Source organism: Schistocerca nitens, chromosome 5 (genome assembly GCF_023898315.1).
Source record: "Schistocerca nitens isolate TAMUIC-IGC-003100 chromosome 5, iqSchNite1.1, whole genome shotgun sequence".
NCBI lineage: Eukaryota > Metazoa > Arthropoda > Insecta > Orthoptera > Acrididae > Schistocerca > Schistocerca nitens.
Window position 1 is genome coordinate 638,337,082 of NC_064618.1, and position 144,179 is coordinate 638,481,260.

Consider the following 144,179-nt stretch of genomic DNA (forward strand, 5'->3'; position numbering starts at 1 on the left):
GCTACGTGCCGTCCAGGAGCACAGGAAAAGCATAACTCTGAGCGTCTGTCATGCGGAGATCGCCTGGCGAAGTCGGTGGAGCATTGGTCTGCTGTACCAAGGGTTCCGCGTTCGAGTCCTGGTCATGCCAGTTTTTGTGCTGTAATTCATGTGAAACCCTTATATGGTCAACATGTTCCTGACAAGTAAAAGGACTGTTCAAAGTTTATAGCAATGTTCTGTTGCAAGTCCATTTTCGCGTCGTTTATTTGAAAGTAGCAAAACTATAGAGTACATTTCTAGTTCCACAGAATAAACCTTCTTATTCTCCCACAGTCGAAGCTTTTCCGCCACGCAAGTCATGATGGTGCAGTTCAGCGTGGATTATTGCAGCATTGTTCGCCTTCGAACCCAGAAAACGAAGTGCAGGACGATACTCATGTTTACCATTGCACCTTCCCATTCTTTTATGGCTCCTCTACTGGTGTGTTATGCTAATCTACATCTACATCTACACATACATAGTCATTCTGCAATTCACACTTAAAGTGCCTGGCAGGAGGTTCATCGAACCATTTTCATACTACTTCTCTACCATTCCACTCTCGAATGGCGCGTGGGAAAAAGGAACACCTAAATCTTTCCGTTCGAGTTCTAATTTCTCTTATTTTATTAAGATGATCATTTCTCCCTACTTAGGTGGGTGTCAACAAAATATTTACGCATTCGGAAGAGAAAGTTGGTGATTGAAATTTCGTAGATATATCTCGCCTCAAAGAAAACCGCCTTTGTTTCAGTGAATGCCACCCCAACTCGCGTATCATGTCAGTGACACCCTCACCCCTATTGCGCGGTAACACGAAACGAGCTGCCCTTCTCTGCACTTTTTCGATGTACTCCGTCACTCCTACCTGATAAGTATCCCACACCGCGCAGCAATATTCCAGCAGAGGACGGACAAGTGTAATGTAGGCTGTCTCTTTAGTGACTTTGTCGCATCTTCTAAGTTTTCTGCCAACAAAGCACAGTCCTTGTTTCGCCTTCCCCACAATATTATCTATGTGGTCTTTCCAATTTAAGTTGCTCGTAATTGTAATTCCTAGGTATTTAGTTGAACTCACATCCCTTAGATTTGTGCGATTTATCGTATACCCAAAATTTTTCGGATTTCTTTTAGTACCCATTTGGATGACCTTGCACTTTTCTTTGTTAAGTGAAAATTGCCACTTTTCGCACCATACAGAAATTCTCTCTAGATCATTTTGTAATTGGAATTGATCGTCTGATGATTCTAGTAGACGGTAAATTACAGCGTCATCTGCAAACAATCTAAGGGGGCTGCTCAGATTATCACCTAGATCGTTTATATAAATCAGGAACAGCAGAGGGTCTATGACACTACCTTGCGGAACGCCAGATATCACTTACGTTGTACTCGATGATTTACCGTCTATCACTACGAACTGTGACCAGTCACACAACTGAGACGATACTCCATAATCATGCAATTTGATTAATAGTCGCTTGTGAGGAACGGTATTAAAAGCCTTCTGGAAATCTAGGAATATGGAATCGATCTGAGATCCCTTGTCGACAGCACTCATTACTTCATGGAAATAAAGAGCTAGCTGTGTTGCACAAGAACAATACTTTTTGAATCCGTGTTGGTTATGTATAAATAAGTCATTTTCTTCAAGGTGATTCATAATGTTCGAGTACAGTATATGCTCCAAACTCCTACTGCAAATTGAGGTCAGTGGTATGGGTCTGTAATTCAATGGGTTACTCCTATTTCCTTTCTTGAATATTGGCGTGACCTGTGCTGATTTCCACTCTTTAGGAACAGACCTTTCGTCAAGTGAGCGGTTGTATATGATTGCTAAGAAAGGCGCTATTGTGTCTGCATACTCTGAAAGGAGATTGGTTTACCATCTCTTGCCTTTCTTAAGTGATTTGAGTTGTTTTGCAACACCTAAAATATCTACTTTTATGTCACTCATGCTAACAGCTGTTCTGGTTTCGAATTCTGGAATATTTACTTCGTCTTCTTTCCTGAAGGAATTACGGAAAACTGTACTTAGTAACTCAGCTTTAGTGGCACCATCATCGGTAACATTTCCATCGCTATCGCGCAGTGACGGTATTGACTGTTTTTTGCCACTGGTGTACTTAACATACGACCAGAATCTCTTTGGGTTTTCTACCATGTGTCGCGGTGATTTCACTGTGTAATAAGATTTCGCAACGTGTGATGTAATTATTTCTTTATTGTTCTGTTCCGACTGTTTATTCTGTGAAACTACGAATGTACTCTATAAGTCCACTATTTTGAAATAAACGAAGCGCAAGCGGGTTGCTAATAGAATATTGCTATAAACTCCGAACTGTCCTTTCATTGGGATGCTGCATAACTTCGTAACGTTTTTCCGATAAGTTTAATAAACAAAACAGATCCACATAACAGGCACTTTAGTCACCAGTAATGTATTCTCCTCCACTATTTACAACAGTCTGCTAACGCTGGGGTAACGTTTCGATACCGAGACTGTAGAAACCACGTGATTTTGAGGCGAAGAACTCGTCGAGCCATGTTCGGAGGGTATTTTCATCCGAAAAAGGTCATTGAAGGTTGTTCGATAGAGAGCGGAGAAAGTGAAATGTGAGGGCGCAAGATCAGGTGAATAAGGCGGGTGTGAAATAAATTCCCAACCCGACTTTTGTATAGTGTTTTTTTGTCAGTCTTGCAGAATGCGGCGGGCGTTATCGTGGAGTGGCAACACTTCATGGAGTCTTCCTGGTAGTTGTCCTTGGACTGTGTCTCCTTCGTTGACAATAAATGTCAGCAGTGATGGTTACGCCGCGGAGAAGCAATTCATAGTACACCACACTTTCGCTGCTACACCAGACACACGACATTATCTTTTGTGGATGCACGCAGATCTTTGTACGGGTAGTTGCTGCTTTGTTTGGGCTCGAGCATTCCTTTCTTTTGTTTATATTAGCATAAAGAAACAATTTGTTGTCACCAATAACGATACAGGATAGGAATAGTTCGTTTTGTTCACGAGCCAACTCATGACAGCCAGAGCGAGAGCACCAGCAGCAGCGAGTACTGTTTGTATAAAGCGTTTATTTTGCATTTTGTTTACGACCTTCCACTAAGGAAGGGATTCTATTAGTGTTTATCTGCTCTGCATAGTAACTAACAGTTCTTGATAAAACTTTACGTAGTTTTCGTGTTAGATTTCTTAGTGTTTTCTTGATCGTTTAGAACAGAAAGCGCCCTAAAACCGTCTTTTGTTTGTTTCGCGGCCGTTAGCCACTAGTCACTTGAATCAGCAGTTGTCTTGTGACAGCCAGAGCGAGAGCACCAGCAGCAGCGAGTACTGTTTGTATAAAGCGTTTATTTTGCATTTTGTTTACGACCTTCCACTAAGGAAGGGATTCTATTTGTGTTTATCTGCTCTGCATAGAAACTAACAGTTCTTGATCGTTAGGAGAGAAATTTATTTTGTACTTATTTGCTGCGCTTAGCTTTTAAATAGTTTTTCTGGGAAAACCTAGCGTAGTTTTCGCGTCTCGTATTTCAGTGAGTGTTTCTTGATTATCAGAGTAGCTCATCAGAAGATTATCTTGGGAATTTGTCACCGTATAGAGTAGGGTAAACATAGTCATGTGTAGGGACTGTGGTTGTTGTGAGCGGACGCAAGGAGAATTGGCCACTCTTCGGGGGCAGATGGAGGCTTTGTCTGTTAGGCTCACCGAGCTCGAGGCGCAGGCGTCGGCTAGTAGTGGCGTTGGGACAACAGTGGTGAGACCTATGCCTACTTCGGTGGCCTTGGAATCACATGGAACCCCTGATGTCGCTGCGTCTTCCGGCAGTGAGCATCTTACCGGTCAGCCATCACTCCAGGGTGAATGGCGGACAGTGGTGGGCTCGCGCGTGCCTGGCCGAAAGGCGAAGGTGGGATCTGGCCGCGTGGCAGCTGCCTTACCCCTTTCCAACAGGTACGGGGTGCTTCCTAGTGGTGATGACATCGTTTCCGAGCCACCACAGGATGCCTCGCCTGTTGTGCCAGTGGCCGATTCTCCGGCAAGGTCCCGACAGTCACAGAGGGCGGGCCTATTAGTTATAGGGAGCTCCAACGTTAGGCGGGTTATGGAGCCCCTCAGGAAAATAGCGGGTAGGTCGGGGAAGAATGCCAGTGTGCACTCGGTGTGCTTGCCGGGGGGTCTCGTCCGTAATGTGGAGGAGGCCCTTCCGGCAGCTATTGAACGCACTGGGTGTGACCGGCTGCAGATAGTAGCACATGTCGGAACGAATGACGCCTGCCGCTTGGGTTCTGAGGCCATCCTTGGTTCCTTCCGGCGGCTGGCCGATTTGGTGAAGACAACCAGCATCGCACGCGGAGTGCAAGCTGAGCTTAATATCTGCAGCATAGTGCCCAGAGTCGATCGCGGTCCTCTGGTTTGGAGCCGTGTGGAGGGTCTAAACCAGAGGCTCAGACGACTCTGCGACTATAATGGTTGCAAATTCATCGACCTCCGTTATTGGGCGGAGAACTGTAGGGCCCCCCTAGACAGGTCAGGCGTGCACTACACACCGGAAGCAGCTACTAGGGTAGCAGAGTACGTGTGGCGTGCACACGGGGGTTTTTTAGGTTAGAGGGACCCCCCCTTGGGCGAAACGATAAAATACCTGACGGCTTACCAGAGAGAACATCAGCATCGTTGATAAAGAACGTCCGTCCTCAGAGACCAAAAACAGGAAAAGTTAACGTAATATTGGTAAACTGCAGGAGTATCCAGGGCAAGGTTCCTGAATTAGTATCGCTTATTGAAGGAAATAGTGCGCATATAGTATTAGGAACGGAAAGTTGGTTAAAACCGGAAGTGAACAGTAACGAAATCCTAGACACAGAATGGAATATATACCGCAAGGATAGGATAAACGCCAATGGTGGAGGAGTATTTATAGCAGTAAAGAATTCAATAATATCCAGTGAAGTTATTAGCGAATGCGAATGTGAAATAATCTGGGTTAAGTTAAGTATCAAAGGTGGGTCAGATATGATAGTCGGATGCTTCTATAGACCACCTGCATCAGCAACCGTAGTAGTTGAGCGCCTCAGAGAGAACCTGCAGAACGTCGTGAAGAAGTTTCGTGATCATACTATTGTAATAGGGGGAGACTTCAATCTACCAGGTATAGAATGGGATAGTCACACAATCAGAACTGGAGCCAGGGACAGAGACTCTTGTGACATTATCCTGACTGCCTTGTCCGAGAATTACTTCGAGCAGATAGTTAGAGAACCAACTCGTGAAGCTAACGTTTTAGACCTCATAGCAACAAATAGACCGGAACTTTTCGACTCCGCGAATGTAGAAGAGGGTATCAGTGATCATAAGTCAGTGGTTGCATCAATGACTACAAGTGTAATAAGAAATGCCAAGAAAGGAAGGAAAATACATTTGCTTAACAAGAGTGATGGGGCACAAATCGCAGAATATCTGAGTGACCACCATCAAACGTTCATTTCTGAGGAAGAGGATGTGGAACAAAAATGGAAAAAATTCAGAAACATCGTCCAGTACGCCTTAGATAAGTTCGTACCGACTAAGGTCCTAAGCGAGGGGAAAGATCCACCGTGGTATAACAATCATGTACGAAAGGTACTACGGAAACAAAGAAAGCTTCATCATAGGTTTAAGAGTAGTCGAATCATAGCTGATAAGGAAAAGCTGAACGAAGCGAAAAAGAGCGTAAAGAGAGCAATGAGAGAAGCATTCAACGAATTCGAACATAAAACATTGGCAAACAATCTAAACAAGAACCCTAAAAAGTTTTGGTCATATGTAAAATCGGTAAGCGGATCTAAATCCCCTATTCAGTCACTTGTTGACCACGATGGCACCGAAACAGAGGACGACCGAAGAAAGGCAGAAATACTGAATTCAGTGTTCAGAAACTGTTTCACTGCGGAAAATCGTAACACGGTCCCTGACTTCAGCCGTCGCACGGACGCCAAAATGGAAAATATTGAAATAAACGATATCGGAATTGAAAAACAACTGCTATCACTTAGTAGCGGAAAAGCATCCGGACCAGACGAGATACCCGTAAGATTCTACAGTGATTATGCTAAAGAACTTGCCCCCTTTCTATCAGCAATTTATCGTAGATCTCTGGAAGAACGTAAAGTACCTAGCGACTGGAAGAAAGCGCAGGTCGTTCCCATTTTCAAGAAGGGGCATAAATCAGATGCGAATAATTATAGGCCTATTTCGCTTACGTCAATCTGTTGTAGAATAATGGAACATGTTTTATGTTCTCGTATTATGACGTTCTTAGATAATACAAATCTCCTTCATCATAACCAACATGGATTCCGCAAACAGAGATCATGTGAAACTCAGCTCGCCCTATTTGTCCAAGAAATTCACAGTGCCGTAGACACTGGCGAGCAGATTGATGCCGTATTCCTGGACTTCAGGAAGGCATTTGATACGGTTCCGCACTTACGTTTAGTGAAAAAAATACGAGCTTACGGAATATCGGACCAGGTTTGTGATTGGATTCAGGATTTCCTAGAAGAAAGAACACAACATGTCATTCTTAACGGTTCAAAATCTGCAGATGTAGAGGTAATTTCGGGAGTACCGCAAGGAAGCGTGATAGGACCTTTATTGTTTACAATATACATAAATGACTTAGTTGACAACATCGGTAGCTCCGTGAGGCTATTTGCAGATGACACGGTTGTCTACAAGAAAGTAGCAACATCAGAAGACTCGTACGTACTCCAGGAAGACCTGCAGAGGATTAATGAATGGTGCGACAGCTGGCAGCTTTCCCTAAACGTAGATAAATGTAATATAATGCGCATACATAGGGGCAGAAATCCATTCCAGTACGATTATGCCATAGGTGGTAAATCATTGGAAGCGGTAACGACCGTAAAATACTTAGGAGTTACTATCCGGAGCGATCTGAAGTGGAATGATCACATAAAACAAATAGTGGGAAAAGCAGGCGCCAGGTTGAGATTCATAGGAAGAATTCTAAGAAAATGTGACTCATCGACGAAAGAAGTAGCTTACAAAACGCTTGTTCGTCCGATTCTTGAGTATTGCTCATCAGTATGGGACCCTTACCAGGTTGGATTAATAGAAGAGATAGACATGATCCAGCGAAAAGCAGCGCGATTCGTCATGGGGACATTTAGTCAGCGCGAGAGCGTTACGGAGATGCTGAACAAGCTCCAGTGGCGGACACTTCAAGAAAGGCGTTACGCAATACGGAGAGGTTTATTATCGAAATTACGAGAGAGCACATTCCGGGAAGAGATGGGCAACATATTACTACCGCCCACATATATCTCGCGTAATGATCACAACGAAAAGATCCGAGAAATTAGAGCAAATACGGAGACTTACAAGCAGTCGTTCTTCCCACGCACAATTCGTGAATGGAACAGAGAAGGGGGGATTAGATAGTGGTACAATAAGTACCCTCCGCCACACACCGTAAGGTGGCTCGCGGAGTATAGATGTAGATGTAGATGTAGATTTTTGTGATTTTGGCTTAGAGTGTGCGGCACCCACACTCCCGATTTTTGAACCTTCCCCATTGCATGCTAATGTTGCACTATGGTGGAAGGACCACAGTTCTTCAAATTTGCCAGTTCTCGAGTACGCTGACTTGGATCATTGTGGATTAATGCTGTAAGAGGTCCATGACTAAGGAATTTATTGCTAGCGCACTCGAGCAGATGTAATTTCGATGGATTGCTCACGTGCTGCCTGCGATATGTAAGCTATAATAGAATCTCAGACCAGAGAGAAGTATTGGCTGCAGTATGAGCAGTGTCAGTAGGAGTAAGTAGTAGCTAGCAGTCGTGTGTATGGAGTTGGCTGGGCCAGTCGTGGGAAGCGATGGCATTGCCTGAGCGATGTAGTATAAGGTAAAAGCAGCTGCGCGCATATGTAGTTTGTTACAACTAAATTTGTACTATTGTTATATCAAGTCCCTTGTAAATTTTTCAAAAAAATCTTTTAATGATAATCTTTTTTATAAGATTAACTTTTTGACAATCATTCATCTGAATTTAAAGAATTTACTAATTTCTGCAATCCATGGTCATCCCAATTATCTTAAAGAAAAATCAGTTGTTTCTTTCTATACATGACAAATCTAGCGGGCAGCATTGCACTGGGCTGTGCCAGAAAAAAATTATTATAGGAGCAGATATATACGCGTTATCCAGCAACTTCATTGAGGTACGAATTTCAGTTTATTCAGAATGATCTTTCAGGGGCATGACGCAGCACTGCTGACGTCTAAATTTACCAGTTTACATTCACAGTCAGTTAATTATTGAAAGGTTATATATATGAGTCAGATTTTTTATTGGGAGGTTAGTCACGTTATTACTGCGATGTTACGGAATAATAAACTGCTGGGAGGCTACACTGAATGTGAACATTATACTTATTTTATCTGTTGGGAGGTTACAATGCGTTTAAACGATCTCACAAACCCTGAAGGTCTCCCTGAAGTGGAGAGTCACTAATGTGAAAACGATCCTTCTTAAAACGGGAAAACCATTTTCTTGCCTTGCCCTTTCCAGTGGCATTACTGCCATATACAACGCAAATGTTTCTGGCTGCCTCCGCCGCTGCCACCCCTCTACTGAACTCAAACAGAAGAATATGTTGGAAAAGTTCCGATTTTTCCACTTGGCACTTCATTTTCTAGCACTCACTATCTCCAAATGACAAAGTGACAAGATATAGACCCAAATAGCAACAGTGAACTACAAATTGAAAAAAAATGACAATCGATAAATAAACCCACAGCAACCGGAATACCAACATGCAAAACAAAAACGCTACGAACTTATTCACCAACCTAATACAAGGGCGAACATGTTGTTCCATATAAGAGTTTCACACGTACTACAGTGCAAAAACTAATATCGCCAGGGCTCGAACCCGGGGCCTTGGTGCAACAAACTAGCGTTCTGCCAACTGACCCATGCCAGCTCTGTTTAACAGACTCTCACAGTTACGCTTTTCCTGTGTTCCGTGTGTCAGGTGTTAGTTATTACGTATGCTATAAGCACGTTCTCCTCGACGACAGCACACAGCACAAACTATTCAGAGTTTTGATTGGTACTCCGCCGATATGCAATGTTTGGTACCGATCTGTCTGTCATCTGGAGGTTTGAGAGTCAGCATCACTTCGCCCTATTGTGGTTGGGTCTTCGCCTTTTTTCGCGGTGGTGAATCCACAGGTTTCCGCTGCTTGCTTTGCTCCTCTGTCTCGACGTCATAAGCTGCAGCCGGCACTCTTCCACGGTGACTATTCCGCTAATGGTTATCTGCTTTAGCCTGCAACAGCTGCAACAATTTCTGTGCTTTCTCGGCTCCGCGAGATTTAGAATCGGTATGATCAGTCGCAAGAACCGAGAGCCGGCGACCTCTGACAAGCAGGGAATGTCGTCCAAGATACTGATAACTGATCATTGCGTTATTTTAACTTATTCCACTATCGCGTCGGTTCTCATACGCCTGTCGAAGAGCACCGGGGCCTCAACTTATCTTGACGTTCGCGGTTATTCACAGGAAGAAATGGTTCAAATGGCTCTGAGCAATATGGGACCTAACATCTGAGGTCATCAGTCCCCTATAACTTAGAACTACTTAAACCTAACTAACCTAAGGACATCACACACATCCATGCCCGAGGCAGGATTCGAACCTGCGACCGTAGCAGCAGCGCGGTTCCGGACTGAAGCGCCTAGAACCGCTTGGCCACAGTGGCCGGCTTGTGTGTTTGCGTGTGTGGATTGGTCTGTGCAGTCGCCAGTGACGCTGCAGCGCAGTTTCATCGCGCAGCTGGCAGGGATAGTAAAGAGAGGTCTTTGCGAGTTTCATTCCGTCTACTCAATTGGACAGTTTCTCGCAAACAGGCTCACGAACAATACACGCAGCTGTCAGCATTTGAGACAGGACGTATAGTTGGGCTCAAAGGAACCGGTTGGAGTAATCGATGAATCATCTATATCTACATCTACATTTACATGGATACTCTGAAAATCACATTTAAGTGTCTGGCAGAGGGTTCATCGAACCTCCTTCACAATTCTCTATTATTCCAATCTCGTATAGCGCACGGAAAGAATGAACACCTATATCTTTCCGTACGAGCTCTGATTTCCCTTTTTTTTTATCGCGGTGATCGCTCATCCCTATGGAGGTCGGTGTCAACAAAATATTTTCGCATTCGGAGGAGAAAGTTGGTGATTGGAATTTCGTGAGAAGATTCCGTCGCAACGAAAAACGCCTTTCTTTTAATGATGTCCAGCCCAAATCCTTTATCATTTCTGTGACACTCTCTCCCATATTTCGCGATAGTACAATACGTGCTCAACATTTGATGAGAAGCGATGCCACTATTCGACGATGTTGACAGGAATGGGTGAAGCATGACCGAAGAGAGCTTCAAGAAGAAAGCGGTCGACCTAGAGAGACGACAGAACGTGAGGACTGAGCAATCGTCGGAGAAGCACAAAGAGCCCCGGATTCATCATTATCGTTGATTCGACGTGCAACTAGTGCTGCTGTGCCCACTAGGACCATTGGCGGCTAACAGAGAGGGGGCTCCTTGTGCCAACTGCTGTTGACCTCTTTACACCACCAAGCCCGTTTGCAGTGGTGTCGGGCACATTCGGCCTAGAATCTCATTGGCTGGAGTGGAACTGTCTTCAGTGATGAGTCTTGATTCCAACTAAGCTCCGACGACCAGCGAAGACGCGTCTGGAAACATTCCGGACAGCGGTGGGGTACCGCCCCCCCCCCTCCCCGAAAAAAAAAGGCTCTGAGCACTATGGGACTTAACTTCTGAGGTCATCAGTCCCCTAGAACTTAGAACTACTTAAACATAACTAACCTAAGGACATCACACACATCCATGCCCGAGGCAGGATTCGAACCTGCGACCGTAGCGGTCGCGGTTCCAGACTGTAGCGCCTAGAACCACTCGGCCACCCCGGCCGGCTGTGGGGTACCAACCTGACTGTCGCCCGCCATATACCTGAGAGTCAGGAGTGATGGTCCGGACTGCCATTTCATTTCGTAGCAGAACACCTGTGGTCGTCATCTGCGGCGTCCTTACAGCACAGTGGTAGGTCGAAAATATTCTGCTCCCCGTTTTGTTGCCCTTCATGTCAATCTGGATCTCTCCCCGGTGAGAACTGGTGCATTATGGACAGGGTCCTCGAACCAGCTCAGGATTTTGAGGATCGAACCCGCCAATTGGACAGAATCTGGCACTATGTCCCTCAGGAGGACATCCAACAACTCTATCAGTCAGTGCCAAGCCGAATAACTGCTTGCATAAGGACTAGAGGTGGATCAACGCATATTGACTTGCTGAGCTTGTGAAGCTCCTTCTCTTGAATAAACAATTCAATTTTTCTGAAATTGTAATCATATGCTTGTCTGTACATGTACATCACATCTACCGATTTCCTTCCCGTTCGGACATTTCCTTCGTGGTGCGTCCTTTTTTTCTCTGAGAGTGTCCATTTTCGAAAGGCGTCTTATGCGCTACGAAAGAGAGGTTGCGCTATTTTGAACAGAATAGCCTTGAATTCAGGAGGTTGGAGTCTCTAATCTTTAGCGGAGATCATGATGTAGGTTTTCCATCGTGTCCCTAAATTACTTCAGACAAATGCCGGGATGGTTCTCACTAAATGGCCACCTACCTGCCCCACCCTTGTCGAACTAGACCTGTAAGAATGTAAATGCTTGTATGTGTTAATTATGTTTTTTTTTTTCTTAAACTCTAATACTATGACATGTCCAATACTCCTGAAAAGTGATTCACCACTGAGTGAAACTACCACTACTACTGAAAACACGATAGTGTCAATAACGTCACAGAGCTACTTTCAACGCAGTCAACTCCCACTCTATCTACAAAATACACGGAAGTAATATACATTATGATTTCTTACGACCCTCAAATCGTATTCATAGCCCCTTCCGCACCTTCCATTACCGATTAACGTATGGGTGTCTCAATTACAGAACGAAAACAATCTAGCCTATATTTTACGAAACATTAATATGTGATAAATACGGCTGCCACTTGAGCCAATCACTTTTTGATTGTTTGTCACTCATCTGCAATCAGATTTTATCAGATACAGAACTTGCTTTGTTTTTTTTTTTTACGACTCGTAAATATTTTTGGGGCAACTGACATGGACATATTTGTCAAAATTTCGGAGACAGATGAGTTTATTGCAAAAATCCCAGGTGATCGTAAATGATGACCAGTCAAACTTTCACAGTAAAGGCGTCACTGATCTATTCTTTTGTCGATCGGCAGCCTTTTACTGAGTCAGTGAATGCAGCCAATTTCAACGTGATGGTTCCGTGTCCAGTTATATCCCAAGATACGACCGTTCTGTTGTGGTGGAGCTCACGATACAAAAAGAAAGGTTCCCTCTAAATAAATTTTCAAAGCTCAAACAAAGAGAGAGGGAGAGAGTGAGAGAGTGTATATGTGTGTGTGTGTGTGTGTGTGTGTGTGTGTGTGTGTGTGTGAGAGAGAGAGAGAGAGAGAGAGATGTAACGAAAATAGCTTGGGATATCATATATGCCGTGCAGCAGGTGCTCATTAATACTGTCCATTAGAGCACTCAGAATAGTAGAGTGAAACAATAGAGCGATTGTATTGTCTCTCATACACAGAGAAACGCATTACGCCGGGGGGGGGGGGGGTGTAATTGATGCCAAGCTCTGCTCCCGTACTCGGGTAAACTGAGCGCTCCAGCAGTCTGCGGCGTTCGCCCACTTGTTTGATTAGTATTCAAGTAAGCGTGCAGATCGGTTAACGCTGAGCAAACACCGAGCGTGGTGGGTGGAAATACTTGCGGGCTTCGCTGGCTTTAATACTCACTCCACATTCACTGGTTGCTACACCGAAATATAAATATTCGGCCGTAACGTCTTTTGTGTATGCTGATAAATGTCGGGAAAAGCTATTTTGCTGTGGGAAGACTAGAGCGCTGTAGGGAGCAACGCACTGTACTGTGCAGTACACGAAAGAGCACTAGGGCGATGACATACCGGCTCTGCAATTTCTGCTTTAACACCTCTGTACGAGCGATTGCAATCTTCCTATGGCGTGCTTTGTCGATGGCTTACTCTCAGTGGGTAATTCTCGGTATTTATGAAACAAGAATTTTACTGAAGCAACAGTGAACAACTGAAAGAACAGTAACAATTATTTTAACATTGTTGAGTATGAACAAGTCGCATGCATTTTTAAAATTATTTTAACATATTTCATTCGATCAACGCGAGCATCTTCAGAAATTAGGTAGGCGAACGTACCACGTTACAAGTATCGGGCTGGGCATAGCACTGCCATCATACACTACTGGCCATTAAAATTGCTACACCACATAGATGACGTGCTACCGACAGGAAGAAGATGCTGTGATATGCAAATGATTAGCTTTTCAGAGCATGCACACAAGGTTGCCGCCGGTGGCGACACCTACAACGTGCTGACATGAGGAAAGTTGCCAACCGATTTCTCATACACAAACAGCAGTTGACCGGCATTGCCAGGTGACACGTTGTTGTTGGGGGGGGGGGGGGGGTTGTTAGGGGGAGGAGACCTGACAGTGAGGTCATCGGTCTCATCGGAGTAGGGAAGGATGTCGGCCGTGCCCTTTCAAAGGAACCATCCCGGCATTTGCCTGGAGCGATTTAGGGAAATCACGGAAAACCTAAATCAGGATGGCCGGACGCGGGATTGAACCGTCGTCCTCCCGGATGCGAGTCCAGTGTGTTACCACTGCGCCACCTCGCTCGGTGACACGTTGTTGTGATGCCTCGTGTAAGGAGGAGAAATGCGTACCATCACGTTTCCGACTTTGATAAAGGTCGGACTGTAGCCTATCGCGGTTGCGGTTTATCGTATCGCGACATTGCTGCTAGCGTTGGTCGAGATGCAATGACTGTTAGCAGAATATTGAATCGGTGGGTTCAGGAGGGTAATACGGAACGCCGTGCTGGATCCCAACGGCCTCGTATCACTAGCAGTCGAGATGACAGGCATCTTATCCGCATGGCTGTAACGGATCGTGCAGCCACGTCTCGATCCCTGAGTCAACAGATGGGGACGTTTGCAAGACTACAACCATCTGCACGAACAGTTCGACGTCGTTTGCAGCAGCATGGACTATCAGCTTGGAGACCATGGCTGCTGTTACCCTTGACGCTGCATCACAGACAGGAGCGTCTGCGATGGTGTGCTCAACGACGAACGAGGGTGCACGAATGGCAAAACGTCATTTTTTCGGATGAATCCAGGTTCTGTTTACAGCATCGTGATGGTCGCATCCGTGTTTGGCGACATCGCGGTGAACGCACATCTGAAGCGTGTATTCGTCATCGCCATACTGGCTATCACCCGGTGTGATGGTATGGGGTGCCATTGGTTACACGTCTCGGCACCTCTTGTTCGCATTGACGGCACTTTGAACAGTGGACGTTACATTTCACATGTGTTACGACCCGTGGCTCTACCCTTCATTCGATCCCTGCGAAACCCTACATTCCAGCAGGATAATGCACGACCGAATGTTGCAGGTCCTGTACGGGTCTTTCTGGATACAGAAAATGTTCGACTTCTGCCCTGGCCAGCACATTCTCCAGATCTCTCACCAATTGAGAACGCCTGGTCAATGGCGGCCGAGCAACTGGCTCGTCACAATACGCCAGTCACTACTCTTGATGAGCTGTGGTATCGTGTTGAAGCTGTATGGGCAGCTGTACCTGTACACGCCATCCAAGCTCTGTTTGACTCAATGCCCAGGCGTCTCAAGGCCGCTATTACGGCCAGAGGTGGTTGTTCTGGGTACTGCTTTCTCAGGATCTATGCACCTAAATTGCGTGAAGATGTAATCACATGTCAGTCCTAGTATAATATATTTGTCCAATGAATACCCGTTTATCATCTGCATTTCTTCTTGGTGTAGGAATTTTAATGGCCAGCAGTGTACATACACAGCTGGGAAAAAATAAATACATCTGGAAAGACGACGCCAATTTTGATCCGGTGACAACATATGCCACCTGGGGGATAGTAAATGTACTGATAATGGTGTCAACGTCGTCAGTCAACAGATAGCGCAGTGGCAAAGCTTTCAGAGCGCCATCTGTGTCTACTCCTTAATAGAGAATCCACACAGCCAGAAGGCTCACTGTAGTGCACATGTGTGAAGGAAGCAGGCACCCATGCCACGAAGAAGCGCACGTGCTTCCTACTACAGCCAACTGGGCGAATTTGAAAGAGGTCAGATTGTGGCCTTCCGAGTTGCGGGGTGTTCGTTTCGGAGAATTGCCACACAAGTTGGACGTGCTGCCTCAGTTGAGCAGCGATGATGGTAACAGTGATCACGTGAACATCACCAGAAGACGAGGTTCTGGACTTCCACACAGCACAGACACGCGCCAGAATCGTCGCACTGCAAGGGCAGCGGTAGCAGATCGTACAGCTACCACAGTGCAGGTAAGAGGGATTCTGAGCCCAGATGTGACAACTCGAACTGTTGCGAAGTGGTTGTTAGCAGTGGGACTATGAGCACACACACCTCTAGCCCGTCTTCCACTCTTGCCACAGCATCGACGTGCACTGCTCGACTGGTGCCGTCAGAGTATCACTTGGAAGATGGAATGGCGCGCCGTGGTCTTCACCGATGAAAGCAGTTTCCGCCTGCACGCAAGTGATGGTCGTTTGCGCATACGATGATGATTAGTGTTTTAGGGCGCACAACAACGAGGTTATCAGCGCCCGTTCCCAAAATAAATGTTGACGAGTGCAGTATAACTGCCCACGTCGTGTTGTGCCGACTCCACTGTAGCTTGAATGGATTTTTAAGTTTGTTCTATATGCCCGACTTCTAATTTCACCACACAAGTCTCCAGGGTTGAGCAGTTATCGCCCGATGACGACACGCAATACAGTTTGTTAAAGCGGAGTTCGCCGTTATTAATTATGTTTTTAGATTTAATTTTATTACTCGTACAGAGACTCAACGTTCCTTTGTTTAACAGCTCGTCGTCAAAATAAGTATGAAATGCTAATGTCTTTGCAATACATAATGTCGACTATTGGGTTAAAGTTCGTACCTATTTTGCCATTTCAGAGAAGAGAAACCTTAAGCGCTTCTGCTCCTATAATCTCAGTATCAAATGTTCACTAATTTCAATTTACTTCCTATCTCAGTTCAGTATATTATATATCAGTGTCATTTCAGAGATATTACATCGGTTCCACACTAACGGAATAACACGTAATTGTCATTTAACATCACTTTTATTAATAATCCTTTTTCTTATGACGTAAATGTTAATGAATGATCACTATCTAGGAGGAAAGAGGGATTGATCGTAATCATGAGATAATAGCTTTTAATGAGCCCGCAATCGTTAATTAAATAAAAAGGCACGTTCAAGGATGATATGCGAACAACTTTCGTTACGTCCGCTTTCACGTATCTGTCAAAACTAATCCTGTCGCCCACAATTCAAATTAACACTGACGTTAACCCCTTTTGTCGGGACATCGAATCGTAACTATTATGTGAAAGTTTATTCTAGTCCCCGAATTAATTCCTTTCAGATACACGTACGACGGAACAGCAGAACGGAACACAAACGACTTGTTTTAACAACCGAAGAACGCAGTGACGTTACATTACGACAATGTCCGCCCAATGAACATCTCTTTGACTTTATCTCTTCTACTCTGCTTAATTAAATTATTCCTAGTTACAATTTATTCAGCTATTTAACGTAAACATCTAACAAAAAATAAAATAAATTTATCCCAACGTAAAAGATCTGTTATAGCAGCCAAGATCTGTTAAACAAGGATCAATTCAGAGCCGGTCTTTGCGAGAATTGTAAATGCTCAAATTTCAAGATTGGACACAGCACATCAAAACAGGTAGATAAAACTAAAAATAAAATACCAGTACAAACAGGTAAAAAGAATTAATTGGGGCTGGGTGACCACTTACAAATAATGGGTGACCATTCCACTTTACAGCACATTAAGATCTCAATCCCAATATTTTGGGAAGAAGTCCAGACATCACACAAAAACGTAAAACTCTGACCACACTCGCCTCATTATTAGTTAAAATAGAGGGCAGGTCTGGTGGGAAACTTAAATCTTCCCACAAACCCGCATATAAACCACACTCAGTTAAAATATGTCCTATCGACAGCTGTGTCTCACATGTCTGACACGTTGGTAGCTCCTCACGACGTATCAGAAAACCATGTGTCAATGGACAATGTCCTATTCGAAGCCGTATAAGGGCTACTTCCTCAGCTTGTCGTTGTCGGAAGGAGGTAAGCCACGGTTGGACAGAATCCTTCACCGCTCGCAACTTATTATCCCTCACTTCGCTGTCACGAAGAGTGCATTCATCCAACACACACTGGAGCCACGCCAGACGTAACGGTCTTGGGTGGGATAAGCTACAACTCTCGTTCACCTTTGGTGTTTCTGGAGGGGACACTAACCAGCGCTCGGTACAGAATGTTGTTGGAACCGTTCCATTGCCGTCTCAGGTAGGTAATCTGTTATTCCAACAACATAATGCTCGCCCACAAACTGCCCGTGAAACTCAATGTGCCCTGTAAGACATGCAGCAACACTCCAGAGCACAGTCTCTAGACTTGTCTTCAATCGAGCATGTGTGGGATATGATGGAACGAGAAGTGGTTCTTACAGAGCTGCGTGAACAGTTCGTTCAGGCGTGGCAGAGAGTATCCCAGGACAGCATTCGCCATCCAGACGATCGTGTCTGCGCCGGCCGGTGTGGCCTTGCGGTTCTAGGCGCTTCAGTCTGGAACCGCAAGACCGCTGCGGTCGCAGGTTGGAATCCTGCCTCGGGCATGGATGTGTGTGATGTCCTTAGGTTAGTTAGGTTTAAGTAGTTCTAAGTTCTAGGGGACAGATGACCACAGATGTTAAGTCCCACAGTGCTCAGAGCCATTTGAACCATTCTTGATCGTGTCTGCACCTGCATTGCCACCCATGGAGGCTACACCTCATACTAATACGGGTGTTTCAGCATAAGTCGATGTATGGTACCTCACAACCGCTTGTGCTACTGATCTGTAAATGTAACCATTTCATGTACTCCATATTCACTGTTCCAGCAATAAATCTAAAGTGAGTTGAGTGAAGTAGCTCGTGCGATGCGTCAGTCAATTCTTACAGAACTATGAGAACAGATGGAGCAGGTATGGCACAATGCATCCCAGGACAGTATTCGCCATCAGCACAATCGTTTGGATGCCAGTGTTACCGCTTGCATTGCCGTCCGTGGAGGCTATACCATGTACTAAATAGGTGCTTCAATATGAGTTGATACGTGGTACCTCAGAACCGCTTGTGCTATTGATCTGGAAAAGTAATCATTTCATGTACTCCATATGCAGTTTTGCAACAATAAATCTTGAGTGAATTGGAAACCTCTAAACGGGCTTACTATTTTTTTTTCGGAAGTGTATGTATGGAGAGGCACCCATATGCCTTGCTCATACTGTGGCATCAAGCAGTCAGGCCTGCAAGATGAGTGGTCTGCCAAGCGAGTGGATTTATTCTTATTTATCGAGTAACATCAATGACTGATTATGAGCTCTAGTACCCACAATTAAGCTACAAATGATTCTCCTGTTTGAATATTACGCAACGGAAACGGATAACGCACATCTGACTATTAGTAATTTACACAACTCTGATTGTTCACTAAGCTATGGCAATACCACATTTTCTTTCTTACCCAACAGCTTTGACCAGCACGTGGCCATCGCACTGAATATGAATGGCGCACACATTATAAATTCTGGGTATCATGACTACACTCTATTCGAAGAACAAAGCCACCAATCTTTTTCTTTCCACTATCTTTTTTATTCCGATAAATTCTATTATGATTCAAAGATAACGTAAACACACCATTACATTTTATACAACAATTGCACATGTGAAACTCCGCCCAGTGGGCATGGCTTTACATTGGTGATTCTCTATCTTATGGGCTCGTAATTATCTAACGCTGTAGTGCACTTTCTGGATAGGATGGTGGATCTTTTTCTATCTCACACTTCGACTCTCACACCCATCATCACGAAAATTTACTCCAGACCGAGCGGTACAAAAAGGAACATGCATAACCCACTGCCTCTGAACCTATCTTGCTACTCTCCCATGCAAACCACACATACTTAAATTACATGAAATACATCACACTGGCAACATAGAATACTTCACGAAGAATAGTCACAACGTTAGAATCACTTCACTTTCAGTTTTCCCACTTCAATTAGTATTCATCCCAGTTTCACACGACACTGCCTCACTACGTAACTTTTCTTTCCTGCCGCGAACTCTGGAGAATATATGCACGTCTTCCTGTGCAATGCAAGCCAAGTGGCGTTGCTGGATAGACAGCTGACTCACCTTGCTTCTCTCTCAGAGTATTAGAGTTTGAATCTAGCGTCACACGGAAACATAACACGCAAAGTAATATTAAGATCATATTCGTCACACACGCGAGTCCTCAACTGATACCTTGGACGAGTACTTCTCTTTATCCTTTGTCTTACACACAGATTGAGACTCACACAGTACTCACCATGTGGAAGTGCTCGTCTCTAATTTCAAGTCCTGCACACGCCATTTCTTAAATATCTCCAACTTATAGTACATACGCCAGTAAATCAGCTTAACTTTAGCACTCGGAAGTATTTCAACTTAGTACTAGCACTCGCAAGTATTTCAACTTATTGCTACATGTGGTTTCATTGTGACCGTTGGTCACAATGAAACCACATGTGATTACTACGATCCCCTTAATATTACCTGCCTGTCATTTAATTCTCCCCCCAAAAGTTCATGAAATAGAGAAATAATTATTCCAAACTACTCTTAAGTATTTCACATGCATACCATTCTCTGCACTCTTTTGTCTTTACGGAGCACACCTAAGACAGGTCTTACCAACGCAAGATCCAGCGGCAGAGTGCTGAAACATAGCCATTCTTCAGGTCATCTCGCACCTCCACCGAAGTGGGGGAGCACCATGCTACCGTATTGGTCAGCCACATTTCAGGCGTTCAAAGCTCAAGGAAATTTCATCTCTTTGGTTCCACCAAAGGTGACCAAAGGACCGACTCAAAGATGATCATATATTGCACATTCACTGTCTGCGGTTAACAGACGACCATACATTCATTCATTTCACAGATCTCACCTAATTGGATGTAGGGATTTATTTTGTGGGAGTGCACATGTGATCAATTAAATAAATAAATTGTCCTTCTTTCCTACACTGGTATCTGGCTTTGGTGTATTAAGTGAAATTGAGTTATTATTACAAAAAATATGTTGTTCTGACAAGAATAACGAAGAATGTTGAACCTATTTTCAATGTCGGGCGGCACTGCACCCTTTCAGTATGACCAATAATACGCAATTTCTGAAGATGCTCGCGTTTGTCAAGTGAAACACGTTGAAATAAAGAAAAAGAAGGTTGTGGCTACTCTTCAATTTCAATTCCTAGCAATCGCTGTTCCCCTGGATGCAAATGCCTGCGCTCGCTAAACGCGTCATGTTATTTACGCTCTCGCTACACGTTTTGGACAGTCTTATCTCTGTCGTCAGGGAAAATTATTATTTTTTAATTTTCAAGAGGCGTCGCCAGACAGGTGCAGTAAACAGATTACTTTACAATATCACTACCGTCAGTCTGTTGCAGACGTAACGAGAAGTTTTACGCTCTCACATTATGTCTTTTGTAGAGATTGGAAATCTTCTCTATTGGACTCAACATGGATCCCGCAAACGGAGACTTTTCGAAACTCAGCTATTTCTGTTCGTGCATGTCATCCAAAGGGCCGTAGGGTACCGCCGCCCAGGAAGATGTCGGGTTGCTTCTCTTCTTGAAGACAATCGATTCAGTTCCATACTGTCTGCGGCAGGGAGGGGTTTTTGCGCTGCGTTGCGATTTATTTATTGATGTCCACCTACCTCAGTATAGCGTCCATTCGCCACCCGTTGCTCTGCATTCGTAGGTACTGTGTAGACGGTGAGAAAAGCTGCGTTGAAGAAAACCACCGTCCATACTTACGATCATAAAGTCCGCGTAACTCAAGAAACAAGATAAACCTGTACATCTCTATTAATAACGGGCAAAGTGAGTGCTTCCTCCCTTCACTGAAAATGTTTCTTTGTAGATACTGATGTTTTATTACGGTCCTTTTCATTTATGGTGTCACCAAGCCCACATTTGTGTTGGTAGTACATCTACTACTAGTTCGTGCAGCTTATATCAGACGTAAGACAGCCAGAAACATGCTAAGTCCAACCCGAAATATTACGAGATTCACACAGGCAATACTCCGTTACAAAACGAGTTCACATTCGGTCCTTTTCAGTGGATTCTTTGAAAGAAGATGCTCGCCAAAATGTTCTGTACATGCATACGGAACACGCCACGCAGAATTAACTGCCATTAAAAATCTGTAATAGTGCTCCCAAGATTGACACTGCTATTGAAAGCTTATTTTCAAAATCTGTTTTAATTATTAAGCAAATTGCTGTTACAAAATCTACTGCTCCAAAAAATAATTTTAACCTTCTTTCAGAAAACTTTTTAGCTTTATACGTAATCTATTATACACAAAAAATAATTACAACATCGGAAAATATACTGAAAAACTACTTCTGCCACCCTCAGCGGCGCTGAAAATTGTCATTACACATTGCACAAATAGATACAAAACTATTGAGCGCTGAAAATAATTCAGTCCACCTCCTGCAGTTCCTCCCCCCTTCCTATATAAATCATACAAAAAAGAGAAAACAATTTTAGAACACCACTACAATTACTCATGTCCTACATACTACTATGTACAAAGAATACCTATTCCATACAAAGTTTTCAGGAAACGTCTTTGAAAAATGTCCTAGCCAGCTTCAGTGGCTCAGTACAGTCTTCACATTTAACACACATAAGAAATACATATTTCCGGCAAAGCATACCAAAAGTCTTAATAGAAAATATTCAAAAAGTACTCATGCCACTTCTGTGGTGCTACTCATCGCGTACATAATCTTAAGAAAAATATATTACTGAAAATATTAAACACTTTTAAGACCACCTCTCTGTGTCTTTCAAAAGTCATCAAGTATAAATTTTATCTTTAGTCTTTCGGCAGGTAATCCTCTTTTGCCTCTGAACATACTAATTTTTTCACAAACTTCCGACAACCCTTCACACTACAGTAGAGTCGCATGTGAGCATACTTCTCCACATTTCTTTCAACTGTTCTTTTCTGTCATTCATAGGCAACTCTCCCTCATCTGATTAGTTATTTTATTCCTCTTATTAAATTTATTAGCTATAGCATTATAAGGAATGAGGAAAACAATAACAGAAATTCTGAATGATGAAGAGTAAGGTTGTTAATAGTGCATAAAACGAGACTAGGTGGCTCTACATTTGATTATACATATTCCCCTTAAGGTAACTCAGTACTCCCTAGATTTAATTAAACTTATCTCTTCAGTATCTTTCATTATTTGTTTCTCTATATTATGCTATTTTATCGACAGTTCATTTTTTTGCACATCAGTCAATTCTGTTAATTCTTCCAATTTTTCGTCGATCCTAAGCCTGACATTTTCTATCTCAGAAGGATCCACTCCTTTTCTTTCGCCGTATTCATTATGGCCCTCGATTACCTCAGTGGTCCTACTGTATATTATTGGAATAACAAAGTTGACCCACCCTTCATATTTATGCAAGAAGTCGACACCTACTAACAATTCAACATTGAGTCCATTAATAACCAAAAAATTTAACTAAATTTGTACTCCACTTACTATGATTGGCAGCAATATTTCCTGTTTAACCACCTTCTTACTCTTCTCAGTGGCCACCACAATTTTCAGCCCACTCACAGACATTATAATAATTTTAGGGAGAGCATTCCCAAAATTCTGAGACACTACATACACTTCCGAACCAGTATCTATTAAACAAGGAACCTTTTCTTCAAACACTATCACCTCAATTATAGGTTGTCCAATATATTGTTTTCTGACTACAGACTCAGGTTCACATAGTAAATCCTGCACCACTTCGCTCCTATCGAAACCTACCCCTTCTGTGGAAAGCACATTTAATTTAACTGGCCCCCCTTTCATTTCATTATTAGTGGCGGCTTTCACAATCTCTTCCACTATAGACAAAAACATCGTTCTAACTTCTCCCCCTCCATATTATTCTCTGTATCTGCAACCCTATACAAGGTGTTGTCAGAATTATTTAACTCATTTACTTCTTCTCCCTCTTCCGTCCCTTCATCCTCAGTCTCCGAAATTACTCGATTCAGTCTATTCACAACCTCCTCTTGTATCCCCCTAGTGTTACTTCCACAGTCTACAGGTGGTCTCACATCGGTTTCGCAGTGCTGCTTTACCCCCACTTCCTGATTCGAGTCTTCACTTCCTGTATTTATTTCCTTCTTGACGTGGTTCCTGCTTTCTTTATTTGAGCTCTCCATTTCACAAAAACCTACTGCATTATATAAATAACCCAATTGTTTCGTAGTGTCATTCTCCTCTATTCTTCTATTTTCTAGTATTCTACCCCTATGTTGTTTAGTAGGTGTCTTCTTAAAAAAGGGTGGGTTTAGCTTACGTGATTTCAGTTTGCAAACGCTAGCGTCATTACAGACTGCTAACAGTTTTCCTCCTGTGTGACGTCACTGCCTCTGACGTTTGTGTCACCCGTAAGGCCGCGCCTACCCGTTATGTCATCGTCTCTCAGCTGATAGTAGCTGGCACGCCGGTCCAGGTTAATGAACCTGCTTCCAGCAGTACCTCCTTTCCCTCTGTATCTACGCCAGTAACCATTACCTCTTTGTATGCCTATTCTGTTTACATTGACTTCGGCTCTGTTGTCATTTGACCTAACAGGAGGCCTATACTCTCTTTTGTTATTTTTCTTCTTTTAAGATGTTTTCTACTCGCTCAAGATAATGAATAAACCGGTCAATGTCATCCCTAGGTGCCGAAATAATCTTATTTCTCCAATACAACGGCAATTTATTTCCAATCCTCATGATGATTTGCTCTGTTTCAACCTTGGCAGTTAAATATGACAAAGTAGTTACCCATTTCTGTATGAATCTTTTAATGCCCTCTCTGTTTGGATCATTCACTGACCAAAATTTATTTAAAACCTCCATTTGTTTCTGTTTTTCCCAATACTTTTCAAAAAAGGCTTGCTTAAATTCCGCTAATTTATCGAATTTATCTGAGGCCAAATTCTTGCTTCTCCCATCAAATTTGAAATAATGAATCCAATCTTTTGTTTATCATTCCACACTTTTGGTAAAATATCCTCAAAGTCACTCCAAAATTCCTTTGGATGAACAGTTTTACTTGGATCAAATTTCACAAACTGGCGATGCATAACATATGCAATTTCCGATGATTCTATTACTGCACTGGAAACAATATTACCACTACTGTTGTTAACGTTTTGTTCTACTATTGTTAGTCTACTTTCATGCTCACACAGCTGCTCATTTACCTCAGTACTAAACTGACTAATGTTAGTTTCAATATTAGTGATTTTATTAGACACTTGCACTCCAAATCTTGCTCACACATCTTTCCCTTCGTTAATTTGTGTTTCCAATACCACATGACTATTCTCACAGTGTCTGTGTACTTTGTGAACCTGTTCATTAACTTTGTTTAATTCTAAATTTATTTTCTCTTTAATTTGTTCGCTATCCTCAGCAACTTGCTCAATTCTTGAATGTAATTCACTGTTCACCATTACAATGGCAGCATTACATTCTCGCCTGACCCGATTAATGTCACTTTCAACGTTATTACTGAACTAAGTCATATCATTTTTAAATACTCCTTCAACTCAGACATTTTATCCTTCATTTTAGACTCCAGTTCGACTGATAAGTTACTAAATCCTTGATCAAATTCGGAATGCAATTCATTTATTTCTGAACTTAATTTACTCATTTTGGAATCCATTTCAACAACTTCACTGTGTAATTCATTTATGTTAGAGCTTAGTGAAGTTTTTATATTTGACCCCATTTTGGTCATTGTGGAATCCATTCCACTTATTCTACCATTAAGTTCTAAGCCCATTTCCTTTACATGTGTCAAAAAATTTGTTAACATATCGGAAACACTATCCTTTGGAACACTAGTAACTGACATTGTTTCCTGTTTTGTTTTTGGAATAGCTACAGGCATTGGAAGTTGTAGTAATTAAAAAAAAGACACAGATAATGGGTGGACGATGAGCATTCAAATCAGATTCCAGTTGTCTCGGAATGAATAACCGAGCGAGATGGCGCAGTGGTCAGCACTGAACTCGTATTCTGGACGATGAAGGATCAAATCCCCGTCAAGCCATCCAGATTTAGGTTTTCCGTGATTTCCTAAAATCGCTCCAGCCAAATGCTGGAGTGGTTTTCTTCCCTATCTTTGACTTATTAATATCTTGGGCTCCATCTCTAATGATCTCGGTGTCGATTGGACGTTAAATCCTAATCTTCCCTTCTTTCGTTTTCTTCCTTTGCAATGGATAAATAAGCGTTTTATACGGTTTTCAAGGGATTCTTCATGCAAAGTTTTGGCAGGTTCATATAACTATGACAGAGGTGAACAGCAATCATCCGCCCTTCCCTATAAAATAGACCACAAAGGCTCACTAACATTGAGATTTTGTGAATTCATTGGCCAGGGGAGATGCTACAATTCATCTTCGTGCTCACAAAACCAGTCCTCCATGACGCGACGTGTGTGAACAGAGGCCCAGTCATCTTTTAACAAAGCATCGTCATTGGGGTACAAATATTTTACTATGGGATGGATCTGATCAACCAAAATGGTCACATAATTCTTGGCAGTAACGCGATCTTGTAGAGTAGCCATGGGGCCCATACAGGATATCACGATACAGCTGCCCAATCACTGAACACCTGTCATGTTTTATTCTTGCGATATAAACTCGACCTGAATTTGGAGAAAGTGTGTAGCGAGACTCATTCGACCAAATGACATTCTTCCATTGTGCCGGAGGCCAGATTTTTATGACTTGGGCCCAATCTACTCCTGTTATTGGTTTTTGCTTCACTGATGAATGGTTTTGGAATTCCAGCTTGCCCTGCAATTCCCTCCTTATGGAGCTCACGTAGTGTTTTGAATAATGTTCACCAGTTTGCAGTCGTCCACAGTTGTTGTCCCCTGCACAGAAAACAGCACGTAGGTCTTGAGGCTGTAATAAACTGTTAGCGAGAAATTGGTATTGTATAAATAATTAAATGTTGAACTGGTTTGTTTAAACGGGATGCTACTTGCGTTTTATTAGCAGACTACGAGAAACTACACAATTATAGTCCACTTTTTAAATCAGGAATAAATTCCATTCTTCACACTTTCACAGAGAATAAACAAGAGAATGAACTGCGTCTTTGTGTAATTACTATCAAAGTAGTTCTCAGTTACATATTGTCTAAAAACCAGGTATTGCTAATTACGTTCTGAACCAGTACCGACCGCTGCAGACGACTTGTCTGTCCTCTGAGACTGCCAATAGAGCTCTTACATTTACAAACCAGAGACTGTTTATTAAGTCTTAACTATACCAACCGCGGCAGACAACAGGTCTGTCATCTGAAACTGCCGATAGAGTTGTTTTCTTACAGCCGAACCACATCGCCCGCCTTCCAAGTTAGGCATGATCCGAAGGTCTCCGAAGTGCTGCCTTTTCGTTTAGCAGTTGTTTATTGTTCTGCTGGTAATTAATATTTTTGAAATAATGGGATCATAGCCTGCTATTGTGAGATGCTTCTTTATGAAATGCAAGTAAATTCACTGTTTAGTTTTTCTATAATTAATAACAGAAGTTTATCATTTTGGCGCGGTACTTCCGGACACAGCAGTCAATCGCGAAGAAGGACCACAATTTAGGCGGTCTGGTGCCTCAAACCATATTACGCCATCTTCCCACTGCTTCCTTCTCAACTGCTCTGAGAATAGCTTCTTGTAGCTGAATATGTATCCTTAAAGCCAGAAATATTTAATTGTTTTTTAGCTTTCCCTGTGTGCGTTTTAAGTCTTCCGTACGGTGCCTCTTGTAACATCAAACCCTTCGGCTACTTTGCTTACGGAAGCGCCCACCACATGAATAACAACAGTTTGCTCACGTTCGAATTCACTTATCTACATCTACATCTACATACATACTCCGCAATCCACCATACGGTGCGTGTCGGAGGGTACCTCGTACCACAACTAGCATCTTCTCTCCCTGTTCCACTCCCAAACAGAACGAGGGAAAAATGATTGCCTATATGCCTCTGTACGAGCCCTAATCTCCCTTATCTTTGTGGTCTTTCCGCGAAATGTAAGTTGGCGGCAGTAAAATTGTACTGCAGTCGGCCTCAAATGCTGGTTCTCTAAATTTCCTCAGTATTAGTGTTTTGTAAGCGGTCTCCTTTACAGATGAACCACATCTTCCCAAAATTCTACCAATGAACCGAAGACGACTATCCGCCTTCCTCATAACTGCCATTACATGCTTGTCCCACTTCATATCGCTCTGCAATGTTACGCCCAAATATTTAATCGACGTGACTGTGTCAAGCGTTACACTACTAATGGAGTTTTCAAACATTACAGAATTCTTTTTCGTATTCATCTGAATTAATTTACATTTATCTATATTTAGAGTTAGCTGCCATTCTTTACACCGATCACAAATCCTGTCCAAGTCATCTTGTATCCTCCTACAGTCACTCAACGACGACACCTTCCCGTACATCACAGCATCATCAGCAAACAGCCGCACATTGCTATCCACCCTATCCAAAAGATCATTTATGTACACTCCTGGAAATGGAAAAAAGAACACATTGACACCGGTGTGTCAGACCCACCATACTTGCTCCGGACACTGCGAGATGGCTGTACAAGCAATGATCACACGCACGGCACAGCGGACACACCAGGAACCGCGGTGTTGGCCGTCGAATGGCGCTAGCTGCGCAGCATTTGTGCACCGCCGCCGTCAGTGTCAGCCAGTTTGCCGAGGCATACGGAGCTCCATCGCAGTCTTTAACACTGGTAGCATGCCGCGACAGCGTGGACGTGAACCGTATGTGCAGTTGATGGACTTTGAGCGAGGGCGTATAGTGGGCATGCGGGAGGCCGGGTGGACGTACCGCCGAATTGCTCAACACGTGGGGCGTGAGGTCTCCACAGTACATCGATGTTGTCGCCAGTGGTCGGAGGAAGGTGCACGTGCCCGTCGACCTGGGACCGGACCGCAGCGACGCACGGATGCACGCCAAGACCGTAGGATCCTACGCAGTGCCGTAGGGGACCGCACCGCCACTTCCCAGCAAATTAGGGACACTGTTGCTCCTGGGGTATCGGCGAGGACCATTCGCAACCGTCTCCATGAAGCTGGGCTACGGTCCCGCACACCGTTAGGCCGTCTTCCGCTCACGCCCCAACATCGTGCAGCCCGCCTCCAGTGGTGTCGCGACAGGCGTGAATGGAGGGACGAATGGAGACGTGTCGTCTTCAGCGATGAGAGTCGCTTCTGCCTTGGTGCCAATGATGGTCGTATGCGTGTTTGGCGCCGTGCAGGTGAGCGCCACAATCAGGACTGCATACGACCGAGGCACACAGGGCCAACACCCGGCATCATGGTGTGGGGAGCGATCTCCTACACTGGCCGTACACCACTGGTGATCGTCGAGGGGACACTGAATAGTGCACGGTACATCCAAACCGTCATCGAACCCATCGTTCTACCATTCCTAGACCGGCAAGGGAACTTGTTGTTCCAACAGGACAATGCACGTCCGCATGTATCCCGTGCCACCCAACGTGCTCTAGAAGGTGTAAGTCAACTACCCTGGCCAGCAAGATCTCCGGATCTGTCCCCCATTGAGCATGTTTGGGACTGGATGAAGCGTCGTCTCACGCGGTCTGCACGTCCAGCACGAATGCTGGTCCAACTGAGGCGCCAGGTGGAAATGGCATGGCAAGCCGTTCCACAGGACTACATCCAGCATCTCTACGATCGTCTCCATGGGAGAATAGCAGCCTGCATTGCTGCGAAAGGTGGATATACACTGTACTAGTGCCGACATTGTGCATGCTCTGTTGCCTGTGTCTATGTGCCTGTGGTTCTGTCAGTGTGATCATGTGATGTATCTGACCCCAGGAATGTGTCAATAAAGTTTCCCCTTCCTGGGACAATGAATTCACGGTGTTCTTATTTCAATTTCCAGGAGTTTAGATAGAAAACAACAGCGGACCTACCACACTTCCCTGGGGCACTCCAGATGATACCCTCACCTCCGATGAACACTCACCATCGACATAATGCACTCAGAGCTATACTTAACACTGTTCTAATCGCGACTGCCACTTGCAACATATTGAGAACATTGCACCGGTGTCGTTTGTTGTCAGATACAACAGCACGACTTGCAGACTTGGCTAGTATCTGTATTAATGTTCAAGCATGCATTTCTCTCGGTGTTTCCGTATTTTTGTCCATCCCTTTACATACCCTTGATTTCAGCCGTCACACTACTTGTGCTGGGTGCTAGGCCATTCTGGCTAAAGTTACAAGTCCAGATCAGTCAGCTATCCAGGAGGTAGGTACTGAAAAGGCTGCTGCCCCTCTCCAGGAACCACGGATTAGTCTGGCTTCCCCACAGATACCCCTCTGCTGTGGTTGCACATACGGTACGGCTAATTGCATCGTTGAGGCCCTCAGGCCACCCCTCCTCGGCAAGGCCCGTGGTTCAATGAGGGGCTAAGATAATACATACAGCAAAAGGAAAGAACCGGAGAGTTCCGATTGCAAGATTGGTGATGAACACCTTGCTCACATTATATAAGCACTTGAGGAATTCTAAGAAGCGATAGAAGATGGGACGATCACGTAAATTCAGTATTAGTGAAGGCGAATGGAAAGTTTATGTTTCTTGGAAGGATTCTGTAAAAATGCAATGCATCTGTAAGGTGTAACGTCTCTTAGCAAAAGACATATTATATGTGGTAAAAAAGAAAAGGAGAAAATAATAATTGAACTGGATGGGTGTAATTGCGTGGACAACGATTGTGTGAACTTTATGTAATAAAGAGAAAGCATTATGTGTCATGTTTTGTGCTTGTATAGAATTATGTACAGATTTTTTTTTAGATAATGTCTGTGTCGGCGAGTACTGAAACCGCCACAGACGATACTTATTAAATATCAAACAAAGATGAGAATATGTGGCTAGTATAAATAGTAAAGACCGAACATTAATTTCTCTGTCGTCTTCTTGTAGTTACGTGAGTAGGAAGAGCCTGTGATGTTATACTGTACGCTTGCGTAGCATTCTTTTGTCAAGATTGAGAGAAGGACGCCATTAGACATTGATTTGTAAAGGTGTGTAATAATTTGATCTGTTTAAATGTTTTGAATAGAGTTACTTAGTGAAAACTTGCATTATGATTTGTAATAAGCTTGCCTGGTATTTTATCCCATCCCTTTAAGACATTTTCATTTATTTAAATACTATTCGTGGTGCAGAGCTGCGCTACGAACGAACGAGCCGCTGCCGCGGCGCATTCAAACTGCATTAAATGAAACCAATCATACCGCAAAGAAGCGGGCAGGTAATAGTAAACTAAAATTATTTCTTTCAGCTTTCGGAATTGCAGAGCAGAGCAGCAGATTTTATGATGTGTTTTACAGGTTGACGCGGGCTGCTGATAATATATTATTAGCAGTGCAAAAAGATAATTTACCTTCATAACATAAAATAAATCTTTCTGTGCGTAGTTCTGGTCTCGCAAACCTTATAGTAAAAACATCTTTTTCTATGATAATAGTCTCATGTTCTCGTGTTAGTCGTGGTACTTATTGGTTGGTTGGTTTGGGGAAGGAGACCAGACAGCGTGGTCATCGGTCTCATCGGATTAGGGAAGGATGGGGAATGAAGTCGGCCGTGCCCTTTCAGAGGAACCATCCCGGCATGTGCCTGGAGTGATTTAGGGAAATCACGGAAAACCTAAATCAGGATGGCCGGACGCGGGATTGAACCGTCGTCCTCCCGAATGCGAGTCCAGTGCCTAACCACTGCGCCACCTCGCTCGGTACTTATTGGTGTTTTACTGCTAACAAAAATCCACTGCAAAATTTTGATGTTGAACAAACATTGCGTACTGTAACATCAGTATTGATAACGAAATAATTTTCATTAACCTTTTCAATTACTGTAAAGTAGGGAATATATGTTGAACTTTATGGCGAGTTACAGTAACGAAAAAAAGTTCCGTTAATAGAAATCCAGATCCAGAATAATAAGAACATAATATATTTTGTTTTGTTGAAAATTAATGATCCAAAGAAAGTCACAGCACAGCATCACTAAAAGGTATTTCGGGGCTCTTTTCGTAGCAACATATTTTATCTCATATATTAGTTGTTACGCGAGTAATAATAAAACAAAGCAAATAGAGCCAGCGAAAAAGGGTAATCGGATACACGGCCCAGTGCCGACAATTGTAGAGTCGTCTTGAAGAACAACAGCTTGGCTCCTTTGGTAAATAATTTACCTAAAGACAGATTTAGTAGCCTAGAAGCCACATCAACAGGTTAAATCTGTTAAGTTATAGCTACAATCAGTAGTGAGAAACAGAACAGATTGCTAACATGGTAAATCAGGACTCCCAACGACTTGTTGAGTCCGTGCCACGTCGAGTTGCTGCTCTACGCCGGCCAAAAGGAGGTCCGACGCCATATCCCATGACTTTTTTCACCTTAATGTATGTGGTACAAGCGTTTATAATTAATCCGACTAGTCAGTAGCACCTGGGCTCTGTGTTAGGAAGTCCTTTTGTATTGCCTGGATACAATGTTAAAGTGCACTCCCGTACGATGCAATGGATGGTGTGAGTGTCTGTCCACAGCTGCAAGATGCGGCAGGTTTTTTATTTTTATTTTTACTTTTTTTTGCTTTTGAAAATGTGTGGATACTACGAGGGTGACTCCAAAAGAAATGCACACTTTTTTAAAATCAATCCTTTACTCTACATGTTTGAAAGTTTTACAGTGTGTAGATACATCCTTTAGGAACAATATTTTCATTTCTCCGCATAATTTCCATCCCTCTTAACTGCCTTACTCCATCTCGGACCCAGCGCCTGCATACCCGCACTGTAAAATTATGGACCAACCTGTTGGAGCCAGTGTTTGGCAGCGTGCACAAGGGAGTCATCATCTTCAAACCTTGTTCCACGAAGAGAGTCTTTCAGTTTCCCAAAGAGATGATAGTCACGTGGAGCCAGGTCAGGACTGTAAAGCGGGTGTTTCTGTGTTGTCCATCCGAGTTTTGTGATCGCTTCCACGGTTTTCCGACCGACATGTGGCCGTGCATTGTCGTGCAACAGCAAAACATCCTGCTTTTGCCGATGTGGTCGAACACGACTCAGTCGAGCTTGAAGTTTCTTCAGTCTCGTCACATATGCATCAGAATTTATGGTGGTTCCACTTGACATGATGTCCACAAGCAAGAGTCCTTCGGAATCGAAAAACACCGTAGCCATAACTTTTCCAGCAGAAGGTGTGGTTTTGAATTTTTTTTCTTGGGTGAATTTGCATGATGCCACTCCATTGATTGCCTCTTCGTCTCTGGTAAAAAGTGATGGAGCCATGTTTCATCACCTGTCACAATTCTTCCAAGAAATTCATCTCCACCATTCTCGTACTGTTCCAAAAGTTCGCTGCATACCGTTTTTCTTGTTTCTTTGTGAGCCACTGGCAACACCCTGGGAACCCACCTGGCACAAACAATTTTTAACGCCAACACTTTCATTATTCTGCAAACACTTCCTTCCCCTATCCCAACGTATCGTGACAATTCGTTCACTGTGATGCGTCTGTCAGCAGTCACCAATTCGTTAACTCTCTGCACATTGTCCGGAGTGTGTGCAGTACGAGGCCTGCCGCTGCGAGGACAATCCTCAATATTGGCGTGCCCATTTTCATCACGTAACCTGCTTGATCACTGACTAACTGCACTGCGATCGACAGCAGCATCTCCGTACACCTTTCTCAACCTCTTGTGGATGTTTCCCACTGTCTCGTTTTCACAGCACAGGAAATTTATGACATCACGTTGCTTCTGACGAACGTCAAGTATAGCAGACATCTTGAAGACTTGCTGTGAAGGCGCCACTCACGGGAACAGGTTGAACTAAGTTCGAAAACAAACGGGAAGGATGTATCTACACACTGTAAAACTTTCACACATGCAGAATGAAAACTGTATTTTTACAAAAAACAGTGCGCATTTCTTTTGGAGTGACCCTCGTATTATCTGTCTCCAAGTATGTCAGACAATTTGAAACCTGTTATTTAGTGTGACTGTATAACTCGTTTTCTACTCAGTGTGGCGGTTGCTGGATAAATATTTGCTCCAATTTACGAAGTGCATCTTATTCTTCATCAACAATTTCTTCATAAATTCTGATTGGTGGCCACAGAGGTCCGTTAACGGCGTGAACTCGACTACCCGGGAGGCGGATCGACAACGAGGCGTGACAACACACCGTTTCAGAGGGGAAGCGGTATGAGGTCTTTTGACGGGCCAGGGAGGTCCGTCGGTACGAGAAAGCAGATAACGCAATCAGTGGGACGTAGCTGCTGGGCGAGACGCCGTCAGCGTAATGGAAGAACGACGTGTGCTGCGAGAAATGTCTCTGAAGAGCAGGGCGGACTACAGAGACACTCAAACGGGGCGAGAAACGTGCTTGTACAACATGTCGTGAAATGAGCAAATAGAGTGAAGCTGTAGTCAGGCTCCGCAATCGTCACCAATCAGTCAGCATATCGGTTTAAGGTAACTTGTCTGTGAACACCTGGAAAATCACAGCAATTTTCATGAACTTTACGTGGCTCTAACTGCAAAACGAGAACTCTTAGTGGGATGAAAACTGTAGGACAATAGGAGCTAAAAAATGGCTCTGAGCACTATGAGACTTAACTTCTGAGGTCATCAGTCCCCTAGAACTTAGAACTACTTAAACCTAACTAACCTAAGGACATCACACACATCCATGCCCGAGGCAGGATTCGAACCTGCGACCGTAGCGGTCGCGCGGTTCCAGACTGTAGCGCCTAGAACCGCTCGGCCACACCGGCCGGCGACAATAGGAGCATTTGTTGTTGAAAATTTTGACATACATTAATCAAATTAGTTCTCATACTGATTTCATTACATTTTTTTTACCGCTGAAAACTTGGAATCAATGCACTGACTAAATGTCGTACTTTAAGTACACATTACCCAACATGTGTATCTAAAAAGTAGACTACTGTCATGAAATTTAAGTCACATATTTTTATTAAAGAAATATTTACTCTTGTTAATCAAAATTAGGGTCACTTTTCTGAAACTAATCAGTATGTATTTTTCTTCCTGTTGGCAGTGCGTTGGTGTCTGTGGTCTACTTTACTCCAAATACTATCCGGAAGCATTCCAAAAAGTTTCAAATCTGTAGCTCAGATATATATTTTGTGCGTAAAATAAAAATGAAATTAAATTTAATTCTCAGCCCGCCCGATTAGCCGTGCAGTCTAACGCACGGCTTTCCTGATTGGAAAGGAGCGCCTGGTCCCCGGCACGAATCCACCCGGCGGACTTGTGTCGAGGTCCGGTGAGCCGGCCAGTCTGTGGATGGTTTTTAGGCGGTTTTCCATCTGGCTCGGCGAATGCGGGCTGGTTCCTCTTACCCTTATTGCGCCTCAGCGACACTATGTCGGCGATTGGTGCGGAAACAAGTTCTCCACGTACGCGTACACCACCATTACTCTACCACGCAAACATGGGGCTTACACTCGTCTGGTGTGAGACGTTCCCTGGGGGGTCCACCGGGGGCCAAACCACACATTAACCCTGGGTTCAGTGTGGGGCGGCGGAGGGGTGAAGTGGACTGCGGTAGACTTCGTGGGGTTGTGGACCACTGCGGCTGCGGCGGGGATGGAGCCTCTCCGTTGTTTCTATGCCCCCGGTTAACATACAATACAATACAATACAATACAATACAACATTTAACTCTCGGGAAATTCAGCAAAAAGTTATATTTATTCTATGGATCACGTCTGTTGTTCCCAATACATTACAGTTGCATGATCTCGGTTTACACGTTCCTCATCTTCTCTCTTCATTTCCTTGTTTCTCCTTGATCTTCTCGCCTCTTTAGTTGCCTCAAGGACCAAATTTTCACCTTTGGCCAATTTCATGGAGTTAACTACCACCTTTGACCGTCTCATATTGAACCAGAATACATTTCTAATAACTTCACACCGTTACAAAAATACTTTTTTAGTGACAGAATAAACTTAGAGAATGACAAAATAGCAGACACTGAAACAACAGAAATATTTATAAGAAAAAAAAGTACTCGAATACCGATTATATACCAGGAAAACAAAAGAGTGTAACAAAGCTTATCTTGTAACGTTGTTGCCAACTCGATTAACAGTTGTATAGTATATCTTTTTCGAATAGGAGTCTAATGGCAACAGTTGATATGTGAAAGCAGTTGATACATGAGTGTGACCCCACACCGAGAGATCTTTATCTTGGGTTTTGAACACCTTCTCGAGGTCCATTCCAATTTTTTAACTTCCATTTTGTTCAAAATATTCTAAGCATCGATTTAAGATGAAACACAAAAAAAAATCTGAAGTGCATTCACAAATTAGTAACCTTAAGTGATGCATTAAAGCTACTGCCAAAGTATTTTGATTGCAGTAGGACACAAAGAAATATTTGGACAACTGTGACAGTGCTTTTGAAGCAGTGCCCCCAGAACAGCATTAGTTTACTTAAGTTTGCCAAGGCACAATAATAGGAGTTGCTAGGAGCAATCTGCTAATCAGAGATCTAACAACCTCTTCGTATGATGTACGTACTATTTTAATATCAAATTATGAGATGCGACAGCGAAGTAAAGAGACTACTCAGTAAAAGACCTTTACTTACATTTTTAACCAGATGCATTGGTATCACCTTCAAACTAACTTCCTTGCGCCTGAAAATGCTTACTCCATCAGTGTTTCCACTGTTGGTAACATCTCTGGAGGTCATCTTCTCGTATACCAATAAAAGCACTTGTTACAGGTGTTTTGTTGTAAAGTACTGTTGCAAAATGGTATCCTTCAAAGACTGACTTCAGTTTTGGGAATTAAAACACACACACACACACACACACAACACAGGGCCACGTCGAGTGAATGACAAGGTTGTGATAGCACTGCAGTGGACTTTGGCGTCGTTATCGTTATGCAGGATCCAACTGTTAGAAATTTGCGAACGAACATAATGGACATGTCTTCGCAGTCTTTCGAGAATTTCCTGGTTGTGGTATTGGTTTACTGCCTGACCTGGAGGCAACCAAACTTTGGGTACATTACCCATGGAGTCAAAGAAACACCCAAGCATGTGTTTCACCTTTGACTCCAACATTAGCGCTTTCTGTAATCTTGGCGATTACTTCACATACCAGTGAGAGTTCTGACGTTTTGCTTTAGAAATATACTGGAAAAACCACCATCTATCACCAGTGATAACTCAGTTCAGTAATTCTAGGTTCAGTTCCACTTGTTCCAAAAGATCAGCAGCCGTAGTTATCTGTTGATCTTTTTGGTGCTGTGTGAGAATTTTGGGAACCATTGTCGCACAAAGTTGTCTGATCCGCAGATTTTCAGTCAATATCAGGTTAACAGTTTTCCGAATGTTCAGTTCATTTGCCATCATTTTCAAGGTTAATCTTCGATCAGCTCGCACAAGTTCACATAGCTTAGCTATGTTGTTGTCTGTTTTTGCCATTGATGGGCGCCCACTCCACTGCTTTTGCCTTCAGAAAACATTTTGTGCAAACTATCGATGACAGTGCTGCTAAAGCATAGTTACTGAAGACAGCCATCCGAAATTCCTTCACAGAATTCAAATCAAGAACAGCTGCCAACATGAGTAACATAGTAGTAGATATCCTCGGAGTAGTGAAGCAACTTAAATCACTTAATAAAAGCAAGTCTTTCAGTCCACACTGTATACCAGTTAAGTTCCTTTCACAGTATGCTGCAGCATTAGCTCCATACCTAACAATCATATACAACCGCTCGCCGACAAAAGATCTGTACCCAAAGACTGGGAAGTTGCACAGGTCAAACCAATTTTGAAGAAAGGCAGTAGGAGTAATCCATTAAGTTACATGCCCATACCATTAACGTCATTATGCAGCAGGAGTCTGGAACATCCAAGTATATTGTGTTCGAAAATTATGAATTACCTCAAAGAGAATAGTCTGTTGGCACACGGTCAACAAGGACTTAGAAGACATCATTATTGTGAAGCACAACTAGCTCTTTACTCACACGAAGTGTTGAGTGCTATTGACAAGAGCTTTCAAACTGATTCCATATTTCTTGATTTCCAGAAGGCTTTTGACACTGTACCTCACAAGTGGCTTGTAGTCAAATTGCGTGCTTTGGAATATCGTCTCAGTTATGCGACTGGATTTGTGATTTCCTGTCAGAGAGGTCACAGTCTGTAGTAATTGACGAAAAGTCATCGAGTAAAACAGAAGTGATTTCTGGCATTCTACAACTTAGTGTTATAGGCCCTCTGTCTTTCCTTATCTATATAAATGGTTTAGGAAACAATCTGAGCAGCAGTCTTATGTTGTTTGCAAATGATACTGTCTTTTACTGCCCAGTAAAGTCACGAGAAGATCAAGACAAATTGCTAAACGATTTAGAAAAAAAATCTGTATTGTGTGAAAATTGGTAATTGATCCTAAATAATGAAAAGTGTGAGGTCATCCACAAGAGTGCTAAAAGGAGTCCGTTAAGCTTCGGTTACATGATAAATTAGTCAAATTTAAGGATCGTAAATTCAACTAAGTTCCTAGGAATTACAATTATGAACAACTTAAACGCGAAAGAACACACAGAGGATGTTGTAGGGAAAGTGAATCAAAGACAGCGTTTTATTGGTAGAACACTTACAGGATACAACAGATCTACTAAAGAGATTGCCTGTACTATGCTTTACCATCCTCTTTTGGAGTAATGCTGCACGGTGTGGGATCCTTACCAGGTACGATTAAAGGAGTGCTTCGACGAAATTCAATGAAGAGCAGCACATTTTGTATTATCGAGAAATAGGAAAGAGAGTGTTGAGGACATAATACAGGATTTGGGGTGGACATAATTAAAAGAAAGTCGTTTTTCGTTGTGGCGGAATCTTCTCACGAAATTTCAATCACCAGCCTGCTCCTGTGAATGCGAAAATATTTTGTTGCAGTGTTGGCACCCTAGGCAGGAAAAAAAAATCTGTCTCATTATTTTATTGTTGCACCCTGTATGCTTGCAAACTGACATTAGATTATTATGCCAGTAAAATGTTTGAAAATTGACAAGAGCATGGCGAGAGCATTGCACAGTGGGGACCGATGTCGTCGGCATTGTTTAATGTTTTTGGTTCCTGTCGAGAACCATTGGTAACGATGGCTGTGGAAGAATATGTGTTAAGAATAAGATAGTTAAACAATACCCTGACAGAGATTTTCTCAGACGTCATCTTGCTTGAACAAATTTCAGAGTGAGTGAAGAAATTATGTTTGGACGAATTCCCATTATATGTAAGGCAGCGATAATGAAGATGTAAAGTATGAGAGGAGCCGTACACCAGTGCAATATTTCGAAGATGTCAACCACTGACATCAGTGTCAAGTATGAATAAGACATGAAAATGGTATTCAAGGGAAAGGGTATAGATGTAATGTAATCATGAGAAGAGTTATTCACAGTGATATTGTGCATCGTCTATGAAGATAGAGCGAAAAATTATTCTTGTAACTGTATATACCAGTAAAGATTATGTATGGTTATAACAAAAGAGATGCTTTGTGCAAATGTACCTACACTCCTGGAAATGGAAAAAAGAACACATTGACACCGGTGTGTCAGACCCACCATACTTGCTCCGGACACTGCGAGAGGGCTGTACAAGCAATGATCACACGCACGGCACAGCGGACACACCAGGAAACGCGGTGTTGGCCGTCGAATGGCGCTAGCTGCGCAGCATTTGTGCACCGCCGCCGTCAGTGTCAGCCAGTTTGCCGTGGCATACGGAGCTCCATCGCAGTCTTTAACACTGGTAGCATGCCGCGACAGCGTGGACGTGAACCGTATGTGCAGTTGACGGACTTTGAGCGAGGGCGTATAGTGGGCATGCGGGAGGCCGGGTGGACGTACCGCCGAATTGCTCAACACGTGGGGCGTGAGGTCTCCACAGTACATCGATGTTGTCGTCAGTGGTCGGCGGAAGGTGCACGTGCCCGTCGACCTGGGACCGGACCACAGCGACGCACGGATGCACGCCAAGACCGTAGGATCCTACGCAGTGCCGTAGGGGACCGCACCGCCACTTCCCAGCAAATTAGGGACACTGTTGCTCCTGGGGTATCGGCGAGGACCATTCGCAACCGTCTCCATGAAGCTGGGCTACGGTCCCGCACACCGTTAGGCCGTCTTCCGCTCACGCCCCAACATCGTGCAGCCCGCCTCCAGTGGTGTCGCGACAGGCGTGAATGGAGGGACGAATGGAGACGTGTCGTCTTCAGCGATGAGAGTCGCTTCTGCCTTGGTGCCAATGATGGTCGTATGCGTGTTTGGCGCCGTGCAGGTGAGCGCCACAATCAGGACTGCATACGACCGAGGCACACAGGGCCAACACCCGGCATCATGGTGTGGGGAGCGATCTCCTACACTGGCCGTACACCACTGGTGATCGTCGAGGGGACACTGAATAGTGCACGGTACATCCAAACCGTCATCGAACCCATCGTTCTACCATTCCTAGACCGGCAAGGGAACTTGTTGTTCCAACAGGACAATGCACGTCCGCATGTATCCCGTGCCACCCAACGTGCTCTAGAAGGTGTAAGTCAATTACCCTGGCCAGCAAGATCTCCGGATCTGTCCCCCATTGAGCATGTTTGGGACTGGATGAAGCGTCGTCTCACGCGGTCTGCACGTCCAGCACGAACGCTGGTCCATCTGAGGCGCCAGGTGGAAATGGCATGGCAAGCAGTTCAACAGGACTACATCCAGCATCTCTACGATCGTCTCCATGGGAGAATAGCAGCCTGCATTGCTGCGAAAGGTGGATATACACTGTACTAGTGCCGACATTGTGCATGCTCTGTTGCCTGTGTCTATGTGCCTGTGGTTCTGTCAGTGTGATCATGTGATGTATCTGACCCCAGGAATGTGTCAATAAAGTTTCCCCTTCCTGGGACAATGAATTCACGGTGTTCTTATTTCAATTTCCAGGAGTGTAGTATAAAGGAAACAGTGTACAATTTAAATTTATGCAGTAATAATGAAAGTCATATTTTGCGGAAACAGTGTCTGATGGATAGTGAGGAAATTTTTTCCTATGGTTGTAGTAACATGATTAATGGAGCATACTTGCAGAGTCCACACAGGATACGGTGGCTAATATACAGTGACTAGTTTTTGTCCGAAGTGCTGGGTGGGTTCATTCGTTTGTTCTGAAGAGAAGGCCAACAGTGTCTGCTATCTTCCTCTGCCTGCTATCTTCCTCAAACGATTTTACAGAAAATATTCGGCAAAAGTATTTCATTTTGTTTTACCTGTAGCTTTACATGCCAGGTTCATGATGATGTGCCCATCATTTCGTTAATGGTCATAGATATTGTGATATTTATGTGCAAGTAAGACACTATGCGAAATTCGTAAAAAATTTCAATGAAAAATATGAGTGACTATGACTTTTGTGTTTGGTGTATATTACATAATATGTTGCTGCAAATTAAATTTTCATTAGACTTTGGTGGAGGTCTCTATCACCAATCTCAAGAAAATTGATCTGGATGATGTAGCACACTCATCTGCAATTGTGGTAAAACCAGAGTGAAATATTCACATCATTTCTCATATTTCATAAACGGTTGGAGATATCAAAATGAGATTTTGATAAATGGTAGCACACAAAGAGGACAGTATATTTCTGTATGGTTATTACGCGAAACTTCATTAGCTACTGTGTCATTCCATTAACTACAGGCGTTTTCGATGAAGGAATGTGATTTCTAAGGGCCATGGATAACTGGTGAAACAAGAAATGCTATGGGTTTTGTAACAACATAAGTGAGGATATTACACGTTTATTTTGTATTGAGAATGTATTTTTTTTATAAGGTACTGACATTACATTTTCTCAGCTCCTCACTTTATCAATTCTTTCAGAACTCTTTCACAAACTCCGCTGTGTTTTGGCAAAAGAAACAAATTTTCACGTGGTAAGAATAGAATTGTGTAGGTTTCCTCAAAATCCGTCACTCATGACGCTTCTCTGAAAGTTACAAATGGTTAACAGGCCAGGCGAAAATAAATCGCTGCATTTTTAGTGGAATTCTTTTTAGATACTAACCAAAGCAGAGGTGACAGACCTTTTTGAATGGCCACAATGCAAGTGTGGTGGTGGAGGTGGCCCATTTAAAATTTACAAAAAATGTGAGCTTAGGCTTCAGTTCAGAACAGCACTTCTCCTCTAGCGCTTGGCATTCCGCACACAGCGCTTGCCCCTAACCCCACCCCTCTTACCACTACCGTCACCCCACGTGTGCCCTGCCGTCTGTGCATGTACCAGCGACGGTATTCTGTGAGGACTCTAAATACACTCTATGACAAAAAAGAAAAACGATGACCATGAAAGAATTATCCAAATGGGACGGAAACAGTTAAATGTGATATAGATGAAAACATTTTCTTGGTGCGTGACAGTCACATTGGTATCCAACCGCTTATATGGAGCGCCTCCAAACATGTCTTCGGCCTGGAATCTCATTGTCTGGAGTAGAACTGTCTTCAGTGAAAAGTCCAGTTCCAACTGAGTCCCAATGGCCAGCGAAGACATGTCTGGAGACGCCCTGGATAGTGGTGGGAAACCAAACTGACTATCGCCCACCATTTACCCTGACAACCAGGAGTGATGGTCTGGGGAGGCATTTTATTTCACAGCAGGACCTCTTTGATTGTCGTCTGTAGCATACTTCCAGCACAATGGTACGTCGACGATATTCTATGCATCGATTTGTTGCCTTTCATGACAAGCCATCCTGGGTTAATATCTCTGTAAGATAAGTGCCCACCTGCACACAGCGAGAGTTTCTGCTGCTTGATTTGATGCTTGCCAAACCCTACCTTGGCCAGGAGGTTCGCCGGATATCTCCCTTTTGAGAACGTTTGCAGTATTATGGGGAGGACCCTCGAACCAGCTCATGATTTTGACAATCTAACGCGCCAGTGGGGCAGATTTTGGCACGATATCCATCAAGAGGACATCCAACAAATCTTTTAATCAATGCCAAGCCTAATAACTGCTTGCATAAGGGCCAATAATGAATAATGAATAAATCATCCAATTTTTCTGAAACTGTAATCATTTTTTGTGTGCATATGTGCATCACATCTACCTTGTAAGTAGGCTGTTTAGGTTTTTATGTTGGTAACCCCATGTTGCGCTCTATATGAAAATCACTGATTGTGCTGTGTGCAGCCTGTGGCTGGTTTGCATTGTTGGAATTTGCTGTGAGTAGGCTGTTTAGGTTTTTATGTTGGTAACGCCATGTAGCGCTCTATATGAAAATCACTGATTGTGCTGTGTGCAGCCTGTGGCTGGTTTGCATTGTTGGAATTTGCTATTGTAGTGTTGGGCAGTTGGCTGTTAACAGCGCGTAGCGTTGCGCAGTTCGAGGTGAGCCGCCAGCAGTGGTGGATGTGGGGAGAGAAATGGCGGATTTTTGAGAGCAGATGATCTGGACGTGTGTCCATCAGAGACAGTAAATTTGTAAGACTGGATGTCATGAACTGATATATATATATATATATATATATATATATATATATATATATATATATATATATATAATTCACGTTTGGGTCCTACTGGACCACGCGAAGTACAATCACGGGGCATTCAGTTATTTTCTTTTAGACTTTCTCTCTGCCCAAATTGTTTTCATTCTCTCGGAATGAGCTCTTTTCCTTTCATCAGACCATGTGGTTCCAGTTTTCTTTGGTTTTTCAGCTTGACCAACTACCCAGTCATGAATTTTTTGCCTAAATAATTTTCTGTCTTGAATTTCATCTTGTTTTATATCTGCCTCTTTCATGTCCACTTTTATAGCAGCAATCCATTTTATTGTCTCAAATTTAGCTTTACTTCGATTTTCGTAGAATTCCACTACTTGTTTAGTTAGTCTGGTAGCATCCATTCTTTTAATATGCCCATAAAATTTTAATCTGCGTTTTTTCATATCTGAATATATGCTGGTGTATTGTTGAATTTCACTATTTGCTCTTAGCCTGTATGTTCCTTCTTCAGTATATTTTGGACCTAGAATTTTTCTGATTACTTTTCTTTCTCTTTTTTGGATTTCTTGAATGTCCTTTTTTCTGTTTAAAATTAGCGTTTCAGCCCCATAAAGGCACTCTGGTTTTATGACCGTGTTGTAATGTCTCAATTTAGAGTACCTCGAGAGACATTTTTTGTTGTAGATGTCTTTTGTAAGTCTAAAAGCTGTCTCCATCTTTTGACAACGAATTTCATTTCCAATTTTTTCTAGACCAGTCTCTGAGATTGTTTCGCCTAAATATTTGAATTGCGAAACTCTTTTGATTTTTCCATACTTAGTTTCCAAAAGTTTGGGCGCCAGTTTGTTGCTAGTCATATACTGTGTTTTTTCAAATGAGATTTGGAGACCTACTCTTTCTGCTGTTTCTTTAAGGATTTCTATTTGTTTCTGAGCAATTTGGATGTCCTGCGTTAGAATAACCAAGTCGTCTGCAAAGGCCAAACAGTCTATTCGAATATTTGTTCGTCCTAATTTCACTGGTTGGTCAATTTTGAACTCCAATTTTCGTTCGCGCCACTCTTGTATTACTTTTTCTAGAACGCAGTTAAATAGCAACGCAGAGAGTCCATCACCTTGCCTCACGCCTGTTTTTATTTCAAAGGATTCTGAAATTTCTCCTCTGAACTTTACTTTTGATTTTGTACCAGTTAGCGTGTCTCTGATAATTGCCGTGGTATTAGGATCCAGGCCTTGTTCTTTCACAATTTGGAAAAGAGATTCACGATCCACTGAGTCATAAGCCTTTCTAAAATCTACAAAGGTACAAACTAGTTTTTTATTGTAAATTTTTTGATGTCTGAGAATTAGTTTGAGGACTAAAATCTGTTCTGGGCAAGATCTATTTGGCCTGAAACCTGCTTGATATTCGCCAATTTTCCATTCAAGTTGCTGTTGTGCTCGGTTCAGAAGACATTGAGAGAGGATTTTGTATGTGACTGGAAGAAGAGAAATTCCTCTGTAATTATTAACATCAGTTTTGTCTCCCTTCTTATGAAGTGGGTGAATCAAGGCGGTTTTCCATTCATCAGGAATTTTTTCAGTTTGCTAAATGTTTTGCATGATTGAAGTAATTTCTTTAACGGTTTTTGGACCAGCTGCCTTTAAAAGTTCTGCAACAATTCCATCTTCACCAGATGCTTTGTTGTTTTTCAACCTATGAATTTCTTTAATGATTTCCTCTTCATTTGGTGCAAGTGAAACTGGATTGCATTGTTGGGGAATTTTTGGTGGAAATCTTTCTGTGGGCTCGGGGCAATTTAGAAGATTCTTAAAATATTTAGAAAGTTCTTTGCAATTTTCTTGGTTGTTAAGAGCCAACTGTCCATTTTCCTTCTTGAAGCAAAGATTCTGGGGTTGGTACCCCTTTATTTTGGTTTTAAAAGTTTTATAAAAATTTCTGGTATTGTATTTCTGAAAATCTTCTTCAATTTCTAAGAGTTGACTATTCTCATATTGTCTTTTTGTTTGTCTAATTAGTTTTGAAGTGTCTTTTCTAGTTGCCATGAATGTATCATATGTGTCTTCTGTCTTGTTGCTATTCCATGCTTTAAATGCCTCTTGTCTGGCTTTAATTGCATGATCACAGTTTTCATTCCACCAAGCATGTTTCTTGTGTTTTCGTAAAGGAATTTGATCTTGAGCTGTTTTGATAATCTTGTGTTTGAGTTGTTCCCAATTTTGTGCACTTCTTTTGTCAAATTCGTCTGCTAATAATGATGGTTGGATTTTACTGGTGTCAAATTTGGGGATTAATGGTGTCCTTTTGTTGAAATTTTGGGGTTTTAGCTTTAGTTTCACACGGGTTAAGTAATGGTCTGAGTCAATATTGGCGCCTTTACGAACTTGAACATTTAAAATTTCTTTGTGACATGGATACGAGATTGCAATATGGTCAATTTGGAATTCACCTATGTCCTTGTTAGGTGATCGCCATGTCTTTTGTTTTGAAGGTTTTTTCTTAAAATGACTTGACATAATTTTGAGATTGAAATTTCTGCAAAATTCTACCAGCCTCTTTCCATTTTGATTGGTCCATTTATGTGCAGGGAATTCACCGACCGTTTTTCTAAATTTTCTCTCTTTCCCTAACTGCACATTAAAATCACCCATTAAAATCTTTACATAATTTTGAGGAATTTTGGGGACTGTATTCTCTAACACTTCCCATGACTTATTTACTTTTTCTGGATTTGTTTTATTCTCCTGGTTGATAGGCATGTGTGCGTTAATTAAACAGTACATTTTATTTGCACATTTCATGGAAATTGTCATTAGTCTGTTGTTTATATATATATATATATATATATATATATATATATAATGACTTTTGAACACTATTAAGGTAAATACATTGTTTGTTTCTATCGAAATCTTTCATTTGCTAACTATGCCTATCAGTAGTTAGTGCCTTCAGTAGTTTGAATCTTTTATTTAGCTGGCAGTAGTGGCACTCGCTGTATTGCAGTAGTACGAGTAACGAAGATTTTTGTGAGGTAAGTGATTTGTGTAAGGTATAGGTTATTGTTAGTCAGGGCCATTCTTTTGGAGGGATTATTAAAAGTCAGATTGCGTTGCGCTAAAAATATTGTGTGTCAGTTTAAGCACAGTCATTTATAATTTTTCTAAGGGGACGTTTCAACTTATTTCCGTCCCATTCGGATAATTCCAATGTGCTGTCTTTTTTTTGTACATATGTGCTGAAGAGTGTAGGACTAAAAAGTACATCAAATATGCATAAGTGTGACTGTGTGGACCTTGAAGGAAATACGAGTACATGACGGATACTATAAAATTTTTCATGGAGGAGTGAAGTGTCACCTACAGGTCGCGCGAGGATAGAGAATTAATTACTTGAACTGTATTGCTACACAAAATGCGTGAACTTAACATTAGCACGGAGTCTAAGACTCTGAGGAGACTGTGTTTTCATAGGCAGGGTGCCGTGGCAAGGTGACATGAGAAGGGAAGTCGTGGGCTACGTGATACAGGAAGCTGGAGGCAGTTAGCTGCATAGAGTGAATGCAGGCTAGCACAACGTACACAGTTAGTGTATCTGTGCTCATGGAGTTCGATAACAGTTTCTTATCCTACTTACTTGTTCTCCTGAGTCAACTGTTACAATACCTCGATCCTTTTCCACCGAGTTTTCTTGTCTGAATAAATTCCAACTTCTGTCCTCAGGGAGCATAGGTGCAGGTTGGACGAACCAATTTCACAACCAGAAAATAGCGCGTCAGGCTGCCGTTGAAACATTGGACGGATCAAACTAAATGTTGCGACGATAGGCATCTTCTTTGATTTAACTAAGGCGTTTCATTGTGTGGTTCACAAAATATAGCAGAAGCCGGATCGTCATGGAATAAGAGGAGTATCTTGTAGCACTATTATCGATACTACCTATAATTATCTTAAGTAATTTCTTTGTTTTTTTTACTTAATATGACTTCTGTATAACCATGCTCTTTGTTATAAAATCACTATAAATGTTTTATTCATTATTTATGATAATTTATGTAATTTTAACTAATGTATGGATGTAACTTCAAAAGTAGTATACTGTAAGAGAATGAAAATCTTAAAACTTTACTTGTAGTGCCGGTTCAGGCAGAGGAAAAGTAGATTTGTAATCATGTAAAACCTGACGGGGAAGTCCCTCCACAAAGGGAGTGGTTAGGCAGGAATAGAAAATGTGGACCTGGCGGTCGAACTGCAAGGCTTCCTGTGTGACATGAATAGGTCAGTGGCTAACACGAAAATTGTGCACATCTTGTGAATAGAAAGAGGTGAGAAGAACTGTAAAATTATATAATATAGCCTCGGATGCAGAAGTAATTTGGCTTACTATTCACGGTATACCTTAGTTAGCCTCGTACTAGAAACATCCGGCGCTAAGAAGAGAATTTTCAGAGCCAAGAGTCATGGATACTTTTGCCGCCTTTTTTTGAATAACACAGGAATTCGACACTGCCGCCACCTTCATCTCAAATTATCAGTTGAGTACTGTATAACTGCATGGACCAGTTATGTGGTTTCTTTTTCAGTAATAAGTTTGTGTTATATAAACTCTGTGTTGGGTCACCATACTTTATTCTTAGTTGTTTACCTAGCTAGGGTTCTATCCCAAGTGGTATGACCATTCCGAGCGTCCTATTTTACTGAAATTTCAGGGAAATTAATAAACTTTATTTAGTGTGCGTTAGTTTTGAAATACTCCACGTAATTTTTATAAAACAATAGTCAAAGTTTCACCAAAGTACAATTACTGAGAGAAGATTTAAAGTATTCAGTTTAAAGACGTTTCTTATTGGAATAGCAGTGTTTAGTTTTTCATGAGTTATATAGCTAACAGCGTTTCTAATGTTGTGGTATGACCAAAATGTTCAACCTAGGTCCAAGTCTAATGATAGACTAGTTTCCGAGTCCCCATGTTAATAGTTGAGCCAGATTTAAATTTCATATTACAATATCAGTGCTCAAGAAGTACAACTTCCATTCTTATAACTTGTGTGTATTATAGTAAGAAAATAGCTACAACTATGTGATTCATGTATCACATGTCCCATCTGAGCTAAATAATATAAGAAAGTGAATATTCTTTGAGAATATAAATAATAATCAGTACAAACGATACAATTACTTGATAACTATTTGAATTGTAGTAATTTCCAATAATTAAAGACAACAGAAACCCTTGTGGAAGTTAGTAGTGCTCCATCATTAGTAATCATCTACCGACAATGCTCATTAGCTTCCTACTGTCATGTAAAGGTAATAAGTGATACCGAGAGTTAGTTCCTGACTAAATGTATTAATATTCCTCCTGTAAATCTCATGTCAAATCACTGGTACGTTACTTGCTAAACTGCGGTACTGTCTTGTACCTTATCATCAAAACAGAATTTCAGTATCAAGTAATGTCAGTCCCAACATTTAACTTTCATTATGAAGCATGCTATTACTTGGTACAACTTTGCCTAATTAGGTGGGCTACCGTTTCCTTTTATGTAATTACAGTTTACATAATTACCAGTAGAACCTATGTTTGGTTCCCATTTGTTCTACTGTTGCTTCCTTTGTACAGAAATCTTTAGAAAAACTAAAATATTTCGACACTTTTCCATTGTGCGATCGTGGTCAAATAAGTATCCTTTCACAGCAGTAACGTAATTGGTGTATTGCTAATTTAGTAGTAGTCGGCAGTGTTATAAGCTCTCAATTAGTTTCTCTCATACTTTAAGACTATTCTTAAAGTAATAATTCTCCACAGTAAGGAAAACAGCTATGAGATGGTGTCTGATTGAGGCATGGTTAAGTGGCGGGATGGAGTACTTCAGGGGTCAATGTTTCTTATATTACACTGAGGTGACAAAAGCCATAGGATTCCGATTAAGCTTATCCATTACGGATATTTTAAAATCTGTGACAGTTAACTGAATGTAAATTTATAAAACTACAACCAGTAACTTTATTGAATAGTTATTTATTATTCTAGGAACCGGTTTTAAATCCTTTTCCGGTTCATCTTCAGATGGTTTTCTAGAATTTACATCATTATTACTAGCATAATGCTAGGTGCTGGCTGTGTGACAGGAAGATGGAACATGCTTCAATGTATCGCCATGAATATTGTTTATCTGTAGATATGGAAGCAAAATTTTAGTTTTGTAGGTATTGCGACAGTATGGGCGGTTTTTTTCTCTTCGTGTCCATCTGTCTGCTTCCACTTTGATGACCAGTTGGTGCATCACTTCACACACTTTTTACACAATCTGTATGCATTTACACTGTGACAGCGAAACTTTGCCAGCATACAGCATGTATTATACAACTGTTGCTGTTACAAAGGTCTTGACAAAAAGATATTACATACGCCTATTTTGCTTAGAGATGTTATTTGTTTTTGTTTGTATGTGTTAAAGTCGAATTATGGGCCAATACTTTAATCAGATTGGCGTTAACAGGAGAGCCCAAAATAAAATAAAAGATAAATGAATTACTGCAAGACCAAACTTCAAGTGATCTGATGTTTTATTTCTGTCCTTATATTAATGTACAATACAGTTAATTTATGAGCAAATACTTTAATCAAGATTGGCATTAACATGAATGGCCAGGAATAAAATAACACAGCCTTATAGTATTTGCAATGAGATGCAGCTATTTGTTTGACCATGAACTTTATATTAAATTTAAAACAATAACAAAACTTCAAATGAACTGCTGACTTATTTCTGTTATTACATTAACATGATCTGGAATATTAATAGGGATAGATTGTTTATTTTACCTAAAGGTAATATGTATAAAAGTTATAGAATTTGGAATGAACTAAACATACACTTCATGTTTAACACCAAGAACAAAAGTTCAAGTGAACTCTTGACTTATTTCTGTTCTTACACTAATATGATCTGGAGTTAGTAAAGGCAGATTCTCTTTGTTTCAGCTAGAGGTAATATATATAAAAGTGCTGATTTAGGTTAACAGTAGAGGGCTTCACCATTTAGAAATATATTACAGATTTTATTCTGTGGTAGGATATTTGAATTGACGCCAGTGTAGTTATGATGTAAAGAGAGGGATAGGGGGTTAGGCGAGGGGTTCAGAGGATGGAGGTTTGGAGGTAGTGTAGGGTTGGTTGATTGATTACTTGTTTTGAACTAGTAAGTCTTCGAAGTTCGAAGGAAAAATTTGTTTCTCAGTTCAGTTTGGTCATTGAGTAAGCAGTCGGCTGCTGTATTTGTGTTGATAACAATTTCAGTTTCTTCAAGAAGGTCAAGCAATATGCCTTAGTTGGCAAAATGGAGTATTTGGAGGTTTTGTTCTATGTTGTTTGCAGAATGATTGTGTTGGGCAAGATGTGAAACAAAGCTGGATTTATTCAGGTTATTAAGACGAAGTGCACCCACATGCTCTTTAAATTTTGTTATGGAGCTAGTAACAGTTTTTCCTATGTAGAAGCTAGGACATGAGCTGCAAATGAGCTTGTCTACACGTGACTTTTCATACTGTTGTATAGTACTTTTGGTGCTATGTATGATTTTATTTTGTATTTTGTCGTTGGTGAAGAACTTTATTTTTGTGTTGTATGTCTCGAAGATGTTGGCAATTTGGTGAGAAATCTTCCCTAGGAAAGGTAGGCTTATAAATATGGTCTTCTTCTTTGTGGGTGGTTGTTCAGTAGTTGGTTGATCTATTTTTGTTGTATGGATTAGTTTAACTATTATAGCAGGATTGTACTCATTATTGGAGACAATTTCCTTAATAATTCCCGTTTCTCTTTGGCTTTCACTTGCGCTCATTGGGATTTTAAGCATGTGATTAACCACTGTTCTGCAGAATGCTTTTTTACAAGTACGTTGGTATGGATGGCAAGAGGAGTTGTAAATGGTAATATTCGTCGTTGTAGCTTTCTGAAAATTTGAAATTTATGCTTTTGATTTTTATTTGAAATGGTTAAATCAAGATAATTAATGCCTTCTGGTGTTTCATGTTCTACCGTGAATTGAATTTTGTGCTATAATTTATTAAGTTCTTTGACTAGATTTTCTATTTCTTTTGTTGTTCCGTTGAACAGAATGAGAGTGTCATCAACACAGCATTTGTAATCAGCTGATGTTTCAATTGGTTTTAGAATCTAAAAGGGTTGTTCTCAAGATTGCTGATGTATATGTCTGCTAGCAAGTGCGGAAGACTACTACCAATTGCCAAGCTATCTTCCTTAATATAAAACTTGTTGTTGAACAGGAAGTAGTTGTGTGATTATATAAGCTCCAGGATCTGTATGAGTTCTTATATTTCAGCCCTATCCATTTTTCCATGTTTGAGTAAGTTATTTCTTATTATACTTACATGAAGACGAAGCTTCTTGTTTTCCCCTAAAATGCTGTCTTTAAAGCCAATCAGCCAAGCTTTGTGCAAGAGCTGCGTCCAAAAAGCACTCTATTATTTCGAGTAAAAAGAACACACAGTCGCTTATGCAGTCGATGAATGGTATGACGCATTCGTATACAACAACGCCAGTGATATGTACGAGTGGATTGCTGTTTCTGCAGCTGTATATCTGCCGTCAAGCACATAAAGGCAAATTAGGGCAAAAATTAATGGAAAACGACTGTTTACTTGCAAAAATCTTGTAATCTGTCTAGCAAAATTTGGGAAAATTGGAGAGAATAATTTTCAACGTTACATCCGAAATGTCTTCTTCCCATCTACAGAAAATAATTCGTTGTTTTTGTTGTACTCTTGGCCTGGACCTAATTATGCTTCTGTCTTTAGGGACGACAGCGATAACACTGTTAATGTAATTCGGATTTCACCTGGAAGTAATGGCGTGCCTCTACCTCCCGATAAAAATTTTCAACAGTGTAAGGCATTTTTCAGAGAATTGTCGGATAGTACAATTTCCGATAGCTCTTTGTCAGTTCAGGTTTATCGGAGGAACAATATTGTTAAACTTCAGTCATTTTTACATTGTTAGTTTGCATCACCACATTTGACGAATTTTATGAAGTACACCTGGTACGCAGTACGATATACAGAACAATGGCCACAACTATTTCTTACTCCACTCCAGTTCTGTATAAATAAAACTAGCAATTACTGTGAAGTGCCTGAATGCAGTAATAATTTGTATACGGAAAGTGTTTCCGTCGCATTTTTGTGACGATTACAGGTAATAAACAAGGAGCTGTTTCATTATTAGTAAAATATACATTATTCAAAAATTATCATAAGAACTCTGCTACAGGAATGGTTGTAAAATTCCTAATATCAAAAAATTAAAGTCCTGATTGATGGAAGTCGTCTGTAATGTAACAACATTCACTGCCTTGATTTTCATTTCACTGCCACTTAACTGTGTAACAAATACATCTGCAACAGTTTAGCTGTCGATATGAACTGCAAGTTATTAAAAAAAACTGAGACAGGTTCGATATGGTTTAAGCGCTTAAAATTCGCGTGTGCAGTTTTCACCTCGTGCTACGCAGCGTTACGTTCTCATGTCCCGGCTGCGTTTGCTTAATAGCCAATCGCACGCCAGGCAGACAGGGCCGTACCAAGCTCCGTTATAAGCAGTGCTGTGAAATTTAGAAATGTTAACATTGCTTAAAAATACTTGCAGTGCGTCTCCGTAGTCAAAATTTTGACAGCGCATTACTTTCGGTGCATTCTTCCTGTGTGAAAAATTTCAGGGTAGGTAGGTTTCGACACGTCGAATTGGACCATTCCCTTGTCGGTCGGGTCTGAATCTGTAGCTAATAGAAACCACGCTTTTAAGTTTCCTAAAGTGCACAGTGAAGTCTTCTAGATCCACATCTATACTCCACTATAAGTTGGAGTCACGAACGTTGGCGATCGAGTTTAGGTTTGTTCTGCGCACTTACGTCACGCGTTCTCAGACAGCCAATGAGCGCTGAGTAATGTTCTGAGCGCTCTTCCGTGAATGCAGCAGGCAACGCGAGCATTAAATTTAACAGTTGGGAGTTGTTTAGTGAATTTTTGTTCCATATGTTGGGAGTTGTTATCGCTGATGGTGGTGGTAAGTGATAAATTCTGCATAAGCAAGCGATAGGTTATACGCTTTCTTCAAGGGGAAAGCACGCTCATGTGCGTACTACAACTGTTGCTTTAAACTGTCAACAATGCAGTCCCAGTTCGTGCCTCGAGATGCGCTGATCGCCATCGTTCGTGGGTCGGATTACAGCAACTGAAAAATGTTTCGTGGAGGGTGCTTTGCACGAGTATTATCCATTTTCTGCCATGTTCCCCTCGCGCATTGAGTGAGGGAAAAATGACGGTCAGTATGCCTCTTTACTCGCAATAATCTCTTCTACCTTTTCCTCATGATACCTACATAAGATACACGATTCTTGCAGCGTAGTATCGTACTTTCTTCTTAGAATAACGTTTACGTGAACTCAGTCGTATTTCTTCCAATGCTTTCCATTTAATTCCCCGATCATTCCTGTTATACTTTCATATGGGCAGCATTGATCTGTTACGCATCTAGCGGTTCTTCTCTGAATTCATTCTATTCTCCTGCCATTGAAATATGATAAGGACTCTAAATTCTGAAGCAGTACTCTAGAATGGACGCACTAGCGTCTTCAAAGAATTTCTTCGACTTTGAAAGACTCCTCGTCCATTTATTAGGGTTCCGTAACTCAGTCTGTAGAAACGGAACCTGTTAAGGCCGCTTTTCCTCAGAACGGGTTATGGCATCACTTTGAAATTTATGTCAGGTACTAAGGTCTGCGATCCCTTGCCGGTGTGAAAACTTCCCATACGTTACACTCGTAAATTCACTCAACAAAATCAGCCCATGAACTATCCATATGCATGTTCGGCCCTGGTGAACTAGGAGTTCCGGCACGGTAGGTCAGCGGGTTCGGTCAGAGGGTCGGCTTCCCACTGTAAAATTAAAAGAAAAAAGGCAATAAAGCGAGTGTCTGGAAATCGAGAGTCACGGGTTCATGTTCCGGCCGCACGCCGGATTTTTCAGTCGGCGCTTTAACATAGCCTTCACCTTACAACGACGTGAGAGTTGCCAGAAATTACACATGTTCGGTTTCTACGTTAAACTGTAGAGACCTACATTTTCACCGGTTGGATAACTGGAGTAAGCTAGGAACACACACGTCGCCGAGTTGCTTCCGATAGAAAGTATTTCGCCATGTCACTGAACTGCACAAAATTGTTATTGTCGTTTGTATACGTAATTAAATTTGCACGAATGACTCAGAGCGCGAGTCCTATTCAGACTAGATGAGTCATTAGAAGGTATGATTTCAGTGCAAAATCTCTTAAAATACTCCCCTTCTGAATAAAATTTTGACGATGAAAGGAAAGTAACGCTATGTGACTGCTATTTGACTGACGTACTTAGAAGTGGGAGAGACCTTCCCAGTGCAACGAGTAGTTTCAGGAGGGGGGGGTTGAACATGTATTCGAGTGAGTGGAACATTAAAATAAATGCACTCTATTCTCCTGATACGATTTGCTAGCACATTTGCGCCGTTTTTTATAGGAAGTATACGTTCAATGAGGATGAAAAAACCCACTTTATATAACACCGCCGGCCCGAGGGGCCGTGCGGTTCTAGACGCTACAGTCTCGAGCCGAGCGACCGCTACGGTCGCAGGTTCGAATCCTGCCTCGAGCATGGATGTTTGTGATGTCCTTAGGTTAGTTAGGTTTAATTAGTTCTAAGTTCTAGGCGACTGATGACCTCAGATATTAAGTCGCATAGTGCTCAGAGCCATTTGAACCATTTTTTGATATAACACCTATTCAGAATGAACATGAAGTACACTAATCACTCATAACATATTCAGGATAAGCAGGAATTCTTTAAGTTCTCGGCAACACAAACCTACCTTATTCTTGCTGTAAAATGCAAATGCATTTCAAAATACTTCTGCTGTTGGCAGCTTTTCTGAAAAATGATTTTGCTGAAGGCAGAAGGTGTCTAGTGAACTGAGCTAGCATCAGCTACAGATTTAAATAAGAATAGATGACCACACTGGAACATCTCAGGAAAACACGTCAATTTTTGAAATGGCTGTGCGAGCAAGTTAATTGGAGAGAAATTTAGGGTAACAGCTTATTATTATTCAATAAACGAATGAGAAATTGCCGTACCAAGGCTACATTTGTCCTCTAACGGATCACATAGAGAACAATTCCACTTAGCATTTGAATTGATGCAAAAAGGAACCCTGTATAATTTTTAATTCCGGCAATAATAATGAATAAGCGCGGTAGCATCGTGTGTCGTGCGGTACATTCGTGGATGAATAAATGAAATACAGATATTGATCCTTGAAAATGGAACAGTGCCTCTCGCTTTGAATAACGGATCTAGCCTTCGTCACAGGTTTAGAAATCTGAAAACTCTGCCTCAAAAAGAATCATCCCGTTTAAAAAAAATTATAAATATTATGTTATTTGAGATATGTACGTGAACAACGTACTGTTGGAAAGAGCAAACTCTCGAGTTTTACAAATGGTGTCGGGGCAACAGAAAGCATTTTATGCTCTACGTTTTGCGCAGTGCGAGTCAGTAATAATTGTTCGCGTGACTTTCGTACTTGGTATGGTGTGGATCCTCCTACAGCACAGCGCATTACACGATATCTTGAACAATTCCGAGAAATAGGTTGTTTGCGTAAAGGCAAATCGTCGGGCCGTCCCCGAGTGTCTGACACAGGCGTCAAAAGCATCCACCATAGTTTGACAAAGAGTCCGCAAAATCCGTTCGCCTTGCAGCTCGACAGCACAACAATCCCCCGATGTCCGTCTGGCGTGTGTTGCGTCGACGTTTACACATGTAACTATTCCAAATTCGGTTACTGCAAGCTCTTCATGAAGGTGACAATAGCAACGTGTGGAATTCTGTAATTTCGTTCTTGGAAAGCTGGAGGATGACAGATTTCTTCCACGATTAGTGTTTAGTGACGAAGCAACATCCCATTTAAATGGAAAGGTGACTCGTCATAACGTGAGAATACGGGGTACATAACAACCACATAAAAGTTGTACAACATGAGAGGGACTCTCCAAATTTTAATGTGGTTTGTACAGTTTCATGGGAAAAGGTGTACGGTTAATTTTTCTTTGCCGAAAACGCTGTTACAGGAAGCACATATCTCGATATGCTTGAGAACTTTCTTTTCCCATAGTTGGGAATTGATTCAAACGACTTCATTTACCAACAGGATGGGGCAACGCTACACTGGCATCTGGAAGTGCGGGAGTTATTAAATGAAAGGATTACTGACCGATGGATCGGTCGCTCTGGGCCTGATGATTCAGCCTTACATTATTGGCCTCAAAGGTATGACTGTATGTGATTATTTCTTGTGGGGGTTCATAAAAGACTGTTTATGTGCCTCCGTTGCCAATAACAACGAATGAACTGAGACATCGCATAACAGCAGCTGTGGGAGCTGTAACTCAAGACATGCTCGCTGTAGTGTGGGAACAATTTGAAGCCGGCTGCTGTGGCCGAACGGTTCTAGGCACCTCAGTCGGGAATCGCGCTGCTGCTACGGTCGCAGGTTCGAATCCTGCCTCGGGCATGGATGTGTGTGATGTCCTTAGGTTAATTTAGGTTTAAGTAGTTCTGAGTCTAGGGGACTGATGACCTCAGATGTTAAGCCCCATAGTGCTTAGAGCCATCTGAGCTATCTGAACAATTTGAATACCGCATTGACATATGCCGTGCATCTCAAGGGAGGAATATTGAACACTTATGAAAAAAAAAAGAATTTTGAGTTTCCCATCTATCAAAAGGCAAAATTCACTGTATATGTTTATTAGTTTCAGAAATATAGACGTGCCAAACAAGAAGACTGTCTTTGGTACAGCCTGTATTATGCAGATCAGTGCGTGCAACCCATGATCCCACTATAAACTCCTGTGAGTTGCAGCGTAGAAAGTTGAAATGAAACATCAGCCACAATCGTCAAAATAGTGCAGGCAGCATCCTCGAAATGCATGCAGGCCCATTGCTCCCGGAAATGCAATGCCATGTCTGCCACCTACTTGAGCACGCTGCCCAGTCTGCCGTGCTGACACCGGATTGGTCAAATGGCTACTCTTTCAAAAAGTACCGCGTATACATAACCTTCACTTTGCAGCCGAAAACCGTGGCCGTCGTCAGAGAAGAGATCCGTGCATAGTATGCCTTTGCGCCTCGTTAGCGTAAAGATAAAAGATTTGAAAGACGTTTTCCAATGAACGACATTCAAGTTATGCATTGCCCTTTGCCAGAAACATTCCACCAAGAGATTTTGTGCGTTCATTGCATTTCATATCGCTTCTTAGTATTACTCTAAAACACACAATGGTAAGTATTCTGGATGTTCATTACTAATTCTGTAGTCAGCTACAATCACGTCCTTTCTCTTTCTTATAGATGTTATTTGCACGAACCACATGTAAAGAGAGATGCCATGTATTACACCAAGTAGGAAGTTTGTTCAAGTCCTTCTGCATTTCTTTACGATCGTCCAGTGACACTGCCAGAGCGTTTCGTGAAGAAAACAGTTCTATAGATCTACATTGCGTAGTGTTGACCGTGAATTTCGATTATTTAAACTCAAAAGAAACCTTTTTCACTTTCCAAACTTAACGAAAGTAACCATGTCAGAGTTTGGCAACAAATATCGAAAAACAAATAACAAGAAAAACTCACCAAATAAATTCGTGAATTATTAACGAAACGACTTATGATTTTGATCATAATTAAACGAGCTAAATAAAATCGCATTTGGTAAAGAGAATGCTGTAATATGGCGTCTCTTTGAATGTAAACACAGCCTACGTAGCTGACAGCGGTCAGATTCAAAGTTCCCGCCTAGAGCGGGCCTTGCACCACTAGCGGACGAGCAGCTTTGCAATGATTGGTCGGTGCTCAGAATTTAATGGCGGACGCCACAATTTACGCGCGCTAGCACCTTCCACAATAAAAATGTAAATGCGCCAGTAAAAACCCTACACACGTGTATGAAAACAAAGAATACGTAAAAACACAAGCAATAACAGGTATAATAAAATAAATGAGAAACGGAGAGGTAGCAAATAGCAATAACTACTCTTTATGATGAAATTAAATTGATTGAAAATACACGTTCCGTAACTAAATTTATTTAAGGAAAGCAAAAAGCTTTTTTTAATGCAAAAAGCAATTACATTTTAAACGGTTTGAAATGCTTTGAGCTTTTATAGGGAGATAGCGCTGTGCATTGCACTTATCTGTTTGTAGACGATCCGTCTGATGTCAGCAACAGCTCGTTGGTACTGGCGGAGTAATTACTATGACTCCATTTCTCACGAAACTGCTATGGATAGACCCTCTTGATTGATATAGACTCCACGATGCAGTATTATTATCCTGCTTTGAGTTTCTGTGGTAACAAGCTAGTCAGACGTAATTGTTGTGTATATTGAATTTCGTATGTGCGCGATAACGAAGTTCCGTACACAAACGTTTCTGTTTCCAATGTTCCGTATACAGTTTTAAAACAGTATAGTATTCAATTCCAACCAATGATCGCCATATTACAGTCCGTACACTTTTGGCAGTCGCGATCGCGAAAACATTGCCAGACGCCACAGTCAGTTTGCAAGTCTCCACGGCGAAAGTTAATGTTTTAGTGCGCGCAACAGCTCATTAAGTTGCAAACGAGATTGTAAATTCAGAGTATGTAGCTCTAGCACTTCGGTTTGCCGCAAACAGTTCAGTTCTCACAATGACAAATCATTCGCGCAAACATTGTCACTGCTGTTTATAGTCTCAGTAAAACTCTCGGCACTCATACAGTCAAGCATTTTGCTCCATAACGTCCACGTTAAAGTTTAGTTTCAGCCATGGCCCAAAAATAAGAACGCGGCCATGAATTTTCGTGTGACCCCGTGTACCATAGCTGCACAACTTAAACTGTGCGTACGCCGCGACACTGCCTATCTTCTGACTGTCTTCACTATCGATATCGCTGTAGCATCAAAGTTCATACAACAGTGTGGCACACAACATTTGGCTTTACACAGCGCATTTCACAAAAGCATTACAAAGAAAATCAAACATACGTTGACACTTTTGATTACTCAGCAATATCAATAAAGCAAAACGTAATAACATTGCATATTACAACAAAAAAAATAGTCTAGACTATCAAAGGTAAACGTACGGAGTAAAATGAAACAGAAGAAAAGAAACACGAAATAGAAAAAAATTGTCCCTCATAATTAGCAATGTCTTCCCATTGTTAACCTATCTGATTAGTTCTTTACGTGTGTCGATTTTTCTGTTGAACTTTCGACGTGCAATGTACTAGATTCTATCAGTAATAAAGTCATTGAGCCATTCGGAATTAAATGTGAAAAGTATTTTCCTAAAAGTTTGCCAAGGCCAGCATTGCGAATTCTTTCTCTTTGAATGGACAGCTATTGCCAAGGCAAAAACTGGAAGTGTGTTACAATGCAGGATGCAGAACCAATTGTAGACCGAAGATGGAAGTCTTTTCTAGGGGGATTTAATTTCTTCGGGTGCTTGTCTGTGTCGTTCCTGCCCGATCCCTAAACCTCAACTGCACTTAAGGGCTAATTTTTCGTCTCTTACGACTTTGCTTTTATTTGCTCTTCAAGAACTAATTTCTTAAACGAAAACAAGGAAAAAAACAGTGTAGTGATCGATGTGCTTCAGCACGAGACCTTTATCTCGCGACCATATTGGCGGAGGTCTTTTTCCAGGTCAGTGCAGACTACATGCGTTCCATAGCAGCTTTCCTGCTCTCGTCCTGAGCGCTGCGCGCAGATTGTTTGTCTGATGCAAGCCCAAACGAGAAGCACGCTCGCTGGATCTGACTTTGTTAATGAAAGCAAGCTGACGTCAGCTTGACGTCGGTGTAACCACGAAGCAGCACCATCAAAGCGGCCTTGTTTACGTACCCAGACGATATTGTTCGATAAAGCCTCGTGAACTAAGCCGGCTCACGCGAAAGGTACAGCCGTGTTCAAGTGCAAAGTGACACCCTGTCACGGACAAGTACAGTAGCGGTAACGAAGAGGCAATTAACGATGCTAACCAATTATTTGATACTGCCTCCAATTCTTCGGTACTTCTTTCACATAAACTAGCTTTTTGTCCGCAGCGTCGCTCGCATAATAAATAATTAAGAAATACTGAAAAAAAACAGCATCTAGTTTTTAATACTCTTGTAAAGTGAGACACAATCGTAAAAAAAAATCCTGTATATATATGTATATATGAGTATACGAAATAGCTGTTCGGCCAGACATCATTCTGAATACAAATATCGCACACTATCAAATGCAAAACCAAATTGATTCTTACGAGAATCTATAGTTAACTAGAGACTTAGTCTACTTATATTCAGAATAAAAAAAATTAAAAATTTACAATTATTATTTTCTATTTTCTTTCTTAAGCATATTGGTGATTCTGTAAAGATAATATAATACGATTTTACTTTTCAATTGTTATGGATTGAAAACAATTTTTTGCTGATGAAAGTGGTGTATAATTTATTTACGTCGGCGCTACCGCTATCCAAAAGTTTTGAAGTCGACAGTATTTTCTTCAAAAAATGGTTCAAATGGCTCTGAGCACTACGAGACTTAACAGCTATGGTCATCAGTCCCCTAGAACTTAGAACTACTTAAACCTAACTAACCTAAGGACAGCACACAACACCCAGCCATCACGAGGCAGAGAAAATCCCTGACCCCGCCGGGAATCGAACCCAGGAACCCGGGCGTTGGAAGCGAGAACGCTACCGCACGACCACGAGATGCGGGCGTATTTTCTTCCTTTCTTAGCAGATGCTGTAGTAGAAAAAACTTGCTTACGCTTTCATCCTTCCAGATTTTTCGACCTTTAGCAAACCATCTTTTTTTGCTACATTTGTGTTGTTTGCATTTTACTTCATTTTCATAAAACGTGATACAAGCTGTCGTTATTTATATTTTACTGTGGTCGCTCCTGTGAAGAAATAAAAGCAGTAAATATGAAAACTGCACACCACAGTCATAAGCAACAACATTTTCTGCTCTATAACAATAGAAATGCAGAAACGTATTATATATGAAGTTTACACGAGAAAAAGGGAGAATGTCAGTGTAATATGAACAATGAAGAAATGTATAAATTTTTTCAGGGTTAAAATGCTTTAAGCCCTTATGCCGTGCAGATGGTCCATGACTGAAACCGGTCGATATCTGGGTTTAAAATACAAACATGCATTTTACACATTACGTCACAGCGGTTGACAGTCACCTTCCAAAAAGTTTAAAACAATGAAGAAACGCTACCAATATACACCTTGTGGTCAGGAGAATACCAGGTGATTCAAAAAGAAATAAAAGATTTCAGTCGTTTGTTACAGACAAACTATAAAAGATAGAAACACACTGCGCATATCGCTGGATAAAGGAAGGTTCAAAGTTTCGACACAACTGCGTTGTGGTTTGTAGCAACATGGCGACTACATCACAAGAGAAACCATTTTGTGTTTTGGAAGAGATGGACAAAAAGATCTTGTTGATTGCTTTGTCCTCCCATGTCCCTAGACCTTACGCTTTCCGATTTTTTTTTTTCTGAGGGGGTACAAAGTATTTGCAGCCCCAGATCTACGATATTTTCGAACCGGGGCAAAAACTTGGTAGTGGCACCCCCACCCCCGCTCGAACGTTTGAGATGGGACATTAAAAATTTAAGAAAATCGATTTTTGATATACCGTATATGTTCATTTTGTAGCGCACATCTTTCTGACGAACTTTGTATATCAGACATATATGTTCGAGGAATTGTAAGACATATTATTTGCTTTCAGTGTGTTAAAGAGCGGATTAGCCGAGCGGTCTCAGGCGCTGCAGTCATGGACTGTGCGGCTGGTCCCGGCGGAGGTTCGAGTCCTCCCTCGGCCATGGATGTGTGTGTTTGTCCTTAGGATAATTTAGGTTAAGTAGTGTGTAAGCTTAGGGACTGATGACCTTAGCAGTTAAGTCCTATAAGATTTCACACACATTTGAACATTTTTTTGTTGAAGTGCAGTGCCATATCTCTTCACACGGCATTCTTCCATCGTTCGTCATTGTACTTCGCTCTGTGGAATTCAAACGTGTATATTTTGTAATGGAGAACATCAAACCTATATTCAGGACAGTGGAAATTAAAATGCTCTAAAAACTCACAATTAATACTGGGTGGGATTATTTGTGACCAGGAGAAAAAAATCTCTTCAGAAAATTTACACTCTTTATTGCCTAGTAGCAAAGAACTTTCTCTTTTGTGTGACGTAAAATTAAATATAGGACACATAAAACCAGTAAAGACAAGAGACAAGCAAGACAGTACATATTTCTTCAGTCCTTAGTTTCCAGAATTATCTCTAATACAATTTTACACAGCGAAAGGATCTATTAGCTCATCAAAGTACGTCAGACGTTTCATACATATGCTCCAGTTTCTGAAGCACAAGCCCGAATAGTAGTAGTACGAAATTTTTATATAAATTTGGAATCGTCATATTCTTCCACATAATTTGTGATATGTCCCCAATTCTTCTCCTTCCTCGTTCTAACGAACAATCTTGTCATTACTAATTCTGTAACTATTCCTACCATTGTCGCAACCTATTCTCCAGTTTATTTCATTATCCCTGTCAGAATCACCGGTTCGGTTATCCCGCGTTTATTCTCCGGTTCGGCGTTACTACGCGCGTTTTCCGCACTATTCCGAGAGTAGAACTTAAAGCGGCTGCTAACCAGGGACTATACAACTGGCCCTTAGCGATCCAGCAAAAAGTTCCCTTAGCAGTGTAGCGATCCAGCAAAAATTTTGTGTCAAATTTCATTTTCTTGGATACAACGAGAATGTAATATGTAATCTTTCTTACCTATTATTTCTGTTAGTCGTTTATTCCCACTCTGGTAGTATGAATCTATGGATTTCACTAATAATTATAATAACGCTGATCATTCGTACGCCCAATCAACCACATAAACAAACAGTAATTGGCATTCAAAAAATGGCTCTGAGCCCTATGGGACTTAACTGCTGAGGTCATCAGTCCCCTAGAACTTAGAACTACTTCAACCTAACTAACCTAAGGACATCACACACATCCATGCCCGAGGCAGGATTCGAACCTGCGACCATAGCAGTCTCGCGGTTCCAGACTGTAGCGCCTAGAACAGCTTGGCCACCCCGGTCGGCGATTGGCATTCACCTGCACGGGTTTACTTGGCTTAGTACCTATAGCATCGTCCGCTAATGTCTGAGTAATTTGTAGATGCGACTGGGATCCCACTGCCAGCATTCAAAAATCAGCTTATGATTCGTTCAGAAATCAACTTATAATCTATCAGGAAGAGACCTAGTTTGGGACGAATGTTTGAGGTAACAAAGAAATTTAAGATCCAATCTCATGAACACCAACTGGGATGCGTTTCAAACTCATATGAATAGTCGATAGACCAACATGTGCTGAAGGATGCAAGGCGCTTTGTGAAACAAGGGTTTTTCTTTGAAGAATATGAATTTGGCGCCCCCTTAAATTGCCGCCCGAGGCAGACACTCCTGTTTGCGCCCCTTCCCCCCCCCCACCCCCCCCCCCCACCACCCTTGCACTTGCTGGGTCCTTAGAGAACAGAGTTTTTATTCGTTACGGAATACTCATACACTTGCAGAAGTAATTTTCGTGATTCTGCAAAACTTGTCGTTTAGCCAACTGTAGCGTTATGTGGCTGATCGCAGCGAAATAATACAAGCTGGCGCACGAAAATCCGGCCCCGAGTACAGACTGCTCGCCAATTACGCACGATTTCTTGACCGCTACGAGCAGAATAGATAAACATGTAATAATTAGGCAATAAAGAAATAACAGGCTAATGCAAACAACAACTTTGAAACAATAGGTGACGATTGGTGGGCGACAATGAGCAGTTTAGTACTAGGCGCCGATTTTTCGTGCGCCACCCTGTACCACTGAAATAATATTGTAGAAGTTATCATATTCTCTTTACAAAATGTGACACCAGACCCTCGATTAAGGGGCGCGATCTTAATTTGGTTGTAAGTCGGTCTGCCTTCCATAACAATGAACATGTTGTTTTACCTTGGATCAAAGAAAGACGGAAAATGGCCACTCGTGTGTGCCGTGCCTATTTCCTTTGCATGTGTAATAACAAAAACAGTAGCCTTTTTATAAGTATGTCTTCTGCTGTTAATCGAAATAGTGAAGTAAGCAGATATGCCTTTTTTTACCTGAAAAGATGTATGTATTATATATCACGTTATTTTTATGTAATTTACGTAATTATAAAATACATTTTAACTACCGGTCGTGGACGCTGAATAGAATACGAAAAGAACCAGAAGTCCAGAGTTCAATAAAGGTTTGAAACAGATCTAGAATGGGCATGCGTAGCGAACTAAACGAACAACTAGGTACTGATCTTAATAAAAGCAGTCGGCAGTGGAACTGCGACGAGTGGCCATGCGAAGAAGGACGAGTCCGGTCGAGCGAGACCGAGACCGAGACCGAGACAGATGGGAACGGGACCGAGGCTGGAACCAGACCGGCCGACGTGCCGTTCGGGAACGAGACCGACCGTATCCCGTTCCCGGGAACTATAAGTAGAAAGCCGCGACCTAAGTGAACTATGAAAGACCGTTCGTTAGAATTCGTTCCTCGCTCCTTCCGTTCCTCTTGGTGAACCGTTCTTTTGTACCCGTTAGTTCGCGAACAACCCTACTCCAGTGCTACCTACAAACTGAACGTCGTATAGATGAAGAAAGTCTAAAAAAGTCCCGATTTGCTGCTCAACAATTCATGGATTTTGCATCACGGTAATGCACTTGCCAACACTTCGTTGCTTGTTCTGAATTTTTAGCCAAGAACAATACTGTAATAACACCGCATCCTCCATATTGCCAGACAACGCCATATGTGACATTTTTCTGTTCCCAAAAACAAGGAAAACCTTAAAGAGTCGTCGCTATACAAACACAGATGGAATTAAAAATTCGCCGATGAGAGAGCTAAAATCTATTCCCAAGACCGAGTTCCAGAACTGTTTCGGGGACTGCAAGAAAGCGGTGGTATAAGTGTATATCTAATAGGCACTCTTTTAAAGGGGATAACATTCACGTAGACGAAAACACAAAACTGTTTCCAGAGGACAAAGATTCCCATAATTTTTAACACACGTCGTAATTGCAATTTTCATGTTGCTTGAGATCAAAATTTTCTAAAAATAGAAAAGAGGTGCAATGAAAAGAGCAACAGAATGTGCTTATGCCCTAATGTGCCGTGTTCCAGATATCTAGGGCCAAAATGATACAGATAGAATAAATAAAACGCTGAGTACTTTGAGGCTAATGGGTTTGGGGAGACGTACCTCGTGGAGCAATTCATGAATCGAGGAATTCTCCATATTATATGTGTGAGGAATCAGCAACTACTACGAAACAGGCGCAAAAAAAAAAAAAAAAAAAAAAAAAAAAAAAAAAAAAAAAAAAAAAAGAGGAAGAAAGAAAAACCAAACGGTTGTAGACAGAGAAGTGCGAATTTAAAGACGTTTGGTTGTCAAAAAGGCAATGCATGAAAGCTTCAACGACTCCTACAGCAGTATCTTATCGTAAGATTTATCAAAAAATTGAAAGAAAATCTGGTCATATGAAAAATCGGTCACTGGCATCAAAGGTTGTGTCTAGACTTTCATAGAAGAAGCGGGAACTGATATTGAGGTTAGCAAAGCAAAATCAAAATTTGTGAACTCCGTTTTCAGTTCTTCCTTTACAAAGGGAATTCCAGTACTGCCCCAGTTTAGCTCTCAGATCTCTGCAATGATGAGTGTTACAGACATTAGTAACAGTGACGTTGAGAAACAGCTGAAGTCGCTAAAACTGATCAAAGTTCTATATAGAATTTGCTGCTGAGGTAGCCCCTTTTTTAATCATAATACGAGGGTTGGAACTTTAATAGTGACAACTATTTATTTACAGCTCGTACAAAATAGACACGTGTTTCAAAGTTTTACTGAGCTTCATGGTAGTTACCAGCATTGTGCATAACCCGTTGGCAGCGATGTGGAAGTCGTAGGATACTCTTAGCAGTGCAGTTGTGTTGACAGTTCGAGCGGCGCGGTCTATTGCCCGACGAATTTGTAGCAGTCTGAAGCGAATGCTGTGAAGTGTTTCCTTCAGTTTAGAAATCGAGTTGAACCCACAAGGGCTTACGACAGGAGAGTGCAGTAGGTGGTATAGCATTTAGCAGCCCCATCAGTTAAACAAATCAGTAAAAGCGGGAAACCGTCGGTCTCGTTCCTGCAATGGCACGTCGGCCGGTCTCGTTCTAGCCTCGGTCCCGTTCCCGTATGTCTCGGTCTCGGTCTCGCTCGGCCGAACGCGTCCTCCTTCGCGTGGCCACTCGTCGCAGTTCCACTGCTCATAGTCCAGTACAGAGGTGTTCGTTTCGTTCGGTGCGCACGCCCATTCTAGATCTGTTTCATACCTTTTTTGAACTGTGAACTTCTGATTCTTTTCGTATTCTATTCAGGGTCTATGACCCGTAATTAAAATGCATTTTATAATTACGTAAATTACATAAAATTACGTAGTATGTAATACATACATCTTTTCAGGTAACAAAACGGCATATCAGCTTACTTCGCTATTTCTATAAACAGCAGAAGAAATGCTTGTAAAAAGGCAAGATTTTTTTGTTATTACACATGCAAAGGAAGTCGGCAGGGCACATACGAGTGGCCATTTTCCGTCTTTTTTTGAGCCAAGGTAAAACAGCATGTTCATTGTTATGGAAGGCAGATCGACTTACAATCGAATGAAGTCCGTGTCCCATAATCGAGTGTCTGGTGTCGTTGTTGTTGTTGTGGTCTTCAGTCCTGAGACTGGTTTGATGCAGCTCTCCATGCTACTCTATCTTGTGCAAGCTTCTTCATCTCCCAGTACCTACTGCAACCTACATCCTTCTGAATCTGCTTAGTGTATTGATCTCTTGGTATCCCTCTTCGATTTTTACCCTCCACGCTGCCCTCCAATACTAAATTGGTGATCCCTCGATGTCTCAGATCATGTCCTACCAACCGATCCCTTCTTCTTGTCAAGTTGTGCCACAAGCTCCTCTTCTCCCCAATTCTATTCAATACCTCCTCATTAGTTATGTGATCTACCCATCTAATCTTCAGCATTCTTCTATAGCACCACATTTCGAAAGCTTCTATTCTCTTCTTGTCTAAACTATTTATCGTCCACGTTTCACTTCCATACGTGGCTACATTCCATACAAATACTTTCAGAAATGGCTTCCTGACATTTAAATCTATACTCGATGTTAACAAATTTTTCTTCTTCAGAAACGCTTTCCTTGCCATTGCCAGCCTACATTTTATATCTTCTCTACTCTGGTGTCACATTTTGTAAAGAGAATATGATAACTTCTACAATATTATTTTAGTGGTACAGGGTGACGCACGAAAAATCGGCCCCGAGTACTAGACTGCTCATTGTCGCCCACCAATCGTCATCTATTGTTTCGAACTTGTTGTTTGCATTAGCTTATTTGTTATTTCTTCACTGACTAATTGTTACATGTTTATCTATTCCGCTCGTAGCAGTCAACAAATTCTGCGTAATTGGGGAGCAGTCTGTACTCGGGGCCGGTTTTTCGTGCGCCACCTCATATTATTTCACTGCGATCAGCCACATAACGCTACAGTTGGTTAAACGAAAGGTTTCGCAGGATCACGAAAATCAAAAGTGTGTGAGAATTCTGTTATGAATAAAAACTGTGTACTCCAGGGCGGAGGCAAGTTCCCCCTCTTGGCGCCTTCCGTCTTCAGTCACCTACGCTACTAATTTTCAGTTTTTCATAAGAACCGTATACCAAGCACAAATGAACGGTGAACGAGTAAAAATGAACGGTTCCCAAAAAAGAGTGGTCACCAGTGAACTAGTTCCCAAGGATGAACGAGTTTGCCCATCTCTATTCCTGACACTTCAGCGGACCACGGGGCCTACCTGCACGGCAGGCCAGGGTCAGCGTACTTCTCCACCACGCGACAACCCATCGGGGTTCAGAGAACAGAAATCAGCCACAGTTACGGGAGGGGATCGAGGACCTCCTAGGCCGGAGTGTGTAAGCCACATACGCACATACCACCTTCTTCGAGTGCGGAGGGTGGATACGCAGCATCCACTTCCTGAGCAGCTGCTGGCCGTACGCGGCCCACCCGGACGAGCAGCGGCAGAGAACCGCCGTAGCATCGCTAAAGGAGAGACGTATTTGCAGAAATAAATGGTTAAAAGTCACTCTTCCTTTACTGTGGCCACCGGCGTACACGGGTTACAACCACCTCCTCTTCCCTGAGGAACTGGGGAGTGGCGAACTAGGAGAATGCCTCCTGACACACCATCCATCTACCACCTCCCAATAGTCGCCACCTGCATGTATCTTATTTAGTGATGAAGCCACATTTACCAATCACGAGCAGGTAAACCACCGAAACATGCACTACAGATCTGATTAAAATCCCCGTTGATTTCATCTGGTGGAACGTCAGCGTCCATGGAGTGTAAACGTGTGGTTCGGGATTGTGAACCATCGGCTCATAGGCCAGTGTTCCATAGACGGAACATTGAACGCCTCCTAACACAACATGTTCCACGGATGCTAGAAGACGTTCCTCTGCAGACTAGGAGAAATCTGTGGTACCAACATAATGGCTGCGCAGCCCCTAGTGCGCGAAGTAGTAGAGCATGTCTTCACGAATTGTTTCCAAGTCGTTGGATTGGACGCAGGGGACCTGTACCTTGGGCGGCTCTTTCCCCGGATTTGACGCCTTTAGGCCTATCTCAGTGGGGAAAGCTGTCTACAGGGACATACCAACTACATCCAACGATATGCAGCGACGTATTACTGAAGCCTACTAGCACATACACAAACTTTGATGGTGAGCTGTCTCGTTACTGTTCAGGGGTTCTAGGCGCTCAGTCCATGCCTCGGGCATGGATGTATGTGACGTCCTTAGGTTAGTTAGGTTTAAGTAGTTCTAAGTTCCAGGGGACTGATGACCACAGATGTTAAGTCCCATAGTGCTCAGAGCCATTTTGTTACTGTTCAGGATCCACATAACTAGGGTATGCACTTATGTTGTCTTTAGTTCGTGCTACCACAGGTATTGACAAGTGTCGGTGTGGGAACTTTTATAAATACGATATTTTGTGAACGACTCGCACTAGAATCGTGCAACAAATATCACGGTCATTCTAATTTACCCTGCTTTTAGTCTGTTAATGTCAACAGCCATTGTCCCTTTTAAAAAAGTTTGTAAATGTGCATAGGCACTCTTCCATTTAAAAAATGAATATTTGCACGAAAAATGCACTTTCTAAGTATTATTACAATCTGTTGATTGGCGTGCAATACGAGCCACTGACTACTAACCCATTCTGTGAAAACTGCATATCAATAGCCATTTCCATTTCTGCAATATTTGTGGTGCTAGTTTCAGGTGGTTCACCCTGTATAATGAAGCATTGTTTGAAAAAGTTTCACAATTATTCAGCCCGATCTAAAGATATGAAAGCGGTAGAAAGATTGATAAATGTTCAAAATATGTAAAACTATGCGCTTCATAAAACGCAAAAGATACGAAACAACCTCTGACTTCACTATCATGAAGAACCGGTACAGATCGACTCATAAAAATGCCTAGGTGTTAACAGTTTCTATGGATGTTACTTGGAATCATCACATCAGCTGAATCGTAGAAAAAGCAGGTGACAGGTCAGCAAACGAGATTGTTTGGAAAACACGAGTGCAGCCTATCTTAGAAAATGGCTGAAGAGCGTGGGACCCATAGCAAACAGGACTGGCAGGGGATGTCCATTGTGTAGAAAGAAGGTTACCACCAAGAGTCAGGTTTGCTTGAGCTACGGGAGAACATCACAAAGACGCTGAAAAACTTCAGTTGGCTGATACCAGGAGATTTAAACGTTTCAAGAACCAGCATTTAGTTGGTTGGTTGAGTTTGGGGAGGGGACCAAACAGCGAGGTCATTGGTCCCATCGGATGAAGGAAGGATTGGGAAGGAAATCGGCTGTTCCCTTTCAAAGGAATCATCCCGACATTTGCCTGAAGCGATATAGGAAAATCACGGAAAACCTAAATCAGGATGGCCGGACGCGGGATTGAACCGTCGTCCTCCCGAATGCGCGTCCAGTGTGCTAACCACTGCGCCACCTCGCTCGGTGAGCATTTAGTGATCTAGGAATATACTGCACCTGTCCTACGTAATCTCCTCATGGGGTCCGAGCAGAAAAGGTCAGACTAATTATAGCTTGCACAGAGGCGTTTAAGGTGTTATTCTGAACGAAGTCTATATAAAGTAACTGCTTTTTTTCTGAAGAATTAGACAAAAATAGCAGCGTAACGTTACAGGAGGAAGCACTGGGTGTTTCCGTTGTAGCTATTATTTCTCGTAATATACATATACGCTATTTGATCAAAGGTATCCGCATATTTTCATGTAATGCGGAATTGACTAGTAGGTGTCACGAGAGGCAAGCCCGCCGGTGTAAAAGGAGCTTTCAACAGAGAAGCAGCAACAGCAGAGTGAGTCGGCGAGCACAACTCACTGACTTCGAACTTGGAATAGTCACTGATTGTCACCTGATAAACAGGTCCTTCAGGGGCATTTCAACGCCTCTAAAAGTGCCCACGTCGACTGTTAGTGATGCGAATGTCAAGTGGAAACGCGAAGGAACAGCCACGGAAAAACGAAAACCGGGTAGGGTGTTTGTAAAAAATCACTTGAAATCAGCGGATCGAAATCACTCGTGAGTTCCAATGACCTTCCAGCAGCCGAGCTGCTTAGAGAGTTAAAAAGGACAGGGTAGAAGGGTCGAACAGCTCCTCATACGTCACAAATTTCTGTACTCAGTGCTAATGGCACTTGAGCTAGTATGAAGAATGACGCCACTGGACAGTGGATGACTGGAAATGAATGATTTGGAGTGATGAATCACGCTGTACTCTATGACCTTGTAAGAAGGCTGTTTAGGTGTTTTTAATGGTAACGCCACGTAGCGCTCTGTATGAAAATCACTAGGTTTTTTTAATGGTAACGCCACGTAGCGCTCTGTATGAAAATCACTGGCTGTGCTGTGTGCAGTCTGTGGCTGGGTGGCATTGTTGGATTTTGCCATTGTAGTGTTGGGCAGTTGGCTGTTAACAGCGCGTAGCGTTGCGCAGTTGGAGGCAAGCCGCCAGCATTGGTGGATGTGGGGAAGTGAGATGGCGGATTTTTGAGAATGGATAATCTGGAGGTGTGTCCATCAGAAACAGTACATTTGTATGAATGGATGTCATGAACTGCTATATATATTATGACTATTAAGGTAAATACATTGTTTGTTCTCTATTAAAATCTTTAATTTGCTAACTATGCCTATCAGGAGTTAGTGCCTTCCGTAGTTTGAATCTTTTATTTAGCTGGCAGTAGTGGCGCTCGCTGTATTGCAGTAGTTCGAGTAACGAAGATTTTTGTGAGGTAAGTGATTTGTGAAAGGTATAGGTTAATGTTAGTCAGGGCCATTCTTTTGTAGGGATTTTTGAAAGTCAGATTGCGTTGCGCCAAAAAATATTGTGTGTCAGTTTAAGCACAGTCTTGTATAATTTTTCTAAGGGGACGTTTCATATGTCGACCCTTAGCCAAGGATGCCTCACTGAAATCTTCTGATTTTTTCTTGTAGTTTGTGTAATTAGTGTAGCTAGCGCGTAATTGTAGAGAGAATCTCCCTTGTAGTTGCAGTCTTTCATTGTTGTACAGTAAAACAGTTGTGGCATGCATGTAGATTTGCACCAAGTATTTCGCAGCTGCGCTTGCAATTAACGAGATATTATTTTCAGTGCTATGTTACTGTGTTCTCTTATTTTTGCACTTCAAATTGTGCTTTTATGCCGGCCGGTGTGGCCGTGCGGTTCTAAGCGCTTCAGTTTGGAACCGCGTGACCGCTACGGTCGCAGGTTCGAATCCTGCCTCGGGCATGGATGTGTGTGATGTCCTTAGGTTAGTTAGGTTTAAGTAGTTCTAAGTTCTATGGGACTGATGACCTCAGTAGTTAAGTCCCATAGTGCTCAGAGCCATTGGAACCATTTGTGCTTTTCTGTGTTATCGTGTGAAATATTTTGACAATAAAGGCGTGTGAAAAACGTAATACTAGTCTCCAAAGTAAACTGAGAAATGACAGTGAAGACGAAAGCAGTGTGTTAGCGCCGCCGACTAACTAATGTTCAAAGTAGTAATTTGGTAATTGTGCATAGGGAAATGGAGCGGGCTGCAAATAATGGCGTAGACAGTGAAACAAATAGTGAACAGGGAAGCATTATCGATCGATCGGTCGGCAACAGCTCGCCTCTGGAAACCGAAATGACAGGACACAATCTTGCAAATACTGTAGATTCAGATTTTGCGTCCTCACCGTTTTCTCAAATAAGTCAAGACACATTTTCTGCTTTTCAAAATGCGAATATTGCCGGTTCAAATGCACTGCCGAATAGCACTGAGGAACATGTTTCAGACACCAGTGCATTGTTATCACAGTTAATGCAACAAATGGGACAAAGGCTACAAGAGTTAGACACAATGGAACAAAATCTTCAAAAGTTAGACACAGTGGAACAACACCAGAGACAAACACAGCAAAAGCTTCAAAAGTTAGACACAATGGAACAAAATCTTCGGAAGTTGGACACCACACGTGAACAAACACGTGAAGATTTAACTACTGAGTTACATAACATTGAATCGAAATGTCAAAAAGTCTGTAATGACGTAAAAGCACAAATTTGTGAGCATTTTCAACCTATTTTTTCTCGTCATGAAAATGCATTACAGAATCACGAAGCAGCCATAAAAGAACTGCAAACTATTGTTCATGAAAATCATGAGACCTTGCAAGCTAAAATTGACTCAGTTGCATCTACCGATTCGGTTACGCAACTTGCAAAAACGCAGGAAAACTTAAAGGACACAGTAGATACGATTTCAACACAAATGGACACTCTGAAACTTGGTTCAGAAAAACACACTGAGGAAATAATTTCACTATCGGATAAAGTAGCCAAACTTTCAGATCAGTTCACTAACTTATCTACAAAGGTAGATGATGATCTGAATGACACAAGACCTGTAGCCTTCACTGACACTGAAGAGTATGAACAAATTAGAAAATTCAATCAAAATCAAATCAATACACAGTACAAAAGAGAAATCCGGGAAGTACAAGATCAGTTGGCGCAAGTAATACAAGAATTACATATTTCAGAGGACACTCGCGCTCCAGTACGGGAAGAGGGACATAGAAATACGGAACAACCACAAAATAATAACACAGGACACTTCGGAAATTATGAAAGAAATTGGCAAGGTGCACCGAATTTTGAAATGGAACCGCCGAAACGACGTTACAATGACCGACATGCGACTCGCCGACACGATGATTTTGACTATAAGCTGTTCATTACTACACGCAAATTCAAAACATTTAAGAATTCTGGCAACGACATTCGTCCACAAGAGTGGCTTCATCATTTATCTCATTGTTTTCTTCCCAACTAGTCATTGCAGCACAGATTAGAATTTGTGTGTGGCTATTTACAGAATGAACCAGCTGTAAGAATGCGATCGGTCATTCACGATTGTTACAGTGAAGGAGAATTTTATCATGCCTTCCTCTCAGCATATTGGTTTCAAGCTACACAAGACCGAGTAAAACATAGCATCATAATGATGAAACATTTCGAACAATCTGAATTCTCCAGTCTTGTGAAATATTTTGAAGACATGTTGCACAAGAATCAGTACCTGTCAAACCCATACAGCCCCTCAGAACTCATCCGCATTTGCTTAATCAAATTACCTGAACATTTACGACATATTATTTTGGCAGGACGTTGCAAAGATATCATTGAAGCTTTTCAGGGACTCTTACAAGAATTAGAAATTGACACTGACAATCGCGGAACGCGAAAACAGGAACACAACAATTACAGGTCACATCCGTCGCAATTCCGCGATGAAAGAAATAATAACTGGACACGACAAGACTATTCTCACAACACAAATCGTGAACCAAAACAGACACCACTCGTATGACAACCGTTGGCAGAGTAGTAATAATTACAGGGAAAGATCACCTCTCCTCGGTAATGACTATCACAGAGACAATCAGAGAAACAGACAATATAGGAACTAAAATAAATATTATCAAGGGAGACAGAATAACTTTAGACGCAACGGACCAGCGCGCAGTTACGATTCAGGGAGAAATTCTCCACCACGTGACCGACAAGAAAGAAACTATGGAATCTACCACATGACGACAGACGATTTGATCGTAACGACAGACCTGAATTGCATCAGAACTGGCGGGATTCAAACAGGGCAGGGCCCTCTCGACAAGGTGAATTTGTAGAAGTTAGGTCTCCACATCCCAATAACGACGCGCGCCAATAAAGACATAATAGGCAATGACTCACACCGATGGCAGCCACAAAACGTACTGATGAAACTGACGACGCAGCTGCTGTAGCTAGTAATTGCGTAAAAATGGAAGACATTAGGGACATCTTACTCCAGGAACACGACGTAAAACATAACAACATTGCATATCCTATGATTCACGTTACAGTAAATGACGTAAAATCTACGGCAGTACTTGACTCTGGCAGTCCCATTTCAGTAATTAGTGAAACAGCCTTTAGCAAATGCAACAAATCGAACGATTGCCCCACACTTCCGTTACGTAAGATAAAATTACAAGGTGCAATCTTTGGAAAAAGTGTAGATGTACGCCAACAAACCAACTTAGAATTCTTTTGCCAAAGCCACAGCTTCTCTATGAACTTTCTAATTGTTCCATTATTGTCGACGGAAATTATATTGGGAGTAGACTTTTTGAATGAATGTGAAGCAATCTTAAACTTTCACGATGTTGAAATAAGTTTAGAGAAGGAAGGTAAGTCAATAGCTTTGAAATTTGAAGACTGGCTCTCTAACCATGACGAAGAAATTAATCTGCTTTACTTCCTGTTAGACAACAGTTCGGAATTTTCGACGGAACTTGACACTAACTATCACTCTGCAAGTACTGACAGGGATGATATCGACGGTGCATTTGATACTAATGAGTTAATTCAGAATAAAATTCAAACAATTGAGAATTGTAATGACACTGATAGGCAGGACCTTTTTGAGATTTTACAAGCACATTCCACAGTTTTTACTCACAAAACAGTAACAATCAAGGGATTTCAATGCCAATTTCGTGTTCGTGAGCATACTAAATTTTGTGTTAGACCATACGTAATTCCGGCACATTATAGGGACCGTGTTAGAACAGAAATACAATCTATGCTTGACGAGGGCATTATTGAGCCTGCAGTAAGCTCATACAACAATCCATTACATGTTGTTGAGAAGAAAAATGGATGGATCAGGCTTGTCTTAGATCCGAGACAAATCAATACTATCATCATTCCTGAAACAGACAGGCCGCAAACGTTGGAAGAACTTCTTCAAAATTTTGATTGTGTAAAAGTGTTGTCTTCTATTGATCTCAGATCCAGCTTTTACCACATCGAACTTCATCCATAATGTAGAAAATACACAGCTTTCCTTTGTTTCGGCGTTTGTTATCAATTTCGTAAACTTCCTTTTGGTTTGAACATTTCTTCGGCAGCGTTCATTCACGGACTAAATTCCATATTACCTGAGTTCTTAAAACGTCACATTACCTTATATGTGGATGATATTCTAATAGCAGAAGCCTCATGGGAACAACATAATCGCATCCTCAACAGTTTGTTACGTATTTCTGCAGAATCTGGAATTACAGTTAACTTGGAAAAGTCTGAATTCGGTAGGACAAAGGTGAAGTTTTTGGGACATATTATTTCTTCTGAAGGCATTCAGCCGGATCCTGAAAGGTTAGAAGCAATCAGAGCCATTCCAGTTCCATCCACAAAAAAACAAGTCCGCAGTTTTCTAGGTCTCGTAAATTTTTACCGTCGTTTTCTGAATATGCAAATTCTAGTTACACCAAAACTTTGTTCTCTCACTGGAAAAAATACTTTTTGGAACTTGGACGAACAAGCACAGTTGGAATTCAATTCTTTGAAAGAAGCGTTACTTAACGCGCCAATACTAGCTCATCCAGATCTGTCACAAGATTTCTGCCTTAGCACAGATTCTTCTAAAGTCGGTCTTGGTCCCCATTTATTTCAAGAAGCCATAGAAAATGACACTACTGTTCAGAAAACCATTGCTTTTGCTAGCCGAGTGCTAACAAAATCTGAAAAAAAAATATTCCGTTATTGAATTAGAAGCTTTAGCTATCGTTTGGGCATTTAACAAATTCCGTTTCTTTGTTTCTGGTAAGCACGTAAAAGTATACAGAGGTCATCGTGCATTACAATTTATTATGTCTTCAAAATTAAAACATGACAGGTTAAAACGTTGGGCATTGTTTCTGCAAGAATTCCACTTCACAGTAGTCAACATTCCCGGCAAGGAGAACATTGTAGCGGACGCACTGTCACGCGCACCGGCTGGGCTTGAGAAAAGTAACACAGAAGGCAACCTGGAAAAAAATTTAAGTGTTCTTTACATTCAGAAAGTCGCCTTTGAAAACTTCATCACCACATCTTGAAAGGACATAGCTCATGTACAAGATAAAGATCCGATTTGGAAAGACATCAAAAGTAAATGGCATGAAAAGCCGCACACTCAGATTCGGCATTATTATCTGGTTAGAAACAACATACTCTTCACACGCTGTACTGTTGATGACAAGCTATGGGTACTTTGCATTCCTGACGATTTTGTTAATAAGCTCATTTGGTACATTCATTTCAGCTATGCACATTTTGGTCCATGAAAATGTTATCATATTCTTCGGACGACTTGTTATTTTAACAATATGGAAATGAGAATTCGAAGAGTCTTGTCTATTTGTAAACTTTGTCAAAAGGCGAAACCATCTACTATCTCACATCGTGCTCCGTTGTTTCCCATCATTCCTTCTAAATTAAAAGAATTTGCTGCTGTTGATTTCTTGGGACCGTTTGTCAGAACATCTAATGGATTTTCGTACGTTCTAGTCGCTGTTGAACTTACTTCAAAATTTGTTTCTTTCACACCCTTACGTAAAGCCACTGGATGGTCCGTATCCAACGCCTTTGTTAAAACTTTTTTACGTGAAGTTGGACACGTTAGTAAAGTCATTTCAGATAACGGACCTCAATTCAGATCTGGTGTTTGGTCACGCATGCTTCGGAACCATAAAATCAAACCTGTTTTTATTTCATTGTACTCACCACATTGTAACCCCTCCGAACGGATTATGAAAGAAATCAATAAGCTTTGCAGACTTTATTGTCACAGAAAGCATCATCATTGGGACAGATATTTACACTTATTTCAAAACGTGCTGAATGAAATGCCTCATGACTCCACTGCTTTACCACCTACTCTTGTACTGAAGAATGAAGAACCACCGAACAGAATCAGAGAGCTTGTACCTTTCCCAAATACACGTAAACTTCGACACAAAGACATAATTGATTTGGCTATTAAAAATATAAAATCTGCAGCAGACAAAAGGAGAAAAGTACACGGTAAAGCAAATGCAAAGAAATTATATATTGGTCAGAAAGTTCTCATTAAAGCTCATTCATTGTCACATAAGAAGAAACACTTGAGTCACAAATTCTTTCTAGTTGACAATGTACCTTACAGAATCCGACGTATACCACATGATAATTGCATTGAAGTTGAAACTCTGTGTACTAGGAAGAGTAAAGGTTTACACCACATTTCACATGTAAAACCGTTTATTGAAATATAATCTGCTTTTCAACTTTGTCTTTGCCATATAACTTTTCACTTTACATTACTAGTATGCTTTGTCAGACGTAAGAAACTGTTAACATGCAACAATGTTTGAAGTTAAATATCCAGTCAAGAACCAAGAGAACTTATTTCAACAGAAATTACGAATGCATTGTTATAGTGAACAGACGACACAGTGTTGTTATTTGTACATTCTTGCTTGTTAGTTGCACGATTACATAACGACTATAAGGCTCACATACTTAGAACATTTACCAGTACTGCTAATGAGATTTTAATGCAACATTTTGGTTTACTTGAAAATACATTATGGATTTAAAGTACTTTCTGTGAGATACCAGATGACATAGTGGTTAGTTTATGTGACAGCTACACGATTTTATCACGACGCTACTAATGAGTGACAATTTACAATGCTGCTTTTACGGTGTTTCTGTTTTATATCTGCACAGTTTTTCTGCATTATTCTGGAAAGTAAAACATGTTTTAGTAGTAACTTTTGTGGTATAGCAACAATGAGACAGCCTTTTTCGTGGCACAACAATACGTTACTGTACAGTACTTTCTTCATCACGCCAATAAGCGTAATAACTAAGATATCTATACGCAAAGCATTTCACTTTTGTTTATCATGAGGTAAGTACATTGACTTCTGCAGAACTTAGCTTTCGGAGGACGATAACTACGACACTTCCACAGAGATTATGTTGCAACAAGACGCACAGTTTAGCGCTACAGTACACGTATTTGAGTGGTTAATTTTATACTTAAAACATTTATTTTTAAAGGTTTTTGAATTACAAAGAAAGTTTTCCGTGATACGTTTCATTCCATTGCAATAATCTGTAACACCTGAGGGTATAATTACATTAATCCTCGGGGGGGGGGGGGGTACACGCTTACTTTGTGTACCATGTGTGTGGCAAGCACAAGGAGCTCTAGCTAATATGTTATTCGCTTATACAACTTTACGCATCAGTACCATATTTCTCTAAGACACAAATTACACAGCTATCTGATCATTTAACTGAGAGATAAACATTTTTTTTACTCCATCAGTGACACATGTTTACGCAATTACACAGTTGGATAACTTCACACTTATGAAATTGTATTTTGTCTGTACTTTGTGAAATGTTCATATTTTTTTGGAACCATTGTGATATTATGAGAGCTTTGAATGATGTATTTGGTATGGGATCATGATTTTTAAAGTACGTTTGAGGTAGATTAAACTTTTGACATGAGCAGAGAATTTTTTTAGGTTTTGAAATTATTGGAGGAAGCTACGATGATTTTGAGATTTGGCTGAGGTTTTATGATGTTATGATGACGATGTGTATTACGCTGTTGCTGTATGTTTATGATCAATAAGCTGATGCTATATGAGGAATTTGATTATGCTATGTATTTATTATGATGAAATATTGAAGAAGTGTCTACGAATATGTGTACGTGTAATAAAGCAAGGAATAATGAGTAGTGGTTAGGGACTCTGGTTTGTGAAAAAGGATGTTGGAAACCGAGAATCGTACTTTAAGAGTTATGAAATGTGTGTAAATGCGTGAATGTATCACAATGCCGGCGAAAATTTTTTGGGCACTGTTATATTTATAGGATTTTGTTTCTACAGATTTGCAACGCAAATTCTCAACCTGTGAAATTTTTATATGAGACTGTCACTGTAGTGCAAACTGGTGTCGTAAATATTTCGGTAAGAAAGTTAAGTGACCACCTTCACGTAATGCGTCGTGGGCACCCAGCTGTGCGACAGTCGCCTGGAAAAAAGCCATTAGTGTGTGCCTTTCAGAGGCACAGGTGGAGAAAAAAGGAGGCCATTATCCTCGCTATTGACATTCCTTTGTGGAAAGCATCGCAAATACAACACGCTCAAACTTGAAAACATATGATTACACTGTGGAGCTCTTAATTTATGATATTTACTAAAATGCCTAATGAAATGATGAGAAACATTTTACATCTATTGTCTTGCTCGTTGAGAAGTTGCTCATTTTGTTTAATATCTAGTTTCTAGCTGCATTCCAGCATTGGTTAAAATAAAATTTAATAGATGTACTAATATACGAGGGCGGTTCAGAAAGTAACCTCCGATTGGTCACAGTGCAGGTTGTGGGGGGAGTAGCGACGCCATCTGTGCGTTCACGCACTCAACAGGTCAGTCGGCATCAAGCCGTGGTCGAGTGAACGTCGTACCTGCGCTAGTTTAGTTTTTGTGGCAGTTTGAAATGTGTGCTGCTATAGAAAACCCCGCCAAATGTGAAGTGCGTGCCGTCATAAGGTTTTTTACAGCCAAAGGATATTCTGCAGCAGCTATTCGTCGTGAGCTTTGTGCCGTGTACGGACCAAGAGTTATGAGTGAAGGAGTTGTCTGTGAATGGGTACGTTTATTTAAAAGTGGACGAGAAAACGTTCATGATGAAGAGAGGAGTGGTAGACCATCATTGGTGACTGACGAACTCGTTCAGACAGTTGATGCAAAAGTTCGTGAAAATCGACGTTTCTCAATGTCCACCTTACAGCCCAGACCTGGCGCCAAGTGATTATCACCTCTTCATGCATTTGAAGAAATGGCTCGGGTCACAGCGGTTTGATGACGACGAAGAGCTCAAAGATGCGGTCACAGGCTGGCTCCAGGCACAAGCGGGTGATTTTTATGCAGAAGGAATTTCAAAGCTTATGAAGAGATACGATAAGTGCCTCAATCACTATGGAGACTATGTAGAAAAATAGTGCAAAGATGTAGTTGTAAGATGTACATATTGAAATATTTTTATTTAACTTGGTGTATTTTTTTAAATCAACCGGAGGTTACTTTCTGAACGGCCCTCGTAGATATTTTATGCCTACAGATCCAGTAAACAGTAATTTTATGATCTACTTCCAAAAAAACGAGGGAGCACAAAAAGACATTTGCCTTCACAGGAACTGCATACATAATTTTTGTCAATGACTGGTAACTTTTTAGTAGTGTAAGTTAAGGTGATGCATCACCCTAGTGTTAAGATGTGACATAGGTATTAAACATGGCCATTTTTACTGTAATATTTTTTCTGCTTGAGCTTTGTCATGTTTAGTTATAAGTTATTGCATTTGCTGCTGCTGTGTGCCAGGCATAGTGCTACTGAATTTCACTCTGTATTACTCTGTTAAGCCAGCTTTACTACTGATTTATTTTTCTTTTTGCTGCACATTGGCTCATATTAGTGATAATGTTGCATTTGCTTTGCTAACTTGTATATAACTTATATATATTGCTGCTTGCTTAGCCAATTTGCATTTTATTGTCATTGCTGTTTGTGTTAATTGTTTTGTGCTGCTGCATTGCGTCGTCCCTTAGTTTAGCATCTGAGCTCAGTAGATTTAAGTAGCTTAAGAGGGGGTAGACTATATAAGAAACTAACTGTGATGAATTGGAAGAAATGCATTGAGAAGCTATAAGAAAATGGTTTGGCCAAAAAAGTAGTGCACAGTGGAGAAAAACTAGTTTTGAAAGAGGATGTGAACAGAATACAGAAAGCATGCTTGGATAGGATTTTTTTTTTTTTGGCTGGAGCAAATGTTGAAATAAGAGGGACGATCTATGGAATGAAGTTTTGGGTTGGACTGCAGTACCAAATGTTACACTCAAAACAAACCCTGTCCTTTCCTTTTGTGTTAGCCCACTGTGTGTTTGTGTACCCTTGTGTATTTGTTTTCTTCCTGTCTCTGTGTACTGTTTCATAGACTTTTTCTGTTCTAATATTAAGCTACATTCACTATGATGAGGAATACTGTTATCCTCAAATATAACTTGCATTAATAATATGTTATTTACTTCGTAAAGATGTTTAGACATTATTTATTCCGTTTTGTTTTAATGCTCTTGTGTTAAGTTATTGTTTCAAAAGTTATTCTGATCTTTTATGTATGAACTTATGTCATAATTCGTGTAACACTGATGTATATGTATATTTCTATTGTTTTGTAAAGCCTGTATTACTACAAATATTATCTGTATTGTTATGTTCTTTAATGATATATTTTGTACCTTTGTTATTTTATTCTCATGTTATAATATTGTAATTGACACCAGTTCATCAAATTAAGTAGCTTGTAAGCATTCATTTCACTGCACACATTTCTGTTGGTCATAGTATATGCACAACATGTGAAAAAAAAGAGGACTGTTAGTGTTTGGACGTGTGTTGATAATTCAGCAAGGGACTGGTTAACAGCATTGCTGGTTCTAAGGACAATTCCAAAAACTTTGTGAGTGCACAAGTGGTGGTTTATGGACTTGCTATATTCTCCGCAAGACTCTTCGATGGTGATTGTGCACCTGCACAGTCGCAACAGATTGCTGTTGGCCGTCTCTACAAGGTCTGCAGTGGGTCTGCACCTTTGATGACCCAGCAATACCATTATTTCTACAAGGACTGCAGTGGGTCTGCACCTCTGGTGGCCCACCAATATCATACTCTCTACCAGGACTACAGTGGGTCTGCTCTGTGATGACCTACCTACCAATATTCTTCAAAACTTCGACTGACTCTGCTGTGGGTTTGCTCTGTTGTGGACCATTACCTGTCTGCATGTCAAGAGTCAGCACTGTCTTTCCGTTGGAAGGACAACACTACATCTTCAAGACTGCATGGAAATCCACTACTTCCGTGTGCATTTTCTTTTGCTGCTCAGACTTTGAGAAAACACTGCAATTTTACTGTGATGAACGATCAGGACTGCCTTTATGGACTGTGAGAAAATTTTAGCTTTTGACCAACATTGTATCGATAAGTGTGTGCATTTTATTTCTTTCTTATTGTAATTATGAAAATTTTTTTCAAATCTGTATTGGCCACTGCCCAAAACAATTTGTAAAATTTTTTGTGGGGAGCATGAGGGCTATGTAAGTAGCCTGTTTAGGTATTTTTAATGGTAACGCCACGTAGTGCTCTGTATGAAAATCACTAGGTTTTTTTAATGGTAACGCCACGTAGCGCTCTGTATGAAAATCACTGGCTGTGCTGTGTGCAGTCTGTGGCTGGGTGGCATTGTTGGAATTTGCCATTGTAGTGTTGGGAAGTTGGCTGTTAACAGTATGTAGCGTTGCGCAGTTGGAGGCGAGCCGCCAGCATTGGTGGATGTGGGGAAGTGAGATGGCGGATTTTTGAGAATGGATAATCTGGAGGTGTGTCCATCAGAAACAGTATATTTGTACGAATGGATGTCATGAACTGATATATATATATATATATATATATATATATATATATATATATACACTCCTGGAAATGGAAAAAAGAACACATTGACACCGGTGTGTCAGACCCACCATACTTGCTCCGTACACTGCGAGAGGGCTGTACAAGCAATGATCACACGCACGGCACAGCGGACACACCAGGACCCGCGGTGTTGGCCGTCGAATGGCGCTAGCTGCGCAGCATTTGTGCACCGCCGCCGTCAGTGTCAGCCAGTTTGCCGTGGCATACGGAGCTCCATCGCAGTCTTTAACACTGGTAGCATGCCGCGACAGCGTGGACGTGAACCGTATGTGCAGTTGACAGACTTTGAGCGAGGGCGTGTAGTGGGCATGCGGGAGGCCGGGTGGACGTACCGCCGAATTGCTCAACACGTGGGGCGTGAGGTCTCCACAGTACATCGATGTTGTCGCCAGTGGTCGGCGGAAGGTGCACGTGCCCGTCGACCTGGGACCGGACCGCAGCGACGCACGGATGCACGCCAAGACCGTAGGATCCTACGCAGTGCCGTAGGGGACCGCACCGCCACTTCCCAGCAAATTAGGGACACTGTTGCTCCTGGGGTATCGGCGAGGACCATTCGCAACCGTCTCCATGAAGCTGGGCTACGGTCCCGCACACCGTTAGGCCGTCTTCCGCTCACGCCCCAACATCGTGCAGCCCGCCTCCAGTGGTGTCGCGACAGGCGTGAATGGAGGGACGAATGGAGACGTGTCGTCTTCAGCGATGAGAGTCGCTTCTACCTTGGTGCCAATGATGGTCGTATGCGTGTTTGGCGCCGTGCAGGTGAGCGCCACAATCAGGACTGCATACGACCGAGGCACACAGGGCCAACACCCGGCATCATGGTGTGGGGAGCGATCTCCTACACTGGCCGTACACCACTGGTGATCGTCGAGGGGACACTGAATAGTGCACGGTACATCCAAACCGTCATCGAACCCATCGTTCTACCATTCCTAGACCGGCAAGGGAACTTGCTGTTCCAACAGGACAATGCACGTCCGCATGTATCCCGTGCCACCCAACGTGCTCTAGAAGGTGTAAGTCAACTACCCTGGCCAGCAAGATCTCCGGATCTGTCCCCCATTGAGCATGTTTGGGACTGGATGAAGCATCGTCTCACGCGGTCTGCACGTCCAGCACGAACGCTGGTCCAACTGAGGCGCCAGGTGGAAATGGCATGGCAAGCCGTTCCACAGGACTACATCCAGCATCTCTACGATCGTCTCCATGGGAGAATAGCAGCCTGCATTGCTGCGAAAGGTGGATATACACTGTACTAGTGCCGACATTGTGCATGCTCTGTTGCCTGTGTCTATGTGCCTGTGGTTCTGTCAGTGTGATCATGTGATGTATCTGACCCCAGGAATGTGTCAATAAAGTTTCCCCTTCCTGGGACAATGAATTCACGGTGTTCTTATTTCAATTTCCAGGAGTATATATATATATATATAAATGACTTTTGAACACTATTAAGGTAAATACATTGTTTATTCTCTATTAAAATCTTTAATTTGCTAACTATGCCTATCAGGAGTTAGTGCCTTCCGTAGTTTGAATCTTTTATTTAGCTGGCAGTAGTGGCGCTCGCTGTATTGCAGTAGTTCGAGTAACGAAGATTTTTGTGAGGTAAGTGATTTGTGAAAGGTATAGGTTAATGTTAGTCAGGGCCATTCTTTTGTAGGGGTTTTTGAAAGTCAGATTGCGTTGCGCCAAAAAATATTGTGTGTCAGTTTAAGCACAGTCTTGTATAATTTTTCTAAGGGGACGTTTCAACCTTCCGATGGATGGGTATGAGTTTGGCGATTGCCTGGAGACCGTTGTCTGCCATCATGTGTAGTGTCTACAGTGAGTACGGAGGAGATGGGGGTGTTTTTCGTGGTTACGGTATCGCCACAATATTGTGCTTAACAAACGCTAAATGTGGATGGATACGAAGTGTGCTGCGTACAGTAAAGGAACAGTTCAGCGTTGATGATTTGTTTCAGCATGACGATGTACCCTGTCATACAGCAGCATATCTGGGAAACGGTTAGTGAACAAAAGCATTCCTGAAATGGACTCGCCTGCTAGAGTCCTACCTCAAACCAATAGAAGACCTTAGGTGTGAGTTAGAATGCCGTTTTAGTTCCAGACCCCGGCGTCCAGCATTATTACCTTTTTTGGTTTCGGCTCTTGACGAACAGGCAACCACTCTTGGTTCAAATACCTCTGAGCACTATGGGACTTAACATCTGAGGTCATCAGTCCCCTAGAAATTAGAAGTACTTAAACCTAACTAACCTAAGGACATCACGCACATCAATGCCCGAGGCAGGATTCGAACCTGCTACCGTAGCGGTCGCGCGGAACCAGACTGAAGCGCCTAGAACCGCTCGGCCACTGCGGCCGGCCAGCCACTCTTCCACGGCATTCAGACATCTCAGTGAAAGTGTCCCCAGCAGACTTCAAGGCGTCATAAAGGCGAAGGGTGGACGCACGCTGTATTACTGTCGACTGATAACTGTCCTGATCTTTTTGAGCAAGTAGTGTAGAAATTAATTCTTATGATTGTCAGTGTGAGTGGAACAGCATTAGTTATAATTTGTTGCTAGTTAGTCGTTGTTATTACAGCAGTAGCCTGCAGTGGCTGCTTCTGCCTGTTAATGTACACTGAGGTGGAAAAAGTCATATCGTGCCGGATCTCCTTTTGGCATAGTGCAGCAACTCGACGTGGCGTTGACTCAAGTTGTTGGAAGTCCCCTCTGGAAATATTGAGCCAAGCTACTACATAGGCGTTCATAACTTGCGAACATGTTCCTGGTGCAAGATTTTGTGCAGGAACTGATATCTCGATTATGTCCGATAAATGTTCGATGGGGCATGTCGGGCGGTCTGGGTGGCCAAACCATTCGCTCGAAATGTCCAGAATGTTCTTCAAAGCAATTGCGAAAAACTGTGGCCTGTTGACATATCGCATTATTATCCATAAAAATTCCATTGTTCTGTGGGAGCCGGCCGGTGTGGCGGAGCGGTTCTAGGCGCTTCATTCTGGAACCGCGCGACCGCTACGGTCGCAGGTTCGAATCCTGCCTCGGGCATGGATGTGTGTGATGTCCTTAGGTTGGTTAGGTTTAAGTAGTTCTAAGTTCTAGGGGACTGATGACCTCAGATGTTAAGTCCCATAGTGCTCAGAGCCATTTGTTCTGTGGGAACATGAAGTCAATGATTGGCTGAAAATATGCTCCAAGTAGCCAAATATAATCTTTACCAGTCAACGACCCAGTCCATTCCATGTAAACAAAGCCCACACCATTATGGAGTCACCACAAGCCTGCAAAGTGCCTTGTTGACAACGGCTTCGTGGAGTATAAGCCACACTCGAACCTTACCATTAGCTCTTACCAACTGAAATCTGGACTCGTCATATCAGGCCACAATTTTCCAGTAGTCTAGGAATCAAATGTTATGTTCACTATTCCAGGAGAGGCATTGCAGGCGATGTCGTGCTGTTAGTAAAGGCATTCGCGTCAATCCTCTGCTGCCATAGCCCACTAACGCCAAATTGTGCCGCAGATTCTAGTGGATACATTCATCGTACGTCCCAAATTGATTTCTGCCGTTATTTCAAGCAGTGTTACTTGTCTGTTAGCACTGACAACTCTGCGCAAGCGCCGCTGGTTTCGTTCGTTAAGTGGAGGCCACTGCATTGTCCGTGGTGTGAGGTAACGCCTGAAATTTGGTATTCTCGGCGCACTCTTAACACTGTGAATCTCGGGACACTGAGTTCCCTGCCTATTTCCGGAACGGAATGTCCTATGCGTCTAGCTCCAACTACAAATCCGCAATCAAAGTCTGTTAATTCCCGTCGTGCGACTATAGTAACGTCCAAAACCTTTTTGTCCTCTTATACCTTGTGCACGCTATACTACCGCCATGTGTATATGTATATACGCTATCCCAAGACTTTTGCCACCTCAGTGTAAAACTTGACTCGGTATAAATCTCTAAGGCTCTCCCTTGTGATGGGACTTACGCTACACATTATGTTGTGAATGAATGAATGGAGCCGAGCTACAGGTAAAAAGAACACTGTGCCATCAGAGTCTACAATATGAATTACGAACCATCTCTAGGCGCTACAGTCTGTAACCGCGCGTCCGCTACGGTCGCAGGTTCTAATCCTGCTGGTGTAGGTTTTCCGTGATTTCTCTACATCACTTGCAGGCAAATGCCGGAATGGTTCCTTTGAAAGGGCACGGCCGATTTCCTTCCCCATCCTTCCCTAATCCGAGCTTGTGCTCCGTCTCTAATGACCTCGTTGTTGACGGGACGTTAAACACTAATTTCCTCCTCCTCCTCGAATCCTGCCTCGGGCATGGATGTGTGTGATGTCCTTAGGTTAGTTAGGTTTAAGTATTTCTAAGCTCCAGGTGACTGACGACCTCAGAAGTTAAGTCCCATAGTGCTCAGAGCCATTTGAACCATTTGAACGAACCCTCGATGTCCTTGGTGATCTTCTGGATACTGGGCCGAGTTGTTGTTTCCATTCCATGCCCGAAACGTAAACAACACGCTACGGTACCCAGAAGACCGTCGTTATCAGTCACAGAGAGAAAACCTGAGTCATCGCGTTGCTTTTCACTTGAGCACCACACGTGTTAGTCCCGCGGGCTGAAGCGTAATGCTGCCACATCGTTTACGCTTGTGCGGTCTGTGTAAAGTGGTTAATTATCCGTGTCGCGGAAGTGCGGGCGATGTCGGAACACGGCCCGCGCGATGAAGCGTGGTGGGCAGCCGACAGCCGAGTGTATCGACCAGACCGCAGACGGCGCCGCTCGCTGCCTGCCACCAGCTGCTAATTGGATAGCCGCGGCATCAGGACATGCCGGCAGGCAGGCGGGAGCAGCCGCGGTTAGAAGCAGAGGTTCGCCGCAGGCTGCGTCCTGTCGCCGCCACCACGGCGGCCGTCGACCGTTCAGTTACGCAGCCCACGTTGGCAGCACTTGAGCTCTTTTGTTGTGAACGTTGAGTTTTTCAGTCCGAAGTTTTGTTCGATGCAGCTCCCCACGAAATTCTCTCCTGCGCGAGCCTCTATGCAAACGATATAGGAGACAACTAGGAAACCCCCGATCCTTTTAAGCAGTGTTTTTCAACATGTGTGTAGCGACCTGATCTTGGTCGCAAAATCTTGTTCCGGGGTTCGCGGTGACTTAAGTTTAATCACCGTAAATGGTGCAACCAGAATTTGCAGCATAGCCCGTAACATACACTGATAAGCCAAAACACCTTCCCTCCACCTGATAAAATTGTACCATAACAGTATATTAACTTCAATAGTGGGTTACGGCTCGGGAGTCTGGGCACACAGGTTCACAAGGGTGTTGCCCGCCATGACAGTGAGAAAAGTACAGAGGAACATGCTGTTAAGATCTGTGGGGGCTTATAGGACGTCTCCAGGGGGTGCCCTATTAGTGATAATGGGGCTCTATCCTCTGGACATCAAAATCAGAGAGCAAGCAGCATGGTACTGGGCTAAGGAAGGTGATGATATGAAAATAGAAAATGTTCTGGGAGTTCGGGCTAGGGACAAGGGTGAGATAAAGAAAAGGGGCGAGGATCTATGGCAGGAATTATGGGAAATGGATGAATCTGACAGAAGAACCTTCAGACTCTTACCAAATGTTGAAGAAAGGTTAGGCATGAGGCATTTCGAGCCAACCCGGTGTCTAATTCATTTTCTCACGGGTCATGGGCCCTACCCGACATATCTATGCCGGTTTGGGAAGAGGGCTACACCTGAGAGTGACTGTGGCACATCGGAGGGTACTCCCGACCATGTGGTTTACGAGTGCCCCTTTTCGATGATGTAGGAGTTACATTACGACAACAACTACCAAACAATGATACATACGACCTACTGAGACACGAAGAGACTTTCGAAACTTTGAATAACCTGGCAAACGAGGTATCACGTAAAGTTCTGTCTGCATATCTGAGTGACATTCGCGATTAGAACCAATTGCTGAACGTGTCCTAGTACCCTAATCCTGTACCGCCTGTGCGTGGACAGGTCGGCTCGCTACTTGGAGTCCGCCACGTGCAGGGCTGGGGGGCTGGGGTACATTAACTTCATGATTATGACAGTACCGGACTTGACGTAGGTTAGTGAGTAGTTAGTGGAATTAGAAGTAGATACCAAAATAGGAACCTGCAGCGACTAGTAATTTCGGCCTGCCTAGTGTCAGGGGCACGCTCATCGGGATTAGCTCGATGAGCAAGGCTTTGCAGTAGGTTTATATCCACACTGACACACCTGTGACGCTGCAGGCAGTTAGGTTTACTAATAAGTGGGTAGTAGTGTATAGTTTAACAAAAATCGTAAGTTTGCCCATTAATCTGTAATGTTTACACTGTCTGTAGTTTACAAATTTACAAATTAACTGTAATAGCTGCAAATAACATACAACACTGTATCACTTAGGACCCACTAATCATTAAGGTGGTGGGTTATATATTGTATAATTATTATGTATTGCAAATAAAGACTTTTTCAATAAAAAAAACATTATGACCACTGTCCTCCACCGAGACGCCGGATGCCTCTTGGTGGCATGCGACGCGGTAACAAAAGCATGTAAGTGGATCAGACACGAAGATAGGGGCTGCTAGTGGGAAAATACATTGAAATAACCGACTCTGACAAAGGGCAGATTACTGCTACGCACAGCATGTAAAAGAGTATCTCAAAAAGGGCGAAACTGGTCAATGTTCACGTGGTACTGCCGTGAGCGTCTGTGGAAAGAGGAAGAAGGGCAGCGAAACTACCACTCGACGCTAAATGGTTAAACGTCCATTACTCTTACAGAAAGTTGGACTCGAAAGTTTGTCTGCTCTGTAAACTAGGATCGATGGTGATCTGTGGCATCTCTGCCGAAAGAGCATAATGCTCGTTCATTCACAGCTATTTCTGTTCGTCGTACGTTGTTGAACATGGAGCTCCGGAGCAGACACCCATACGTGTTCGCATGCTGACCAAACGATATCGTCAATTACGATTACAGTGGCCACGGGATAATCGGGATTCGACTGTCGATCAATGGAAACGTGTCGGCTCTTCGGGCGAATCACATTTTTGCTACACTAGCTCGCTGGTCGCCTCCAACGCCTCCACAAATGCCGTCATCGAGTGAACGGCACCTCGAAACATGCAGTGTGCCACGGACGCAGGCTGATGGAAGCAATACAGCTATTGTACACTACTGACCATTAAAATTGCTACACCACGAATATGACGTGATACAGACGCTAAATTTAACCAACAGGAAGAAGATGCTGTGATATGCAAATGATTAGCTTTTCAGAGCATTCACACAAGGGTAGCGCCGGTGGCGACACCTAAAACGTGCTGACATGAGGAAAGTTTCATACCGATTTCTCATACACAAACAGCAGTTGACCGGCGTTGCCTGGTGAAGCGTTGTTGTGATGCCACGTGTAAGAAGGAGAAATGCGTACCGTCACATTTCCGACTTTGATATAGGTCGGATTGTAGTCTATCGCGATTGCGGTTTATCGCATCGCGACATTGCTGCTCTCGTTGGTCAAGAATCGGTGGGATCAGGAGCGTAATACGGAACGCCGTGCTGGATCCCAACGGCCTCGTATCACTAGCAGTCGAGATGACAGGCATCTTATCCGCATGGCTGTAACGGATCGTGCAACCACGTCTCGATCCCTGAGTCAACAGATGAGGACGTTTGCAAGACAACAAACATCTACTCGAACAGTTCGACGACGTTTGCAGCAGCATGGACTATCAGCTTGGAGACCATGGCTGCGGTTACCCTTGACGCTGCATCACAGACAGGAGCGCCTGCAATGGTGTACTCAACGACGAACCTGGGTGCACGAATGGCAAAACGTCATTTTTTTCGGCTGAATCCAGGTTCTGTTCACAGCAACACGATGGTCGCATCCGTGTTTGGCGACATCGCGGTGAACGCACATTTGAAGCGTGTATTCGTCGTCGCCATACTAGCGCATCACCCGGTGCGGCGTGATGGTATGGGGTGCCATTGGTTACACGTCTCAGTCACATCTTGTTCGCACTGACGGCACTTTGAACAGTAGACGTTACATTTCAGATGTGTTACGACCCATGGCTCTATCCTTCATTCGATCCCTGCGAAACCTTGCATTTCAGCAAGATAATGCACGACCGCATGTTGCAGGACCTGTACGGGCCTTTCTGGATACAGAAAATGTTCGGTTGCTGCTCTGGCCAGCACATTCTCCAGATCTCTCACGAACTGAAAACGTCTGGTCAATGGTGGCCGAGCAACTGGTTCGTCACAATACGCCAGTCATTAATCTTGATGACCTGTGGTATCGTGTTGAAGCTGCATGGACAGCTGTACCTGTACACGCCATCCAAGCTCTCTCTGATTCAATGCCCAGGCGTATCAAGGCCGTTATTACGGCCAGAGGTGGTTGTTCTGGGTACTGATTTCTCAGGATCTGTGGTAGTAATCGCAGACATGTTCACAGCTGTGAACCTCCTGCATCCCTTCATGCTTGAAGTCTTCCCCGACGGCGATGACATCTTTCGGCTGTATAATCATCCGTGTCTCGGAGCCAAAACAGTGCTACTGTCGCTTCAGGATCTTTGTAGTGAATTCAAGTGGATACCTCTGTGACTAAATTATCCTGATGTAAATCCTATGGAACCCATCTTGGTCGCTGTTGGATGCCGTCACCACGTACACAAATCAGAGGCCCATAATTTACGCGAATTACGTGACCTCATACCTCCACGAACTTACCAACAATCTGTCGGATCCGTGATACGCAAAATCAGTGATGTGTTTCATTCCAAAGACAAGCTTATAAGCGGATGATCATAATGTTTTGGTTCATCGGTGTATGTTTTGTGACGCTTTATCTTTAATAGAGTTCACAACTTTGATCACCACTTTAGGCACATCTTTTAAATCAGAAGGTAAAATGGTTGTACATTTACTTATTACTTATAAGTTAATAAAGTGTTAAATATTTGTGGTATGTGGAATGTTTAATACTACGAAGTCTGTGTAGCCTCCTCAATGACTGAGTATCTTTCACCAGGAGAAAGTCTACATAACAAGTGTTGAAAGTATTTCTGGTTCAGTTGGGTTTTCACACTCGCCGTAAACTGAAAGAGAATTGTGCTGCAGCGTTGCAGCTGTCTTCTGCTCCGTGCCGCTAATGCTGTCAGACTCCGTCGTCCTCTGAAACATTCTACATTTATACTGCTTCGCTATAGACAGATATGACTATGTGGTAGGTGCAGTAGTACTCCGAAGATTCTTGAATGCTGGTTCAGACTGGGGGAAAATTATTGATAAAATTAAAAAAAGTTTCGATGAAATGAGACCCACCCCGATGGAACAGGACCATATGCAGGCTCGAACAGGCACTCATTCATCAAGGGAGGCAACTGTCGATGCGTGACATGTTAACACTTACAAATTCCAGTAAATTTCGTTGCGAATGAGAAACAGCTTACCTTTTCAACAACTTTTAGCTACTTAATCTTCTTGTAGCCGTTACTACCATTTAATTACATTTAATCTTTTGTACCCCTTAGCGTTTAAATAAACTTCTATCTTTAAAAACTATAACAATGGCAGCTCTTCAACGATAGACAACATTCTGCATGCTCCTCGACGTCTACTCTCACCATCAGCTGAAGACAAAAGTTAGAATCTCTTTTATACCTCTTCTCCTCGTCCCAATAACGTCTCAGAATGCTCCATATTGCAGAGAGCTTCTGTCTCGCAGGTGATAATCACTCTCTGACAGTTACTCTAAGATCGTGATCTTTGTTCGTGCAAACAGTGCTTAATATTCAATAAAACTGAAACAATAATATTTAATGACAGTTGCACTTCTCACTGGCAACATATCGATGTGTTATTACACCGATAATATATGTTTCGTGACGCTTTACCTTTAATAGAGTTCACAACTTTGATCACTGCTTTACGCACATCACTTAAATCAAACCGTGGCTATCAGAACCTGTCGGTGATGAAAGCAGTGTGTCCTTGGAACACTTGGCATTACTGATTTTGTTTTCGCAACGAGACACTTTTATTGTCGTTCATAGTTTTAGCACCATCAGTACAAATGGAGATACGCTCCCAGCATATGGAAGGAAAGCCACAGAACTAAAAGTGTCTTCAGCTGGCTTAGTTAATGGTCCAAACTCAAATGTACGTCGAATCTGTCGGCTGCTATAGTAGTTATGAGTAAACACGTCCTCAAGACGACAAATATTTTGATCAGACTGACGGTGTGGCTATGGGAAGTCCTTTATCATCCATAGTCACTAATCTTTTTATGGATGACTTTGACGATATGACGAAAACATCTTTTTTGAAGTCCACTTTTTTTTAAGTATGTTGCCGATATGTTTCTCGTTTGGTCACATGGAATAACTGTTTGTGCCGGTTTTTGGAGCATTTTTATTGTCTTCGTCCTAACGTCAAATTAACGATGGAGATTGAAAAGGAGGGGGAGCTACACTTTTTGCATGTACTGGTTTACAAAAAAGGTGACAGAACTCTTGGACACAGAGTTTATAGGAGACCGACACATACTGACGGGTATTTACATGCTACCAGCTGTCATCCACGGTTTCAAATTACCGGTGTCCTACGGACCTTGGTCATAAAAGCATATGCTATCTCGGATGCTAAGAATTTACCACAAGAGCTGCAACATCTTAAGGACTTGCTTAATCCTGACGGCTATACGGATAGATTCGACGTGCATTTGAGTTTGGACCATTACCTAAACCGGCTGAGGACACTTTTAGTTCTGTGGCTTTCCTTCCGTATGCTGGGAACGTGTCTGCGAAGATAGGTAGGGTTTTGAAGATACATGAAACCAGATGTGTATTCCGTCCACCAGCTAAGATTAGAGCCCTTCGTGGCTCTGTTAAGGATGGATAAGGTTTTGAGGAAGCCTAGCGTTTACAAAACACCATCTGAGTGCGGTAAAACATACATTCGCCAAACTATTCGTACTGTCAACGAGAGATGTGTTGAACATCATCGCCATACGCGATTATTGCAACCTGACAAACCTGCGGTGGCTGAGCACTGTCTTACAGAGGGACTTAGGATGCTATACAACGACAAGTGGTTGCAAACGCCTCGCGTTGCTGGGATTGTGTTTTAAAAGAATCTGTCGGAATCACATTAACGGATAATATCATTACCCGTGATAACAGATACCCGCCAAGTAAAACTTGAAATTCTATTTTACCAGGTATGAAGAAACAACGGCACCTGAATCAGCCGGCTATGAGTAATAATCTTTAGCGATATATCGTTTTTCGATAGTATTCACCACTGTTGGTGCTGGAACGTTTCTTATGCCAGGAGGCAGCAACAACGTATGAGCGATTTCGCATTACCTCAGTGTATGTGCTTTTGTATTTTCGCTGCATATAAAGGTCCGTCGCTCACGGTTTGAATCAGCTATCGGCGAAAGCGGCTTAGCTTTTCCCACCTGTTGACAGCAACTAGGTGGACCGCAGAAATATTGTGTGCAGATGGCAGTTTGATTCGGCTGATGACCAAACAAAAATTGGATCGGAGATACACTGTATATACTACAGTAGTATAAGTTTATATGCCAACTAGCTCCGCAGATGACGAAGAGATTGACGAAATGTATGATGAGATAAAAGAAATTATTCAAATTGTGAAGTGAGACGAAAATTTAATAGTCATTGGGGACTGGAATTCGATAGTAGGAAAAGGAAGAGAAGGAAACGTAGTAGGTAAATATGGAATTGGGGTAAGGAATGAAAGAGGAAGCCGCCTGGTAGAATTTTGCACAGAGCATAAATTAATCACAGCTAACACTTGGTTCAAGAATCATGAAAGAAGGTTGAATACATGGAAGAGGCCTCGAGATACTGGAAGGTTTCAGATAGATCATATAATGGTACTACAGAGATTTAGGAACCAAGTTTTAAATTGTAAGGCATTTCCAGGGGTAGATGTGAACTCTGACCACAATCTATTGGTTAAGAACTGTAAATTAAAACTGAAGAAACTGCAAAAATGTGGGAATTTAAGGAGATGGGTCCTGGAGAAAATGACAGAACCAGAGGTTAAGGAGAGTTTCAGGGAGAGCATTAAGGAACGACTGACAAGAATGGGGGAAAGAAATACAGTAGAAGAAGAATGGGTAGCTTTGAGGGATGAAATAGTGAAGGCAGCAGAGGATCAAGTAGGTAAAAAGACGAGGGCTAGTAGAAATCCTTGGGTAACAGAAGATATATTGAATTTAAGTGATGAAAGGAGAAAATATAAAAATGCAGTAAATTAAGCAGGTAAAAAGGAATACAAAAGTCTCAAAAATGAGATTGACAGGAAGTGCAAAATGGCTAAGCAGGGATGGCTACAGGACAAATGTAAGTATGTAGAGGCATATATCACAAGGGATACGATAGATACTGCCTACAGGAAAATTAAAGAGCCCTTTGGAGAAAAGAGAACCACTTGTATGAATATAGAGAGCTCAGATGGAAACCCAGTCTTAAGGAAAGAAGGGAAAGCAGAAATGTGGAAGGAGTATATAGAAGGTCTATACAAGGGCGATGTACTTGAGGACAATGTTATGGAAATGGAAGAGGATGTAGATGAAAATGAAATGGGAGATGTGATACTGCGTGAAGAGTTTGACAGACTGAAAGACCTAAGTCGAAACAAGGCCCCGGGAGTAGACAACATTCCGTTAGAACTACTGACAGCCTTGGCAGAGCCAGTCCTAATAAAACTCCACCATCTAGTGAGCACGATTTATGAGACAGGCGAAATACCTACAGACTTCAAGAAGAATATAATAATTCCAATCCCAAAGAAAGCAGGTGTTGAAAGATGTGAAAATTACCGAACTATCAGTTTAATAAGTCACAGCTGTAAAATTCTAACGCGAATTCTTTACAGACGAATGGAAAAACTGGTAGAAGCCGACCTTAGGGAAGATCAGTTTCGATTCCCTAGAAATGTTGGAACACGTGAGGCAATACTGACCCTACGACTTACCCTACAAGATAGATTAAGGAAAGGCAAACCTACGATTCTAGCATTTGTAGACTTAGAGAAAGGTTTTGACAATGTTGACTGGAATACTCTCTTTCAAATTCTGAAGTTGGCAGAGGTAAAATACAGGGAGCGAAAGGCTATTTACAATTTGTACAGAAACCAGATGGCAGTTATAAGAGTCGAGGGGCATGAAAGGGAAGCAATGGTTGGGAAGGAAGTGAGACAGGGTTGTAGCCTATCCACGATGTTATTCAATCTGTATATTGAGCAAGCAGTAAAGGAAACAAAAGAAAAATTCGAAGTAGGAATTAAAATCCATGGAGAAGAAATAAAAACTTTGAGGTTCGCTGATGACATTGTAATTCTGTCAGAGACAGCAAAGGACCTGGAAGAGCAGTTGAACGGAGTGGACAGTGTCTTCTTGAAAGGAGGGTATTAGATGAACATCAACAAAAGCAAAACGAGGATAATGGAATGCAATCGAATTAAGTCGGGTGATGCTGAGGGAATTAGATTAGGAAATGAGACACTTAAAGTAGTAAAGGAGTTTCGCTATTTGGAGCAAAATAACTGATGATGGTCGAAGTAGAGAGGACATAAAATGTAGACTGGCAATGGCAAGGAAAACGTTTCTGAAGAAGAGAAATTTGTTAACATCGAGTATAGATTTAAGTGTCAGGAAGTCGTTTCTGAAAGTATTTGTATGGAGTGTAGCCATGTATGGAAGTGAAACATGGACGATAAATAGTATAGACAAGAAGAGAATAGAAGGTTTCGAAATGTGGTGCTACAGAAGAATACTGAAGATTAGATGGGTAGATCACATAACTAATAAGGAGGTATTGAATAGAAACGGGGAGAAGAGCAGCTTGTGGCACAACTTGACTAGAAGAAGGGATCGGTTGGTAGGACTTGTTCTGAGACATCGAGGGATCACCAATTTAGTATTGGAGGGCAGCGTGGAGGGTAAAAATCGTAGAGGGAGACCAAGAAATGAATACACTAAGCAGATTCAGAAGGATGTAGGTTGCAGTAGGTACTGGGAGATGAAGAAGCTTGCACAGGACAGAGTAGCATGGAGAGCTGCATCAAACCAGTCTCTGGACTGAAGACCACAACAACATTCTATTCAGTCAATCTCGCATGATGATTGGTTTGTGGGGTGCCCGTACAAATTCCTAATCTTTTCCCAGTCCAATCTCACCAATTCCCCGAATGATAATGAAATGATGATGAAATGATGGCGACAACGCAAACACCCAGTCCCGGGGAGGAAAAAGTCGACTCAGCCGGGGATCGAACCCTTGAGCCCGTGATACAGAGCCCACAACGCTAGCCACTAGCTGAGGACAATCAATCTCGTAGTGGCGAGGGCTTTATAAAAGCATGTTGTATAAACACTGGCCAGCAGTGTTCACCAAAAATGCTTTCCGAAATAAAATGCCTTCCATGATACTTTTATCTGCATCAAAGCGCACAAATATCATAAATTGCACACAATCTGAAACAATACTAGATTCATCAGACCGCAAACCAAAATACGGACTCTTCTTTAATTTTTCAACTAATTGTGCTCGAATGTCACCGGCCATATCGTTTATTTGGAATTAATGATGATGTCAGAAACTGGTATGCTTTTCAGCTTGTTTGTCCTCTGCTTCTACATCTACATCTACATCTACATGACTACTCTGCAATTCACATTTAATTGCTTGGCAGAGGGTTCATCGAACCACAATCATACTATCTCTCTACCATTCCACTCCCGAACAGCGCCCGGGAAAAACGAACACCTAAACCTTTCTCTTCGAGCTCTGATTTCTCTTATTTTATTTTGATGATCATTCCTACCTATGTAGGTTGGGCCCAACAAAATATTTTCGCATTCGGAAGAGAAAGTTGGTGACTGAAATTTCGTAAATAGATCTCGCCGCGACGAAAAACGTCTTTGCTTTAATGACTTCCATCCCAACTCGCGTATCATATCTGCCACACTCTCTCCCCTATTACGTGATAATACAAAACGAGCTGCCCTTTTTTGCACCCTTTCGATGTCCTCCGTCAATCCCATCTGGTAAGGATCCCACACCGCGCAGCAATATTCTAACAGAGGTCGAACGAGTGTAGCGTAAGCTGTCTTTTTAGTGGACTTGTTGCATCTTCTAAGTGTCCTGCCAATGAAACGCAACCTTTGGTTCGCCTTACCCACGATATTATCTATGTGGTCTTTCCAACTGAAGTTGTTCGTAATTTCAACACCCAGGTACTTAGTTGAATTGACAGCCTTGAGAATTGTACTATTTATCGAGTAATCGAATTCCAACGGATTTCTTTTGGAACTCATGTGGATCACCTCACACTTTTCGTTATTTAGCGTCAACTGCCACCTGCCACACCATACAGAAATCGTTTCTAAATCGCTTTGCAACTGATACTGGTCTTCGGATGACCTTACTAGACGGTAAATTACAGCATCCACTGCGAACAACCTAAGAGAACTGCTCAGATTGTCACCCAGGTCATTTATATAGATCAGGAACAGCAGAGGTTCGAGGACGCTTCCCTGGGGAACACCTGATATCACTTCAGTTTTACTCGATGATTTGCCGTCTATTACTACGAACTGCGACCTTCCTGACAGGAAATCACGAATCCAGTCGCACAACTGAGACGATACCCCGCAGGCCCTCAGCTTGATTAGAAGTCGCTTGTGAGGAACGGTATTAAAAGCTTTCCGGAAATCTAGAAATACGGAATCAACTTGAGATCCCCTGTCGATAGCGGCCGTTACTTCGTGCGAATAAAGAGCTAGTTGCGTCGCACAAGAACGATGTTTCCTGAAACCATGCTGATTACCTAACATAATTTCAACCGTATCCAAGTCTGCTGGCAAAAAGAAGATTCTCAGAATCTGTATGCAGCTTCCCTGCTTTAGTGACTCAATATGCGACTCAGTAGCTAGCTAATAATGCTTTCTCATTGACACTGGTTACCTAAAATCACATAAAATTATAGTTAAATCATAAAAACAAATAAACAGTCAGTAACATAATATTATTTTTAATCAACAAATAACAGTACTATTTTCTTACCTGAATAATAGCAGTTTGCTGCTGGTTAATGGTTTCATTTTCCTTTCAAGGAAACGCAACCGTTTATCCGCTTCAAAAATGGTTCAAATGGCTCTGATCATTATGGGACTTAACTTCTGAGGTCATCAGTCCCCTAGAACTTAGAACTACTTAAACCTAACTAACCTAAGGAAATCACACACATCCATGCCCGAGGCAGGATTCGAAACTGCGACCGTAGCGGTCGCGCGGTTCCAGACTGTAGCGCTTGGAACCGCTCGGCCACCTCGGCGGGCCGTTTATCCGGTTCTTCGGGCTGTTTGTATGAGTGTAAGCTTTGATGATTTCATACACTCGCGTAACAATGCTTTGCCTTAAATTACACAATGAGGTTTATTATACATGACAGTAAAAACATAGGCCGGCCGGAGTGGCCGAGCGGTTCTAGGCGCTACAGCCTGGAACCGAGCGACCGCTCCGGTCGCAGGTTCGAATCCTGCCTCGGGCATGGATGTGTGTGATGTCCTTAGGTTAGTTAGGTTTAATTAGTTCTAAGTTCTAGGCGACTGATGACCTCAGAAGTTAAGTCGCATAGTGCTCAGAGCCAGTAAAAACATACTTCAAATAATCGTTGTCATGAAGTTCATTTTTTTCGATTTTGGTTCACTTCCGCCACTGCAACTGGTACCAGATGTGGACGGTTGCGCAGACCCTTTGAGAACCACTTTCATTTTTGCGCTCGCTCAGAGTGAAGCGAAAGACAATAATCACTGTATTCTGTACTCGTTGTCCTGCCTGGACAACTGAAGCCAGCGGAAACGCGCTCCCATGTGACCGCTGACCCTTTCTCGCCCCATGCCTCCAGTGTGACAGAGAACACGTCACTGCCCGTATAGCGCTGTGACAACATTTCACACTGCACTTGATTTGTCGATCGGTATAGTATCAATAGAAAGAAAATTAAATACGTTGCCTTTGAAATCACTGACACGGTTTTATTACGGTCCTGTGAGGGTCGCCAGAATTTTTTTACTTCGAAAGGGGTCGCAAAAACGAAAAGAAACTGCCATCTATAATACAGCTTCAGGTGTCACATACATTACCAATGAGTTAACGCATTAAATGTTTTACTTTAAGCAGGTAAGCGTAAAAAAGTTTAGGAAGCGTTTGAAAAATATACTTAAAATTTGTTGAAAGTTGCTAAGTGCTCTCATACTCAAATACTGGATGAATAAAGCCCTGGTATTTGTGCGTCATCAGTTACACCACCTGAAGACTAACACAATTTGTGTTTAAACGTTTGTACACACACCCATCTCACATTTCTAACGTGCGACTGCGATAGCGTGTGATCATATTGCTCTTGGTTTGAACACAACAGCGCTTGCAGTCTTGCAGGAGGGAGAGGAGGGGGATTAACACGCCAGTCAATCAGTTACCTCAGCAACTACTTGACGTTTTTAGTATATGTGTCTCAGTATTGTCATACATATACAGCAAAAATGAACGAAACTCGTTAATGTTTGGAACGTTTTAAATACTGTGAGACTCAAGTTAACAAGGAAGGTATAGGACAGGATGATGACACTTTCGCAATGTTTTTAGTGAATTTTATTATTCAGAAACATAAAATTCGTTTGACTGTTCAACTGAAGTTACATTGGATACGATGATGAAGAAAACGACTGTATTCACGATAACGCGATTAATAGTGTTCAAGATTTTAATGCTGGTGGCAGTGGCAGAAACAGTATTCCTCAAGGATAAGCTAACAGTTCTGATGATTATGAAAGCTCACCAGAAAAGAAATCCAGGAAGACCAAGATACTCACCAGTATGTTCTTAGATTGGGATTCTTCTTGTCGAAGAAGTAAACCAGAAAGCTGCAGTTTCCAGATACAGCTGCATTGCATTCGGAACACTGATGAAATTGGATTTAATTATGAACTAACTTGTGGTGCTACACTATCTAGAAAAGAGAAAAAATCAATAGTTCCTTGGTTCAGTCTGCGCACCATAAAACTCATAGTTATAAAATAGATGTTGGACTTTCAACGCGTCGACACCTAACGAAAAATCTGTATATTTGTTTTCAGGAAGAAAATTCTCGGCCGAATGTTAAAAAGGCTATTGAATACAATTTTCCATCAAACATTCATTTGGAGACTAACATGAGTTGGAAAACGTCAAAATACAATTTAAAATCAATTTTCGTGAACGTTGTTAATGACAATATCGCAAATGACCATAAGTGTATACTGCTTTATGATTCTTGGAGTGCTCACAAGGACACAACAATAGTAAATGATTCTTTTGCGGGTAAAGGCATTGAATGCGTGATCATTCCACCAAAAACAACAAATTAAATACAGCCCTTGGAGCTACATTTCTTCACGCAATATAAAATAAAGAAAACGTCTCTAAGTGCAGTGAGTTCGACACTAAACTAGGAATTTCATAATGAAAAAAACATTTTGTCATTCATAAGCAGATGTCTGCTCCAGTGTATAAGCCTATGCTTCAATATTTCTGACAAGTACTCCGTCTTCAGGCCACGAGTGGCCTACCGGGACCATCCGACCGCCGTGTCATCCTCATGAAGGATGCGGATAGGAGGGGCGTGGGGTCAGCACACCACTCTACCGGTCGTTATGATGGTATTCTTGACCGAAGCCGCTACTATTCGGTCGAGTAACTCCTCAATTGGCATTACGAGGCTGAGTGCACCCCGAAAAATGGCACCAGCGCATGGCGGCTGGATGGTCACCTATCCAAGTGCCGGCCAAGCCCAACAGCGCTTAACTTCGGTGGAACCGGTGTATCCACTGCGGCAAGGCCGTTGCCTATTTCTGGCAACTGCCTGAGTAAATACTTTCGCACATGCCGCTGAATTCAAAATGTGGATCTAATGGCATTTGATTTTGCAGCTCAAAAATGTGATACTGAGATTTGTACACATGCCGCTTTCGTCAAATGTGCCTCTTGCGATTCTGCATCTCGTTTCATGCATTTTGTTGAGGAACCTTATGCACATTTTTTAAAAAGTCCAGTCGTGGACAAACTAAGAGTAACACATACGAATGCTTTCATCATCCTAATTACAGTGGCACATACAGCTTCAAATAGAACTGGAATATCAATTTGCTGTTCGAGCGGAGAGCCGTTGCCCGTTTCTAACTGTAATGTTTACCTTGCTGCATTAAACTTTTAACATAAGAGTGCATCTCTTGAAGATGCATTTGCACTCAATGGGGTGAGTGGTAGTGGCAACAGGCTGCAGGGTCCAGTAGAAAAACCGTTGGTAATAAAGAATGCTTTATTCAACTTTGGATCATACTTTGTTGCGGCTCAGCGAGGCAGAACACGCCTCGCTCTGTCAGCTCTGGCCGGCGCTGACGTACGGGATGCGCCTTCTACTCTGGTGAGAGGCTGCTGTGTGAGCGGCCCGCGTTTCTGACGGCAGGCCTGTGGACGGCCTTTGTTTGGCCTCTGTAGGCTACGGCTACGACGTCAGCAGCGCACTACTTCTCTGTCGGCGATGGTGGCAGGAGCGGCCCCTCGGCCAGCACTCGTTCACCACTGCGGCAGATGGAGACTGCTGTGTGCGGGACAGGACACGCTGCCTTCTCACAGGAGACGGACGGCAGCTCGCTCTCAGGCACTACTAAGTCCCATGAGGAACTCAGTGCAGGTGGCAGCAGTCGCGAATAGCAGTTGGCGGTGCTGTGGCACAAAGTCCTGTGTGGTCTTGAACCCATGGCCGATGGTGGTGATGCCCAGTTGTTTCGCTATCTGACGTGGCTGTGGCATCGTGGTGGTGCTGTTGGACTCCAGCAAACGGAATGCATGTAGCACAAAATCCATACATACACTACTGGCCATTAGAATTGCTACACCACGAATATGACGTGCTACAGACGCGAAATTTAACCGACAGGAAGAAGATGCTGTGATATGCAAATGATTAGCTTTTCAGAGCATTCACACAAGCTTGGCGCCGGTGGCGACACCTACAACGTGCTGACATGAGGAAAATTTCCAAACGATTTCTCATAAACGAACAGCAGTTGACCGGCGTTGCCTGCTCAAACGTTGTTGTGATGCCTCGTGTAAGGAGGAGAAATGTGTACCATCACGTTTCCGACTTTGATAAAGGTCAAATTGTAGCCTATCGCGATTTCGGTTTATCGTATCGCGACATTGCTGCTCGCGTTGGTCGAGATCCAATGACTGTTAGCAGAATATGGAATCTGTGGGTTCAGGAGGGTAATACGGAAAGCCGTGCCTCGTATCACTAGCAGTCGAGATGACAGGCATATTATCCGCATGGCTGTAACGGATCGTGCAGCCACGTCTCGATCCCTGAGTCAACAGATGGGGCGGTTTGCAAGACAACAACCATCTGCACGAACAGTTCGTCGACGTATGCACCAGCGTGGACAATCAGGTCGGAGACCATGGCTGCGGTTACCCTTGACACTGCATCACAGACAAGAGCGCCTGCGATGGTGTACTCAACGACGAACCTGGGTGCACGAATGGCAAAAGGTCATTTTTTCAGATGAATCCAGGTTCTGTTTACAGCATCATGATGGTCGCATCCGTGTTTGGCGACATCGCGGTGAACGCACACTGGAAGCGTGTATGCGTCATCGCCATACCGGCGTATCACCCGGCGTGATGGTATGGGATGCCATTGGTTACACGACTCGGTCACCTCTTGTTCGCATTGACGGCACTTTGAACAGTGGACATTACACTTCAGATCTGTTACGACCGGTGGCTGTACCCTTCATCCGATCCCTGCGAAACGCTACATTTCAGCAGGATAATGCACGACCGCATGTTGCAGGTCCTGTACGGGCCTTTCTGGATACAGAAAATGTTCGACTGCTGCCCTGGCCAGCACACTCTCCAGTTCTCTCACCAATTGAAAACGTCTGGTCAATGGTGGCCGAGCAACTGGCTCGTCACAATACGCCAGTCACTACTCTTGATGAACTGTGGTATAGTGTTGAAGCTGCATGGGCAGCTGTACCTGTACACGCCATCCAAGCTGTGTTTGACTCAACGCCCAGGCGTATCAAGGACGTTATTACGGCCAAAGGTGGTTTTTCTGGGTGCTGATTTCTCGGAATCTATGCAACCAAATTGCGTGAAAATGTAATCACATGTCAGTTCTAATATAATATATTTGTCCAATGAATACCCGTTTATCATCTGCATTTCTTCTTGGTGTAGCAATTTTAATGGCCAGTAGTATATTTACATCACTACATGGCGCATCTGCTTCAATAAAACTTAGAAGCTAGTCACAACATCCACAACTAAAGATTGTCCCTGGCGTTCTGACATTGATCCACCTGCTACAGTCATTACCGCTGTGTGGTTCAAATGGTTCAAATGGCTCTGAGCACTATGGGACTAAACATGTGAGGTCATCAGTCCCCTAGAACTTTGAACTACTTAAACCTAACCAACCTAAGGACAGCACACACAGCCATGCCCGAGGCAGGATTCGAACCTGCGACCGTAGCGGTCGCGCGGTTCCAGACTGAAGCGCCTGGAACCGCTCTGTCACACCGGCCGGCTTACCGCTATGTGGTGCAGTTTACAACTGCATCTTTCCCATCTTTATTATGTACCCTCAGCACACAAAAATTTATTATAATTCAAATGTTCAGGATGAATTGGCTACTGAAATGAAATATTGCCCTTTTCAGACTTAGTTTATTACAAATCCCGCACATGCATTTCCCCAATTTGCATACAGATCAAGTTAAAAAGAAAAAAACACGAAAGAAAACACACGGTGACAGATGATGTCGACGGCTGGCTAAGTTAATGAAGGGGGAGGGGGGTCAATGGTGTGCTTATGACATCGTGCTAGAACTCCCGCCTAGACACGACACAACAGTATTACTCCAGTGGGAAAGTTTGCCGCCAAAATCTATGCTCTTCCCTGCTAAACCTGACGCCAGAGAAACGTGCTTCCATTCCACACCTGAGGCGCTTGGTGCTCTCCTCCCCAGAGCGTATCATAAAGCTCTGCCTGTCGCACACCCGAGATGGAAAATGCGCCTCCGGGATTCAGGCCACTGACCATTGTACTCCTGAAGGCCGGGCCGCCATCGTCGGCCGACTTTATGACGAAATTCCACGGTCTGCGCTCAAAAGCAGAGCGGTCACGCTTTTGTGGGAGCCCGGATGCTTTCCTGGAAGAGCCTACAGCTGTTTCTTTCACTTCTGCCGCGCTAGCCACGTCTCCCCGCCGTGCTCACCAACACAGGGAAAATCTAGTGCCACAACTATTTTGCTAGCGGCAAACAAACTCCGTTATTCCCTGTCATACTTGTAATTGCTCGTCCTCAAGGTTCGCTAAGTATCTGAGATGGCTGCAGTGCCTCAGCAGGGACTATGTAATTAACAAGGGGCGAAAGATGGCGTGCCCACCAGGAAATACGTAATTAACAAGGGCCGAAAGAGGGTGTGCCCAAAGTGTCGCCACCGTTCACTACCCTCCACTGGCAGAATCTTTTTTTTTTTTTTTTTTTTGCTTAGGAAGTGACATACTTAGATTACAGTTTTCTACCGAGTGTGATTACCCAATTCTCGCAGTCCCCTTACGTGCGTCTTATTCTCACCCACATGTTGCCACACTGCAGCCTCCAGCTGCTAATAAAATGCTTCACGGCAGCTTTCTCGCCATCTGTTATCACTTTTGCTAAAAGACTGAGTAGCGCTACTACATTTTTAATGAATAGATTATGACAACATTTTAATTTTTTAATTCGGTCAGTAATTACGTGAAGTATTGAAAATCAAATATCTGAAGCACCTGAAAGGCGTTAGATAGGCAACAGCAATCGGTACCGAGCTCTGATTGGCGGTTTAGTAATATAGATCTCAGCAACCCTCTACGATTGCTTGCAGTTTGTGCTGCCGTTTATCGCCTAGTAAAGCCATAAAAATCAATATGAATTGGAAAACGATTGGTACAAGAAATCTGTACTGCGCAGAAAGTGGTAGTTGAACCTAAACAATAAAAAGTATGAGTTTGTCCACATGAGTACTAAAAAATACGTTGCATTTCGGTTGCGCAGTAAATTAGACAAATCTGAAGGTTGTCGATTCAAGTAAATACCTAAGGAATACGATTATGAACAGCTTAAATTGGAAGCGTCACGTATAAAATGTGGGGAAAGCGAACCAAAGACTGCGTTTTATTGGTAGAACCATCACAGGACGAAAAAATATACTAAAGAGATTCTAGATTACATTTGTTCGTCATCTACTAGAGAATTGCTATGAGGTACAGGACCATTAACCGGCCGTTGTGGCCGAGCGGTTCTAGGCGCTTCAGTCTGGAACCACTTGATCGCTACAGTCGCAGGTTTGAATCCTGCCTCGGGCATGGATGTGTGTGATGTCCTTAGGTTAGTTAGGTTTAAGTAGTTCTAAGTTCTAGGGGACTGATGACCTCAGATGTTAAGTCCCATAGTGCTCAGAGCCATTTGAAACATTTTTGTGAACAGGACCATTACCACACAGCACTGACGAAGAGCACCGAAAAAGTTCCAAGAAACGCAGCTGCTTTTGTATTATCACGAAATAGGGGAGAGTGTGTCACCGATACGACACGTGAGTTGGGGTGGCTGTAATTAAAACACATAAGTTTTTCGTTGCGATCAGCTCTTTTCAGCAAATTTGAATCACCAACTTTCTACCTTGAATGCGAAAATACACTCCTGGAAATGGAAAAAAGAACACATTGACACCGGTGTGTCAGACCCACCATACTTGCTCCGGACACTGCGAGAGGGCTGTACAAGCAATGATCACACGCACGGCACAGCGGACACACCAGGAACCGCGGTGTTGGCCGTCGAATGGCGCTAGCTGCGCAGCATTTGTGCACCGCCGCCGTCAGTGTCAGCCAGTTTGCAGTGGCATACGGAGCTCCATCGCAGTCTTTAACACTGGTAGCATGCCGCGACAGCGTGGACGTGAACCGTATGTGCAGTTGACGGACTTTGAGCGAGGGCGTATAGTGGGCATGCGGGAAGCATCTCTACGATCGTCTCCATGGGAGAATAGCAGCCTGCACTGCTGCGAAAGGTGGATATACCCTGTACTAGTGCCGACATTGTGCATACTCTGTTGCCTGTGTCTATGTGCCTGTGGTTCTGTCAGTGTGATCATGCGATGTATCTGACCCCAGGAATGTGTCAATAAAGTTTCCCCTTCCTGGGACAATGAATTCACGGTGTTCTTATTTCAATTTCCAGGAGTGTTTTTTGCTGACTCCCACCTACAGGAAGAAATGACCATCGTAATAAAATAAGAGTTCGTACGGAAAGATTTACGAGTATCTCTTTAAAAGTTATGCACACTATAAGATACACTCTAAGAAAATAATTTATTTTACAAAATATACTTACATACCTTCAATATAATCTCCATTCTTGATTTGACAGGTTCCCAACGTTTTGGCAACTTACGTGTTCCATGTACTACTTTCTTTGTTGAGCTGTGTGATTACTTGAGTCACCTCACTGGAAGCTTCATCAGCTGTATCAAAACTTTCCAGGGAGATTTTCCTTCAATTTAGGAGACAAATCAAAGCCCGGTGAGCTCATATCAGGACTGTATGGCGAATAGGGAATCATTTACCATCCGTATTTGTCGAACATTTCCCCAATTGGAAGGGCAGTATGCAGTCTTGCACTATCGTGCAAAATGAGGGCACCACCTGCTAACATGTCAGTGGTTCCTTGACGGATTTCCGGGTGCAAAACAATTTGCAGAAACAGCTGGTAGTGCGCACCTGTTACAGACGTCCTCTGGGCGCTCTATTTGTATCTATGACTCCATTCACGTCGTGTCGACAGATGGTCAAAACTAATTGCAAAATGATTTAGACAAGATATCTGCGTATTTGGGAGGACGACGGTTCAAACCAACGTCCGACATCCTGATTTAGGTTTTCCATGATTTTCCTAAATCGCTTCAGGCAAATGCCAGAATGTTTCCTTTGAAAGGGAACGGCCGACTTCCCATCCTTCCCTAGTCCGATGGGACTGATGACCGCGCTGTTTCGTACTCTCCCCCCAAATCAACCAACCAACCAAGGTATCTGTATGGTGCAAAAAGGAGCATCTGACTCTAAATCAAGAAAATTGTAAGTCATCCAATGAGGACTAAAAAGATTCCGCTAACTTTCAGTTAGCACAAATCTAAAGGCTGTAAACTCAACTAAATACTTAGGAATTACAATTACGAATAACTTGGATTGAAACGATCACATAGATAATGTCGTGGTGAAAGCAAACCGTAAACTGGGATTTATTGGCAGAACACTTATAAAATGTAACAGGTTTACTGGAGAAACTGTTTACACTACGCTTGTCCGTCCTCTTCTCTAGTATTGCTGTGCGGTGTGTGATATACACTCCTGGAAATTGAAATAAGAACACCGTGAATTCATTGTCCCAGGAAGGGGAAACTTTATTGACACATTCCTGGGGTCAGATACATCACATGATCACACTGACAGAACCACAGGCACATAGACACAGGCAACAGAGCATGCACAATGTCGGCACTAGTACAGTGTATATCCACCTTTCGCAGCAATGCAGGCTGCTATTCTCCCATGGAGACGATAGTAGAGATGCTGGATGTAGTCCTGTGGAACGGCTTGCCATGCCATTTCCACCTGGCGCCTCAGTTGGACCAGCGTTCGTGCTGGACGTGCAGACCGCGTGAGACGACGCTTCATCCAGTCCCAAACATGCTCAATGGGGGACAGATCCGGAGATCTTGCTGGCCAGGGTAGTTGACTTACACCTTCTAGAGCACGTTGGGTGGCACGGCATACATGCGGACGTGCATTGTCCTGTTGGAACAGCAAGTTCCCTTGCCGGTCTAGGAATGGTAGAACGATGGGTTCGATGACGGTTTGGATGTACCGTGCACTATTCAGTGTCCCCTCGACGATCACCAATGGTGTACGGCCAGTGTAGGAGATCGCTCCCCACACCATGATGCCGGGTGTTGGCCCTGTGTGCCTCGGTCGTATGCAGTCCTGATTGTGGCGCTCACCTGCACGGCGCCAAACACGCATACGACCATAATTGGCACCAAGGCAGAAGCGACTCTCATCGCTGAAGACGACACGTCTCCATTCGTCCCTCCATTCACGCCTGTCGCGACACCACTGGAGGCGGGCTGCACGATGTTGGGGCGTGAGCGGAAGACGGCCTAACGGTGTGCGGGACCGTAGCCCAGCTTCATGGAGACGGTTGCGAATGGTCCTCGCCGATACCCCAGGAGCAACAGTGTCCCTAATTTGCTGGGAAGTGGCGGTGCGGTCCCCTACGGCACTGCGTAGGATCCTACGGTCTTGGCGTGCATCCGTGCGTCGCTGCGGTCCGGTCCCAGGTCGACGGGCACGTGCACCTTCCGCCCACCACTGGCGACAACATCGATGTACTGTGGAGACCTCACGCCCCACGTGTTGAGCAATTCGGCGGTACGTCCACCCGGCCTCCCGCATGCCCACTATACGCCCTCGCTCAAAGTCCGTCAACTGCACATACGGTTCACGTCCACGCTATCGCGGCATGCTACCAGTGTTAAAGACTGCGATGGAGCTCCGTATGCCACGGCAAACTGGCTGACACTGACGGCGGCGGTGCACAAATGCTGCGCAGCTAGCGCCATTCGACGGCCAACACCGCGGTTCCTGGTGTGTCCGCTGTGCCGTGCGTGTGATCATTGCTTGTACAGCCCTCTCGCAGTGTCCGGAGCAAGTATGGTGGGTCTGACACACCGGTGTCAATGTGTTCTTTTTTCCATTTCCAGGAGTGTACATCAGATAGGATTGACGGAGGACATCGAAAAAATTCAAAGAAGGGCAGCTTGTTTTGTACTATGGCGAAATATGTTCAAAAGTGTCTGAAATCTTATGGGACTTAACTGGTAAGGTCATCAAAAAAATGGTTCAAATGGCTCTGAGCACTATGGGACTCAACATCTTAGGTCATAAGTCCCCTAGAACTTATAACTACTTAAACCTAACTAACCTAAGGACATCACACACACCCATGCCCGAGGCAGGATTCGAACCTGCGACCGTAGCAGTCCCGCGGTTCCAGACTGTAGCGCCCTAGACCGCTCGGCTAATCCCACGCACGCGAAATGTGTAAGAGAGTGCTACTGATATGGTACAAAAATTGGGGCTGGTAGTCATTAAAACAAAGACAATTTTCGCTGTGGCAGGACATTCTCATGAACTTTCAATAACCAACTTTCTCCTCAGAGTGTAATAATATTTTGTTGGCGCCCACATACATAGCGAGGAATTATAGCATAATAAACTAAGAGAAACAGAACTAGTACGTAAATATTTAAGTTTTCGTTTTTTCCGCGCACTGTTCGAGAGTGGTACGTTAGAGAAATAGGCTGAAGGTGATTCGATGCACCCTCTGCCAGGCACTTAATTGTGAATTGCAGTGTAATCATGCAGATGTATATGTGGATCATCCGTTTCATCTTTGCTTGTTACGGCGGAAATTTTTTGGGTGTGGAGGGTCGGAACTCTTCCTCTGCGATAACAGCGACTTCAGTTCTGGCTTAAAATCTCGCATCCGGGTTTCATCAAGTGCAACGGTCTTTTGCAGAAACTGTTGTCCTTCTCTGCAATGACGTGGAAGCACATTTCAGCGATTCTTTTCCGACCTAATTTCTGCTCTTCACTCGGATCTTGCGGAACCTATCTGGCAGCAACTTTTCTCGTTTTTAACTTTTCAGCTATGGTTCTGTAAACTGAAATTAGAGACATCTGGCTTCATATGCAATTTCCTCGCATGATTTTAATCAGTTCTCTCTCAAAATGTCATTAACAATAACTTGATAGGTTTAGACTGTTTTCAGTTGATGGTCTTCCTCTCCTTGGGTCTCCGTCAGTGCTTACCCGACCTTCACGGAAACGAGCAGACCACCGTGATACTGTGCTATGATCAACTACATTATTCCCACGCATCTCTCTCAAAGCGTTGTAAATTTCCATTGGTTTATTTCTATGTAGGGTTTCGATTTTGATGTAGGAACGCTGTTCACTACGTGTAGTTCAAACTGACTCGGTTTCAGCTTCCATGTTGAAACGGAATTACTCACTGCACAGCCACATGAACTAGCAAACACATACATGACCGTCATGCATGAAGTCTCGCTCACAATTGACAGGAATTTCAACTTGATCACGCAACGGTAACGCCCTCATGCGCAGTCTGCAGGACTTCTGAAATGATCCCTCTTAGGTGTTCATTTTCTTCAGAGGCTATTCGAGAGTGGAGCGACCGAGAAATTGTCTTACCTGCCTCTGTGAACTCTCTGCCAAGCACTTGGACGTGACTTGCAGAGTAATCACATAGATGTAGATACCTACCGCAACAAACAACCATTTGAACCTGCTTGGTTGTAATCAAGATTTGACTTCTGTGTACAGTTTGCACCCGCACACTGTCCGCAGTTTGTGCTCTCGTGCTTAGTGCTGCTACCTCAAGATCTCTGGGTCCTGTGTTCGATTCCTGGCCGGGCCGAAGGTTTTCTTCGTCTCGCTTTCATTGACGCACAAGTCGCTGAAGTGGCATCAAATAGAAAGAGTTGTGCTAAGTGATCGAACAACCACAGATGGGTTCTCCCGGTCAATAATGCCATACGACCATTTCATTTAATAAATCAAATTGGCGATTCATCGCTGCCTCAAGATGTATCTAATCACCCGACTCTTTCTTTTAATAAAGTTGTGCTATAATTTTCCCCCTATTTGTATTCAGTACGTCCTCATTAGCTCGATCTACTCATGTAATCTTCAGCAGCCTTCCGTACCACCACATTCTAAAAACTTGTATTATGTTTTATGTCTGTTCCAGGTTACACGCCTGCAGAAAAAGCTCCCTACCACTTACATTTTTGTTCATTGTTAATAAATTCCTCTCTTTCAGACATGGTTTTCTTCTTATAACCAGTCTCCATTTTATTCCCTCTCCCTCTCCCTCTGCCCGAATAGCAAAACGTGTGTAATTAGGGTCATTTTCCCTGATTTAATTTCCTCCGCATCAGCTGATTTAACCCGGCTACACTCCAGTAACCTTGTTTTGTTGATGTTCCTCTTACACCGTCTTTTCAATACACCGTCCATTTTTCAAGTCCTTCGCCGTCTCTGACAGAATGTCAATGTCATGGGCGGACCTTAAACTGTATCGCCCCCTGAACTGTTGTTCCAATCCCAAATTTCTCCTTGGTTTCCTTTACTGCTCCACCAGTGTACAAATTGAACAACATGGATGATACACTACGACCGTGTATCACTCCCTTTCTCAACTGCTTCCTGCCTTTCATGTTCTTTGACTACGATTTAGAAATTCATAATATGAAAGGGAATCCTCACATACTACCAGTTGCGTATGCATACATATCATGGCTATAAAGTGATTCATCGGAACGGATACACAGCAGGATATAAATTGTAAAACGTAAAAAATTAGAAAGAGATTTTCACTCTGCAGCGGCGTGTGCGCTGATATGAAACTTCCTGGCACATTAAAACTGTGTGCCCGACCGAGACTCGAACTCGGGACCTTTGGCTTTTCGCGGGCAAGTGCTCTACCATCTGAACTACCGAAGCACGACTCAGGGCCGGTACTCACAGCTTTACTTCTGCCAGTATCTCGTCTCCTACCTTCCAAACTTTACAGAAGCTCTCCTGCGAACCTTGCAGAACTAGCATTCCTAGCATCCCCCAGGCTGTGACTAAGCCATGTCTCCACTATATCCTTTCTTTCAGGAGTGCTAGTTCTGCAAGGTTCGCAGGAGAGCTTCTGTAAAGTTTGGAAGGTAGGAGACGAGATACTGGCAGAAGTAAAGCTGTTAGTACCGGGCCTGAGTCGTGCTTCGGTAGCTCAGATGGTAGAGCACTTGCCCGCGAAAGGCAAAGGACCCGAGTTCGAGTCTCGGACGGGCACACAGTTTTAATCTGCCAGGAAGTTTCATAAAAAATTATTTTGCTATTATTTTACCATTACCAAAAGTTCTGGAATGTTACAGCTACGCATAGCAAAAGGTAACATATAATCTACACACGAGGCCCTGCTGAAAAAGTAGTGTCTTCGAATTATTTATGTGAACATTCTTAACGATTTTTAAATAAAGCTAACCTTATTAACTTTCTACATCTTTATTATTCATATTTACACATTTATGTCTCACCTAGTCACCCTGGCGATGAACACATTTCTCCCAGCGAGAGACCAGTTTGTGGATGTCGTCACTGAACAATGTTTGGCTTTGGTAACGGAGGCGCAACCTCACATCTGCTTGCACCGCTTCGTCACTAGGAAAGTGATGTCCTCGAAGGTGTTCTTTAAGTTTTGGAAGCAGACGAAAGTCGTATGTGGCCAAGTTGGGACTGTATCGACAATGATCGATTACACTGAACCCAAAGTGTCGAATTGGTGCAGATGTCGCAGCGCTGGTGTGTGATCTGACATTATCACGCTGAAGGAGACGGTGCTCCACGTGTGGACGATCTCTTCGAATTCGAAACTCGATTGCAGCTCACTGTTTCTCAAGTACCGATATTGTTACGCTACACACCGCCATGTTACGGGCTACTATTCGGCGCCTTCTAGCAGCAGACAGCTGGAAATACGCAGACAAGAGAATAAAGATGCAGACCGTGAATAACGTTTGTGTGATTTAGAAAGCTTCAAAAGTTTTCATATAAAAAATTCGGGGAAGGCTTACTTTTCAGCACGGCATCGTAATATGAATCTGGAATCATATTTTTTTTAGACAATGACTGTGAAGACTAATACCAGTTTCTCTAGTCACCCTTAATTAATAACCATCTTAACTGTGAAGAACAGGTGGTTCTGACTGCCAATAAGTACAGCAGTTCCAAAATGATAATAAAAGCGAAGATTGAACCATATCGCAACTCGGCAAGAAAAGTGACACAAATCAAAAAAGGCAGTTTTTAGTTCTTGTAACTGAAAAATAAATGTGAGGTGCCTCAGCGTGCGCGAAGAACATCACAGCTCTGTCTCCCAATTTGTTCACTTCGGGGCAGTAGTGTCACTTTTGTCGTAGGCTAATTCATGATTCGCCACGAGAAGAACAGAGTTTCTTCAGAGTTGCTACTGGCAGGTGTGCTTGGATCATTGAAAAAGAGAAGCGACACATTCTGAGTTGTGAAACTCTTCATATGTAAGGTAAGTTGTATGTAATTTTAATATCATTGATTATTACAATACCTGTGTTTATACAGTGTCTGTATCTTACGTTACGATGTCTTTCAGGCACCCATGCATGTGTGAGGAACAGACACTGTTTTGACAATTACAGCTGTTATAAGTATTGCGAAATTTTGTGCGTTGCAACGCACAAGGAAACAAAATAGAATTTTCTGCTATGAAGAAAGTTCATAATGAACGCGTTTTCTAGGGGAAAAGTCTTCCTACATTACATGAGCCCGTTTATGATTCTTAGTTTTCGTAATTTGTGTTCCTTCAATTGTATCTAGCTGATATTCCTTATTAAATTGCATTAATTTTCATGAATGACAATTTTGCATTTTGTATTTTGCTAGTGCTACAATTTCAACCTTTTTCATTTTTTATTTTAACCTAAGTGTTGATTTTACCTGATGGAGGTCCGAATGTAGTATTATATTACAGTAAGTAAAAACAATATATAATTTATGATGGACAAGTGGCAAAAGTATTACGTTAAGGGTCATAACAAAAACAAAACAAAAAACAGAAAATCAAGGAAACCGACGCCACTTATGCATTAACTAATACACTGAAGAGCCAAAGAAACTGTACACCTGCCTAATATCGTGTAGGGCCCCCGCGAGCATGCAGAAGTGCTGCAACACGACGCGGCATGGACTCGACTGAAATGCCGGCACGGTAGCTCAGCGTCTTCGGTCAGAGGGCTAGCTGCCCTCTGTAATAAAAAAACTGAGTTACTAGATCAACAACGAACTGAAATGGGTGTCTTTCGACGTCCGCCCAGAGCAGATACAACGAACGAAAAAAAAAAAAAATACTGAGTTAATGGATCAACGACAAACTGAAAAGGGTGTCTTGCGACGTCCGCCCGGAGCAGATACAACGAACGAAAACAAAAAAAATGAGATCTAAAAAAAAAAAGAAGTAGCGCTGGAGGAAATTGACACCATGAATCCTGCAGGGCTGTCCATAAACTCATCAGAGTACGAAGGAGTGGAGATCTCCTCTGAATAGCACGTTGCAAGGTATTCGAGATATGCTCAATAATGTTCATGTCTAGGGAGTTTGGTGGACAGCGGAAGTGTTTAAACTCAGAAGAGTGTTACTGGAGCCACTCTGCAGCAATTCTGGACGTGTGTGGTCTCGCATTGTCCTGCTGGAATTGCCCGAGTCCGTCAGAATGCACAATGGACACGAATGGATGCAGGTGATCAGACAGGATGCTTACGTACGTGTCACCTGTCAGAGTCGTATCTAGACGTATCAAGGATCCCATACTACACACGCCCAACACCACTACAGAGCCTCCGCCATCTTGAACAGTCCGCTTCTGACATTCAGGGTTCATGGGCTCATGAGGTTGTCTCCATCCCCGTACACGTCCATCCACTCGATACAGTTTGAAATGAGACTCGTCCGACCGGGCAACATGTTTCCAGTCAACAGCAGCCCAATGTCGGTGTTGACGGGCTCAGCGAGGCGTAGATGTTTGTGTCGTGCAGTCATAAAGGATACACGAGTGGCCCTTCGGCTCCGAAAGCTCATATCGACGATGTTTCGTTGAATGGTGGGCACGCTGACACTTGTTGATGACCCACATTGAAATGTGCAATAATTTGCGAACGGGTTGTACTTCTGTCACGTTGAACGATTCTCTTCAGTCGTCGTTGTCCCCGTTCTTGCAGGATCTTTTTCTAGCTGCAGCAATGGCGGAGATTTGATGTTTTACCGGATTTCTGATATTCACGGTACGCTCGTGAAATGATCGTGCGGGAAAATCCCCACTTCGTCGCTACCTCGGAGATTCAAATGGTTCAAAATGGTTCAAATGGCTCTGAGCACTATGGGACTCAACTGCTGAGGTCATAAGTCCCCTAGAACTTAGAACTACTTAAACCTAACTAACCTAAGGACAACACACACATCCATGCCCGAGGCAGGATTCGAACCTGCGACAGTAGCGGTCGCGCGGTTCCAGACTGTAGCGCCAGAACCGCTCGGCCACCAGCGGCCGGCGCTACCTCGGAGATGCTGTATCCCATCGTACGTGCGCCGACCACAACATCACATTCAAACTCACTTAAATCTTGATGAACTGTCATTGTAGCAGCTGTAACGGTTCTAATAACAGCGCCAGACAGATATTGTCTTATACAGGGTGAGTCATTAACTATTGCCGCCAAGAATAACTCCGAAAGAATGACAGGAGCTCAAAAGTCTGTGGGGCAAAAATTGCAAGGGACAACGGGGGTCACTATATAACGTTGGTTTTTTCTTGCTAGGTGGGGTCGCGTCAGAGATACGAAGGTCAACATCGTGTTTTTAAATGGGATGCTATAGTTTGGTACTTATTTTCTGACAGCGGCTACCTAGACGAATCCAATGATGTGTAACAGAAAGGTCTTTGAAGGTCAACAGAGGTCACAAAGGTGGCATGAACGTCCATTTACAGAACGTGTTCTAAGTGATGACCATCGGTAGCAATGCAGTGCTGCAATCTTCTTATCACGGATTTAGTGGTATTCCTTATCACATCGGCATTTATCGAAACACATGCTCTGACAATTCTGTCTCGCATATCTTCAGGTGTAGTTAGAACGCCTTTATAAACAATATCTTTTACAAATCCCCACAAGAAAAAAGTCCAGGAGCGTCAAGTATGGCGAACGATCCGGCCACGACCCATCTCCTCTGCGTCCAATCCAACGATTTGGGAATTTACTCTGCAACTCATTTCTAGCCATCAGCGAAAAATGTGCCGGACACCCATCGTGTTGATACCACATTATGTTCCTTGTTCCTAAAGGTTTTTCTTTAAATCAAGGATCTAATGTTTCTTGCAGGAATGTGCTCTACTTCCTGCCATTAAGATTTCCTTCGATGCAATAGGGGCCTGTAATTCTGTCCTCCAGGATCCAACACCATACATTCACCTACCAGGGTTTTTGGTGTGCAACTTGCCGCAACCAACGTGGATTTTCAGTTGCCCAATAATGCGTGTTATGCAAATTAACATTTGCATGGTTGGTGAATGTAGCCTCGTCAGTAAATAAAATCAAATTAATAAATGTGTCATCCCTCTGAATCTGAGGTTGAGCGCATCAGTAGAATTCAGTGCGACGCATGCAACCCATACCGTTAATTCTTGGTGGAGACTGATATGGTAAGGATGATATTTATGGCGATGCAGAACACGAACAACACTACTCTGGATCATGCCAGATTCCCTTGCGATTTGACGCCAACTAACATAAGGATCTCGAACCACAGTGGCAAGAGTACCAATTTCCATTTCCTCGTTAGTAACTTTGCACGATATGTTTCCGATGCGTTAAAGATCCAGTTGACAAACTGCCTATTGGCTTCTGTCTCGGGTTCTTCGGCCGACGTTCATCTAATGATTTTTCTGACGTTTCGCCAGCACGAGTGGCTGGCATTGTCAAAGCTTCACCCTCCATTGCCGGCAATGGAGGGTGAAGCTTTGACAATGCCAGCCACTCGTGCTGGCGAAACGTCAGAAAAATCATTAGATGAACGTCGGCCGAAGAACCCGAGACAGAAGCCAATAGGCAGTTTGTCAACAAGTGGCCACGAAAGCCTCAACAATTTTGTAAAGATCCAGTTGTTCTCAATTTATCATACACATATTTAAATGCACGACTTGGAGGGTAAATACGTTGAGGATATCTTTCAGCGTATAAATCTGAAGCTCTCACTGAATTTCGTTGGCATTCTCTGTAAATGAGAAGCATATCGACTTGTTCTTCGAAGGAATACATCATTCACATTCGCTTGATTCGACCAATCTTGTAGTTCCTATTAGTGCTGTATTGCGAAACCGTCGAATGGTGTTTACATGTCAATGGCACGTTCGATGGATACGCCGTATTCGGCGAATATTTACTATGCGCACGATATACGAGAGAGAATTATCAGAGCATATGCATCGATAAGTGCCAAAGTGATAAGGAATACCACTCAATCCACGATAAGAAGATTGCAGCACTGCATTCATACCAACGGTCATCGCTTCGAACACCTTCTGTAAATGGACGTTCATGCCACCTTTTTGACCTTCGCCGGCCGCGGTGGTCTCGCGGTTCTAGGCGCGCAGTCCGATACCGTGTGACTGCTACGGTCGCAGGTTCGAATCCTGCCTCGGGCATGGATGTGTGTGATGTCCTTAGGTTAGTTAGGTTTAAGTAGTTCTAAGTTCTAGGGGACTGATGACCACAGCAGTTGAGTCCCATAGTGCTCAGAGCCATTTGAACCATTTTTTTTGACCTTCGTTGACCTTCAAAGACCTTACTGTTACACGTCATTGGATTCGCCTCGATAGCCGCTATCAGAAAATAAGTACCAAACTATAGCATCCCACTTAAAAAAATGAAGTTGACCTTCATATCGCTAACGCGACCCCACAGAGTAACAAAAAACCAACGTCATATAATGGCCCCCGTTGTCCCATGCAACATTTCTCCCTCAAACTTTTCAGCTACTATCATACTTTCGGAGTTATTCTAGGTGGCAATAAATGGCTCTGAGCACTATGGGACTTAACTGCTGAGGTCATCAGTCCCCTAGAACTTAGAACTACTTAAACCTAACTAACCTAAGAACATCACACACAACCATGCCCGAGGCAGGATTCGAGCCTAGGTGGCAATAGTTAGTGACTCATCGTGTATAGGCGTTGCCGAGCGCAGCGCCGTACTCTGCCTGCTTACATATCTCTGTATCTGAATATGCATGCCTGTACCAGTTTCTTTGGCGCTTCAGTGGAATTACCTGATACCACCTCACATTCGACAAAAACAGAATTAAACTTCCGTATTACTGTTATAAAGGCTATTATGGAATTTACTGCCAAGATTGCATATTTGAAATGTAAAAACCGCTTATACGATTTCAGTATAAGTTTTATAGAATTCTTTAATCGATGTTTCTCAAACAGTGCATTTTTTAGTTGTGTCGCTGTTCTTGTCGGGGTGTGATATGACGACGGCGGATAGAGTGAATATGCATATAGAACAAGGTAGTTGAGGCGCCCCAAACACGTTCACAACGAGTAGATGTATGACGGTGCAGATTTCTCTTAGTTACTGTGGACAATGTGGTGAGTTCTATGACGTAAGAAAATAATTTTTAACCTTTATAGCTGCCGACTCATGATACTGAATTTTTAATGGAACTATGCAGTTTGTTCAAAAGTGGTTCAAATGGCTCTGAGCACCATAGGGACTTAACTTCTAAGGTCATTAGTCCCAGAGAACTTAGAACTAATTAAACCTAACTAACCTAAGGACATCACACACATCCATGCCCGAGGCAGGATTCGAACCTGTGACCGTAGCGGTCGCGCGGTTTCAGATGTAGCGCCTAGAACCGCTCGACCACCCCGGCCGGCGCAGTTTGTTCTGTGTCACTGCGAAGAGCCTACGAAGAGGATTTCAGCGTCATAGGATGTGTGAAACTTGATCATATAGCAACGAGGTAAGAGTGAGGCAAATCACTCTTCCGCCGCCAGACGTCTCCTCAACTGGGCCATATGTACCGGAAAGCAAACAGATAACTCAGGTACGGTCCGTGTGTTTACCTGCACGCTTGAAGCATTAGAGCAGAGCTGGCAACTCTTCTTCTTGAACCTCAACGTATCGCATATACACAGGCGATAAACCTATCAATGCTCTGTTACTGGGTTGCCCATTATTCACTGGAAACATAAGCGCAAAATATTGTGCCGAGGTTGGCACTGTTCCACCGTAATACCTAAACTGGCAATACTTCCACCGTCTGCGATTTACAAGATAGCTGCCAGAAGTGGTGTTTATCTGTTGGCCAGCAAGGAGGAGGTGGAGGGTGACAGTACGGAGAGCGAGGAGGCTTTCCTCGTAAACAGACGTTCGCAGCTGGTGTGGCGTGTGCCCTTAAAGTTTATGCCCTGGAAGACTGTGTATCGAACGACTGTTTCCTGCTGGCCCCATCTGATGGAAGAGTGTGCATTTGTAGTTTGTGTAGCGAGCCTGGACTGCGCTCGCTCCTCGGGCTAAAACGATCGTATTTGCCGAGTTCCGTCTCGAATGGCAGTCAGCTGTATTGAGTTCACCGACAGGCTGTGTTCCTGTATTAAAGCACACACAGTGTTTCTTTGGTCGCTGACATTTCTGCTTGCTATTTTCTGAACCAGCGTTGCACTCACGCGATTAACTATCAGTTATTGGGATGTGTACTGCAATTTTCACTGCCCAGCAGTTGTAGTGAAAGGAAGAAGTGTTGAATTGCCTTGATGTTAAGGATAATGATTACTAGCTGTTATTTATATTCTGTTGCAGGTTAGATTTTCTTTACATTTATTACTTGAAAGAACCGATGTATTAAATGCCTGCCACTTATGGGAACGAGAGTGACACCGGTGGAGCAAGCAATGAACAAAGGAAGTCAACGTTGTTTATGCCTTATGTTGTCATGAATGTACTGTATTTATTATAATAGAATTTTCTAATATTGTTTGGCCGTGTTGATAGATAGCTTTCCTCAGATTGCTGTAACAGTCTCTAAGCAGCTTCATTTCCTATGTTTGCTTAATAATATGCCAAAGAGTGCCATATGATCAAGAGTTTTCTTTGTTAGTTATGGCTGGATGTGTGTATTGTCTGGTTTTCACTTTAATCTTTTACAGTTACGCCTCACTTGTCGACCGTCTTAACTAAAGTATGTTTTCATCATGGACATTGCGGTTTATACGGCACACTTAGGTAATTTTTGTCCGTTCGTTAATAAGTAACGGATTAATTCTTTCTTCAGTTAAGAGTTCTTTTTGAATGTTGCATTATGTGCCAGCTTTTCATTTTTCTAATACAGTAAGTTCAAAAAATGGTTCAAATGGCTCTGAGCACTATGGGACTTAACAGCTATGGTCATCAGTCCCCTAGAACTTAGAACTACTTAAACCTAACTAACCAAAGGTAATCACACAACACCCAGCATCACGAGGCAGAGAAAATCCCTGACCCCGCCGGGAATCGAACCCGGGCGCGGGAAGCGAGAACGCTACCGCACGACCACGAGCTGCGGACTAATACAGTAAGTGTTTTGTGAATTCACTGTTGCTGTAAAACCTGTGTAAATAACTGATAGACATTCATTTAAAGATGTCTTGATGACAGATAACTTGCTGCACTGTTTGCTTAAGTGATTCGTATGAAATGGTTCAAATGGCTCTGAGCACTATGGGACTTAACTTCTCAGGTCATCAGTCCCCTAGAAAGAACTACTTAAACCTAACTAACCTAAGGACATCACACACATCCATGCCCGAGGCAGGATTCGAACCTGCGACCGTAGCGGTCGCGCGGTTCCAGACTGTAGCGCCTAGAACCGCTCGGCCATCCAGACCGGCGATTCGTATGAGTGAAGGCTTAAGTCTTTTACGTAATTTTGGCTTCTTCTTAAATTCGTATTTCGTTGAACTGTGACTCCATGTAAGTGGCTTTGGCACGTTGCAACGGGTTAATGTTAAATTTAATAAAAGTTTCAATAAATGTTTTATGTAAAATGTCTGACCCAAGCTCAATCAATCGCTCCACCCATTTAATCCCCATGGCCCATAACTCTGCAACGATCTAGGACCAGACCAACGAAAAGTGGAATAACTGTATAGAACTATTTGTAGGAAAAGCAGATGCCAGACCGAGATTCATCGCAAGAATCTAAAGGAAATTTGCTTCCCTACGAAGAAGATAATTTGCATTATCTTTTTCAGCTTGTATCTAAATATTGTTCGTCGTTTAGTAAGGACGAGTCCGCTACGGAGATGCTATACACACTCCACGGCAGTCGCTACAAGAGAGCGGTTGAGCATTACGGAATAATGAGAGCCTACACTTCGAGAACAGTTGCTCACAAGTACCGGGGGTATAATTAAACTTTCCCTATTTAACATGTTATAACACGGAAACTAATTACCTCACGAGTATCAAACTTGGTAGCATTAATTTCAAGGACATGGAGAAGAGAAATAATGCAGGATCAGTTCAGTTGAAACACTTTTAATGTGCTGCTACGGTACATCATACCATTGCATATCGGTACCGTTACTGCTACCAAAGGGGCTCAATATGGCCCCCATCAGTATCTAGAAGAGTCTGAAAACGCAGGATTGCATTCTGTACAGCAGAACGAAGCATGTTAATAGGTATGCTGGCTACCTCTCCTGATATGCTGCACTATAGATCAGCACATGTGTGAATGTTCCCCTGGTAAAACCTGTCCTTCAGGTAGCCCCACAACCAGGAATCACAGAGAGTGAGATCGGGTCATCGTGCCGGCCAAGCATTTGGAACCGATCGGCTGATGATTCGAACGTTTCCAAATGTGTTTCGGAGAAGCAGGTGAACTTCACGAACAATGTGCGGTGAGGCTCCATCTTGCATGAAAACTGTTGAGTTCAATGCGTCTCTCTACTGTAGGCAGGTATGACATGCTGGCGAAGCATTTCGCAGTAACGCTAGCCAGTCACATTGCACCTCTTTGGTCCTTGAGCGCCAAACTTTTCAAATAAGAATGGCCAATTATGAACATAGCGGTTCACCATACAGAGGAACTTCATGCTCAGTGACAGGAGGTGAAGATCCGCACACTCGGCAATTCTGTGTGCCATCTCTCCCATCAGAGTAAAATGGGCTGCGTCTGCCCATAGGATGGTCCAGGGCCACTCTCATGAACTTGAGTCCTAGCGAGAAAGTGGAGTGCGTGGTCAACACGTCGTTGTGCGTCCTGTGGTGCAAGCTGCTGTACGATATGGATCTTGTACGGATACCATTTGAGAATGGATCGAAGCACCTCCTATACAATGGACCACGGGATGTTCAACTGTCGCCCGCATCTCGTGGTCGTGCGGTAGCGTTCTCGCTTCCCACGCCCGGGTTCCCGGGTTCGATTCCCGGCGGGGTCAGGGATTTTCTCTGCCTCGTGATGGCTGGGTGTTGTGTGATGTCCTTAGGTTAGTTAGGTTTAAGTAGTTCTAAGTTCTAGGGGACTGATGACCATAGCTGTTAAGTCCCATAGTGCTCAGAGCCATTTCAACTGTCGTGACACAACTCGCACACTGCCCGACGATCGGGAATTGCGTGCAGCATTGTCTGCCATAGCAACTGCGATTTCATCAACCAACTGTGGTGCAACCGGTCGTCGGCCTCTTCCCGGAGCGACACCCAGTTCTCTGGTTGATTCTAACTTCATCATGCTCCCCACAGCAGGTAGAGAAAGAAGACCCTTTCGTAATCCTTTCAACCGTCGATATTCTCGAAGCACAAATGCAGCATTACTGTTGTTTTTATAATAGAGCTTCAGCCATAATGCCCTGCTCATTTTGTCCAAGCTAATGCTGACACATCAACAAGTGCACTGCGACTGGTCAGGTGTGTGAGACTACGAATCACGATAACCGATCACGGCACCTGGTGGCCATGGTTGAAACTCGACGGTGGCGCCGTGACGCATGGAAATCATGCACCCCATACTTTGGACATTAATGCTACCAAGTTTGGCACTGGTACGGCAATTAGTTTCCGTGTTATAACGCGTTAAATGGGGAAAGTTTAATTATAACCATCCGGTACATCTCACAAAAAACCTCGACGATCAAATCAAAGAAATTTGAATTTATATGGGAGCTTATCTAAAGATATTATTGTTACGCAATATTCGCGAATGGCACAGGAAAGGTATGAGAAGTACCTGTGACACGACGTGTCATGTCAGAATATTGACGGATAAATGCGTCGCGAGACACAGGCGCGCGCGCGCCTACGACGGATGTGTGCAGCGCGCCACGTAGCCGTGGTTGGGCAGAACAGCGAGGCCAGCGGCCTTGCACATGCTCCTGTTACAGACGACGATTATCGCTGAAACAACCGGTTTTCGAGTATACTGTTTTCACACCAGTTTAACCTCACTGTTAAAACCGCTCAAAATAACCCGTTTCTGAAATAACTAATTTTCTGTTTATTATTCCTATTATTACTTGTAATAAAGGTAGAAATGGAACGAAGACTGCCGGCCGCGGTGGTCTCGCGGTTCTAGGCGCGCAGTTCGGAACCGTGCGACTGCTACGGTCGCAGGTTCGAATCCTGCCTCGGGCATGGATGTGTGTGATGTCCTTAGGTTAGTTAGGTTTAAGTAGTTCTAAGTTCTAGGGGACTGATAACCACAGCAGTTGAGTCCCATAGTGCTCAGAGCCATTTGAACCATTTTTTTTTTTTTTGGAACGAAGACTGAAAAATTTTGACTCTCTCAGTTTCAAGAAACATAGGATGAAAATATTAAATTAAATACATAAATAAAAGAAAACTTAGTTGGTCCACTATTCGCTTCTTTTCTGCGAAAGTGATAAGTGGTTCTATGCTAAAAAAAAATTATTCTACTATTCTCCTACCGGTTATAATTTTTTCAAGTTCTGCTCGAAAACCACGTTGTGATTGCACATCATACCACTATTTTGGTATGCTAACTGGTCAAAACTGAGGTTGACGAACCGTGTTTTTCTTGCTTATTTATGTGTTTCCACGGGTTACAAGCAGATGAAGGCAGCAAATCAGTTATTTTGTATTTTCGAATATGAACAATCATCATCTCCATAAGGGAATGACAACAATGAAAATTTATGCTGGACCGGGACTCGAACCCGAATTTCCCGCTTATCGCGAGCGGTCGCCTTGCATTAAGTCTATCGTAGCACCAAACTTCATATGTCGTCAACAATCTGTCTACAATCTGTAATCGTACATCCATTATGTATTTTCCCGTACAGGTGAGATATTTTACATGAAAGGCGATTGCCTGATGTCAGATAAATACCATATTGCAGACTGTGCAATGTCGTTCTTTCTATTTTTGTTGTATACAGTGAATGAATTGTTAAGTTTTAATTCATTACTGTAACGTAATTTCCTTCCTTTTTATTATTTCATAGAAAAGGCAGAAAAATCATCAATCTTTTAAAGCAAATGAAGCATTGTACTACGTCGCTACGTCACTTCATATAAATATTTCTAGGCTACGGTTGGTGCGATTCTGCAGTACAACGGATTTCTCGACAGCGAGAAACTACATATAGACCAGGTGGGGGCAAGTCTCGCACACTGCACGCCCACGCGTACCTTAAGCCAAGACACACTGCAACAGGGACGTTGTTGTCTCAGAAATGTTGTACCAATTCTTATGCCATGTGTTTGTTGCTCATATCTGTCGGCATTGTTATTTAAATAGCACTGATCGCTTTTCCCATTTTCTGTAAAAACGCGCTATTTCAAATCAATGCAAATTTTACGAATTATAATTACTCCTTTTTTTAAAAAAATTAATTTAAAAACGAAAGATTTTAGCACTGCTTCTATGGCTAACTGATATTTCCATATTTTATTTGGTTTTTAGTAAAAAAAAAAAACACTTATTATGACTGAAGCCAAACAAATACAAAAAAATCGGTTATTCAGACCTAACGTACCGGTGTCGGCTTTAAGTGATCGGTTTTTCCTATCCCTGATTCCTGTCAGATTTGAACGCAGCCCTCATTCAGTGACTAGGTGATTGTGGATGAAGCTGTAACAATTATTCCCTTCTTACTGGACTCCGTCCACACTTACCTAGAAGTAGTAGTGCAAATTATGAGAGTCAATATAAAAGTTAAATGGGGTCCTTAAACAGCCGAGAAACTATTTTTACGGTTGCCTTCTCTCATACTTAAGGAATCAGCCACGGATGTCAGCAATCTGATGAGCGCGTTAACATCTCCGCTCTTGGCAGTGACAACTCTCTGGGGCGTTGCCTGAGGAATGAAGCGTCTGCTTCAGCTCCCTTCTTCTAACTGGAGGGTTCTTTGCGAGAATGAACCAACAACAAATTGCGTGTTTCCAGACATTCAGGTCTAAAGCTCAACTACAGAAAAAATTTGAGGTATTGGGGGTAGTAAATGACATTCAGTAGACTCCTGACATATTATGAGTGTTGTTTACAGCCTTTTCAACAAAAAAACATGCATTTTAGGCTTGAAAAAGTTATTGTCATTACTAGGAAATGCAATAAAAACTGAACATCTTAAATGTCTCTCGCAGATGTTATCTGTGCAACAATTATGTTTCATTCATCTAAGCCAAATATTGTGTTATTAAGAGACAATGTCTTGTGTAAGTTAAATAGAATTATTGGAAATCTCATTCATCTTCTGCCAACACATCTTCACTGGAATTTGTACCTATCTGGGTAGCAGTTGCTAAGTTTCTGTAAAAATGGAGGTGAACAGGTGAAATGAAGCACACTACTGACTAAAGGTTCGAATGGTTCTGAGCACTATGGGACTTAACGTCTGAGGTCATCACTCCTCTAGAACTTAGAACTACTTAAACCTAAGTAACCTAAGAGCATCACACACATCCATGCCCGAGGCACTATTCGAAGCTGCGACCGTAGCGGTCGCTCGGCTCCAGACTGAAGCGCCTAGAACCGCTCGGCGACACCGGCCGGCTGACTCAAGGTCTTCCTTCTTTGGACTCTTAAGTGATCGTCCTCTGGGATACTTGAGGTTCAGGGCAGTGTTATGAAACTGACATGGCCGATCCCCAGCTCGTTTAGGGAACCTTACTTTATACTACTCTACATCGTCATTCTCAGTGTACTTAAACTGTATTACATTACTCTCCTCTCTGATTATTCTGATGCGTCTAAATGTTCATCCAAACTACAGTTAGTCCATAAACTTTTCTCCTGTTTGTCATAACTGACGCTAAACAGTCAGAGTTGAAGAAAATATCATTTTTTGTTTCCACGACATTGAATTTCTGTTTCTTTACTCTGCATGTTTTGATAATCTTTCATGTGCTTAGCCTTCGTAGTTCCACTAAATTCTGCAAAATATAATATATTTCTTTATGTAAGCCTACAGTATACGTGTTTTCCATTAGTGTCTTCATGAAACCAAAACAGTGTGCATAGAAGTTAAAGAAATTTTGACAACAGATTTACATTCAAAACGATGATCTCTCATACATTGTATATGTCAGAGTGAACCAACTACCATCGACTCGCGTAACTGTACAAAACAAGAGACTATTTTACACACTTTTCAGTCAATTTTGTTAAATTTTAAGTGAAAAGGTGTCCTCACTATTTGATTGACCTGAGAATTACACTGGAACTACAGTCAACGTCATCACCATTGTCATTTGACTCATGCGAACTTTCATCTACAGGATGATCCGCTACTTTAACACTGGACGTAGTCCACTTTTGTATCAGAAATAACAGTACCTCTGAGAGATGCCAGAAGTGACCACATGAAAAAAAACTGTCAAACCATAGTCTTGATTCGTTATGCCACATGAATATTTATGATATTCTACATCATTTGGCAAAACAAACTCAAAATGTCCAATTTTGGCATAGGATCCTTTAGTATCTGACTGGCAGAGACAGGAATAACAAAAATCGGCAAAGTCCAGCTTTGATTTAAAGAAGGACGTTTATAAAAAACATACACTCCACATACAAATCCACAATTTTGAAGACACGGCAATGAAATTTTGTACCATTTTTTTCATGAAATTAGAACATTTAGTGTTAAGTTCTTTGGATTAGTATATTTACTTTCTTGTGGAATGTAAAAATTTTATTTTCAAAAAATATTATATGTACCTTATATCTCAGAAACTATTCAGTAGTTTTCCACAAAATTTTGTCTGTTTAACCTCTGCACGTATAGCAAGCTTCTCTCATACATTTTTTTTAATACATGGAATAGAAGAATTTCAATAATTTTTTAATTATAATTCTGTAAGTATAACATAAAATCCATGCAAAATTCCAAGCACTTTGCTCCATACTCAGCTTACACTCAGAATTTCAAAATTTTCTCCAAGACAATGTTTATTGGGTTTACAGAAATAAGTGTTCAAAATTACATAGTTCTAGTCTTCGTAGATTTTGAGAAAAAGGTATATACACATTAAAGAACGTAATTATCAGGATACGCAATTTAAATTTCAACATAATGTTTTTTCATAATTATGTCACCTCTTCAGAAAGCTCCAGATTTGTACTCAGGGTTCTCTTTCCCTTCAAGGCTTCTCTTCTGGTTTCTTATTTTCTGCCTTCTTTCCTTGACCAGGTGTTCAACTGACTTTCCAGCCGCAGATAGGCGCTGTAAATCTATTTTCCTCAAGATATCGTGAGTGTAATTTCCTATTTTAGGCCCATTCTCTCTAATGCCTCCATCCTGCCTATGTTCCCTTCATTAAATCATTAAATACAAAAACTGCATCATACGTTGCAATTCTGACCACTGTAGCAGATGAAAATGTGGCAAAACAAGAATTGCTTCTTCATGAAACAAGGCAACTAGTTTTTTATTGTTTCTGAGATACGGAGAAGAGTCACAGATGATCTAAAAAAACCAAGGAATATGTACACAGCCTCCTAGATGTGTTCTATGAAAATTTGCTTGCCGGCCGCTGGTGGCCGAGCGGTTCTGGCGCTACAGTCTGGAACCGCGCGACCGCTACGGTCGCAGGTTCGAATCCTGCCTCGGGCATGGATGTGTGTGTTGTCCTTAGGTTAGTTAGGTTTAAGTAGTTCTAAGTTCTAGGGGACTTATGACCTCAGCAGTTGAGTCCCATAGTGCTCAGAGCCATTTGAACCATTTGAAAATTTGCTTGAAAGTAATCGACGGAATCGTTGTTAACTCAGCTAGTACCGAGATATTGCTTCAAAAAGTGAGAATGGCATGAAGGTCGCGGTCCACATTTAATTATTGTTCAGGTACTTCGGATGTGATTTCGTCACTGAAACTTTGCGTACTTATTTCCCATGAGTCCTACTAATAAAAATTTCATAACCGTTCACCCTTAACGGCATCGTTTGGAGACTGTTGCGAGAGCAAAGACCACTACACTCTCGCTGAAAAAGAAACAGCAAGAAATTGACAGAAAAACTTAATGTCAATTTGTGCATCAGTAAAAGAGGTTGTGTGTGAGGTTGTAAGAAGTACTGCTATCTTTGATGTTGTAACGTAGCGACAGTGTTCTTACTTTTATCGCTTCGGATGTGATTTCGTCACTGAAACTTTGCGTACTTATTTCCCATGAGTCCTACTAATAAAAATTTCGTAAACGTTCACACGTAACGGCACCGTTCGGAGACTGTTGCGAGAGCAAAGACCACTACAAGCACGCTGAAACAGAAACAGCAAGAAATTGACAGAGAAACTTAATGTCAATTTGTGCATCAGTAAAAGAGGTTGTGTATGAGGTTGTAAGAAGTACTGCTATCTTTGATGTTGTATCGTAGCAACAATGTTCTTACTTTTATCGTTGGCTTCCGGAACTTTCGAAGCCGAGCTCGCCTTTTCTCTGAGGGAGATTTGTCTTGCCGTATAACAACAATGACCCTGCACTCAGCGGATGATTAGTATCAAGAACAGGTAGAAAGATAATCAACAGTTGAAAGTATTATGTCGCACAGTAAATGAAAATTATTCTAGTAATTCAGTTATTTGTTGAAAGGTGAGTTGGATTGATTATGAGATTGTTGTAACCTCCCCACTATATTTGTTTCCTTCTGAAATTTAGCCCAAATATACTTATCACTCTATAAAAGTCTACGTACTACCAAAATTATCTACCCACAAACTGTTATCCACCTTAAACTCGTATGCTAACCTCTGACTAAAAGGAACCTAATTTGAATTGAATTGTAATTGGTCTGAATACAACTTATCTTTACACTAAATGCACAACTAAGGTAAAACAATTATTTGGCCCTAATCAAAATTTCCCCTTACCCCACGTCTTGACAACATTGTTGCAGATTTCTCGAAAGTACAATGGCAAACAGCAAGTAAGCAGCGGCTGAGGTAAATTTCTATTTCTAAATAAAATTTCCATACCATATTCCAAATGTTGCATACCACATGGTGAATTGTGATAACGCGTAATAATAAACAGTCGGATGAGGAGAGTAACTATTCCTATGAAATGATATTCCAAGACAACGATTTTAGAATGAAGTATGTATTCAAAAAGACAGAGTAAAACTTCGCGTGAGCACACATTGGTGTGAACAATACTGTTCTTAACAAAGACAGCAATGATTTAAAAAGGGTAGTGTTAAAAGAGAATTCCTATAAAAACCAACCAGCTTAATCAGTTAATATGTTAACGTATGATTCAAGGAACTGGGGTGGTCTTTTCTCACAATTTATATTACTTTCGCTTTCCAATATATACATCATATTCATCCTTGCTGTTTTTACAATAAATCTTTCTTCATCTAACAGATACAATCACAAGTCGGCAGAGCACTACAGAGTGCGTTCATCACCTAACACACTTTAACTAAGAATGTTTCAGACTGTGCACAGACAAAGACTGTGCTACGACAAGACCAAACATTGTTTAAGAATAACGTAACTTGCTCTTTCTCTGTCGTGCACTTCGATAACATGCAAAAATCAAAATGACATGACCACCTTACCAAATTTATGGTTGAAACAGTGTCGTGTTAGTGAAATCTTAATTGTTCTGGGGAAACATATTACTGGTATCAAATGAAACTTCATTGATCCAGAAGCATGTTCAATTCTGAAACATCTATGATGTACATGTGCACACCGAAACGTTGAATGAAAATTTGTATTAAAACCAGGATTCGAACCAGGGTCTCCAGCTCACTAGACAGATGCGCTAACCATCGTGCCACAGTGGCTTTACACAACTGCACAAACTATCCTAGCACTCTTCCGTCCTCAATCCAAATTCCCATTCAAGCCTCAGTCCACCTGGTATTCTCCCTAATCTCGAAAAGCATTGCACAAGCTATTCAACTCTATTGGAATAACACCTCAGCATCGAATGAAACAGGGCGAACCTGCCTGAAACCCAGGCATAGATGCTCTAATCAAATGAAACTATATTGTTCCAGAGACCCAATCAAGTCTCAGACATCTATGACGCACAGTGCCGGAAGAACGTTAGTACACCCTTTTAGAGGTTTCCAATTCATTCAAGATTTGTTATTACAACAGCGCATATGGAGTACATAAAATGATTACATTAACATATCAATAGCACAAGCGCTTCTGAGGCATCAGGCATTGACCCATGCTGAAACAGCCATGTTAGTACATGGTGCAGTGTCCATAGGTGGCAATGCTGGCGCTGACTCTGGCACCCAGTCGACGGTACAGATAGCGCATACTGTCCTGGGATACGTTATGCCACACCTGCTCGACCTGTCCACATTGTTCTGTAAGAATTATCGGTTGACGAGTAGCACGAGTCACTTTTGGTCCCATCATACCCCACACGTACTCGATTGGAGGCAAGCCCAGAGATCGTGCTGGCCAGGAAGTTGTTGCACATCTTGCAGAGCATTATCCTGTTGGAACAACACGTCAGCTTCCTCTTGCAAGAACGACAAAAGAACGGGTCTAACAACATTCTGCACGTACCGAGCACTGTCCCCTCCAGAAACACCAAAGGTGAACGAGTGGTGTAGCTTACAGCACCCCAGGCCATACGGCCTGAGGTGTGACTAGCGTGTGTTGTACGAATGCACTCTACGAGACAGCGCTTGTCAGGAACGTCCATCACTAGTGTGTAGATAGAATCTAATTTCGTTACTGAAAACCATGACGCGCCATTCCATCTTTCAAGTTATCCTCTGGCAGCACCAGTCGCGCCGTGCACGACGATACTTTAGCATGAGTGGAAGACGGGCTACAGGTATGTACGAGGGTGAGTCAAATGAAAACCTTAAATTTGTAATAACAAATCAAATTTTCGCGCCGTTGACCTGTAAGTTGGTAAGCGTGCTACAAACAGCGTGCAGAATGGCCTGTAGGTGGCAGCACAATGCAGATGCACATATACCGTTGCAGTATCTGTATAAAGATGGCCGCCCCACTTGCGACTTGCACCAGGGAAGAACAGCGTTCTGTTATTCGGTTTTTGCGTAGTGAAGGTGTGAAACCTATTGAAATTCATCGACGCATGAAGGTTCAGTACGGTGATTCGTATTTGTCACAGCAGCAAGTCTACGAATGGAGTAGGAAGTTCGTAAATGGTGTGATTTCAGTGTAAGGTGCTCCTCGTCCTGGTCAGGCACAATGAGTTGTGACTGCACAGAACATTGCAGCAGTTGAAGCAGTAGTAAAAGAAAACCGCCGAGTGACATTGAATGACATTGCAGCATGTTTACAGATTAGTCGTGGGTCAGCACACCACATTGTGCATGATGTGCTCCAGTTTAACAAAGTGTCTGCAAGATGGGTGCCACGGCAGCTGACTCCTGAAATGAGAGAACGACGTGTTGATGCTTGTGAAGAACTCCTTCGGCGCTTTGAAAGAGAAGGTGATGGTTTCCTTGCAAGAATCGTTACTGGGGACGAAACCTGGGTTCACTTCCACCAACCGGAAACGAAGAGAGCGAGCAACCCAGACCTTGCCCCAAGTGATTTCCATATGTTTGGACCACTCAAAGACGCAATGGGAGGAAAGAAGTTCCGTTCTGATGAAGAGGTACGCCACGTGGTGCATGAGTTGTTGCGTGCACTACCAAAAGAATTTTTTTCTAAAGGAATTTATGCACTTTGTAAGCGCTGGAGGACTTGTATTGAGCGTGGGGGAGATTATGTTGAAAAGTGATACAGCTTTGTACCACTTCTGCACAAAAATAATATTAAAAAAAATTTAAGGTTTGCATTTGACTCACCCTCGTATACTCTTAATCCCACTGCTAATAACTGGCTCGCAACAGTTCGTGTTGACAAGCGTGGGCTCACGAGCCCTGTTACCTGTGCTGTGGTAGCTGTACGATTTACCAATGCAGCCCTTTCAGTACGATGATCTTGGCGGGAATCTGTGCTAGATGGACGTCCAGAACACCGTATTCACGTGGCCACTGATACCAGCATCACTGAACATTTGACGCAGCTCGTCCAACTTCTGTTCCAATTCTCCGAAAGGACCATCCCACTACTCGGAAGGCCACAATTTGATCCCTTCCTAACCCGCTCAGTTGGCTGCAGGAAGCGCGAGTGCGTCTCCGTAGCATAGTTGCCTGCTTGCTTCAGACATCTGGATCACACTGAGACCTCTGGCTGTGAGAATACCTTATTGAAGTGTATACACAGATGGCGTTGTGGTAGCTATGCCGCTACGCTAGCTGTTGGCAGACGGTTTGAAACCATCATCTGATCAAAATAGACGTCGTTTTTCCAGGTGGTCTGATTTTTTTTCTGCAATGTATATATGCAAACGGAAGGACGAATGAAAATTTGTACCAAGGCTGGAATTCGAACCAGGGTCTCGGATAGTCCGTGCAGTTGTGCAAAGCCACTGTCCCAGCGTGGTATAGTGGTTAGCGCATTTGCCTAGTGAGCAGGAGACACTGGTTCGAGAACCGGTATTAGCACAAATTTTCATTCATTGTTTCGGTCTGCATGTATACATTATCTTCATAGTAGAAGGTAAGTGAAAAGGCTTCCGTGATCAGTGATTACTTATGTGGAAACGCAACGTAGCTAAGGTTACTTCAGTGTGACTGTGAAACAAGCGTAACTGGTAGCACGAGACTGGATGAGCTTAGCCATTGTTAGGGAAGTGTGTTACGTTCTAAACGGACAATAAAACAAAGTAACTTGACCTCTACTGTTACTATTTCAAAGGAACCTTTTCCATTTTTCAATTGAATAAATGTAATATTTGCAAAGTGTAAGAGACACATATTCGTATTAGGCACGTGGTCAGGTTTACTTCCTAACGAAGAGTATTCTCTCTGTAAAGCTCCCATACTTGAGCCAGATAGCCGCAAAATTAATGAAAAAGTAAACAGAAAAGACAGTAATTAACAACGAGAACGGAGCTTTACATCTGGAAACGCGTGAAAGGACGACTGCTTTTTGGTGAGGATTAGTGAATGAAACAGTTATCAGAAATAATTGTGAACAATAGAGCTACGAGTCTATATACAGAGAAACTAATAAGAGTGCGCCATCGCCGACAAATCCTGTGGGAGGCGGAAATCTATGGCATATTGGATTGCAATGGTTCGAGACAAGAAGTGGAATTCTTCATCTTGGATTTTTTGTGGTGGTTCAAGACGAACATTTCAACAACACAAAGAGTTTAGTTAGCAGCATCACACCATGACACAGCAACCAACAGTTGCACAGACAAACGTAGGTGTTACAATAATCCCAACTGCGCATAGTTTGAAATTGCTGCTGTAGGCTTAACTTTTCAATTCTTTTGTGTCTGACGAATTTTGGGTGGAGGACATTTGTTAGGTATGTATTTTGTATCTTTTGACTTCCAAAGGTAAAAATGTAATCAGTAAGGTGCAAATACCTGTCGATAGTGGTGTGTGATGGCTCTGAGCACTATGGGACTCAACTGCTGTGGTCATTAGTCCCCTAGAACTTAGAACTACTTAAACCTAACTAACCTAAGGACATCACACACATCCATGCCCGAGGCAGGATTCGAACCTGCGACCGTAGCAGTCGCGCGGTTCCGGACTGCGCGCCTAGAACCGCGAGACCACCGCGGCTGGCGTGGTGTGTGAAATCAGCTCGATAAAGAAGGGGAATGCCATAGTGCAAGGATCAAAAATTCCATTTTCGAAGACGACGTCGGTAAACATGGAATTAAGTGCAAGCACAACTTCAATGCCACTGAAAAAAAGACGAGAAAAAACAGACGAGACCCTACTCAGCAGTTAAACCGAACGGCAATCACATCCAAGTAGCTGTCAGTGGGATATGACGGCACTACTCTGTGAATTAGAAAAAATAGGCAAGAGGTTTGACAGTCAAGAGAAAATCGCGATGGAAACCTCGAAGGAAGTCAAAAAAATAGAATAAAGTAAAAGAGAAACCACAAAGGAAAAAAAGAAATTAACTGTCCAGAATCTTCTTCAAAACAATCGCAAACAACTGTGGCCCAGTGACATGCTGCTTTGTCATGAATAAAAAATTTCATCGTTGTTTGGGCTGCAAATGATCTCCAAGTAGCCGAACACAACCATTTCAAGTCAATGACCAGTTCGGTTGGACCAGAGGACCCAGTCTATTCCATGTAAACACAGCCAACACCATTACGGAACCACCTTCAGCTTGGAGAGCGTGTTGTTGACAACTTGGGCCCATGGCTTCTTGGTTTCTGCGCCACACTCGAACCCTACCACCAGTCCTTATTATCTGAAATCGTGACTCATCTGAGCAGGCCACAGTTTTCCAGTTGTCGAGGGTCCAACCGATATGGTCACGAGCCCTGGACAGACGCTGCAGACGATATCGTGCTGATAGCAAAGGCACTCGCGTCGGTCGTCTGCTGCCGTAGCCCATAAGCGCCAAATTTCGCCGCGCTGCGAACTGGTACGTCTGTCGTCCGTCTCTCAGTGACATCTGCAGTTTCGCGCTGGAAGAGTTCGTTGACACATGGAGCACCCTTTCCTGCAGCAGGATAATGCCAGCCAGCACATGAGCGCTGTGATATCTGCAGCATTCCCGGGAATCTCGACTTGGCCCTATACTATTTTCATGTGTCTAAAGAATGCCTTAGAGGACTTCACTTTGGTAGCGATGAAGTGGTGGAAGCAGATGTGTGGTTGTGACTATGTCAACAAAGGTACACTGATGGTATCAACACACTGGTCTCTTGTTGGGAGAAATGTCTTCATCACCATGGTGACTATGTTGAGAAATAAATATGTAAATGTGAAAATGAAGATGCAGAATGTTAATAACTTTTACTGTATTTAAAAAGCTTTAAGAGGCATTACCATTCAGCACACCGTCGTGGCTAACAAAACGACTAGTGTATGCACAGATGGTGATAGTACATAGTCGCATGCTAACATTTTTGGTATAGGAATCAGATGTATCGTCATTGCATAAAGAAAAATATCCAGGCAGAGAATATGAAGATAATTGTAGCACGTAAGCTGGAGAACATCTTTATGAACACAATCAAGTTTTAAGAGAGAAATATTAGAGGTCGTTGGATCATGAGAAGATATATACAGGGTGGTCCATTGATAGTGACCAGGACAAATATCTCACGAAATAAGCGTCAAACGAAAAAACTACAAAGTACGAAACTTGTCTAGCTTGAAGGGGGAAACCAGATGGCGCTATGGGTGCTAGATGGCGCTGCCGTAGGTCAAACGGATATCAACTGCGTTTTTTTAAATAGCAACCCCCATTTTTTATTACATATTCGTGTAGTACGTAAAGAAATATGAATGTTTTAGTTGGACCACTTTTTTCGTTTTGTGATAGATGGCGCTGTAATAGTCACAAACATATGGCTCACAATTTTAGACGAACAGTTGGTAACAGGTAGGTTTTTAAAATTAAAGTACAGAACGTAGGTACGTGTGAACATTTTATTTCGGTTGTTCCAATGTGATGCATGTACCTTTGTGAACTTATCATTTCTGAGAACGCATGCTGTTACAGCGTGATTACCTGTAAATACCACATTAATACAATAAATGCTCAAAATTATGTCCGTCAACCTCAATGCATTTGGCAATACGTGTAACGACATGCCTCTCACCAGAGAGTAGTTCGCCTTCCGTAATGTTCGCACATGCATTGACAATGCGCTGACGCATGTTGTCAGGCGTTGTCGGTGGATCACGATAGCAAATATCCTTCAATTTTCTCCACAGAAAGAAATCCGGGGACGTCCGATCCGGTGAAAGTGCGGGCCGTGGTATGATGCTTCGATTACCTATCCACCTGTCATGAAATATGCTATTCAATACCGCTTCAACCGCACGCGAGCTATGTGCCGGACGTCCATCATGTTGGAAGTACATCGCCAGTCTGTCATGCAGTGAAACATCTTGTAGAAACATCGGTAGAACATTATGTAGGAAATCAGTATACATTGCACCATTTAGATTGCCATCGATAAAATGGGGTCCAATTATCCTTCCTCCCATAATGCCGCACCATACATTAACCCGCCAAGGTCGCTGATGTTCCACTTGTCGCAGCCGTCGTTAATTTTCCGTTGCCCAATAGTGCATATTATGACGGTTTGCGTTACCGCTGTTGGTGAATGACGCTTCGTCGCTAAATAGAACGCGTGCAAAAAATCTGTCGATGTTGATGTAGCATTCTCAACACCGACGTTTTTGAGATTCCCGATTCTCGCGCAATTTATCTGCCACTGATGTGCGGATTAGCCGCGACAGAAGCTAATACACCTGCTTGGGCATCATCATTTGTTGCAAGTCGTGGTTGACGTTTTTCATGTGGCTGAACACTTCCTGTTTCCTTAAATAACGTAACTATCCGGCGAACGGTCCGGACACTTGGATGATGTCGTCCAGGATACCGAGCAGCATACATAGCACACGCCCGTTGCGCATTTTGATCACAATAGCCATACATCAACATGGTATCGACCTTTTCCGCAATTGGTAAACGGTCCATTTTAACACGGGTAATGTATCACGAAGCAAATACCGTCCGCACTGGCGGAATGTTACGTGACACCACGTAACTTATACGTTCGTGACTATTATAGCGCCATCTGTCACTAAGCGAAAAAAATTGTCCAACTAAAACGTTCATATTTGTTTACGTACTACACGAATGTGTAATAAAAAATGGGGGTTCCTATTTAAAAAAACGCAGTTGATATCCGTTTGACCTATGGCAGCGCCATCTAGAGGGCCACCCATAGGGCCATCTGGTTTCCCCCTTCAAGCTAGACGAGTTTCGTTCTTTGCAGTTTTTTCGTTTGATGCTTATTTCGTGAGATATTTGGCCCGGTCACTATCAATGAACCACCCTTTATATATATTTTGGGAAGGAAGAAGGAGAAAGTTTGTCATATAGAGGGTTTGAAAAGATGTTCTTGGATAAATTCTGGTCTGAAAGCATAAAAGAAGAGAGTTTAGACTTTATTTGTAATGATCTATACTGCCAGAGATATGAGGAAGATTACACAGAATTGTGGGCTCCCTCTCCCCCCCTTCCATCCTCTTTTTTCCCCACCTCCCCTCTCTTTGCCCCCTTCTCTCCCCCGAGTCCTTTTACATTTCCCTCCTCTGCCTCCTCTCATTCTCCCTTGCGTCTGCCCTTCTCCCCCTTTATTAGTCCTCTCCCTCCTTGGTCCCCCCCCCCTTTTTCGTTTCTTTTCCTTCCTCCCTCCTTGTTCTTCCCCCTCCTCCAGGTCCCCCCCCCCCCATCTGCCTTTGGCTCGGGAGTGTCATCTTTGTGCCGCCACTTTCGTGCAGTGTTCTACATTGAGTGTTCTACAGTGAGTGTTTTACAGTGAGTGTTCCGTGTTTCGTTTTTTTGGGAAATGTTGCGAACGGCCATCATACTGTCGCTGGGTGTGCCTTTTATCTCTTGCGAACAGAAAGCAGACTGTCGCCGTGTTTTGTAATTGTGTGTGTACTATGTTACTTGTCTGATTCCTGTGTCTTTTATTAACGTTGCCAACCCCTTTTGCTTTCTGTTTTAACTTTCCGCATTTTTCCGCCATTTTACACTTGACGTCACCGTTTTATCGCCTGTTTTTCTTGTTTCTTTTCTTCTTCCGTTTTTTAAAATAAAAGTCTGTAGCCTGTAGAGCAGCGTACTAAGCTGCTGCCAGCCCGCCCCCTTCGGGGGGAATTGAAAATCAATAAAGGAAAAAAAAAACAGAATTGTTGCGAACGGAACTAGGAAGAAATCAGTATTTTGAAGTATGGTGTAAGGAAAGTAACATTGTAAGCGTAATGGTTATTCCATGAAGTTTGTGATCAATTAACGGGCCCAGTGACGAAACCTGTTGAGCAGGCGCGATGAAGATCTGCACGAAGCAGGACAGATAAGAAGCGGTGGGAGTCAGGACGTAACGCAAGTTAAAGAAACAAGAGAAGCCACCATGACCACTGCGATGACGCGCGAGATTATCACAACTCGCCGCCTCACGAACAGAAACCCAGAAAGACGAGGAATGCGAGAGGAGCGATCGATCAAGGTCAAAGAAGATTGCGCGAACTGATGCGAAACATAAGAGGCAGAGCTGAAGTGACATATTGTCGTTTGGTCTCTTACACGACAGTAAATATTAAGCATTGGAATAGAAGAAGAAAGACAAGGTAGAGAAGAGATCGATAGCTATGCATTATGCGCATTATGCATGCTGTACAGGTGCAAAAAGCCAGCAAATGAAAGAACTATGAGGTGCTTATGAATAGTGATTTGTTAGTGATTACGTATTGTTTGTGTTAAAAAAAACGGTAAATATGTTAGACTAGCAGCAATGTTGACAGTCGTTAAAATGAACAATGAAGTTTTGTTTCTCTTTGGCATTTCGTAATTGCAACACTAATGACTAGACCAGTGGAGGAGTAGGAGTGTTCGCGTACATTGCTTCGATTCCTTGTCGGGTGTGCAGATGCTTAGCCACGTTATTGTTTCCATGTCCGTTGCATGACTGACATCATGGAATTGGGATTCCAGTGACGCAGTCTTCGTACCACCGTGCGTCCGTCGTTCGCAGCCTAGAAGGTGGAGGCTGCGCTAGTCCCTGTGTATGTTCGCTCTGGTACTCCATATAACCTGCTGGTTCAATGGAGCCGATGCCGCACGAAGGGGCTGTACAGTCGCTCTGTTTACATATCGACTGAGCCGCCAGAGTCCATAGACTTTCTTTCAAACAACTGCCGCCTGTACTCTGCCGACTGCTGCGCAAGAATAGACACTCGCTACTCCCACCTGGCGTCTTCAGTCATCTGCTATGCCAACCTGTCAAGGTGTGTGTGAGTGTGTGTGTGTGTGTGTGTGTGTGTGTGTGCGTGTTGCGCCAAAAAGTTAAAACGCTATTTACGCACGTCTTTGTGAGTGTCTTGGTTCAGGAAAATGGCCATCAATGTGTATTAATGGTGCATGTTGACGTTTTTCAACTAGAAGTGCCACCTTCCTTGCCTTTATACATTACTTACACGAAACTAAATCTTTATCTATTTCTTTATGTATGCTAACTAATATTCTTGAACTGTTATTCTTACATGTTGACGGCATGTTATTTACTCTTGAGAGATAAACATTTTTAATTTTTGTCTCTGTGCCTAAATATGTGGCAATATACAGCAAAAACTCTTTCTGTGGAAGTATTGAAGTAGGAAGTAACTATTCTTGTGCTTTCTTTTTATTTATCTTCTTTTTCTCCTACTGAAACAGCCAGAGCATATTAATTTGATTATCACTTGAATAACGAAGAACAGCTTTTTAATCAGTATTAAGATGCTTTACCAAGTCATGCAACTGATTGGTAACTAATTAACTTATGATTTCATGAATATTTACATTTTCATGATTGCTTTACACACTGATGTACAATTATACTAAGATACATTATAAGATTATTTTTGCTGGGCGTTACCTATATTTATATACGCAGGATGTTTGAAGTGTCACAATTGCTGAGCTAATGGGATATGCTTGAAGGAGGAAAAAAAATTATAGTATCACGTTATCAGACAGTATTTCCAGCGATGAACAAGTAGACAAACGAGAGATATGCAGTGTTTTTGAGTAGTGTACGAGGTGATGATTTCATAAGAACAGCTTTTCTCTGTACAACCTGTACACACAACATTTGCTGATTCATGTATGATTTTAAAGTAATAAAACATAATGCTTCTCATAGGAGAAGTTAATGTTTAGTTTGTGTTGCATGCTGCAGACCTTTGAATGGACTTCATTAAGTTCATTTTTGGCATTATTTTTATGGATGTCCGTACATTGGAATTTTGATATTTTTAAGGCTATTTAATTTAGTTATATAAAAATTGCTTTTCTATGTGTATTTATTGCCTGCTTATCACAGATATATACAAAAATGTAAAGATTATAGTTTTCAGTGCAGTGACGTGAGAGTGTGAAGTGTACATGATGTTTCTATTGTGTTACAGCATGACAACTCAAGAGCGAACAATTGCTGGGTTTTTCATCGGTTATTTGCTTTTTTGTGAGAATCCTGTTGTGGGTCAAAATTTCTGTGGAATTCCCGTTTTTTTTTTGGGGGGGGGGGGAGGGTGGCGGAATCAATATCTTTTTCTCGCGTTTTTGAAAAATTTTATTGCGAAGCGGGCGGGGGAGTAAAGAGTGCTGCTGTTTTTGATGTTGTTACGTAACGATATTGTACTCCTTATTTATCGCTGGCTTATGAAACTTGCGAATCCGAGTGCGCTTTTTATTTGATGGAGAACTGCCTTGCTGTATAATGACAACAATGCACCACCAAAGCTAGTCGTCACGCTCCGTCTTGGTGTGTGAAGAGTCGGTGTTGAGCTCTCGCACGGAGCGTTCTCGTACAGCCGCTCCGCAAATAATTAGTATCACTAATCGATAGAAAAATGATTTAAAGTTGAAAGTGTTATGGCGCATAGTAGAAGAAAAGTTTTGTAGTAATTCGGTTATTTGCAGAAAAGTGAGCGGGATTAATTATGAGATTTATAGTTGAAACAACGTCTTGTTAGTGGAACAGTAATTGTCGCAGAGTAACATATTAATAGTAGAAATTATATGAAAAGGCTTCCGTGATCCCGTGATCAGTGACTATCTGTTTAATTTCTCTGAAAACGCAACGTAGCAATGATTACTTTGCGTGACTGTGAAACAAGCGTAACTGTTAACACGAGTTAACTTTGGCATTGTGAGGAAGGTATGATATGTACAAAAGGGACAATAAAATAAATTATTTTGACTTTTATTATTATTACTTAAATAATAACAATAATAATAGTAGTAGTAGTAGTAGTAATACACTACACTGACTTGACAGAAGCGATGTGATAGCGTTATGCATATATGTATATACGTAGCCGTAGTATCACATACACAAGGTATGGAAGGGCAGCACATTGGCGGAGCTGTCATTTGCATTCAGGTGATTGCACTTTTTCAACTATCGTATTTGTCCTTTGAACTGTGGAAAATTTACTTTCGAAATTTTTGCCATGTGTGTCTCAGAGAATGGGCATTATTAGTATTGCATTTAGATAATGTACAGTATTTTAGTAAAACCAGAAAAATGCTGAAAGTGGTAAAATTTGTGAGACTTGACCATAACAACAATGCAATACAGTAGCAGCTGCTCTCTTCTTAACCACGACACCGTAAATTTCCACTTATCTATCTCACAACGCAACTCAAATGGAAATATTTACAACAGTGTGCCAACACTGGGGTAACTTTTCGTTTACGGAACTATAGAAATCTCGTGGTTTTGAGGCGAAGAACTCGTCAAGCCATCTTTGGAGCGCATTTTCACGCGGCAAGGGAGTTCGTTGAAGGTTGTTCGATAGAGAGCGGTAAAGATAAAAATATGAGGGCGCAAGATCAGATGAGTAGGGTAGGTGTGCAACGAGTTCCCAACTCAACTCTCGTATTGAGTTTTTTGTCAGTCTAGCAGAATGCGGCGGGCGTTACGATATCGTGGAGCAGCATCACTTCGGGCTGTCTTCCTTGTCGTCGTTCTTGGACTGCATCTGGAAGATGTGCCACTTATTGACAATAAATGTCGAAACTTCTTTATTAAATATTTTACTTAACCAGCTGAGTGAAATTGAATGCAAGTGAACCTACTTTTTCTTTACTTATTGTTATTGTGTCAGCACTGACACACAATATTCTAGCGCAACGCTAACTAATCTAAAAAATAAATAAATAAATAAATAAATGGATAACCTGACTTCAAATAATTAATTCAAAAGAATGGCCCTGACTAAAAAGAATTCTTAACAATAATCTATACATTTCATTAAGCACTTACCTCACAAAAATCTTCATTACGCTAACTACTGCAATACAGCGAGCGTCAGTTCTGCCAGCTAAATAAAAGATTCTAACAATTAAAGCCACTAACTATTAATAGGTATTTGGTTAGCAAAGAAAATACTTTGTTGCAAACCAAATAATGTATTTTTTACCATAATAATATGATATCCAGTTCAGACACAAACATAAATCGTCATTGGCATCTAGTACAAAGGTATATAATCATGAATAATATTCAATCTCCAAGTCGAACATGTACAGATCGTTAGCCTACGCTAACACTTCAGACCTCTACTCTCCATCAATGCTAACTTCTCACATCTAACATCCATCACTGCTGGCCGTTCACCTTCAACTGCCCAACAGTACTTCCATCACTGCTGGCCGCTAACTTCCAACTGCCCAACACTACTGGCAATTAACTTCCAACAACGAGTCCAACCAGCCAGAGAGTCTCTTACAAAGTGC